The 132808-nt window shown below is 49.9% G+C and overlaps 6 protein-coding genes and 1 pseudogene across 18 annotated transcripts; 2 read left to right on the top strand and 5 right to left on the bottom strand.

The window, feature by feature from the left end:
• Positions 1–1242: 1242 nt before the first annotated feature.
• GDAP1L1 (ganglioside induced differentiation associated protein 1 like 1) lies at positions 1243–13068 on the bottom strand (the record flags this gene model as incomplete). 4 transcript variants are annotated; one of them, XM_080627741.1, is made up of 6 exons in its annotated part: positions 1243–1586; positions 4286–4400; positions 4533–4630; positions 6570–6743; positions 9860–10052; positions 12864–13068. In XM_080627741.1, the coding sequence occupies 6 exons, from the start codon at positions 13041–13043 to the stop codon at positions 1243–1245; spliced, it is 1104 nt and encodes a 367-aa protein (XP_080483867.1). The 4 variants fall into 4 exon arrangements, with proteins under 4 accessions (XP_080483867.1, XP_080483864.1, XP_080483865.1 ...); XM_080627738.1 differs by having other exon boundaries at positions 6570–6763; positions 9850–10052; positions 12864–13043; XM_080627739.1 differs by lacking the exon at positions 6570–6743 and having other exon boundaries at positions 12864–13043.
• A 4586-nt stretch (positions 13069–17654) lies between these two features.
• LOC308226332 (oxidative stress-responsive serine-rich protein 1-like) lies at positions 17655–22201 on the bottom strand. 3 transcript variants are annotated; one of them, XM_080627975.1, is made up of 4 exons: positions 22105–22201; positions 21577–21697; positions 19888–19995; positions 17655–19225 (listed from the first exon to the last, which is right to left on the bottom strand). In XM_080627975.1, exons 2-4 carry the CDS (start codon positions 21651–21653, stop codon positions 18541–18543), a joined length of 870 nt encoding a protein of 289 aa, XP_080484101.1. In that variant the 5' UTR covers positions 21654–21697; positions 22105–22201; the 3' UTR covers positions 17655–18540. The 3 variants fall into 3 exon arrangements, with proteins under 3 accessions (XP_080484101.1, XP_080484099.1, XP_080484100.1); XM_080627973.1 differs by lacking the exon at positions 22105–22201 and adding an exon at positions 21806–22098; XM_080627974.1 differs by lacking the exon at positions 22105–22201 and adding an exon at positions 21933–22098.
• Position 22202: 1 nt separating this feature from the next.
• On the top strand, positions 22203–32816 carry OSER1 (oxidative stress responsive serine rich 1). Of its 7 annotated transcripts, none has more exons than XM_080627964.1 (5): positions 22203–22282; positions 26883–26999; positions 28784–28897; positions 29654–30355; positions 32678–32816. In XM_080627964.1, the coding sequence occupies exons 2-4, from the start codon at positions 26923–26925 to the stop codon at positions 30339–30341; spliced, it is 879 nt and encodes a 292-aa protein (XP_080484090.1). In that variant the 5' UTR covers positions 22203–22282; positions 26883–26922; the 3' UTR covers positions 30342–30355; positions 32678–32816. The 7 variants fall into 7 exon arrangements, with proteins under 7 accessions (XP_080484090.1, XP_080484091.1, XP_080484089.1 ...); XM_080627965.1 differs by lacking the exon at positions 32678–32816 and adding an exon at positions 32494–32636; XM_080627963.1 differs by lacking the exon at positions 32678–32816 and having other exon boundaries at positions 29654–30457.
• Positions 32817–33535: 719 nt separating this feature from the next.
• On the top strand, positions 33536–64349 carry JPH2 (junctophilin 2). The gene is made up of 6 exons (XM_080627962.1): positions 33536–34265; positions 41483–42266; positions 55316–55434; positions 59123–59940; positions 60972–61069; positions 61849–64349. The coding sequence occupies exons 1-5, from the start codon at positions 33887–33889 to the stop codon at positions 61050–61052; spliced, it is 2181 nt and encodes a 726-aa protein (XP_080484088.1). The 5' UTR covers positions 33536–33886; the 3' UTR covers positions 61053–61069; positions 61849–64349.
• A 16657-nt stretch (positions 64350–81006) lies between these two features.
• On the bottom strand, positions 81007–86387 carry LOC308226427 (thyrotropin-releasing hormone receptor pseudogene; annotated as a pseudogene). The gene is made up of 2 exons: positions 85602–86387; positions 81007–81384 (listed from the first exon to the last, which is right to left on the bottom strand). The product of its transcript is annotated as a thyrotropin-releasing hormone receptor pseudogene (transcript).
• An 8049-nt stretch (positions 86388–94436) lies between these two features.
• Positions 94437–97736, bottom strand: OCSTAMP (osteoclast stimulatory transmembrane protein; the record flags this gene model as incomplete). Its single annotated transcript, XM_080628128.1, has 3 exons — positions 94437–94778; positions 95777–96821; positions 97693–97736. The coding sequence occupies 3 exons, from the start codon at positions 97734–97736 to the stop codon at positions 94437–94439; spliced, it is 1431 nt and encodes a 476-aa protein (XP_080484254.1).
• A 6391-nt stretch (positions 97737–104127) lies between these two features.
• Positions 104128–130867, bottom strand: SLC13A3 (solute carrier family 13 member 3; the record flags this gene model as incomplete). Its single annotated transcript, XM_080628150.1, has 13 exons — positions 104128–104313; positions 104982–105119; positions 105462–105623; positions 105955–106067; positions 107291–107388; positions 108386–108490; positions 110248–110343; positions 112700–112825; positions 113726–113911; positions 114612–114678; positions 119556–119719; positions 120067–120332; positions 130757–130867. The coding sequence occupies 13 exons, from the start codon at positions 130865–130867 to the stop codon at positions 104128–104130; spliced, it is 1818 nt and encodes a 605-aa protein (XP_080484276.1).
• Positions 130868–132808: the final 1941 nt, after the last annotated feature.

The following is a 132808-nucleotide window of genomic DNA, read 5'->3' as shown; positions in this document are numbered from 1 at the left end:
ACTCAGCAAACCAGCCAGAGGAGATCCCAGCAGGCTGAGTGCTTACAGGAATGAGTGCCTTGGAAGAGGAATACATACTGTTTCCATGCAAGTTTTATACCAACGCACAAACCACGTGAACATCCCTCTGCCCTTGGGCATACTTTGGGATAGGACTAGAAGGATGTTGAACACATTTAGGAATGTGAAGCCGTTACTCCTCCCATATGGTTTATTGAGGATCTCAGGTTTCAAAGCATGAGTAGCAGTGAGGCCCCTTATTCTTTCCAGCATGCAAAAGGCACAAGAAAGTCATCGATGTGATTCTGTGCAAAGTGTCCCTAAGAAAACACACAGCGAGGAAACGACAGGAAAAAGCCCCCGATGGAAGAGAAAGCCAAAGCACCTTCAGGAAAGCTCTGAGGAGTTCTGAAAGTGGTGGTACTTTTTCAGAGTCCAGATAGGCTCAGTCGGTGACAGATGCTTTGCAAATCCGTGAAGGAAAATGCAAGGGACGGAGGCAGAAGGCTTAAAACAACAATGTCCTTCATGTGCCGACATTCAGGATGGAGTCAAAATGAGTTATCTCGGGAAAAAAGTGCGGCAGTTAAAGACGGACATTAAATTCCTTAAAAAAAAGTGCACAAAACCCAGACGTACAAAGTGGGTACATTCTGAGAGCAGCTCAATAAGAAATATTCCTTTTGATGAGAAGAATTAAGAAAATGGATACTTGAAGAACACAAATCCGCCTGGACTGCAACCAGCTACTGCCGCCTGCTCCCAGGGGCGCCTCCGAGCACAACATGGCAGCTTCTACAATAGAGTCCCCGCTACCTGCGTGTATGCAATGTGGCCGGTGAACAATTTGGGAACACAAACGTACAGGGCCGAGTTTCCAAGTCCCATTGATTAAGTTGGCTGTCGGGAAACTTCCTAGGATTCCAGTCTCTCCCATTGGAGCTGGCCGGTGCTGGAGGTGGCATCACTTCCCAGTGGACATGGCTGAGCCCGTGAACCCCTGAGCCTCTGCTGGAGTTGAATACTTAAACCTAAAAAAGGCATTTACAAGTTGACGCATTGTTTTCTTGTTGTTGTTGTCTTATTTCCTTGCAGTATACGTTTCTACTTCTAGACTATGGAATGTTACATTAAACAACATAATTATTCATTACCTTGCTTCAAATTTCATTACAGTTACTGAGGCTTCATCATAATTTGACACAGCACAGAGACACCAAACTAAACACCAAGCAGCCAGCACTAGATGTATTTTTTCTTTAAGTACCAATAAGCAAAATATCCCATTCCCCCTAGAGATCCCATCAGGAAGGAGGCTCCGAAGAAGGAGGGAGGTTTCCGCTTGACCAGCCTGAAGGCATTGGGTACCACTGCAGAGAGGAGCGTGGTGTGTATATCTCCCAAAACTTTCCTGAAGGCGAAGCGTTTCTGTATCCTGTCGAAGAAGGACTGTAGGTTAGGTCTGCTGCCGTCCTCCCAGTATTTCTTAGAGAGTCCCAGGAACTTGAGGCGATGCAGAGTGGCTCCTAACAAGACATCGGCCAAAGTAAAGACGCATCCGCAGAGCCAAAGTTCACACTTCTGCCCTGGAGAGGGAAGCAAAGAGTAAGGTAGGTAGGGTAAGATGAAAGCCTTGGGTAGGCACCTAAAGGCTTGCTCAGAAGATCCACAAAGGCAGGAGCATTTGCATTAGACCTGGTGTGTTTTGTCTCAGCTCTCCCACATCTCAAGAGACAAGACCTCCATCTATGTGATGGAGGGTATGTGAGTCCGAAAAATGGGAATGCGACATGATAATTTGTAGCCCATGTGAAGATGTATGGCTCTGCTGCCTCTCTCCCAGGTCAAGAGTGGCAGGAAATGGAAAAGGGCTCTTGGCTCCTCCTTGAAGGAAGATGCTGTGTGGTGCCTCTTTCTGCTGTGTTAGTGCTCAGGAAGAGCAGCAGTGTTTGTCCTTGGCTGCGCTGGGAGCTGTTTCAGGAGTGTCATGTTAACTTGCCCTATTTTAGGGATGTGAGAAATCCTTGGGAATTAAAACCACTTGCTGGCGCAGCCTGGCTGCTCTCCTTGTGCACTGTCAGGGAGGTCCTGCCTCCTCTATCCCCTCTCCTGCTCCAGGACACCAAAACCGGCAGCACATCTGTGCCAGGAGCCAGGTTTTTGGGGAAGGCAGGGCTCAGGGCAAATGCTGGGTGTGAAGAAAGACATCCAAGTGTTGACAGCCCCTGATAACGGGCAGTCCTGGAAATAACCGCACCAGAGAGGCCTCCAGAAATAAACCAAGCCATTGTCAGGCTGGAAGAGGTGGGCTCAAGCCAGGATAGTGTTAAGCGCTTCCCTGATGCCCTTTCAATACCAAGGAGCAGGGCTGGGATGAAGATAAAGGAAGCTGCAGGTAAAGAACAGCAGAAGGGGCACAAAACCTGACCCCATCCAGCCTCAGCCCCTGGCTTTGCACCAAAGCCTTGATTGTGGGTCTCTCCCACTGTCCTGTGACTGCTCTATCAAGGGAAGGAGAGAGGCGCCTTTATTGCACTGGTGCTGCAGGGCTGCCTGCAGGGCCAGGCCAGGGGAATTAGCAGTAATTAGCAGCCCTCATTTGTGTCGCTTGGCAGCCTGCCTAATCCTGCTGGAGGCACTGCCCAAGTGCACAGATTGCCTCTGCCTAATTAGTCAATAAATGTTTTCAGTGACTCATGAATCGTAGGGGTGCTGCAGCCAGAGCCTCCTGGGTGCTGCCGGGACCCTGAGGATGCTTCAGCTCTCGGGTAAGTGTAGCAGGGCTGGAGTGGCTGCCTCCCTTCCAGGCACTGCTGTGGGTGAAGGAGTAAAGCACACTGTGAGGATGGTGATTTTGGGAGACAGCTGTGATCTGGTCCTATCCCTCATGACTCTGGGCTTGCAGCCGCTGCTGAGGTCTGGACCTGGCTGTGGGTACCACAGCCCCTCACACCCCTTCCCAGCACCAAGGTAGGGCAGAAGCATGAGCAAAGGCAACTCATCCCCTTTTGCATCCACAGCAGCCCCAGCACAGACCATGTCCCAGCCCAGTGGGGTGCCTGTGGGAGGGGGTTGCCTTGTGCTCCTGCAGCATCTCTCACCCTCCTGCCCTGCCTGCATCGCTGCGCACTGGGTGGGAGGAGAGCTGCTGCACTGCAGCTCCTGGGATGCTGCCAAAGGGCTGGTGCTTGTGCCTGCTGCTGAGATCCTGACCTGGCCACAGCCACAGTGAGGGGGGGGGTCTGAGGGCTCTGAGCAGAGGGCACCCAAAAGACCAAAGGCAGTTCTGTGCCTGGGTGCTGGTGGCAGCAGCAGCCACTCCTCTGCTCCAGGCACCCAGGATGTCCTCCAAGGGCACCTCATTAGGCTGAATTCTGCTGAGCTATCTGGGCTCTTAGTTAATGAGGGTGTTCGTTAAATGCAATTAGAGCAACGCAGGGTGCTGCTGTGAATGCATCAGGGCTCTCAGCAAACCCCCAACCCAGTGCTTTGCAGGGCCTGACCTTGGCACCTCCGTGGGCCCTTTGGTGCGTTCCCAAGCGTGACGCACGGCTCCCGCAGCCAGGGAACTCTGGGGCCGTTCCCTGATTAACTGCCTCTGGGCTCCGCTCCGGACCTGGCTCCATGGCACTGGCAGCCACCAGCCCTGCTGGGGCTGGGGTTTTGAGCTCTGCAAGCAGCAGGGACAGGAGGGTGATGGCATCATCCCGGGGTGACAGCGGGACAAGCAATGCCCAGCTGTGCCCATGCATCCCTGTCTGCCAGGGCAGCTCTCAGCAGGCACCCAGCAGCATGTATTTGATGTCGGGGATGGCTGATGCTGCTCTCTCCCACCCGCTGGTGTTTGACGCAGGTCCTGTAAGGCTCCCATGCCCCTCCAGGGCCCCTCAAATTCCTGTTGGGTTTCCCTTCCCACACTCCACTGGGAAGTGCTGCAGGCCCAGCCCTGTGCTCCAGCAGTGTGCTCTCCTCAGGGCAATAGGGCCAGCCTGTTCCTCCCCAAACCAGAGCATCAGTCACTGGCAGCCCCTTGCTGGGGCGGAGGGGACCTGCCACCACCCTGCGATGACTTCGGAGCTCCCACAGAGCAGTGTGAGGACAGGGTCCTGCTGTCCCCTGTGGCAATGGGTGTGAGGGCTCCCTGGAGCAGCAGTGGTTTGTTGGAGAACCCAGCAGAAGTCCCAGTGTCACTGGTGGTTGCTTCATGGAGGGCATTCATCAGTTGCTGGTGTTGCACCTCATCCTTGTGTGATAAAACACCCTGTAAATGCACTCCAGCACTTACCTTGATATTCCAGTTTCCTCTTCTCCAGCTCTGCCTCGATCTGATCTAGCACCATCCCCAGTTCACCAAGGATCTTCTTCAAGTAGTTCACATTGTCATGCTCCAGGATCTTGGCCTGGATGGAGAGCAGGGTTAGGATGGATGGATGGGCATGTGTCCCTGTGAACATGCAGGGACATGAGGCACCAGGTGCCTGTGGCAGGTCCCCACCCTGCAGCAGAGATGTGTATGGCTTTGACCCACTTACCATGAGCTTCTTCTGCTTGGAGAGGTAGGGCTCTGATAGCTGTGGCTCCTCTTCATGGTCCAGCTTCATCAGCTCTGTGCTGGCATTAGCTAAATGTCCTGGGGGGAGACAGACAGCAGGCCTGGGAGCTGTGCTTGGCAGGGGTGGGAAAGACCTTGTGTCTGGTAGCAAAGCACCTCATCCTGCACGCAAAATAGTGTTGTGGCACCAAGAAAAACATCCACGAGAGCTAAAATGGGCCAAATTCATGGCTTACTGCTGCCATATGGGTGGGTAATTGGGGCATTGCACACCTTCCCATCCACTCCCAGCAGGACAGTGCTGGCTGTGGGCTATGGCAGATTCCCCCTCCCTGGCCATGATGAGTCCCAGCTCTGCAGGTTTCAGGGTGCGGGGTCAGCTCTCCATTTCCTCTGCTGGATCACATTAGAGCTGCTAGCAGATCTCTGCCTGTTTCTTACTGTTTGAAGAACACCTCTGAGCTCCCCCCTAACCTGGTTCCTGCAGCTCCATCCCCAGCAGGTCGATCCCTTGGGATGTCTGAGCTGGCTGTCCATGTGTAGGTGTGCGTGCAGAGCAGCACGGCATGGAGCTGCATGGAGGGGATGCTGTCTCCCAAACGAAGCTGTCCCACCCCGACTCGGTGTCCAGGAATGCAACGTGGTAGCGTAAAGCTCATTGCAAGCACAGGAGTGATGCCCACTTTCCTCCCTTACAGGGTACAGGGAGGATGCAAAGGGCTTTGTGCAAGGGAGCTAACGGGCAGAAAGGAGCAGAGACAATGGAACAATAGAACACAAGATGTAGAGTAACACTTTAAGGATGCCATAAATTACTCAAAGCTGGGCTAATCTCTTTCCTGCTAGGGACCATCTGTCTCTTCTTCCTTTTTCCCTCCAACAAGTGCTTGGCTCTGCTGGTGCTCATGCTTACTAAGGATCCGAGCCAGCTTTGCTGGGGCTGTAACTTGGAGGGAAATGTGGATATCACCCTGGTTTCAATTCCCCTGTTCCCCTTGAGAGCCTGGCCCTCAGTTCTTCTTGGGAGCACAGATACATAGTTTTGCCTTGTCCACTGCAATGGGGAAGCCAAGCCATTGCCTGGGTATAGGGGATGTGCTGGAGACGGAGAGCACCACCAGCACTGTGGCATCCCATGAATCTGCCCACAGCCCCTCCATTGCAGTGACTTGGGAAAAATGCCTCCAGTGAGGAGGTTTGGACGGAGAGATGTTTTTAAGGATTCCAGCAGAGTGCTCTGAGGTGATGTGGGGCAGACGGGGTCTGAAGCCGTCACAGCAGCACATTTTGAGGAGGGGATTGTCTCTGCGTTCTGTGTCTGCCCAAGGTCTGGGGGAGGAGGTGATGCTTGGTGACATGGAGAAAGCTGCTGATGCAGGGTGCCAGCAGAGGCAGGGCAGACCGTGAGATACACCTCAGAAGCAGCCTGTTTGTGCATGAGTGCATCCCATTCCAGAGGGACCCAGGCAGCTGAACAAAAGGATAGTCGGGGAGCGGGTGTTTACTATGGGCACTGCTTGGAGGAAGAGATGTGGGGCACACTGGTGCCATCCTAACAAGGTCACTTCTGGTGAGGGACTCTCTCCAGGAGCAATCCTTGCCATTGAGTTATATTAAGCATCTTCAATGTTTTATGAGCACTTGAAGGTCAGGTACACAGTCTTATGTCGATTCATCCACTATCTGCAACTCAATCTGGCTGTACCCTCCCACCTTTGCCCTTAGAGCTATCGGAGGGAGAGGGGATGTGCGGGAGAAGGAACAAATTCATGTGCCCCAGAAAGAGCTGGGTGAGAAGTATGCATGGCCCATGGGAGCCCAGACACCGCCAGGGTTAAGAAGCCTTTACAGGGTGTCTGAAGCTCCCCAATTAGCTGTGCTTGGCCATTTCCCAGCTCTGTTCCTGCCGGCACTAGTGGGAAGGGGAGATGAGCATGAGCACAGGGTGGCTGGCAGGGCTGAAGGAGCCATCCCACTGGCACCAGCCCTGGGCAGCCCCGCTGGAGAGACGACTTACTGCGGATCTCAGTGGTGGCGTACTTTGGGATCATGGAGTCGGTGGTGAGCTCGGGGTGCAGGATGCAGCCGTGTGTATAGGCATCCATGGGGAGCGAGTCCAGCAGCTCCCGGTACTGCAGCACCCGCGAGTGCAGGAGGCTGCCCGGCTCCGGGATCAGCTGCGTGACGTTTTCTGCGGGGGCAAAGGGAAAGCTGTTAGCTCAGAGCCTCGTTAGTGGTTCATTAGCCTGTGCTGGACACCGGGGTGCAATCCTGCAGAGCTACATCCAAGCAGGGCTGGCAGCAGTGGTTCATTAACTCAAAACTGTGTCCCAAATTCTGCCCTCTTCTTGCTGCCCATCCTGGCCAGGAGCACATCCAGCCCATCTCCAGAGAGGGGAAACCTGCAGGACCGCAGGGAGGTGCATACATGTTGTTACTCAGCCCTTGTGTCCTCAGGAGCTCAGTGTAACAACCCCTTCATCTCTGCACCCCCTGAACTTGTACACTGTAGTTTCACATCTCTTAGACGGGGAACAAAATCTTCCTGATCTGAGGAAAAGAGCTAAACCACGGGGGTCTGAGTTTGGGATCTCCTGAGTTCGTTACACCAGTGGTGGTGAGGTTCTTAATTCTCCTGGGCTTCTTTGAAAATCCCATTCAAAACAGGTAATCGGGGAGTAGATGACCAAAGAAGGAGCCCAGGACCCCTTCCCTCTGTATTCAGCAGGAGCATCCCTCACCCCAGCCTGCTCTGCTCTTCCTCGCCTTGCTGGGTTTAATTCATTTTCCATGGATGGCAGTTTGCATCGTGATCTTTTTATTACACTTTCAGCTCAAAATACATGGAACATGACACCACAAGGAGTGAAATGTTGCTCGTGTCTCCCCCAAGAATATCAGGTCCTTTTTTTTATGGGATCATAAATGTTTATGGCGTTTGCAGATAGCAGTTAATAGGGAGTGAGTAAATTTACCACCTGGACTCAGTAAAGCTCTTTGCCCACATGCTGTCCACAGTGCAGGGCTCACTGTGTGCCAGTGTCTCAGACCAAGTTAAGGTGCATCAGCACCTTTGGCTGATGCGGTCAACACGGCCCCTTAAATTAAGGGCCTCAAATGACAGTTCTGTTCTCTGCCTGGACTCCAGCTCTCCAAGCAGGGATTTTCCATCTGAGAAAAGCAACCGGCTGAATGAACTAATAACAACCAACCTATAGCCCACGTGCTCCTTCCTCAGGGCTCCCGGCCAGTGCCTGACAGGCTGGAGCCGAGGCTGGAAACCAGCACATCCACAGTGAGTGACCAGTGCAGCAGCCAGATGGAGCAACCACAATGAAATAGCGGTGTGCTGGCTATGGGCCTGCATCCTTCAGCATGTCCCAGGGAGGTTTCTCAGTGGATGGTGCTCACCCTGCCTTTGCATCACAGTATCACAGTATGTTAGAGATTGGAAGGGACCTCAAAAGATCATCTAGTCCAATCCCCCTGCCAGAGCAGGAACACCTAGATAAGGTTACATAGGAATGTGTCCAGGCATGGCAGACCTGCACAAATGGGCTGCTGATGCATATAGTCAGCAAGCAGTGGGCTGTGCAAAGGTGGGATGGGGCTTGGGGTGCAGCCCTTGGAGGAGCCCCTCAGCTAGGATCTGGGATGTGTTGCCACCAGCCACCTCATCAGTTGTTTCTTGGCACTGCTGGGCAAAGCCCTAGTGAGAAGCACCCTCAAAGGTGCCTTATTGGCACTATTTGCTGCTTTGCTGGAGAAAGAAAAGCATTGCTCATCACACCACTCTTTACTGATAGCTGAACCTCAGCATGTGTGTAAGCAGCTGGAAAAGACCGTGCTCCCAGCCCAGGGGAAAATATAACTCAGTGAATACACTTCCTTATAAAGGCATTTTCAAGCTCTGCACGTTTCTGCAAGGTGGGTGATTCCTCCTCAGGCCAACACTGCTGCTCCTGATACTGCTTTTGCCAGGCAGCTGGCTCGGAGCAGAGCACACAGCAGGGAGTGTTCCAAGCCCTCTTCCCTGGAGCTTCCCCTTTCCGTTTCTCAGTGAAAAGGTCAGAATTTGCCCCTGGCTGGTAAGTCTCAATGGCAGGAGTCTCCCAGCACACGGCAGCACTCAGTGCCCCTCCTGCTGGGGACAGCCTGTTGTCACATATGCCGGAACCACCTGCCCTTCACACAGACCAAGTGAAGCCCATGGATTGATGCTCCACACTGCCCCTTATCCCAGGGGCTGCAGCCAGGCAGGAAAGTGGCTGCCATTCTCTGGGAGCCGTTGCCAGCATGGGCTGCTCCCAACCAATCCCATACCCACTGCCCTGCCAGCAAGTGATGCTCATCCCTCCATTGAGCATCAATACCGCGGCGGGGCCGGGAGAGGACAGCAGCTGAGCTGGCAAGACGCCCTTGCTTCGGGAGCTATTTTGAGATGGTTTTGATGTTTCTGTTGCAAGGGGGATGAATGCTGGGGTGAACGTCGCGATGGCACAGCCCAAGCTCCCTGCTCAGCTCTGTGGCCTCCTCAGCCTGACATCCTGCAGGTTTGGGGAAATGAAGGCGAAAGGATGTGAGATGCTGGGGAGAAGCAAGCACCTTCAAGCACTCTCAGCATCCTTGTGTGCCGGCCTGAGCCAGCCGCTGACTGCAGCCCTGCTCCAGGGGGAATATGAGCTCCACTCTACCAGCTGGCCCTTCCTCTGGGTTTGTGTCACATCATCCTCCCATGGTCCCCAGCACTGCTGACTTTGATTCTAAAGAGGCGGTTTGTCTGAGGCACAGCAGCACCAGGGCTGCCAGGGTCGCCTGCCCATGGCCGGTGGCACAGGGCTCTTCCAGGAAGGAGAGAGGGGCTGCAGCACCCAGCTCAAACCCATCTTCTCTCAGCAGAGCCATTTATGGTGGGGTTTATACCATTACCTGAGGCCAAAGTACAAAGGTGGCCAAGCCCAGAAGTATTCCTATTCTCTGTGCCCCAGCTGTGGTTCTGGTGAAATGCCACCACGCATCACAGGAACAAGGAAAAATGGTCCAGTTGGGGAATGTGGCCTCCAAAGCAAAAAAAGGGGGGATCCAACTACCTCTTCCCTGACCCTTTCAGCCCAAGCAAGGGATGTTTGGGGATTTCCACTGGAAATCCTTCATTTTCATGGGAAAACAGAAGTTTGGGGAAGGATGGTGGCTTGCTGCTCTTCTGGGGTTAAAGGTGAGACTTTAAAGGAAAAAGTGGATGTATCTGACAAACAGCATCTGGATTAGACCCAAGTTTCCCCTGAGATGCAGGCCACCCCTCCTTACCTCCTGTGAAGTTCTTCTCCATGTAGTCAATGATCTGGTTGTAATCGCTGATGATGTTGTCCCTGTGGATGATGACAGGCACCTCCTCCCCCAGGTTGAGCCGCATGAACCAGGGCTCCTTGTGCTCCATCAGGGGCATGCTGACATCCCGCTCCTCGCAGGGCAGCCCCTTCTCTGCAATGACCAACCGCACCTGGGGCAAGAGGTGAGGGAGGAAGGGCTCAGCCCCACACACCGAGCTGATTCCCAGAGCCCTCAAAGCAAACCAGCCCCACCATCACCCCATTGCATCTCCCTGCTCCTCCACTACTGCTTCAGCACAGTGATGTGCCAGGTCACAGGCTCATCCTGCCAGAAGCCAAGCAAAATCCAGGCAGTCGAGCAAGGATTTGCGTTCTCAGCAAACAGGGGAGACCCAAACCCCTTCTTGATTTGTGGGAGAATGGACCATCCTCCTTCTGGTGGCTGGAGGAGGGGATGCAGGAGGAGGGGATGGAGAGCCCAAACCTTGGCAGTGGGAGGAGGGAAGTGGCAGGTCCCCAGCTGGGGGGAATCAGTGATGTTGATGTAGGTCTCAATATAACCAGTACACACCAAAGGAAGAGGTTGTAGTAATGTTATGCCTTTTGCTTGTACTCAGTGAGTTGTACAGCCTGACTGACTGAAGGAGGCCTGGATGCTAACTCAGGTATGTTCTGCTCTTGGGGGTAGGCTCTAGCTTTACCAGGCATGTTTTGAGCAGGGAGCAGGATCTGTTTTGTGGAGGGTTTTAAGGAGCCCCTGTGATCTTATACAGCATCCTTCCTCCTCCACACTGCTGCTGGCCCAGGGGCATCACCCATCATCTTTGCACCTCTTGTACCAAACCTGCTGCCTTCCCCTGCTGTGGCCCAGCCCAGCCCCAGCCCAGCAAGCAGCACTGCTGGGGTGCCCCCATCCACCTCACAGTGGGAAAGCTGAGTCCAGCAGTGTGGAGGGGCAGGAGTGGAGCTGGATGTGAGGCATTGTCCCCATGCCTATCACCTATGTCCAGCCCTCAGGGCTGATCCTGATTTGCTCTGTGCTCGAGATGGTGTTGAGTAAGCAGTAAGGGATGGTATTTTAGGCTTCTGGGTTATAAAAAACTGACTGTTATGAACTAAGTATGTCAAGCACTCAAAAAAACCCGGCTTGGGGGATGTGAGACAGCCATGATTTATAGAACCACTGAATGAGGGGAAAAGCGCTTGTTTTCCTCCAACTAGCAGCAGCTAAAAATACAACTTAACAAATATAAGCATTTCTATGAGTACTTCAGAGCTCCTGGGGAATTAGTCATTAAGTATTTACAGGACTAGCAAATTAATCTTTAATTTTCAAGTCAAACAAGTAAAAGCCTGGGTGCCTCAACTGCAACTTGCTCTCAGCCTTTTCCCCTCACCTGAGGGATAAACCCCAGCCAGGACCAGCTGGGACATCCAGCCCCAAGCTCCCTGTGTGTTTCTCTGTTCTGCTATCAAGAGCTGAGGCTGAAGGCCTGGAGTAAGGCAGTGCTCCTGGGGTAGCCCTGGTGTCTGTGGGCAAAGGGAGCTCCTGCTAGTGCTCCCATGATGAGGGCTCCCAGACAGGGGTGATGGAACCTGCCTGTACCCCAACAGCGCTGGCATGGCTGCAATAAGGCGTCTTGTGTAAAAAGCCAGCGCTGGCCATAAAACTCAATAAATCCCTTTGCAGGCAAGGCCGGATCCTGAGGGGGAGCTCAGGATCCATCCCACAAACAGCCCAGTGCCCCTGAGGGTGGCTCTGAGCGGCTCATGGGGAAGAGCAGGAAAAGCTTCACCTGCAGCCAGCCCTGAGCAGAACTCTGGGGTCCTGTGCATCTCCCACCCTGCAACGTTCATCCCAGCAGCTTGTGCTCATCCACCTCCCAGCAAAGGCTCTTTCCTTGCAAGTGACCTCAAAAGCAAAGCCTGGAGCAGTGCCAGAGCTGCCATACCAGCAGGTGCTGTGGGTCCAGTTGTGCCGAGCCCCATGCCCGCAGAAGGGAGGCCGGTTGTAGGAAACCCCACACAAGAAGTGCTTTATCTGCTGCCTCCCTGCTGTCAGCAGCCAAGAGAGCAAGACACAGAATAGCAGCAAGCCCAGTGTGAGGCAGGGAGCTGGGCTGGAGCATCCCTTGCCGGTGCGGATCAGAAGCCCATTAGTCACCCAGTGCTGGCAGCTGTGAAGCCGACCATGTGCAGCCACCCTGCTGCATTGGGCATCCTCCCCTTTCTTTGTGCCTGCAAGTAGGAATCTGTGCCTTGCAAGTAGGGGCACCTCTGCTCCGGCCTGCCCACCGGGCTGTGGGGCTTGAGGGGGGCCTTACATTGGGGGAACTTTGTGTTCTCCCACCGCTCCGAATAGCCCATTCCCCATATAATCTGAATGGCATGGGAACGATGGGGGTTTGGAGCTGGGAGGAAAAGGCAGCGTTTGCTACACAGCTGCTGTGCTGCAAAATGAGCATTTACTATTGCCTGGAAAATGTGATTCTTCACTGGGGTGCGCCAGGAATTTCCAGGGCATTGCTGCAATGACAGGGGTAAATCACTGCTGCGTGCCAGGATCTGCTCCCTGGAAGGAGCCTGGCTCAGGGGCTGCCTCTCCCAGCGGCAGGAGGTGGGAGCAGGGTGGTCCCAGGCCCCGCTCAGCCTTTGTCTATGCTCCTGGCCAACGCCAGAGCGGGCTGTGAGCGAGCACAAAGCCGAGGCGGCTCCCGGTGCAAGCCGCGATCCCAAAGCAAAAGCAGGATTTGGCTGAGCCCCCCAATCCCATCCCATCACTCCCCAGGCAGATGCTGTTAAAACGCAGAACCACGGGTACAAAAGAGCTCTTGGCCACACGCTGCTGCCCAAGGCAGCCCTGGGGATTAGCCCCTTGCTCTCCCTGCTGCTGCATCCATTCTCCCGAGGCAAGGGGATGTCCTGGGGACCGGAGATGATTCTGCCCTGGGAACCCGGGGCCGAGTGATGGTTATTCTTACCTTTTGCGAGCTGAAGGACTGGGTCCAGTGGTACAAAACCAGCCTGTCCTGGGATTTGAGAGCGGGGTCCGTCGGGTCCTGGTTTTCCTCCCCTTCCGTGGATTTCCCCGCGTCGTTCTCCAGCGCCGAGATGGGCCACCAGCTGCAGTTGGTGGGAGTAACATTATTGGGAGTCGCCATGACAGCCTGCGAGCAGCGGGGAGAGGGACGGGGAGCGAGCGCCGCTAGCCCAGCATCACATGGGCTCCCGCCAGCAGCATCACTCCCGGGGCAGCTCCATCTCCCCGGCTGGGGTGGGCAGCGGTGGGTCCGGGCTCACAGAGGAGGATGATGGTGATGGCAGCCGTGCTGTGCGTGAAATCCCCGCCTGTCCCCTCTCCTGGCGGGGCTCCCACGGAAGCGTGCGGGCATCGCTTGGATAGGCGAGTCAGCAGCGGAGGCTCCTGCTGCCTGCTGCCTGCCTGCCTGCTCGGCAATCCGGGGCAGCTCCAGCCCCTGCAGATCTTCAGGAATATTTTGAAGCAGAGATTAAGATTTTGTTTGGACTGGTTTAGATACGGCAGACACTGACACCAGGGAATTAGATCTGTGGGAGGCTGTCATTTTGGCTAAAGCAGTCTCCGAACTGCACCAGTAATTCATCATCATCCAAGGGCATGTAGAGATAGGACAAGAGGTACGGATTTTAAACTGACAGAGGGGAGATTTAGATTAGATATTAGGAAACAGTTCTTTACTATGAGGATGGCACAGGGTGCCCAGAGAAGCTGTGGCTGCCCCATCCCTGGCATTGTTCAAGGCCAGGTTGCACACAGGGGCTTGGAGCAAGCTGCTCTAGTGGAAGGTGTCCCTGCCAGCGGCAGGGGGTTGGAACTGGATGAGCTTTAAGGTCTCTTCCAACACAAACCATCCTGTAATATGTAACAAATAGCTTCATTGATGGGTACTGGCTTTAAAACGTCTAGCATGTGTCTTGCCTGCCTTGCAACCCTCACGGAAAGAAGCAGCAAAGGCTCTTTAAAGGTATTCAGTGATTTTGGGGAGCACAGACGAATTACTGCCTGGTGGGTGTTATGTAGCTTGTACTGGGGTAGAGCTACACAACCCTTGCTGTGTATTGGAGCCCTGGGGTGCATGGCCAAGCTGGACAGCCATTCTCCACCAAGGTAGGCATGGCTGGGGGTCATTTCCAGAGTTACAAGTTTTGTCACAATTGTCGGCCAGCTGGGTTTACTCAGAGAGCACTGGGGCTTCTGGAGTTGCTGGTCTCCAGGCACTATGAGCATCACCCAGAGGTCTGCAGGCAAACCTGTGCAGGCAGCTGGACACAGCAATGTGGACATCTGGGCCTGTGCTTTGGGGCACTTGGCTTTGTCACGCTCCACTGCCAGAAATCTGGCAGCCTGGAGATAGTTTCCTACACATGGGATTAGCTGCCAGTGCTGGTGGGTAAAACCAGCCCTGTTATAGGGGTTGTATGGGCAGGTTCTGGAATGGATGGAGGAGAGGGTTCTGGATATGAATGTGGTTCCTCCATGTGTTGCCCCAATCTCTACCTGTGCTGGAGCTGATGAGGTTGGAAATGGGAGGGTTTGGGAAAGCTGGTTCAAGTGGAAAAACTGAGGCATGCTTCATCCACGAGCATTGGGAGAGATCAGGGCCAAGCTAGTGCCTGGCTGCAAGAACACAGTGAAAGGAGGCATTTTTGGGGGACTGGGAGGTAAAAATGAATCCTTTGGTGTTGTGATGTCCTGTTCCCAAGGGTGTACAGGAGGGTGATGGTGCTATGTCCTACCCTGCCTCTTCCCCTGTAGGCAGCAGCACCTCAAAGCCACCCTCCCTCCCCATCCCAGAGCATCACAAGTGCTGCTGGAAACCCTGCACTGGCCTTGGGGACACCCATAGGGAAAGGCTCCTGCTTGACCTCTGCTTTGGGGCTGCAAACTCAGAGACAACTGAGCTTTAAAAAGCTGGCCTCATTGTGCAGCACCAACCATCCTGCCCTCTGCTCTGCAGCCTCCCCTCCCGCCTGCTTCATGTGGGAGAGCCCTTGCAGCCCAAGAAGCACTTTTTGGGCTCCATTCACTGGAATGGGACACCTTTGGGTTTAGAAAAGGAGCAGCTTGACCAAGCAGAAGTGGTTCTCTCTGCGAATCGCTGTCCAGAAAACCCCATCTAGTGGTGTATTTTGTGATGAATTGATGCTGTGCTGCTGGGAATAAAAATGACAAAGTCGCTTCATCCCTCTGGGTCCCGCAGGTACACAGTGCCACTGGATGTGCTTATTGATTTAGCTGGGTTTGGGCTTGTTAACCTGAGCAAGGCTTGAGGGGCAGGATGGGTGCCAGCGGTGTTCTGACCTTGTGTGACCTTGAGATCCACCCCAGCTCTTGTCTACAGCCTTCCTGCCTGTGGAAGGCGCCGGTGCTGGGCTGCCCCATGGGATGCGGTGTGCTTGGACCCGGTGGCATTGACAGAGCCCTGGCAGAAGGCACCATTGGGGCAGGATTGTGGGTGCTGGTGGTGCAGAAACGCACAGTCCAGGGTGTCTGATCTTGGAGCTGATGTAAATGTTACATAGAAGAGAGAGCAGGTGGCTGGAGTCAGTCACGGGGCTTTGCAGGCACAGAAGCACCTTCCCTGGTTCAGGAGAAGGTGGAACTCAGGATGCAGAATCAGCTCCACTGATTTATAATTCCTTTTTTCCTGGTGGCCTGATTGAACATCTGCCAATGTAAAGCTTGGCTGGGACTCAGTTTGGCTTCTCTAAGGTGAGAAATAAACTTCATTGCTCTAGGGTGCACTTCTGCATCTTACTTTGGTTGAACTAGTCCTGAAACTAAAAGTAAAGTGCTGCGGGAAGCCAGTGCAAAGGAAAACTAAGCCTGAATCACCTGAGATAGGAAGTAGAGAGGGAAGTCCTGGGAGTGTGGTAAGCCCAGCAGTGCTTTCTCAGAATACTTTAGACATATTTTTGTGTGGATTGACTGGGGACATCCTAGAGCATCTGAGCACAGACAACACACCCCAGGCTGGAGGCAGTAGTGCTGGTGGAGCTGTGCTCAGCACTGCTTGTACCAGACCAGCTCCAAGGCCAAGCGCTGGTGCTCATCAATCAAGCTAATTGTGCTGTGCCAGCATTCCCAGAGAAGATGCCATCTGTTTGCTAGTAATGCTTGAGGTTTCAGGCAGGCAGCAGTCACTGAGTTCTCAGAGGATTTGAAGGCTTTGAAGGAAACAGTATGTTTGGGCTTGGGTCTTGCTTAGAGCTCATCATTTCACCCCAAAGCGGTGGTTTGTGCAATGCGAACATCAGCAATATTCCAGTATGTTTGCTGCAAGCCTGATGCTCGCAGTAAAGAACCCAAAGTATCTGCCCTTCCTGTGCTGCAGGCAGCACTAGAACGGCTTATACACTAGCACAAATGGTAATTCAAGCTAAATACAAAGCCACTGCATCATTGTCTCTTTTCCCCTCTTTCCTTCCCCCTTCGCTACTAGTTACTACTATCCTGCACAGGACCCTATGGATGAGCCCTTCCATCCAGTGTTCTGGAAACGTGAATTTACTTCTCAGCCCTAAATTTCAGGGTCTATCTTGGACTAGTCTAACCTCCATGGTTTCCCCCAGTTCCCTCACTCTCCCTGGACAAGCAGGTCTGCTGCATGTTGTCCAGCCTTGTGCCTTTCCAGCAGTGTTGATCGCTACTAGCTCTATGTAATAGCAGCTTGAAGGTTTAGATGCTTCCAGGGGGTTGGGCATAATTTGGTAGAGAGAAGCAAAACTGTGCTCCACAGCAGAAACAGCAGCACTGAGGCAGTGCTGAGCCACTGATTGGGAAGAGCCTGGCTGTGCCCCTTGGCAGGGCTCTGGCTGTGGGGGGAAGTGGGAACATCCAGCACTTGGTGTCAATACCTGCATTTGTGCATGTTAAAGCTCAGCTTCAAAGGCACAGATTCCACATAAAGGCTCACCAGGGTAATCCTTAGTCTAAAAGGGCGAAAGACTGCATCTAGCAACAACAGCTTCAAACGATTTTAAATGGGCACAAAAACCAAAACAGAAACACAAGCAGAAGGGCTCTGCTGAAGCAGAAACAGCCTCTGAAAAACAGCAGCAGCAAAGATCACAAGTACTAAATATTTACATTGAGAAGGAAAGTATGTATTATACCACAGTTTCTGTAGGCAGAAAGAAGGGAAAGCAAAGCAAACCAGAACTGTGCATGTGTGGGTGCGCAGAATAGTGCTGAAAGAGGCAGGTGAAGGAGACAGTGAAATACTCATGCAAGAGAATTTAGAAATCAATTTAATTTGAGACTGAGCAAATATTTCATGCTCAGTAACAGCATGACACTTGGGAACAAAACAACTGCTTTAGTTGTATTCTTATGTTAACTTACTTGGATCTATTTGAACTTTTAAAATCTGTGCTTCCTGGATTTGTAGTGTAAATTGAGGGATGATGGGTAATATCTACAGACAGCAATTACCAACTAGAATGTCCGAGACTTCTCTAGCACAGGACACGAGGCCAACTGTCCGTATCTGCTCAGATTTATTTTCGTACAACTGCTTGTGATCCTTGGCTTGCTGATTACTGTTTTAAGCATGTAAGTAAAAAACTGCAGTATTCAAACAGTTGTTTATCACGTGTGTACAGCTGGCACCGAAAGCACGCTTTAAGGTGGGTTTTTCTTTAAAGAAGAGGTCTTGAGGGGAGATGGGTGTAAGTCAAATTATTCAGTCTTTAATTTGCTGGGGTTTGACAAACATTTATTAATGCAAGTCTCAGCAACAAAATGTTTTATTTCAGTATTTTCAACCAGAAGGAATGTTATAGCTCTACACCACAAAGCCTGTATGATACACACTTCTTTATTACCTCTCCACAATGCTTTGTGTATCAAACATCCTCAGAAGCAACCTCTATAGATGGTTCCACCATCTCCACTTCTGAGACATGGCCCAAAAAAACTGTTAGCCTGCTTCACTCCCCCCTAAATTATTCCATCTGTAAAGCACAAATAACAAAATATACTCTTGCTTCTAAGAGCTTTGCTTATCTGCAGAAAAATAGAACTGCTTAAGAGAGAGCTAGTTAACTTATGGAAGGGTCCAAGTGCACACTTGCACATTATGGACCTCCCAATACGTCTGGGAGGAGGAATTCACAATGGGATCCAACTAAAAAAAAGCCAGGTAGTGTCTGAGGAAAGGAGATTCATCCTATCCAAAATGCTGAATGCCTGCTCACTCTTCTCCCTAGAGCAGGACGAGGATAGTGCTGTAGCTATGAATCATTACTCTTTAGTACTGGGACACATTAAAAAGAACCTTCCAAACACTGCAAAATTTCAGGAAAAAAAAAAGGCCTTTTCCCCCCCAAAAACGATAGTGAAAACAGCACTACAGAGCTTGAATATCCACAGCACAAACTCAAACCCGAGGGGAGTCATTTGATCTACAGTGCTTTTGTTAATGTATGCAGACTTTAGTGCATTCTTTTTAGAACTAAGCTCAGAAACTATATTCCATTTTTCATTTTATTAAAAAACTAAACTGTATGAGGCAAGGAAATATCTGATCAAACACACAGCAGTGAAAACATGGCACTGACAAGGCATTTAACCCAACCATTATCACAGACTGACTCAGGATTCTCTATTGCTTTCAGTCAAGTATACATCATTTCTGCCATATGAGACATCTTCTTGGGAATATATAAGTAGTATTCCATGTATCCCGAGAGATCTTCAATAGTCACGTCATCCACAAAGGCTCGAGCTTGCTCAGAACAAGACCTAGGAGAACTTGATGAGGCTGTCCCACACGGGGATCTATTCTGAAGAGACTGGGTGTGGACTCCTAAGACTGCCTTCTCGCACTCTGACAGGACACTCCGTAAGCCAGAGAAGGAGTATACTTCCATGGTTCGCCACTGTTGGCACTGACATTTCTTGTCCGTGCAAGGGCACTGCCTGCCATTGCTAAGCATGGATAACGACTGGAAATCTGAGGTCTGGCTAGAATGCAAGCTAGTCTCAAAGGATGAGGAGAGAGTAGGACAATTCTCTCCTGACTTCTCCAAAGGCTCTTCAGCAGTGAAAGCTTCCAAAGGCTCAGTTTTGTCATCACTGGTGTCAAAGTGAGAATCGTGCCTGTCCTTCGTACCGTGTTCTGCTGGGACAAAAACGTCTGAGCTTATGCCACTCTTTGACATATCTGCCTGGGTTTTGTGTTTCAGCTGGTTGTTGGCTTTCATATTGCAGTAAGTGAACTTGGGAGGATGTAGGACGGGAGACTTGGAGCGCCTGCGACGTGGGACTCTGGCTGATCCTCTGGAAGGCTTTCTCACACACCTGCAGGGTGATAACAGGTGAGCAAGTTGGTAACTCCAGACTCTACACCATAGCTCAATAAGCTCTAAACTGTGGCTAAAAATGTTTTAGAATACGTTGGGTTCTTTTTAACTTTTCTGCTTAGAAAACCCAGGTGACTGGTCACTCAATCTCTGAGAGGAACAGTGGAGAAGGCTGAAGAAATATGGGCTCCTCCAAAGAAGACACATACAAAGAGCCCTTATTTAAAGGTACTTCCCCCCAGATCTTCTCTGTTAACCAAATGATACTCTGTCATCCCAACTGAACTGTAGTGCAGAACCTGGATATCTGGTGGAGCTGCTGCCAGAATCCTGAATATCCAGGTACTTCAATACAGAAATAAAACAACCCAACAAAAAGGTGAGAGGGGGTTGCAAGGTGTAAGGCTTGAACAAAAGGACTTCTGAGGAAATCAGCAGACAAGAAAGTTTTAAGTACCCTAAGAGGTAATATTGGTTTTAAAGTCTTTGGTGAAATCATCTTAAAAAACACCGTATCAAACAGTTAAGGTAAAGTTTTGTAATAAAGGAGAGAAGAGATATGTTGAAGCAACTAATTAACAACATGCACTGGAAACAGTATTCAAGTGTTAAATGTTTCAAACCAGAACCACCAGCAGGGCCCAGTGAACGGTGTTTTACCCATGCCACGCTTCCTTTGAGCAGACAGTCTGTTGCTTGGCTCCATCCACAGCTGCTCGTGCTGTTCTTAGCATCGTCCCGTCACCAACAGACAGAGCCGCAATACATCTGAGTAGAAAGGGGAATGCCACTTTATAGTAATGCCTGAACATGATGCTTTGGAGGTCTAAATTCAGCCTATTCACTTTAAATGCTTCACTAAGAAGCTTGAAGTTTGGAGCCTTAGCTTCTCCTATAGTGAGTGGTTAGAAACAGGATATTACAGATTTATCTAACCACTCTTACTATACTGACCTCAGTGAAGTATCTAAAGATAGGTGAGATAAAATGACAGCAGGCCAAAATGCCCAGAGGCTGATGTCATGCCCTATTTGTACCAAAATGATACATTAAAGGAATGTAAAGTCATGTTCCAAATGTTCTTGTCAGACAATAGTTGTTAAAGACAGATTCCTACTCATCTAAAATGCAAAGTTGGGAACCCATAGCAGCAGCGTGAGGAGGAGTCAGTGGAGAAATGGATGAGGTACAACAGACAGAACAGGTTGCCAGTTTATTTCTCATTAAATTTCCCAGATAAACATGCACAGGAGGACCAGACAACATAAATGCCTCAGCACATGAATCTGCATTATGATGCTGTATGTGTGACTTGGAATATGGGATGGGAAAATCATAAGAAATGAGGCTGAAATTCTAGCAGAAGAGCCCAAGTACTCTGCCCAAAGTTGATCTTAAGGTATTAGTCACAAGACTTGAGCTGGTCGAAATACATGCCTGCAAAACAAGATCTTCTTTTGCTTAAGAAGATGTCATCAGGAATCAACCAGAATTCCACACAGTCTGTCACTGGTAGTATGTCAAAAGTAGTACGCTTAATAAGTAGTTCCTTGTTAGAGCACAGCTATTTTTTTCCGACATTTAACAGAAGGCCTCCTGAAGTAGAGGAAATGAGTAGCAAAGCAAAACGTATTTTAACATGCAGAGGAAGTAATGAGTTTGCAGTACTGATAGCCATGGAGATGAATTCACAAGGTAACATTAATTATTGATACAAAGCTTTCTCTTTGTGAATTCCCAAAAGACTTCTAGTGAACTCACAAAATGTTAGACTGCCTAATTTTATTAACTCCTACTTTTACAAAACATTCTTTTACTCCATACTACCAGTATACCTGGTGTGTCATAGAATAAGTTTTTAGTATAATAAAGACTGGAGACGTTTCACTCTACAAAATCCCCTGAAATCAGAAACTATCAGTGCTCATATCTAGCCTGATGATTTCCAGTGGGACTGAGCTGCCCAGCACACTGTGAAGTGCTGGTGTGTCCTGTGGACACTTTCCAAACAGATCTTCACCCACTATAGCAGCTGAAGACACCAGCAGCCAAACAACCTCTGTATCACTAAGGCTATCACAACAGTTAAGAGTGGATTTGCTGCTTTGGGCAAGTCATTTTATGCAGTCACTGTGTAATTTCAGTTGGCTATCATGTTAAAATTAGCCAGTAATAAAGTACTGCTTTGCCTATTAGTTGCAAAGACTGCATTTCATCAGAAGCGATGCAGTTGTCTCCTCTTGCACAGTAAGGAACCTTCTCTCAAATGACATTTGTTTTGAGATGCAAAACAACAGAAACCAAATACAAAAGACACTGACACATGACACGGTGCTTTCTGTCACTCACCCTGCTGCATCCACTCTCAGCTTTTTGAAAGCCGTTTGCAGACTCTCTTCCTCTTCATCTTTAGCTTCCAAGTCCATGGATGAGCTCTCAGCGTGCAGCCAGCCGTGCCATACAGAACACACTGAAACACAGGAACCGGCGATATGGCGAGGTCCGGACACACGCAGTCTGTACAGCACCGAAGCGACGCGGCTGGAGGCAACCTCCCGAGCAGCCCGCTACGTCTCACCGCGAGCTCCAGCTCCGCGCTCCTTAGAACCCAGCACGTCCCCCCGACAGCTGCATCGAACAAGTGGCCGGCGCCACACGCAACACAGGCCCACGCTGCCGCCGCACCCCCGCAGGCCCTTGCCTACCGGACGGTCCCGAAGTCCCCGCTGCCGCCGCAGCCTCCCGCCACCCGAGCCCCGTCAAGGCTCCGCTAGCTCCCCGGGGCCCCTCCAGCGCCGGCGGCCTCGCCGCCTCTCGCCCCTTCGTGCGGCCACTCTCATTAGACCGGGGGCACAAGGACCCCACGACCCCACTCACCGCCGCCTCACGCTCGGGGTGGTAGGTGGGGCGCGGAGCACAACAGGAAGTGAGGTCACCGGCCCGCGGATATACGCATGCGCTACCGCCCACCTCCCGCCGCAGTTCGGTTCCCTCGGCCGCTGTCGTTTCCGGCGCGGGCGGTGCGCGGCTTGGGCCGGGCTCTCGGGCGGGCGCGGTGAGTGCGGGTCCCTGCCGCGGGTCCCTGCCGCGGGTCCCTGCCGCGGGTCCCTGCCGCGGGTCCCTGCCGCGGGTCCCTGCCGCGGGTCCCTGCCGCGGGTCCCTGCCGCGGGTCCCTGCCGCGGGTCCCTGCCGCGGGTCCCTGCCGCGGGTCCCTGCCGCGGGTCCCTGCCGCGGGTCCCTGCCGCGGGTCCCTGCCGCGGGTCCCTGCCGCGGGTCCCTGCCGCGGGTCCCTGCCGCGGGTCCCTGCCGCGGGTCCCTGCCGCGGGTCCCTGCCGCGGGTCCCTGCCGCGGGTCCCTGCCGCGGGTCCCTGCCGCGGGTCCCTGCCGCGGGTCCCTGCCGCGGGTCCCTGCCGCGGGTCCCTGCCGCGGGTCCCTGCCGCGGGTCCCTGCCGCGGGTCCCTGCCGCGGGTCCCTGCCGCGGGTCCCTGCCGCGGGTCCCTGCCGCGGGTCCCTGCCGCGGGTCCCTGCCGCGGGTCCCTGCCGCGGGTCCCTGCCGCGGGTCCCTGCCGCGGGTCCCTGCCGCGGGTCCCTGCCGCGGGTCCCTGCCGCGGGTCCCTGCCGCGGGTCCCTGCGCGCTGCCCCGCGGACGGGGCCGGTGAGGCTGTTGTGTCCCCGCTGTGGGACCGTGCCCCCGAGTGTCTGGAGCTGCCGGCGCTGCCCTAGTGGTGGGTGGGGAGGAGAGTTCCGGGGCTTCCCCGGCGGGGCGCGGGGCTTGTGCTGAGTCACCCCCGCCTCGATGGGGCCTCGCTCTGCGCTGAGGCCGCCGTGTTCGTTGTGCTCCGCCTCGGGGTTGGGGGCAGGAACTGGGCCGGGGGTCCCCAGGTGCGGGCGGCAAATACCGGGGTGTGAGAGCCTGTGAGGAGCTCATGAGACGCCGGGCGGGAGGGGAACCGCGGCTGCTCTCGTCTCATTGCCCGGGTGGTACTCTGGGGCTGGCATCCCGGTTCGGGGCTGCCCGCCCCTGGTCTAGCCTGCCTTTAACCGAAGGGCTGCGCTTGTGCGTTGTAACTTCATGAGCGGTGCTGGGTGTCTTGTAGCGCCGGGGTAATGGTTGTGTATTGCAGGGAAGAGCTGGACATAGAGTGGGAAGGGGAAGATGTGTGTTTTCCTAGGATATGAAGAGCAGAAGGCTCGATGGTTTTTTGATGCAACATTAAACTTTGGTTACTGTGTCAGTGATGAAGGGCAGCATGAAATATATAGTCTAAAATTGGTAGTGTTTTGAATAATGTAGTGTGATTTGCAGGTCAAAGGAGGTGATCCTGCCACTCTACTCTGCTCTCGTGAGACCTCACTTGGAGCATTGTGTGCAGTTCTGGTGTCCTCAACATCAAAAGGACATGGAACTGTTGGAACAAGTCCAGAGGAGGCCACGAGGACGATCAGTGGCTGGAGCACCTCCCATATGAAGACAGGCTGAGAAAGTTGGGGCTGTTCAGCCTGGAGAAGAGAAGGCTGCGTGGAGACCTCATAGCAGCCTTCCAGTATCTGAAGGGAACCTATAAGGATGCTGGCGAGTGACTCTTCATTAGGGGCTGTAGTGGTAGGACAAGGGGTGATGGGTCCAAACTTAAAACAGAGGAAGTTTAGATTAGATATTAGAAATTCTTTACTGAGAGGGTGCTGAGGCACTGGAATGGGTTGCCCAAGGAAGTTGTGAATGTTCCATCCCTGGCAGTGTTCAAGGCCAGGTGGGACAGGGTCTTGGGTGACATGATCTAGTGTGAGGTGTCCCTGCCCATGGCAGGGGGGTTGGAACTTGGTGATCTTAAGGTCTCTTCCAACCCTAACTTTTCTGTGATGCTATGATTTGAAAGCTTTTTTGTCTTCTTGCTGAGGCTATCTAATAGAGGGGTTTGGTGTTAAAAAAAGCTGTAGGCTGATTTATTTTAAGTAATTTTTTTGGGGGGTGAAGGGGGAATCTTACTGAAGCAAGATTTCATGTGTTTCACTCAAGCAGTAGTATCTAATTAAGAGTACATGAAGTAATAACTTGCTCAGATGAGCATCATGTTGTCAATCTGTGTGTTGGCTTCCTCCTCTCATGTTTACTTGCTGTCTGACTCACTGGACAGCGTGTTCCTTGACGTTGTTGTGATACATTAGCCTTCGACGTGTCTCATAATAGCTGTCTGCAATGCGAGGTGTCCAGATGAAATCACAGCTGGAACAACAGCAGGGAGAGCTGCCACCTCCAGCTGGAATGAGGCTGTGAGGGAGCAGAGATGATCAGTCAGTAGCTGCAGAAATAACTGAGCTGCAGAGGTTCAAGTTCCTCTCTCTTCACAGACACCTCATGCTATAGAAAAGCTGGTGCTTTGTTGCTAAAAGTAGTACTAATGTAGGCGTTGTTGCTGTATTAGTGAGTAGAGTTAGTGCTCTATGTAAGTGTGTTGTTACAAGAGCTGTTATAGTTGCCTGGGTTTGGATAATTACTTTTGTAAAGGATTCTTAGTGCATCAAGAAGATACAGAATCACAGAAGAGATTTCTGGAGACTCAACCCCCTTGCTCAAGGGGGGCCACCTCAAGCCGGTTGCTCTGGACCATGTCCAGGTAGCTTTTGTGTATCTCCAAGGAGGGAGACTCCATATCCTCCCCAGGCTCAGTCACCCTCACAGCAAAGTCTTTCCTTATGCTCAGACAGCAGCATCTCCTCCGTTCTAGTGTGTGCTCAGGCACCCTGGTCCTGTCGCTGGGCACCACCGAGAAGAGCTGGGCTCTTGTCCTCTTTGTACCTACTCTTCTGGTATTTATATATATGTTGATGAGATCCCTCCTGAGCCTTTTTCTGGCTGAACAGTCCTGGTTTTCTCAGCCTTTCCTAGCAGGAGAGATGTTCCAGTTCCTTCATCATCTTTGTGGCTGTTCACTGGATTCTTTCTGGCATGTCAGTGTCTCCTGTAGCAGGGAGCCCAGTGCTGAGTGCAGCATTCCAGCTGAACAGAGGGAAGGATCAGCTCCCTTGACCTCAGGATACCGTTAGTCCCTTTGCCACAAAGACACACTGCTGGGTTGTGTCCATCCTGGTCCATCCAAGACCCCAAGGGCCTTTTCTGCAAAGCTGTACTGGCACATGGGTTTGTTCCTCTGCTGGAACAGGGCTTTGCACTTGCCCCTCATTGAAGTTCATGAGGTTCCTGTTGGCCCCTTTTTCCAGCCTGTTGTTGTCCCTTAGCCCCCCCATCCCAGTTTGGTGTCATCAGCAAACTTGTTGAAGGAACACTCTGCCACATCATCCAGATCTTTAATGAAGATGATGAACAGCACTGGGCCCTGTACCTTGAAGTGCCCTGCTAGTTACTGACCTCCAACTAGACTTTATGTCAATGATTGCCACCCTTTGGGCCCAATTGTTGCGCTTCTCTTTCAGTCCATGTCACTGACTAATCATCCAGTGATGGTTTATCATCACCTCCTCTGTGAGGGTCTTGTGGGAGACACGAAAGCGTTACTGAAGTCCAGGTAGAAAACATCCACTGCTCTCCCCTTGTCTACCAAACCGATCTCATTGTAGAATGTTGTCAAGTGTGACAACCTTGCAATTTAATAATAAAGAGTGAGGAGATGATCTTGTCACAACCCAGATGGTGTGGCCAGGAGGCTCCTGCACTAATGGCACTCACCCGAAATGGCCCTGTTTTTCCAGAAGTAGTCAAGTCAAAAGCAGGTTAATCAGCCAGGTAAACTTCAACAGGTACTGAGCTTGAGTTACTTTGGAGTAGAACTGAGACTTGCTGTTGTCAGTGGTTTTTGCTCAGCATAAACAAAGGAAGCAAACCTTTACCAGGTCTTTTTTCAGCTGAAGCGTGGCTGGTGTAGCATGTGCATGTGATTACAGAAGTGTAAGGCAATGAGGAGCATCAAATTAGAAAGATTTGAGATTCCTTTGTAGCTAGGTTAACTGATGGGCAGGGTAGATTAAAAAAAAAAATACATCAGGCAGTTTTTATCAGTTCCTTTTTTTATTTAAACCAGGCTCACACTTTGCTGTTTGTGCTCTAATTGGCATTTGTACTTGTTCAACAGCTGGTATCAGAAAGTTTTAATGGCTATTTGCAATCACAGTGCCATGTTCTGATAGGATTGTGTAACTTGCTGGGATCTAGACATAAGATCGAAAGATTTTGTTTAATTTTTATCTCATTTTAAGGAAAATCTGTTGGTTTGGTTTTTTTTTTATATACGTAACATCAAGTCCCAAAGCTGGAAATAGCAGTTGTAGGAAGTTGACTGTTTCTAACAGTGGTGTTCCTTCTGCCTTTCACCTCTTCTGGGATTATTTTGGTAACACTGTAAGATGAATAGAAGAGTCTGGACTGTAACAGATGGGCAAGACACCATCTCTGTGACACCAGTTTTTACTTGAAATTGCTAATTCACCTATGCACTTGTACAAGAGACTCTTCTCTTTTTGGGTATCTTCAGCTTGTTCTGAATCAACTTTCAAAAATGTTCAGCTAGAATGACCTCAGCCTTATGTGCTCAGCGTGCTATTTTGAGTTTGTTTTCATGTATTATGGTGCTGCTGGGCAACTAATGTTTTTAACAATGCATTGGTTCTTATTTCCATGTGCTTTTTTTTTATGCTTGTAGCAGTACATGGTAACTCTGACACCTTCTGGCCATCCCAATAATGAAAACGGAAGCTAAGGATGGAGAAGAGGAAAGCCTGCAGACAGCATTCAAAAAGCTGAGAGTTGACACAGCTGGGTAAGTAACACCACGGGGAGGTACAGAGAGTATTACAAATGGACTCAAAAGGAACACTTTTGCTGTTACATGTGAAGAAATCAGGTAATTGCAAAGGTTTAGGCCTTAAAACATTGTAGTTAAGCTGAAATAAATTCACTAGCTATAGCCTGCCCTTCTCAAGGGACTGTAGTTTGTTTGATCCCTGCTAGCTCCCAACAGGCTTGAAACAAACCTCATGATTGTCAGTAACTGACAGCATGCTTGAAATGAATTTTGGCGTGAGTCTGGCTGCCAGAGGTTGTGGCTGTAGCACTAGAACTCTATTACAGAACTTAGCATATTGTAATGGCTCTGGAAGCCTGTCATGAGAATAAACTCCCATCTTTTCCCAGGAGAGGAATGTTCTTTCCATGTCAGAAAAGGAGAGTGTAACTCATTCAGTGCATGATTCCCACACAAACTATTTTCATTGCTGCCACTTACAAATTTCCTATTTATAATCAAAATCACTAAATGGGAAAGAATACTTTTTGTGTTGTCATGCTTTGTGGGAGATCCAACCTACCCTTCCTGTCCCAGGTAGCAGAACACAAACAGCATGTGTCTTCTCTTGATGATGACCATTTTTATCTGAAATTAAAAACTGAAAGGCTGCTATGTGATGTGTTTTCTGCTGATGGATGTGCACCATTACACATTACCTATACAGTCCTGTGTTTCAGTAAGCTGTTGTCAGTAATACAGTTATGCCAGTAACTGAAAGTGTAGGTGCGGTAGTATGTAAATATCAAGGTAGTAGCTAGAATTACCATAGAACTTACACTGTGAGTAGATGGGCTTTTAAAGCTATCTTTCATTTAAGTAATTAAACTCATTAGAAATAATAACCACACAAATGCCTCTCATTTCTTCAGTATCTCTAGTCCCACTCCTCGGGTCAGGCATATTTAGTTTGGAGTTTTTGCTGTTGGCCTTCAGTTTTCTGCTCTGTGTTCACTGTCCTTTAAATAAAAAATAGCTGATGCTTGACTAATAGTTGGGACTCTTAAATATCAGTTAACCCTGTCCTAGATCAGAGAGTAGGGTCTAATTTTCACTGTTCAGGGAATCCGCCCTGCTTACAAACTAATTTAACACAGGATATGGAAAACAATTTCCTTGTGAATTCCAGTGCAATATGTGAAGTTGCAATGTGGAAAAAGTTATCCTTGGGATTATTACAGCTTCTGGAAAATGGGAGTTTGGGATGAATTTATAGCACCAGAAAAGTTAGTAAATCCTCTAAGGTCCCTGACTTGAATAGAAGTTGAAGATCTGACACAAAATCTGTTGCTTAAGTGATTGAAGAATGAAGTTTTAGCTTGTTTTTTTAGACAAAGACTTAAGTGTTCTTCAGTTAAACAAAGTCTTCTTATGTCCAAAGGACATTTATTTTTAGGAAAGAATGGCTTATTTGTCTCTGGAAAAAGAGACGTGTTTCTTCAGTGATGGTGTTTTTCCCCTCCCCTCTCCTGGGAAACTGAAACTGAGCCATTGTGTGTGCTTCGTCATCGACATGTGGAGTTGGGATTTGCAGACTAGTTGCTGAATGGCATCATGTTTGGTGAAAGAGTCTGTTATACAAACTTTTGAGATAGGAATGTGTAAACACTTCTGATTTCGGTTGTCTTTGTGGGCAGGTCTTTTAAGACCTATTGTAAATGATTTGGAGCAATCTTTTCTGGGAAAGAAGTTTCATATTTGTTTCACATTCATAATGCTGACCAGTCTGAGGTGTTAACTTTTCACTCTGTCTTTCACAGATCTACTGCTTCTCTCTCTGTGGGTGAAGGGACAAGTCCAAGAGCACTAGTTAGAACAGTGGCAGATGAAACCATACCTAAGAGTGTGTGTAATTCTAAGGAAACCTGGCATGGGTAAGAGAAGCTTGGGAATATCAGACTACTTCAAATGATACTGCATTGAAAGGGAATTTTAAATAGACAGGGTTCCTAGTAACTACACTTCTAAACAGGGGACTCAAGTTTTCTTTATTAAGGAACTATTTAAAATACTCTACACCACCTTTTTATGTTCATATGTGACGACTATTCTTACTTACAAGTATGTGAAGTGAAAGGAAATGCTGTTTACCTATAGGTTGCTAAACATAGATGTATCTTAATGTAAGTGTGAACTGCTGTTTTTGAATCAGACAATCATGAATGCGTCTCTTTCCGTCATTGTTTGTCACTGCAGAAGCTGTCACTGCCTTGGAAACTAGATTAAAATAAAGAATTGGTTTCTGGGGTGTCTATGCAGAACTTCTTGCTCATCTCCTGCTGAAACAAAATGACCCTTTGCCCTTGATTCATTAGTTTGGTGCTGTCTTCTCATGCTTTGTCCTTCCCTAATAAGTTCTTTTGTCATGTCTCACATGCTTTACTCATTTTCTAACCTTAAAACCATGCACTTGAGATTTCATTTCTTAGGTGTTCCTTTTATATTTTATACAGCTGCTTGGCTGGAATAAAGTCAAATTTCAAGATAGCAGAATACCCTAAGCAAATACTCTGAACTTAAAGCTCATGCAAGCAATATAAATGCAGTAGAGGTTTTGCCCAGTGTTGCTCATAATCCAGCATTATGTCTTTTAGCGAATCTTCACTCTCTTTTGTATCTTTCCCTGGCAGATCTATGAAGAAGCCTTCAAGAGGAGTTGTGAGAACCCCGCGTCGCAGGCGTTCCAAGTCTCCAATTCTTCATCCTCCCAAGTTTATCCATTGCAGCACAAAGTCACATTCCACGTGCAACCAGCTAGTGCATAAGAGCCAAAATGATGTCCAAGACGACAGCAGTGGCTATGGCATGCCAGCCCCAAAGGAAGCTTGTGCACACGAACGATGCAGTGTTGCTTCTGACGTTGGCCATAAAGGAGCTGATGTTGAGTCTTTGGAAGCTTCTGCTATGCAGTCAGTGTCAAAGAACAGACAGGAGAACTCTCCAGCTTCTCTAGAATCTAAAGCAAGCCTAAAGACTACAGAGCTTTCTGATTTTCAGTCGATGTCCAGGCTGAACACAAATAAGCCGTGTGCATGTGCAGATAAAGCCTGTCAGTGTAAACGATGGCAAGATATGGAAGTGTACAAATTCTCTGGCTTGCAGAACACCCTCCCGTTGGCACCTGATAGAAGAACAGTTTCTGAGGATCACTCCCAGTCTTTGCCATCAAGAACTCCCTCAAGCTCTCCACGCTCTTGTTCTGAGCAAGCCAGGGCCTTTGTGGATGATGTGACTATTGAAGATCTTTCGGGATACATGGAATATTACTTGTATATCCCAAAGAAAATGTCTCACATGGCAGAAATGATGTACACCTGACAGCAATGAGCACTGTAAGGGTGTGTGGTTTAAATCTGCCCTCACTCACACTCATGTGAGATGCAACCTACTTTCTGCTCACTGTGCTTGCAATAAAAACACTTCTCTGCATCTTAGCTAATGCTCATTATTTAAACTGGGCAAACAGTTTAGATTAAGTATTATAATTTAAGCTTGTAATAGATAATGAAGTAAGCAGTGAATGTGTTTAGAGTGTACCTGCCTATACTTAAGAGATCTAACACTTACTTTGTTTTCAAAGTCCTCTGGTTTCGGTTTGTTGGAAAAGAAGAGCCTCTGGATTACTTGGTGATGAGAGCTGTTACTGTGAGGGACCTGAATGCAATTGCTGTGACCTCAGGTCATAACATGCTTGTGGTTTTTGACACCTGTGCCTCTGATTTTATTTCATGAAGGAGGGTGACAATCCTATCATCTCCTCAGTACTATTACCACTCTAGGTAAATTGAAGAGAGACAGTCATCTTTTGGGGTGGAGACTTTGTTATTTCTTTGTGCCTGAAGAGGTTTTATTTCTTACCGACCGAACAGACACCCTCTGTCCCTATCTTTGATAACATTAATGCAGTCAGATTAGATTAACATAACATTTGCTTGTTAGAATGCCTGAAGAGCAAAGAAACTTGGACAATCTAAGCAAGGTTGTTTAAGAGGTTGTTCTGATCTCTGCGGTGTTGGTTAGTGGAAAAAGTTAAGCGAGTGTAACTTTTTATTCAACATCCAACAGGCCTCAGATGGGTCTGCAGCAGGAGAAATACCTTAATTCTTCAGGGAGATTGCTGCTTCCGTTAACCAAGGGAAAAATAAGATGATACACTGTTCAGTGTGGGGTTTATGAAGGTTGAAACAGCATTCGCTGGCTTCAGTGGTCTTAATTCATGTGCACTCTGGTGGGTTTGGGTTTGTTCTATAGCTTTGTTCAGTCTGCTCTGTAACCCTTCAATATTAAGACCTGTAGACTTGAGTGAGCAGTTGTCAGCTGCACAATGCATCTTGCTTGGTAAACAGCAGCTTTTGTCCATCAGCACAGTCTGTCTTTTATGAATACATGTATAGTGAAGGAGCATCCCATCAATCATGTGATTTGCTGAGGGAGAGATGAGTTGTGTTAAGTTTGTCTTTACTACTTCAGTACCTGAACCTTTCTGACCTGTAAGGTCTTGGAAAGAAATGGAGACAAACATTTCCCTGTGAGCTCTTCTGCTGTTACTCTTGGGGGTTTTTATCTTTTCTGTAACAGTGTCTTAGAGCAAGTGACCATGAGAATTTATGGGTTTTGCCAGCTCTCAAGTGTCATCTACCCCTTGCCGATTGTACTTGGGTCCCACCTCCCTTCCATTTCTCCCTTCTTAAACAGCTATATTTCTGCCACCCATGTTCTGAATTCAGGGCAGCTGTTTGGTAATTGTGGGCCGCAAAGTGACCATGCTTCTTCAATAATAATTCTTCACTGTTCCCAAATGCCTGCAGGCAGCCAGAGCGCTGCTATGGGGCCAAGAACTCCTTTCAAGACCACATTGCTTTTACTGTTGCTTTCATGAGTCACTGCAGCCTGGTACCTGCAGGGTTTAGGGTTGAGACATCAAGTGCTCAGTACCATGTTGCAGAAAGTGGACTGAAATCTCGGAGGTGATGTGAAAAAATAGAGTGGAAACATGCAAACTGGTGTGGACTTGAGGAGGGAGGACGGGAGTGCTGGGCCACTAGAGGTCCCCCCCGGCTGGGTGCTGTGCCCCGGCTGGGTGCTGCAGCTCTGCAGCTTCAGCCTTTGGGAGAGATTATGTGTTTCCCTGCCAAAACAAAGAAATCTGAAGCTCTGGCTGGTGCCTTAATGCATGCACACAATGTTGGTGCTTTCTGATGTTTGGGTGTGTTCGTGGTCAACAAAGGCTCTTTAAATGCCAAATGTAAATGCAGATGCATTAATATTTAACCTAAGTGTACTACCAGTTCACAACAGTGCTGTGAGATTAGGAAAAGTTGCTAAGTAAATAATTACGTGGTCCTGAACTTGGCATCCTCTTCAGGCAGTTACAACATCTTTGGTCTGGTAAGTGCTGAAACGCTGTGGAATAAAAGACCACAGATAGCTGCAGCTGCCACCTTAACACTTTCTCTGCTGTTACTACTAGGTGTTTTAAGATGCTTTGGTCTAACCAGAAACCAAACCCCTCCAGTTTTGCTTTGAGAGAATGTGAATTTCCAGCCCTTAACTGTGCAGCAAGAACCTGCAAAGCATGGCTGAGGAGTCCAAAAGCGTAGCTCAAAGAAGTCCAACTTCAGCCAATTTCAAAATCTGACTTTTTTTTAAACCAGAAAGCTTTAAAGGGCTGGTTCTGCCAAGCAGCACTTCAGAATGGTGTTGGAATCCCTTGGCCATTCCTTCCTGTGGCTGAATGAAAATGAAGCCTTTTGTACTCAGCTCCATAGTGCGCAGCTGGTCCTTCCCACCTGTGCCTGCAGGTAATCTGTAGTTTATGTGCTGTATATACATGCTTGGCTTTCTTACAGTTATATATTGCATGGGGTTTTTTTCTATACCTCTTCTTCCTAGAAACACCAATAAGGAGGTTGTCTGAGGTGTAAAACTGTCTTATGGGAGTCTGAAACATCCACCAGCTGTTAAACAGAAGGAGGTTTCGGGTAAGTTTGTTGTTTGGGAGCGAGGTGGGAAGGACTGCTAGCAAGTCGCTACCCTAAAGCAGCTCTGGAAATTCCTGGTAACAGGAGCAGACGGGGTGAGTAAGGCGTACGCCGCAACCCGGCGAGGGCTGTGCTTTTACTGCTTATTGAAACTGCCCACTTGAACACCGCTGGGAGCAAACCCGCCCCAAGGCGCTGCCTCCCCAGCCCCGGAGGCTGCACTGGCTCTGCGAGAGGGTCCCCTCCTGGGGGTCCAGCGGAGCGGGACGCGGCTCCCTGCCCGCTCCGGTGCGCCGGGAGGGCGGCTGGAGGGGACGGGACCGGCGCTCCCCTTCCCAGGCTCTATTTTAAGCAGACATTTACTTTCCCAGCCTCTTCTCCGCTTGGATCCCTGCCCGCGGCGGGGGAACGTGTCTCTGCCCTCCTTCATAAAAGGGCCCCGAGCGTTATTTTTGGGAGCAGCTCCTGGGATCCGATGGCCTTGTTAGGGCAGCGCTGACCTTTCTCCCGGCGGGGGAGGAGAGCGGAGCGGGGCGGGCGGCTGCGGCCGGGGCGGGGTGCGCGGCGGCCTCTGGACGCCCCCCCCTACCCCCCGGACCCCCCTCCTCATCTCCGCCGCCGGGTTCGGGACCCCCCCTTCTCTCCCTCCTCCGCCGCGGGGTTCGGCTCCGAGCTCGCCCCGTGCCGCGGTGCCGGGGCAGGTATCAGCGGGCTCGGCCACGGCCCGCCCCTCTCCTCTCCCCTCCCTCCAATTTCTCCTTCCTCCCGTTCCCCGGCCCCTCGGCGAGCGGCCGGTCCCGCTGCCCATCCCGGCTCGCCGGGGATGCGGCAGCCGCTCTCCCACCCCGGAGCGCTGCCCGGCGGCGCGGCCCCGAGGGCACCATGAGCGGCGGCAGGTTTGATTTCGATGATGGAGGCGCCTATTGCGGGGGCTGGGAAGGGGGCAAAGCCCACGGGCATGGCATCTGCACCGGCCCCAAGGGCCAGGGCGAGTACTCGGGCTCCTGGAACTACGGCTTCGAGGTGGTGGGCATATACACTTGGCCGAGTGGCAACACCTACGAAGGCTACTGGTCCCAAGGCAAGAGGCATGGCCTAGGAATCGAGACCAAAGGACGATGGGTTTACAGAGGAGAGTGGACCCATGGCTGTAAGGGACGGTATGGTGCGAGGCAGAGCATGAGCAGTGGAGCCAAGTACGAAGGTACCTGGAATAATGGCCTGCAGGATGGCTACGGCACCGAGACATACGCTGATGGAGGTAAGGATGGTTCTGGAGGGGCTGCAAGGGTGATGAACAGCCTCATATCCAGCCCGCGATGGCAGAGTGCACGTTGCCCTTGCTGAGGGGGTGACCTGATCCTATCCCCACTAGTGAGATCCATGCGGGCACAGTGGTCTGCAATGACCCATTTGGGTGCTTCAGGGCTTGGGGCACAACCACCTTGCAAATGTGTGTGTGTGTGTCCCAGTGTTCACAGTCGGGCACAGCTCACTGCATGCAAGTTACAAGGAGGGAGCAGCGGGAGCATTGCCCCCACCATCTCTCCCTCGGGAGCTGCTCTCAAGTGTCTGTATCAATCATTGACACCAACCGACTCGATCTCTGTACTCTGCGACTCCTGGTTCCCCAGGGACTGGTTCTTGCAGTTCATCACTGAACTAAACCAGACCCTCCTCACTGGTGCGTGACTGCTGCGAGCCGTTCGTCTTCTCACTGGGCAGCAAGTTGTGAATGCTTTCACGTTGGATATAAGCCACCCACGGCATCATAGCACGTTTTGCCTATGCATTAAACACTGCTTGCATGCCTCTGACGGGCTGCCTGGACATCTGCTTTCCCGAATCGTTTTGGTTGAGTTCATCTGAGCTGTTTAGAATACGTAGTCACACGCCTTTCCCTAAAATAAATCCCTTCAATTACTTGGAAGCTCTGAACTGCTGCTAGTACACAAAGGCACTGCGTAGTCAGATGTTTGTTGTGCTCTGTAAATGCTCAGTCTAATTGTGTTCTCCCATTAGTGGCAATTTGGGGGTTAGAAACATTGCAGGAATCTCTGCAAGTAATTCTGAAGCTCTTCAGTCCTGTAATGTTCCAGGTTGCCATATTTAGGATAGCTAAATAGAGAGGGCGATTTCAAATAAATACTCTTTAAAAAATGGATCAGAATTGCATCTATATTTATTTAGGAGAGGCAATGGAGTTAGTTTGTAAAGAAAAACAACAGTAATGGTATAAATCTTCAGAATGAAAAACATCAGATTTATACTCATTAGGAAAATGGGCTAATTCAAGACTGACTGTCAGGTTTATGCTTCTACATAAACATTTCTCAATGAGTTGCTTAGGTACATGGCTAACTTAAAGGCTGGAAGTGTAGTCTTGAAGTTGATTCCTTCTCTTAGTGTCCTTGGAGGTTTTAGGTACAGACACAAACCAATGCATCCCTCCAGCTCCTTAAAGTTTCTCCTATCTCTGAACCATGGCACAGTTTAACACTGAGCTGTGCAGCCTGCAGCGAGAGTTCAGGCTCACACAGCACTTGTGTGCTGTAGGGCCTTCACGTGTTGCCATCAGACGTGTAGGTTATGTGTAAATTGTGCTCTGATGAGTTATGAGCAGCGATCAGGTAACTGATCAGTCAGCAACGGCTGCCACTGGGACTCATTCTGGAGGTGTCAAGGTCTCCTATGAATTTGCACGGCCACTTCCTCACTGCTTCCTAAAGTGCTCATTCTTCTGAGGGCGCAGGGCTGCTGAAGTTCATGTTGTGGGGGAGATTTTTGAGGGGCAAAAATTGATGTCAGAGTTTGAATTTGTTTAGATCCTGGACTGAAAGCAAGGGTCAGAAGAGAGGGGAAGATGAGTCAAGATCTCCTCCTATAGCGATATAGAATATATTGCTTCTATCAGTACCGCACTCCTGGGGGTGTTGTCCTGCACCCAGGAACATGCCATCTGCATGATCCCTGGTGCCACCTGAGGTTGGCAGTTCAGCCCTGGGCAATGAAGATGTTCCCTGCCAAAGCCCCACTGAGCTGAGCCCCTGGGGCCCAGCCAGACCTGGCTGTGCTGTGGTGCTCAGCGCCTGCTCCTTGGCTGTGCTGTCATGTCCTGGCTGTCCATTCAACACGTGAGCTTCTCTGACACTATGGGAACGTGCAGAAGCTCCATCTGAAGCCAAGGTGAGGATCATCAGCCAGCACCACGTGTGTGGGACGGGGATGGAATGATCTTACTGACTTGTAGGACCCACTCCTCTCTTATCAACTCACCTGCGCGCAGAAACCATCTGCACGATCCACATGTGGCCAGGCTGCTAACTGGACCTGTTAATATTTGAATTTGGGTTGCCAAGATACACATCTGGAAAGGCTTTGGAAATGTGCCATCCCTTGAGTAGGGGACGTCATTCCCAAGCCCCCTGGACACCAGCCACATGAGGAAGAGGGCTCTGGGAACATGCAGCTCTTGCCAGATCTTTAGAAGCTTTAGGTCATGGTCAGGGTGCTTGCGAATTTCAGGGAGATGTAGTTTTAAATGTTCTAATGTTTTAAAGTAGACTTTGAATTAACTTTTTATATATACGTACAGATATAAACACCCATAAAAACTTTATACTTCAAGATGCACTTAAAGTACACTTCTAGGGTTGTCTGTGATTTGTGTCTTGTGGCTGGCTGAGGTTGGTGGTTACATAAAGCCCAAATCTGGAGTGAAGCTTTTTGAAATCCCATTAGGTTTTTGGTGTCTGATAAGAAGCAGGCTCATGGTATGGCTCAGCCCAGGCACTGCAAGGATCATTCGCTTTCTTTCCACTACCAAATGTCCATTTTTGTGAAAGCTGTGGGAGACTGATGGCTTAAAGAGCCCATCTTCTGTAATGTTGTCGAGATCAGCTGTGGGGTTCAGAGCTCCTGATGCGGCTGGGCAGAGACAGTAACAGTATATTTCCTTGGGTAACCAAGCAGCATACACGTGTCTGGTGCTGTCACCAGGAAAGAGCTCAGAGCCCGTTATAGGGGCAGGATGTGCCAGCTAAAGTGGACAGTGATTGGGGTTGTGGAAGGCATGCCATGAAGGAACTCCTCATTTTGCAACATAAGCTATAGTGAACACCTAGTTATTTGGCTTCCACCTCTTAAGTATTGTCTGTGCTGTAAGGAAGGCCTCATTTTTTGGTTACTTTTGTGCTTTTGACACCAAGTGCTTGATCCAGTCAAGTCTTACTGCAGAAGGAAATCTCACTGCTAATGCAGAATTATGCTGTGTACCCAGGGTCTGGCCCAAAGGTGGGCTTTGCTGTACAAATAACTACTTATATATATCTATATCGGGGGGGGGGGGGGGGCGGGGAATCTCACTGACAATCAAAGTGGCTTAAAACAACTTATTTTTGATGCTGCAAATTGGTCTCTAGGGCACTAAGAGAAAACAGCGTCAGTTAACTCTGAGGGGAAACAATTAGACCATTCAGTGATCATGAGACCACAGGAAAGGGGAAAAGAAATGCAGAAATGTGCTTTACCAGGAGAAATGAAATGGGGTGATATGGAGCAGCACCAACTCCTTGGGCAGGAAAAGCGCAGTGGGAAGAGGCCTGGGCTGTGGCAGAAGGAGCAGCCTCCATGGGACTGTGGCTGTGGTAGCAGGAATGGGCTCCAGGCAAGCTGTGATGGTGCTGGCTTGTGTCTGCTGCTCTGCAGCAGAGCTCTTGCATGGCTGAATTTAACCCATGAATTAATGCTTTGAATTTTCTTACCCCTCTCTATTTTTTCCTGCCTTTCTTTTCCAACATAACCCACCAGATAGTACTGTTGGCACCAAAAAACAGCACTGTGTTTTCACTGGCCTGTCTCGCACATGGTGCTGTGCATTGATTTAATGTCCCGAGCCTTTTACACTGAGTTCTTCTAACACGTCTATCATCGCAATTTCTGGGTAACAGCAGAGGATCACAGGGCAGTGATACTATTTGCTTGCATTATTTATCTGGATGTTTGTATTATTTACATTCATTACTAATTATACTGGCGCTTTGGGGTGGGCTAGGAAGGGGAGATGTGACACTGCCGACAGCGGGCTCTCACTGCTGGGTTAGGTGTGCACCCGGGGCTGAAGCTTTTGCCTTTGATTCAGCCTGGCACTGCCCCATCCTGCTGCCAGGGAGAAGTGGAAGGTGCTACCACCCCATCCATGTGTTTGCAGGTGAGGGCTGCAGGGATACCATTCTCATCAATCACCATTTAATCCTTCCCAATCCTATGAAGATACCCGGGCAGGCATCCTCATCCCCCACTTTGGTTGGGGATGGGCAGAGGTGATGAGCTGCATACCTGGGGGTTGCAGAGGAACCAGTGTGTTTTGCCACTATGACAAGCAAAAATGCAGGCAATAGAGGATTACTGGGTTTCCATGCCTCAGTAATTGCACCCTCATGGTGCAATCACCATGACAGTGATGTCTCACTGTCCTAGTAAATCAGGCAGGGAAGCAGGGCTCAGTCCCATTTGATCCTAGAGATTTTCTTTCTCCACATCCACTGCTTTTGGGGTTATTTTAAGTTTTTAAGTATTTTTCAGTTATTTATTAAGTGCAGAACCTCAGAGCATGGCTGTGGGGCTGGCAGCTCTGCACCCTGCCTGTCCGCCCTTGCCCAGGCTGCTTTGGTATTCAAGGGGTGGTGGTGGCTCAGGACATGCAGCTGCGCTCAGCGACTGCCCCACCGTGCAGAGGGGTTTGCACAGCCCCATTCTCTCCTGAATGGGCTGCTCTGGGACATGCCGGGGAGCCAGGGCTTGGCTCCGCTCGATCCTTGCGTGTCCCGACGCACGGCTGCCGGCGCCTCCAGCCGCACTCAGCAGCCTCTGGCTCCGCTCCAGGGGTGGTTTATGGCTCTGCGCTGGCAGGAAGCCTCAGCCGGGCACTGAATGGCAGCGTGAAGGGACACGGCAGTGCCCGCTCATCCCTGCGCTGGTCAGTGTGTTGATGCCCCCATTAAGCCTGGCAGGGTTGGCAGGTTTGGGCACACCAGGCACTGGAGGAGGGATGATGTTTGTGCTGTATGTACTGAAGTCAGGCAGCCGAGAGCTGAAGAGTTGTGTCAAACCTCGTGCTGAGGGTAGGTACACGTGCCCCTGAGAAGTGGCACCTCCATCGCTGCTCCCTGTGGTCCTGCTGTGCTCTGTGGCTTTTCCAATGCAGGTGACTCCAGTGCTGTTCAGGGGCACAAAAGGGAACCAAGGACTTGCTGGAGAGCAGTGGCTGATCTGACCTGGCCCCTCTAAACCTGAGAGGCCTTTCCAGAGCTCCTTTTCCAGGGGGTTATCATGGCAGTGCTATCAGCTGTGTGCAAGGCTGTCCATCCAGGAGGAGGTCTGCAGTGTCACCCTGATCGTGTGTCAGCCCTGTCATGGGCTGGATGGGTGGCATGGAGCACACGCTTCACCAGCACTCAGTGGGGAAGGACATGGGGCAGTACCAGGGTCTCCATAACCTCATTTCTTGGGAAGGTTTGTCACCATATTATGGAGAAGGCTTTGGGATCACAGTGAGGAGCACTCCATATACCTGGACATCTCCAGCAGTGGTCCTTCGCTCCCCCCTCATGCCCAGACCCCTAATCCACGCTGCTCACCTTATTTTTCCCTAACACAGCTTCAAGCTCTGCCAGGAAGCCGGGCCATGTCCTGTTGCTGTGGCAGAAGGCTCCCCATGGCTGCGCACAGCCTCCAGATGCTCTGCACTACCTGAACCCTTCCTTTTTTTAGTAGAGGACACCAACTGCTTGCAGGGAGCCCGAGCTCTGTGTGCCGGGGGGCGGGCAGGGGCTGGCGGGGGGCAGCAGCTGCTGCCTGCTCGGGCACTTCTTGTCTTTCCTGGCCCCCAGCGCTGTAAGTTAACACCCCACAGGCAGGCCCAGAGAGGATTTCAACGAAACCCGAAGCTTGGGAGGAGAGATTATGCTGCAGAAGTGGCCCGGGACAGCGTAAAAGACGCACTCCCTCCATCACCAAAGAAGGAGCTGGATTTGCTCCCTGGGGAGCAGGGTCATCCCTGGTCTCAGTAACAGTGCCTAAAGCGGGGGGAGATAAATGCCTTGAACATAGGTCACCCCTTTCTGTCTCAGCTGGGCCTCCCCGGGACCCTGGGGGTGCTTGCTTGGTGCCTCCTTGTAGGTCACTGCTTAATGAAAGCAGGTTTAGGACAGATGCCTGGGAAAATGCCCTCAGCGTGGCTGGCCCTTCACTGGCATGAAGGCTAAAGGAGTGGGTGGCTTTTCCAGAGGTGCTCATGCTCCCCCAGCACCCTCTGCCCTGGGATGGGGGCAACCGGTGGCCTCTGCGCTGCAGGGTGCTGGTCTGGGGCGGAGCGGCCCATTCCAGGTTCTGTAATGGCAAGAGCAGAGCTGAATGCTGCTTTCGTTTGGGGTGGTTTGCTGGTTTCTGAGGCAACCATGTCTACAGATCGAGGAGAGCTGGGCTGGGGAGATGGCTGATCCCATCCCACAGGTCTCAGCGGGGATGCCTGCAGTGCTGGCATGTGTGTGGTAGGTGCTATAGGTGAAGGCTGCCCCATCAGCCTCACCAGCCCTACCTGAGAGCTCTTCTTGCAGGAGGCTTTGAGTCTCTTGACCTCCTGGTGAGAAAAATCAGAGCAGTGGTCTCCAGCCCACTCCTATGGACCCTGCAATGTGCAGACATGGAAGGGGCAGTGTGCTTTCCCCAGTCCTTGAAGGTGTCACTTCCAAGGCCCTGACATCTCTTAACAAGGTCCCATACCTGAGGTGCAGCTCTGGCCATGGTGAGCACGATCTTCTCTGTGTCCTCCTGAGCTGGGTCTGGAGGAGTGTGGTACTTTGCAGTAGGAGCCCCACGCAGAACTGCTCCACTCTCTCTCCTCCCTTTTTCACCCGTCTCTTGTTTTGTGCAGTGTGGCACCAGCCTTGGTCTTGAGGCCGCAGGGAAGCTGTATGTCAGGGCCAAGCAGATGCAGCTGCAGGTACCAGGGCAGCCCGTGTTATGGCTGGGTGCCCAGCTCGGGGGTCTAGAGCAGGTCCTGGCAGCCTGTGAGTGACAAACTGCAGAACGGGCTGACAGGGACTGTCACCAAGCCAAGGAGAGCTGTGCCACCAGGGCTCGTGTGTCTGATGGGGCTGCTGACATCCTCCAACACCACCCCCATGGGGCTGCCTCCTGCTCCTTGCTCTGGATGCAAATGCAGACCCCATCCATTTAGTGGATTAGGGTTGGCACCAGTGTCCCCTGGTAACCCAGCCCCCTTCCAATGAGCTCTTGTGTCCTCTGCCCTCTGCTCCCTGTGGACTGCTGCTTTTGCTTGCGGGTGAGCACTAGTGGAGCTGGAGCTCCTTTCTTCAAGGGAAGCTGGGTACATCCACCCTAGTGCAACCCCCCTTCCTCTGCCTGCTCACCCAGGAGCAAGCTGCCTTTTCATCCCATCCCTCTTCTCTCCCGCAGGCACCTACCAGGGCCAGTTCACCAACGGCATGCGGCACGGCTACGGTGTGCGGCAGAGCGTGCCCTACGGCATGGCCTCGGTGGTGCGCTCCCCACTGCGCACATCCCTGTCCTCCCTGCGGAGCGAGCACAGCAATGGCACCCTGCCGCAGCAGGACTCGCCCGCCGCCAACGCCGAGAGCCTGCCCCTCTCACCCACCATCACCCGCGGTGGCTTCGCCCTCAGCCTCTATGCAGAGGTGGAGGCTGGCAAGCCCAAGAAAGGGGGGCTCTTCCGCAGGGGCTCCTTGCTGGGGAAGCTGAAGAAATCCGAGTCCAAGTCATCCCTGGCCAGCCAGAAGAGCCGCGTTAGCTTCCTCAAGAGCGAGAGTGGGATCAGCTCGGCCGCCAGCGATGCCACCTCCACTGTCAGCCTGGGCGAGGGCGCTGAAGGTGAGGAGTACTCCCCCTTCGAGTCTGACATCGATGCCACCACCACGGAGACCTACATGGGCGAGTGGAAGAACGACAAGCGCGCCGGCTTTGGTGTCAGCGAGCGCTCCAGCGGGCTCAAGTACGAGGGTGAGTGGCTCGATAACCTGCGGCACGGCTACGGCTGCACCACGCTGCCCAGCGGCAAGAAAGAGGAGGGCAAGTACCGCCACAACGTCCTCGTCAAGGGCATGAAGAAGCGCGTGATACCCCTCAAGAGCGCCAAGATCCGGCAGAAGGTGGACAGGAGCGTGGAGGGGGCTCAGAGGGCTGCGGCCATCGCCCGGCAGAAGTCAGAGATTGCAGCGTCCAGGTGGGTGCTTGGGGCTCCCTCCAGCACGCAGGTCCCTGCGGTGATGGTCCCCACCCCATGTGTCTCTGGAGCCGTGCTGTGTGCTTCCTTGGTACATGAGTCAAACGGGCTCCCTGTAATTTCTGTTTAATTCTTTGTGCTGAATGCTGTCAGAGCAGGGCTGAGGGACCGTATGGCAGTGCAGGGATATTCAGAACATGTCCCATGTCCTCTTTCTCACCCCTTCTCCTGTTCCCCTACATTCCTGGTCCATGGGGGAGCTGCTGGACAGCAGAAACTGGCTCCAGTGCTCAGCAGGATGGAGAGCATGAGCTGATGGGATGCGAGCACCCTGGTGCTGTGCCAGGCTGCTGGAACCACTGGGTCATTGATGGGGCAGGATGAGAAATAGTGGGGTTTGACTGTAGTAAATCCAGCAGCTCATGAGCAGCAAGGGAGACGTGTTCCAGTTTGTTAATCTTAAAAAAGGTCTGCAGCAGGACACGGTTCAGCCTGGGTGCTGAACCTGGTGTGACTTTGTGGGTAGTTTATGGGATGCATTAGGGTTGTTGCTTAATTTTAGTGGCTTTATATAATGGACTTGCTGGGATGAGCACTCCTGTGCTGGGGTGCTGTGGACTGGGAGGCAGTGCTTTAGGGAAGGAGGAAGCAGGGAGGGCTCCGCTGGTTATGTCTTCTCATGTTCTCCCAGTTTGTCCTGGCTAGACCTCAGGGGTGGGAAAGGGGCTGTGGATGCGTGCCTTGGATGTGTGCCACAGGGATGTGTGAGGGAGGAGCATGCAAGGGCTGCTGCAAGCACGTGGCAGTGTTCTGTTGCACCAGTGTCCCTCGCACTGACAGACATGTCGGCACTGACAGGCACCACATTGCCCTTACACTGCATGGAATGTTGAGACCAGACAGGTAGGTTCCGCTCAGAATTAGCTGTGTTAGAAATTAGTGGGAAGTGCTAATTGCTCTATCATTCCTCCCGGGATGGAGGAGGGAGAAGATAAGAGCGGCTCCATGGTCTGCCTCAGAAGGGCAGGGAAAACACTCCTTCTCCTGCTCCGCATCCATGCCTGTGTCCGAGCTGTGCCGGCAGCACTCTCCTCCTCCCACAGTGTTCCCACCAGTCTTGGAGCCAGCTAAGCAGGGTTAGAGCCTTCGTTCCTTTCCTCTTCCTCGGGGAAACATGGCTGTGACAGACCTTGAGGCTTCACCTTGCCTCTCCATCAAAACCTCACCCTGCACAGGCTTTGTTGGACAGAGGCAGCAACCCCATGGCTGTCCTGCCTTGCTCTGAGTGCTGTTTAATTATCAGTTATTTCATTATCAAGTGAATAACACCAGTGGGGTGGGAGCCTGTTCCCAAATCCCATCCCTTCCCTTCACTAAACCACGGCTTTACTCTCCCAGCAGCAGTTTCTGCTCCAAAGTTTTGCGGGGACTGTGATTGTTTTTCAGCAAAACCCAGTTGCTTCAGTGAGCAGTGCAGAAAACCACCAGGACTGCAAGTGCAAAGCTGTGCAGGGCCAGCTGGGATAAAAATAACAACCTGTGGTGACGTGGGGCCCACAGCATCCTCCTGGCAGGGCCAGCTCAGCCCGACACCAGCTTTGCTGAGCGCGGGAAAAGTGTGCGGCCGCGGCGCTGCACGCCTGTAAATAAAGAGGCTGGAGCTGCAAAAGCTGATCCCCAAGAGCTCCAGGTTTACACAAGCCTCTTTTTATTATACACTATTTACACTTCGGATCAAAAGCGGCTCTGCAGTGTTTTCCATCAGGGGCTGGAATGTGCACACTGTCCTGGCTGGGGACTGCATCCCTCCCCAGCATGAAGGGGAATAATTTCCTATTAAGGAAACCTTGCAGCTGGAGGAAATAAGACGTTAAAGCCGGTTTCCTCCAGGGAGTCCTCCCCTAGCAGACCCTGTGATAGTGTGGTTGCTGTGGCAGGGAAGAGAGCACTGCTTTCCCTGCAGTGCCATGTCCGTGGGCCAGCTCAGCTGCTGCAGGAGCAGAATTCAGGCTCCTCCATCCTGTAAACTATAACTCACCATTTCCATCAGCATTTATTCCTGGTGGATGTTGCTCTGGGCAGAACCACTCTCTCTGCCTGCCTCCTTTCAAGACTCATGCTCTCCTTCTTCCCCCTTTCAGCTCAGCTTTGGGGTCAAGAGTAAATAGAGGTAATTTTGCCTCTAGAAGGTCTTCAAGTTAAACCCCAGCTCTGCCGCTGACTTTCTCCTTGGCCTTGAACCTTGCCTCAGTTTCCACACCCAGGGCAGAGAGTAATTGCAGACAGATTGTGAAAATCGATTATTATGGTTTATAGAAGGGCTGTGCTATCATTAGCATTGCCCGAGCTCATAACTGTGAGGTGGGGTTTTCTAGATGGAGCATTTACATTTCTCCTCAGATGGCGGTGTGTACCTTACCCAAAGAAATGTCTCTGAGAACACATGAATCCTTCCGGGGGAGAAGATGTGACATATCTTTATGTAAGATTATTGCTAGGAACTAATTGGCGGGACACAGCAGCCAGGCTGTGCAGCCCAACTCCCTCCACATACCTGTGCTGTTGTAGATGGATGTTTGAGATTCATTTGCTCCTGGCACTCAGGGGAGCCCCTTGCAGAGTTAACGTACTAAAACGCTGTCTGGGGGTGAAATGTCAGGAGGAGGCCAGATTTCACTCATTTGCACCATAAAAGGCCCTTTAGGGATAGAAATCCTGAGGAAAACAAGCCCAAGTGCTGGAAGCTGCCTTGGCTGGTTGCACTGCAGGAATCCCAGGCACGTGCCTGAGCTCTGGGGGTGTGCAGGCAGGCAGCTACCAGCAGCACCGATCATCCCCCTGACCAGGGATGATGGTCATCGTGGTCAGCAAACCTCCCTCATCCCATGCTCTGCTCCAAGGGTGTCTGAGGCACCAGGCTGCTTGGCAGCTCCTGACCTGCTCTGTTTGGGCTTTCCAGCCAGCACCGTGGCAGTGCCAGCTCTGCTGCCTGTCTGCCCAGACAGCACTGCCCTGGCCTTCTCTGCTCCCTCCTGAATTCTGCTATTGGCAATCCATCTGCTTTCCCCGTTGTGCAAGCGGCTGAGCACGGAGCTGGCTCCTGAGGGAACAGTGATTTTTTTTTTTCATTCCTTTTTCATTATTTTAGTGAAAATCATTGGGCATGGGGTCACCCTGTCCTGAACTGCCCGGCCAGGTCAGCCAGATGCCCCCTCACCCCAGGAAGAACCTCCTGGTGCTGCTCAGACGTTAGGCAGAATCCCCAGCCGTGTCTGTTGCCAGCATTGGGATCAGCTGGTGGGATGCAGCTAATGGAAGTTAAAGTATGATGAATCCTCACCCAGACTGCTGCCACTAGGGAGAAAAGTCATCTTAGAATGCAGCATCTGTGGCCTAACCCTTTCCCACCCTGTGCCCTGTTTGGGCCTCCTATGGGGTGGGTGGGAAAGGTGGTGAGGTCCTGGGATCATCATCTCTCCATGCTGAAGCAGACCAGCTGCCTGGAGGACAGCGAGGAGGGGACAGCCACTGCTGAGCCATGAGAGAGGCACTTAAAAGCCACCCTGAGGTGTGTAAAGGCTGCCCTGGAGTTTTCCGGGCACGTGGGTTGGTGCCAAACAGGGTGCTCTGCACCCAGGGCTGCTGCTTGTGCGGTGTGTGCTTCCCTGTTGTATGGAGAGGATGGTCCCACTGGAAGCAGGGAGAAGCAGCATAGAAATGGTCAGCGTTCATCTCTTCAGAACAGATTAAAATGAAAAGCAAGAGAAGGGCAGGACCGGCTGCAAGGGGAATCTAATTCTTTGATTGCTGTATGCTCAGTAGCTGGGCAGCTCATACAGGGGATTTCCTTCTCACTGGTGCTTTTGAGGGACAAAAATGAGTACAAATACTGCAAATCTCACTGCAGTGGGATCTGCTGTAGTCTGCCTCTGCACACAATTGTGCCTCCCTGTGACTTGGACCAAAATCAATGGAGAGACTTGGCCATGCATCCTGCAAGGCACAGGTCTGGCCATGCTCTGAGGTCATTTGACAGGCATACATCCTGGTAATAATAACCTCAGATATATCTGCCAGATGTCCCAGGATCAATAGGAAAACACGATAAGAGAGGCAATAGAGGCTGCTGGGCTTCACCTGCTTGTCTTCAGATGCCGGCCCTGAAGCCCCTGTGCAGCTGGGTGATTTATGCCTGGAGAGCACAACTAAAAGTGAATACATTTTGGATTCAGTTTTTATTTTCATGTAGTATCTACAGAGGTCCTGCTATACTGCTGGTTGGATAGATATCTAAGGATTTCTAAACTGCATTCTGAAACGGTCAGCACTGATTGCTGTTTCAGTAGGGTTTACTCATCACAGTAAAGGGCTGTGCGAGTGGTGTGTGTCAGAAATCACATCCGTGCAGCTTCCCCGGCAGCAACACACGCGCATCATTCACAGAGGGAGCTGCTGCCTGGTTCTGGAGCCTAAGCTGGTTTTCTCTCCGTACCCACGTCTCTCCCTCCAAATAGCAAGAGTGCCCCATGGCTCCCGTATCGCTTTCCAAATCTCCCCTGCCCAGCCACATTCCCGGCAGCGCTGCCGCTGCCTCTCTGCGCGCAGCATTCCCAGCCTGCGTAGCCAGGCGGCAGCAAGCATCTCCTCGGGGAGCGGGGTGTGTGGTGCAAATGACGTCCTGAAATCGCTGGAGTCAGCAGAGCCTCCTGACTAAATAAGGGCAGGCAGAGCAGGGCTTTATCAGCGCAGCCCCGGCTCGACAGCTGAGCGCCGAGCCCGTGGCAGCCCACGCCGCTGGCGCTCGGCTGCGCCTTCCATCATAAGGGGCTTTATTTGGCACGGCTTTGCCCCAGCGAGCTCCTGCCCTTGTCCCCCGTGCTCTCGGGGGTTTATGGTGCTGGTGGGGAAGGTGGGCAGCCAAAGTGATGTCTTCCTGATGCTTTGGTGTGTGTGTGTCCAGTGCAGAGCTGGACTGCTGGTGGCCTCGGGTGCCCTGGAGCTGATGGCGCAGCTCGGCTGCAAAGTTCAGATGTGGGATTTTCAGGTTTGTCAAATCAGACTCAGGGTTTGCTCTGAAAGAGTTTTATGATTTGTTTTCTTTAATACCCTTCACGTTCTGCTTTCCTCAGGGTTTTAGCCAGATTCACAGGTGTTAAATCAGGACTCCAGTGCCTTCCCAGACCTTTGGGTCTAAGGCTGAAGGGCAGGATGCTCATGGTCACCCCATCTGGGCAGGCAGCAGCAGTGGTTCAAGGCAGTCCCTGAAGGTGAGCCTTGAGGCTCCTGCTTGGGATAGCAGCTGATCCTCTGCTGTCCCAGCTTCACCATCTCTTTGCCTCAGGACTGTAGACCCATGTGATGGATGGGCAGCAGCAGGCAGGAGATGGGCAGAGGTTGTCCTGGCTCCATCCAGCTGGAGTATTGGCTGCAATTTACCTTTGAGCAGGAGCTGTCAGGGAGAGATATTTCTGCAGCTGGACGATCAAACACTGAAGATGCCAAAGCCTGTCCTCTCAGGGGGCTTAAAAGATAGGTGGGTACTGGTGAAGGTGGGACAGGACCACCCCAGCTTCATTAAAATCCCTCCAGATTCCCCGTGGAGTGCAGGGAGAGGCTCACGCCAAGCAAGGTGCAGCCATACCTGGAGGTGGTCAAGCGGCAGGAGCCAAGGAGAGGTCCTTGATGGCTGAATATTCTGGCTGTCCCCCAGCCCCCATAGTGGCCCTGAGCATCTCAGTGCTTCCACAGGCAGGGCTTGGAGAGAGCCAGTGCACACATGGACAGGGAGAAATGATGGCCGCCACGAGGCTCCTGCTATAGGTGGGTGCTAGGACACAGCAGTGAGGTACCTTGGTACCGCTCTCCCAGCAAAGATGATTCTCACAGAGCTTGGTGTGTTTATAAAGAAGATAATCTTGTTTCATTCTCTCTTGGTCAATAGAAACCCAGTTGCTGGCATCTATTTCCACACCAGCCAAAGCCCAAGGCTGTGACTTTCCCACTTTCTGTGTGGTGCTAGTGCCAGCAGTGCTCACTCCTCTCCATGAAACCAGGTGGATAAAGACCTTTCCCCCTTGCAGCTCCTGAGCAGGCATGACCTCCTCTTGTGAGGCTTATCAGCACAAACTGAGGTCTGTGTCCAGGATAATCATCTGTGGGGATGGCAAGGGGAATGCCACCGAGGCCAGGACCACTTCAGCTTGGGTTTCCCCCAAAGCCCTTGAATGGACAGCATCCTTGGCTGCCTTGTGCCGTGGCATCGCATCGCGTTGTCACTGTGCATGGTTTGATTAGGAGGCTCCCCACTCTGGGACTTTGTGTCACTCACATCTTGGAGATGGGAACACCAAGCTCCTGTCCCAGAACCCAGGCTCGGTTTTTATAGCCTTGTGATCGTGACTGAGCAGGGCTGGTTTGGGCTTGGTTGGGCTGGGGTTTGGTGGTTTTGCTGCCCCAGAGCACCCGTCTCCAGCTCTGTAGAAGTACTGCCTGATCCAAACTGCTGCCTGACCCTCGTCCTACCCCAAAAGGCCCCTGGGCTCACCCTCACTGTCCTGGCTGCTGGAGCCAGGCAGGGAGCAGGCTGTGCGGTTCGAGTGAGCCCTTCTCCGTTCCTGGTCCTATGTAGCCACAGGGACAGCAAGCCCCAGGGTTAGTGTCCAGTGCCAGGATCACACACACATCTGCCCTGGCTGTGGGACCCCCACAATGTGTCCCCCCATGTGTGGGGCTGGAAGGGTTCAGTGCCACGGAGCGAGTGATGGTTGTGATGCCTTCACCCCTTTGTTTCAGCCTCATGCCCAGCCCAGGCTGGCTGCGGCTCCAGCACTGACACATTTTTAGCCCACCGTCTCATTATGCTGAGATGAGTTCTGACTCCAGAGGAGGGTGTGCACAGCTTTATCTGTTTTCCACCCCTTAGGAATTTCCTTAGGCACTTCTATGCCCTATTAGGGTAAGAGGGAGCTTTGAGGAGAACACATTGGTTGGGCAGCAAACTGCTTTCTCCAGGGCTTCCCAGGTCTTTGGGGTTGAAGCAAGAGCGGCTGTGGCTTGCAGGGATCCCCTCAAGACGAGCAGAATTTGGATGGCAGGACATCAAGTAGAATTAATGGGCTGTTCATTCTGACCTTATGGGAAATCCTTATCTCAACAGCTCACAAAACCAGAAGGGGAAAATTGAAATGTGATTTTAATCTGCAAAAATGACTGTGGAAAATGGTAGCTTCTCGTTCAATTGATCTGCTGCTGCATGCAGCAGGAAGGCTTTGACTCCTATCCAAATGCTTGAAATGAGCAGGCAGGGAGCCAGGCTCGGAAATCATGGGATTCAATCAGGCTTTGCAGAAAGGTTATCATTGCAGTGGAATGTGAAGCAGGCTTAGCTGGAAAAAGAGAAAAATATTTAAGTAAAACGTCCAATTTACATATAAATCCTGAGATACAGAAACCCTCCCTCTTCCTGCGGGAGGTGCATTCTTTTCAGCTGATCCTGGTGCTGAGGTGGAGCAGTTTGGCTTCCTGAGTCTGAGGTTTTGTTGTTTGAGACACCTGGAAGGCTGGGAGAAAAAAGCTTCTGCCTTAAGTTTTAATGAGTAGTTGGGCTTCGTGGTTCCTTACTCTATGGTTTAGATTGGTGAAATCTGAAAGACATTTGAGTTAGAAGTCGCTAAAACTGTTCACTGAAAATAATCGACAGTCTTAGAGACACAACACCCACTTTCTGACCCGTCCTAGTGCTGGCAGAGCTGGGTAAAACACACTCTGCTTATGGATGCCATGTGTTTGGCAGAGCCTGGGGCTGGGCACGAGCTCCTGGGTCACTCTGGGCTCCCTTGAAACAAATGGCTGCTACAGCTCTGATGTCTCCTTAGAAGTGGGAATTCATCCCCATGGGCAGGGAGCAGCTCCTGCCTGCTCAGTGCAGGTACAGTTAGAGAGGCAGGAGGACATGGGGGATGAAAAGCTGGAAGGTCCTGATTGCATATGTGCTGTAAAGACCTCTTGACACACTGATCAGTGAGATAACCTGGCTGCTTTGACTTTGAAGAGATAGCTAATTAAATAAGGGTCCCCAGAGCATTAGCTGAGCCCCTTTGGTAATGGTGTGGTGGAAGCTGGAATAAATCAGTGGCATTTGTGTGTTGTTCTGAGGCCGTGCTGCTTTGGGGGACTCACTCATCCAGGCTTTGCTTGATCAGCACTCAGGGCAGCATAGAGGAGAGTGGACCTGAAAACTAGGAGGGATCCCATTTGGCAGCTACAAATCCTCCTTTTTTCCCCCAGAATATCCCTGTGGATGGCCTCCTGAGCTGCTCCCAGCCTGGCTGTGCTGGCCACCATGGAGGTGGCCAGCAGTGCTTTGAGCCAGCAGGTTTTGGCTTGCACTGCTCCATTTAGAGCTGGCTCCGGCAGCTGCCGGCTGGCATCCAAGGGCTGCGGGGGAACAGAGAGCACATCTCCCGTCTGTGGGGCTGGGGTGTGTAGGTTGTTGTCTTATTGAAGACAGCTGCAGATCTGTCTGCTTGTAAGATTAATATCACTTTAACTGCTCCAAAGGGAAGTATCCCTGGGTGAAAGATGCAAGTGGCTCGGGGCTATTTAGAGCTGAGGATAACATTTCGGTATTTAAAAAATTCACCAAGTAATCATAAAGGCTGATGCTTGCTGAGCTTGTTAGGTGGCAGGGAGCTCTGCCAGGCCTGTGCTCCTGAAGCACTGCATGGAGGAGATGGCTTTCCTCTTGGCTGAATGGGCTGTTTGCACCCTGTCTTTGGAAGGAAGGACGAAAGGTCAGATTCATCCAGCTAAGTAGCCTGGACATGACCAGAGTGCCACTGCTTGTGTCTAAGTGCTGGTACCATGAGTGAAAAGTCTGGAGCTGTCTGCAAGGGAAGGGAGGCTGAAGGGCCGAGCTGCTCTGCAAGGCCAGGATGGCTCTTCTTTTTGCATTTCTTTTACAGTGATATGGAGGTGTTTCCTTTAGGAGGCAGTTTGTATTGATTTATGCTTAATTCACAATTTAGATCGCATCTTGCAGGTGCAGAGTCCATAATATAAAGCAGCAAAGACTCATGTACCCCAGCAATATTGGAGTGTAAATTGAGCGGTACATGCACATGAGAGATGGAGCAAAAAGAGCAGAAGGAGGGTGAAGGGTACAGCTGGCTCTCAGGGCAGGGTGCCCGTGGGGTGGGACACACAGGTGGGTTTGACTGTGGGCAGGGAAAGAGCCATGAGAGATGGACTGAAAAGGGGTATTCACTCCCACTGGTTGGACATATTGAATGTTACAGTATCACAGTATGTTAGAGATTGGAAGGGACCTCAAAAGATCATCTAGTCCAATCCCCCTGCCAGAGTTCATTGCTCATTTTCTGGCAGTGCCGTGAAAAGGGGCTTTTGAGTTGTGCTGCTGGGTGCTAAAAAATCCATGAGCCTCTATTGTAGTTTCACCCTGACCTCCTCATCTCCAGACTTTCTCCTCTGCTGGCTTTTGCATGGGCTGTTTTTTGCAGAGGCACTGGGATCTGGCAGCACATCCAGCAGTAAATAAAGTGTGGCCCTGATTCAAGCGCTGTCTGAAATGTATCAAATTTATAAGCATGTAATCAAAAGCCGGCATTTTCTGTTCTTGCCAAAGCTCATTGTTGGTTTTGAGCAGATTTTAACCTCAGAAGAAATTTTCCCTCCTGCACGCTTCATGTCTAAGGTTCAAAGATCACCTCCCTGCCTCCCTCAAACTCAGCCTTTCTATTTTAGCTGCTATGCTCGGCAGACCCCATGGGCTGGGAGAGGTTTCATGCCATGGGTTGCATGTACTGGGCTCTCCCAGCATGGCTGGTATTTGTCCTGCATGGCAGCCAGGGCCAAGATTTCCCTGTGTTGAGCTCCCAGGGACTGCCAGCCATGTGGATAACAAATAAATTGAGAGATACTCAAGGCAAGTTCAATGTTATTGTTATGACTGAGCCCTTTCCTCCAGGCTGGGCTTTGTCACAGTGTTACTAAACCCTCAGCATGGCTTGTTGGAGGGCCGCGAGCAGTAGTGCCTTCCTCTTGTGTCCCAGGGGTGTGTGGCACAACCAGGGAGAATGTACCTAACGCAACGTGTGGTGTCTCCGTAATCCAGGTGTTCATCAGCTGGATGATGCTGTAAGAAGTAATCTCAGTGATGGAGGGACCCAGCACAGGCATCAGCATTGCTGGCCAGGGGAGAGCAGCACCCTCCTGGGCACCAGCAGGGCCTACCCATGGTGTGCTGGCGGTGCCAGATTTGAAACTGCAGCTGTATGAATCGTATTTCCCCCAAATCAAACACTTCTGGATGACTTTGCAAGCAGGGACACAGAAGTTAGGCATGTCCTCCCGAGCGAGAGGGACAGGCAATGCTGCCATGTAGCTCGCATCCCCAGGGCAGTGGAGGATCCCAAAGTCATGCCACTCAGCTTGCTGTCACAGGGAGCTTGGGAGCTGCCTTGTGGCCTCCTTGGCCTCACACCCCTCTGTGCCCAAGTGGGTTTGTTGTAGAGCCCTGCTAGCCTTGGGCCTGAGGGCTCACAGTGATGTCTCAGCTCCACACACCCACAGCATTCTCATGGCAGCCTCTGAAACCCAGATTGGGTCTTCCTGGCCTCGCCACCTCTTTACCTGCAGGAATTGCCGTACTCAAACCCCACACAGCAGGCAGATAGTATCCAGCAGCTTCTCTGGAGGAAAGGCAATCTCCAGCAGGAGAACAGCATAACTGGGAGCTGCTTTGTCACCTCCAACACCCCCAGTCTGGTCCTTTGCGTTGACTCCGGATGCTGTGGGAAAGCTGAACATCTGCACCCATTTGGTAACATATCGGCATGGGTCCAGCTCTGTCCTTACTCATGAAGGGAGCAGACCCCAGATCCTGTCCACTTCCAGACTAGTTTTTTGGGAGCCACCTTTAGGAAAGCATCTGCTCTCTTGCAGGAGCTGCCTGCTGCTTCCCCAGCTGGGGCCAGCTGGCTGGTTATGTCTGGCTGGGAAGTGGCCAGGACAGCCTCTGCCTGGATCAGCGAGCAACTGAAAGGGGGAATTTTATCTGTATGGTGAATCCCATCCTGCAAGAGCAGCAGGACAAAGCTGGGGTCGGAGCATGTCCTGCTGGGGAGAAGAGCTGGATCCTTACTTTGCAAGCTTCTTCCCGGGGCTGGCGCCGGGCTGACTGTGTGCCCCAGAGTGTGCCCAGCCGGCTCTGATCCCCCAGGCATGGAAAGCATAGAAACATCCCCCTTGGCCCCTGCCAGATTACGGTGGAATTAATCATGCTGATTACATGCTACCAAAAAAGGAGGTGCTTTCTCTTTTCAGAGCTGCCCCAGACCTCCTCCTTGTGAACAGCAGCTTAAAATTGCTGTTTTCTGCTGCATCGTGTCTTGTCTCTGGGCTTTTCAGGAGTTGCAATAACTTGGATAAAAAGACCAGGAATGACAGCAATCCCAGGCAGCTCAGCCTGCAGAGAAAGTGGGGAGATAACGCGTGAGTGTGGGCAGGGAGGTGAATCATGGCTCCAGCAAAGTGGGATGTCATCCCAGGGAGAGACAGGCTGAGCCCCAACAGCTCCGCACCCTCTGGTTTATCACAGGGCCCTGAACAGTGTTTTCGGCTCCCTGTCGAGTCACACTGCTGCCTGTATCAGCTGGGATTCATGCCCTACATTTAGTTCTTTCCCTCTAGCTATTCAAAACGGTGTGTGTACGTATGTGTAGATATATATATTCTATCCTGTAAGGGTCTCAGAACAGCATTTCTATGGCCACCTCATTGCACCTGCTTTGTATTCAGGCTAAAGCTAGTCTGGTTTGCATGCTGCATCTCAGTTTAATGGTAAAGAACTAATCCTGATTCCATGACTGGCAGTCCAAAATTCCTCTGGAGCATTTTCACTGGAGGGATAAGTGCATCTTTCCTCATTTTTTGTCCTAAAACATGACCAGATACCAACCTGAGCTTGATAAGGGCTCACCAGACACCCTAAAGACCACATTAAAGGTTACAATTTGTAGTGACTTAGTGTTTGAGGGCTGTTAACTGCTATCTACCTATCCATACAAGAATACGTAGTTTTGCATGTGCAGCCAGCGTATGCTCCATTGTGTGCATCGAGATGCAAGGAGCCTCAGCAAACATGATAGTGAGTGTGGGGAAAGCAGCTCTCTGTAAGCCCTGGGTGGAACAAAGCAGCTGAATCTATGGTGCTTCACCCTTCCTTATTTTTAAGGTGCAATTTTGCTGTTTGAAGTCAGCTCCTTCCCAGACCATGAGCAGCTGGGCTGTAAAGCTAGCCCTGCTTTTAGTGCAAAGATCACAGGGCTTCGAGCTCAAGGCATGCGAGGAATATGACAGCCGGCCAGCGAAATAACTCTGATAGCCCTATAGCCCTGTGGAGCAAGAGATGGGCTGGGAAGGAGCGGAGAGGATTTGGGGAGCCAAGCTGAGAGGGAGGCAAAAGCTCTGCCTTTCTTAGGACTTATGCGAGCAGCTCCCCAGGCTGCAGTGAGTAAAGGAGCCCCTTGGGCAATGTGTGTTCTTTGCTGGAGAGATACAGGAGAGGTATTTGGGGTAAAATGTGTCTGGTGTGCTGGGCAATGACAGAGGTGCAGCAGCTCACGGCTGGTGACAGCACAGTGGTGTTCAGCCACCCCATTACTGTCGGTCTTTTGCTCCAGAGATGCCTGTGGTGATGCCTTGGGCGCTCCTCTGAGCTTGGTTTTCAGTGCTTCGCACTGCAGTGACAAGCCCCTTTTGCAGTATCTGCTGCCTCACTGCAACACGTGAACATGCTAATGTTTGCAAATATACCTGCATGGCTACATGCAACCTTCACGCCTTGGCTTTAAGCATCTGTGCCCCTCACTTGTTGAAAATCTGGGCTTTTCTCCTTGAGTGGGGAGGTTTTGGGTCAAGTGAACAAGCACTGAGTGGGCTGATTTGATTTTGTTGCTGGAGTCCGCTGCTCGTGCTGGGACAATCTTGCCTTGGATGGTGCTCAATGTTGTGCCCTCTTCTCTCCACAGGACAGCTCACGCCAAAGCCAAGGCTGAGGGGTCTGAGCAGGCAGCTCAGGCAGCTAACAACGAATCGGGCATAGCCAGAATGATGGCCAGGGAGCTCTCTCCAGACTTCTACCAGCCAGGTAGGACCAGGGGCATCTTGTAAGAGGGATTTTGCAATTTCCCTGGGGAATCTGTTCCACTGCTTCACCCGCTTTATAACTCCGTGAGTTTCCCTCCTGTCTATCCTAAATCCTCTTTCGCTCAAGTTCAGCCATCTCCCTGCCCTGGATTATTTGCTGTCTTCCTTACACCAGTGTGCTACCTGCTGGAATATGTTACCATAGGCTGGAGGAAAAGCCCACAATCCCTCAGCTTCCCCTCATGTTTCTCCATGCGCTGAAGCCCTCCCAGCACCATGCAGGCATGCAGGGAGCTCGGTACTAGCAGTGTTCCTGCAGATACATCCCTCGTGGCTTTTTCTTGGAACAGCTTTGCACATTGACTCATAAGCCCACACCCTGTGGGGCCCCACACCGCACCAGGGTATGATCAGACTTGGCTAATTAGGGGCTGTAATATCCTATAAGGAAGTTGCTAATGCAAACTACTACTTCCCTAATTCCCTATTTATTTATTAGCATCGCTACTGATTATTTGGCTGGGAAAACACTTGGGAGGTTCCTTCTGTGAGACCAAGTAAATAGGAAGTGTAATACTAGAAGCAGTATTGTGAATGCCATTACCTTTCCCTGGGCGAACTTAGCTAGAGAAAGCCTTCCCGTCCAGAGAGGGAAGGCAGTAACAGAGCAGAAAACAAGGATCCAAGAGCTGACATTTTTATCATGTCTTTCTTATTACCTACCTTTGTTTCCTGTGACAAATATCCCATGGCTGCTGAGGCAAGATCATGAGGGACCATCACAGAGGCAAAACTGGGGGTAGATGCCAAAGGCTGACTCTTGCTCAGCAAAACCTGCACAGTTCCTGTTCTGATTTTGGTGCCTCCAGGTCTCTGGTACTACACACCAGCACCGGGCATGCAGTGGGAAAGGAGAATCTCCTCGCTTGGGCAGGGAGAGTCATGCTGACAGATCTGCCTAAATTCCCTGTATTTCCACCTTGCTTTGCACCTACAGAGTGCCCAGCTGGGGAAATGCCATGCCAGAGGGCTGCCCACTCCTCCCCACCACCCAGCAAGGCTGGATTTGAGAGGGGAAACACCACAGTGCTTGGGCATGGGTGTGAGCCAGCATGTGGCACTTCATTTAACAATAGCTAAACGTGGCTTGATCCTGACATAAGCCCCCCAGCTGCCATTCACAGCTCCACATGCACCCTTTGCACACTGGGGTATTTATAGCACAGAGGCAAAGGAAACTGGAATTCCTAATGGGAATTTGATAGATTATTTTTTCCACCCATGGCAATTGAATGAGACAATTGAAAAGGTCTTTGCAAAATGCCTGAAGCAGCCTGGCCTCTGCTCCTTGGGTACTGAATCCTCTCACCACTTTAATGTAAGGCTTTTATGTAGGGCTTTGCTTAGTTCCTGGCCTATCTCAATGGCCTTGTTAGCTGCTGATGCATGGTTTTATTCTACGATTCTTTTAAATCCCTAAATTCCCTAAGTGCACAACAAGGGGAAATGTCTCTTCTTCACAGCTGCCTTGTCCAGGAACAGGCAAAAGTCCACCCTTGGATTTTGCAAGGACTCAGAGCTGCTGGTCACAGAGCCAGGAGAGCCCGGCAGTGCTTGGCAGCTGCATTTCACCCTGTTATCCTGGCAGACAGACCCTGATATGTCTGGAAAGGGCAATCCTTCTCAGCAAGCCTCATATCTCTAATAAGTATTGAGCCCTGGGTTTCATGTAGGATATCAACCCTAATAGCTTAGAGAAGAGGGATACAAGCCAAAGTCCTTGCTGAAATGTCATGCTGAGAGGTGAAGGTGGGGAGGTGATGAGGATGCGAACTATGCAGTGCCCTCCAGGCAGTTGGGGTTTTTTTGGTGTGAATTATTCAGGAGGAGAAGAAAGCAGCAGGCGGGAGGAAGGAGCCTGGAGCTGCAGGCAGCCTATTTTGAGGAGTCCGAACAACTGCTGAAATGGCTTCTGAATAATCCACCTGCAGCCAGAAATAAATGGCCCTGAATGGGTCGCCTGCTGATTGACAGGAGCGTGCAGGCGGGCCAGAGCAGCTAAAATCAGTGCCCTTTTCTCCCCAGTGCAGAGGCATTGCCTGCATGGGTAGGAAGTAGCAGCATGCAAATCACACCACTGATTTATTAGAGGGAAAGGAGCACCAATCCAAATTTCCCAACCAGGCTTAAATGTGCATCAGGCCCTGGGGTGGAGGATACAAGGGATGGAACTGCGAGGCAGCTGGGGACAGCGTGACTCCAGGGCCTATGCTGTTGAGGAACACAGTGCAAGCCCTGTACATCTCCTCTGCTGAATCACTTGGATTCAGCAGAATGAAGCCAAAGCCACTTTCAAAAGCAGGTGCTTTGCTTTCAGACAAGGTGAGTTGTGACCTCCCAGTGCCTGTAAGGAGCATGCTCCTCTTGTTCTCACTTGTTATGAGCATCACGGTGATGTGCAGGGACCTCTGTCCCAGCGTGGGTCGCAGCATGCACAGCACTGTGCAGGGTTGTTATTCCAAAAGGTATTCCCGGTTGTTCAGTGGTGGATTTTGCTCAGCCAGCCCCCCAGCACGATGGGTACCTTCGGTGTCAGGCTCTGGCTGACCTCCCCAGACCCTAGCTGGGCTAGGGTTTGCTTTGAAGACATGGCCTAGGGTTAACAAGAAGATTCAATGATAAGTGAGTGAAGGCAATGTTGCTAAAAGCTGACAAATCATCATGGGAGATGAGGCCAAGACAAAAGCCAAAGGCCTGAGTCACCTTGTGTGATGGTGCTGGGTAAATCTGCTGCTGTTTCAGGGCTCGGTGCAGAGAGGAGGGCTGTGAAATTGGCAGCCCTGTTCCATGCATGAGAAACATGGTTTTCCCATCATAAGGGATGAGAGATATTTGGGGATGCCTGCCTTTCCCGAGGAAACCGGGCATCCCCTGTATCACTTGTGAAGTTGTCACGGTGTTAGACACCAAAGAAGCCACACAGAAGAGTTTCCCAGCCATTCAAAAACCAAACCAAAACCTTGGATGGGAGCTGGATCCTCTTTAACCCCAGGATAACCCATCCATGTGGCCACAAGCTGGATTGCAGATGTTCACTGTTTCTTTAACCTCACCTGGAGCTCCCCGACTGCTCCTTCAGCTCTTCCCAGCTGGACAGCACATGGTGGGGCTCAGAGCTTCCAGCTGCTCCTGGAGGAGACTTTTGCTGGAAGCAGGCTCTGGTTTGGGAGCACCTCATCTTCCAGGCTCCCGCAGTCATCCCCAAACCCATTGGTGGTGGTGGCTTTCTACAGCTACCTGAAGGGAGGATGGAGAGAGGAGGGGGCTGGGCTCTTCTCCCAAGTAACAAGATACAGGACAAGAGGAAACAGCCTCAAGCTGCACCAGGGCAGGTTTAGATGGAGCTGAGGAACAATTCCTGCCCCAGAGGGTGCTCAGGCATTGGAACAGGCTGCCCAGGGCAGGGCTGCAGGCACCGTCCCTGCAAGGGTTCACACCCCGTGGAGACGAGGCCTCAGTGCCATGGGTTAGTGGTGGCCTTGGCACTGCTGAGGGACAGTTGGACTGGGTGAGCTTAAAGCTGTTTTCCAACCCTGCTGATCCTGTGATTCTCTGGTGGCACGGAGCTGGAGCATTCTGTGTCCCTGCACCCCGCGGGCCAGCTCCTCACACCTCTCCTCTCTCCGCAGGCCCCGAGTACCAGAAGCGGAAGCTGCTGCAGGAGATCATGGAGAACGCGGAGCACGCCATCAACATGGAGGAGGAGGCTCCACGGCCCGAGGGGGCCCCGCCGCCCCCCACACCCCCCGAGAGCCCCCAGCTCCACGAGCAGGACGAGGCCCGCGGCCGCCCCAGCCCCTCCGCCACCCCCCCGGAGGCCAAGCGGGCCAAGGCGGCTCCGCACCAGGACGGTGCCCTCCGCCCGGGCAGCTGGGCCGAGCCCGCCGGGCGCTCGGGTGGTGGAAGCCCCGCTCCCCCTGATGGCGAGGGCCGGCCGGGGTCCCGCGGCTGGGCGCGCCCGGCCGAGCAGATGGAGATCGAGCCGCTGCAGAGGAAGGCGCGGGAGCCCGACGTGGAGCACTTCCAGGGCTACCACAGCTACGCCGTCCGGACCTCCCCTGCCACGGACTATGAGGAGGAGCCGCTCATCGAGCCCGAGCCGCCCTCCGCGGAGCCCCGGCGGGACGCCCAGCGCCGAGGGGGCACCCCTGTCCCGCCGCAGGAGCGGGAGGAGAAGCCGGCGGCCAAAGCGGAGGTGAAGCCGGCGGCCAAAGCGGAGGTGAAGCCGGCGGCCAAAGGGGAGGTGAAGCCGGAGCCACCGCCGGCCAAGGGGCCGAAGCAGCGGCCCAGCCCCGAGCGCAGGGCTGCGGGTCAGGCTGAGCCCACCGCCGACAAGAAGACTGAGGCCAAGGGGCCGCGGCGGATAGAGCCCAAGGCGGGGGCCAAGGGGGTCCCTGGCCCGGTAGCGGCGGTGGCGGCAGCGCAGGAGGTGGAGGAGTGCGAAGAGGTGAGGCCGGGCAGCCCGGAGGCACGGCTGGGAGCCGGCTTTGGCGGGGGTTGGTGTTTGTTTTATCCCAGGAGGTCTGGAAGATGCAGAACCCATGGCCCTGGGGCTGCAGTGAGCCGTGCCCAGAGGCTCTTTTTGGGATCCCAAGGGCTGCTGGAGAGATTTGGTTTCCTCTCTCCTGTTGCCTTCCCAGCCAACCCTGCCCTGGATGCTGGGGATGGCATTCATAACCCTGTTACTTTAATTTCCTCTCTGCACCAGGGCACATGCACTTCAGGCACATCTCTGTCTCAAAATTTGAGGAAAACAAGCATCTTCTCATTAGTTTTTTATAATTTTCTCTTGTTCTTGCCCACCCTTTTAGCAGCCAACGTGGAGCTGGAAATTTGGGGGGAAAACTCTAGCCCAGGGAAGAAAAAGCTGAGTGGGTTTTCTCTTTTTACCCGCTGCCTTTATGTTTTTGCAGTAGGGGCATCTTACAAGTTGAACTGTGACACTGAATCACCAGCTGGTTCACATAGAGTCACTGAAATTCAGTTTTGCTGTTAGCAAATACAGCTGGAAAACCAGACATTCTATGAGCCTGCTGCCTCTCACCTTGCAGCCTTTTGGATGTGAATGGCTCCGATGACACTTCAGACAAGCACAGCTTGGAAATACTTCGGTCTGAAATCAGAGCAATCTCATATGGATGCATTTGTCTGTTCAAAATGGCAACTTTTACAAACATGGGCAACGCAGGTGGAGAAGGGAATTGGGAGGAGCTGCTTGATACGGGTTTAGCAGTTCATGTACTTAGTTGTGGTCTTTAATCTGATTTAGTCTCTCTAGAAGGAGTTTGCAGGGAAGGAATAGGAATAGGGGTTGATACATATTCAACTAGTTTGAAATTCAGGCTGGTTGTTAAGTGCCAAATTGCTGTGCATCGGGAGGGGATGGTTCTGGCATTTTTAAATAGCAGAATCAAGCTGCATCTGTCTCCTTGCCTTGAGCTGTGGGGTGTAATACTCTGGTTGGTGTTTTCCTTTCAGGGACCTAACACAATCGTGATCTGCATGGTCATCTTACTCAACATTGGTCTGGCCATCCTGTTTGTACATTTCTTGACGTGATGTGCTCCTCGGACAAGGTAAGAAAAGCAATAAGCTTTTAATCCTCGATTTATAGACATAACCATGGATGTTATAGTTTGACTAGCTTTACTGACTAATCATTCCCTAGTGGATGTCCTGGTGATGAAAATGCATGGACGTTTATTCCATAGATGCAATTACCTTGCATTGAGCATTAAGTTTCTCAGTTACCCTTTATCTGTTCCAAGAGTGATTTGTGGAGCAATTTCAGTGGATAGTTCTCAAGTCTTTTCATAAAGTGATTTCCTCACAGTTAAAAAATAGAACTGTGTTGATCTGATACCATCCCACAGGTTTTTTGCCTTCCCACTGTATAGTTTTGCCTTCCCAGCTGCATGGGTATGGTTCATGGAGTGAAACTTCTATGAATGTTAAATTTAAACCTTATTTCCTGCAAATATGCTTCAAGAAACACTTTGAATTTGCTGTTCTGTGGCGGCTGGTGCCTGGTAACTGGTGCATTGCAGTATTTATTGACAAGAATACAAAGAAAATACAAAACTGTGAAATTTGCAGCTCTCACTGCACCAGTGCTAGTTCTGCAGGTGTTGTTATGTAGTTGTTTTATTAAAGGTAAATATAAACTGTGAGGATATTGGGCTGCATCCCCTGAGCCTCCTGTGGGCTAAAACTGCTCTGCTGGGCACTGCTTTCTGTTGTGTTATTAGTCCCCAAACAGCCTGCAGAGGTGAAAGCCTTGCAGACAGATGTGATTACATGTCAATTGCGTGTTTTGCTCCCGCTTGACTCTCCCATTCATCTGTGTCTGGGACAGGCGTTGCTGCTGATGGAGACCATGGACCTTGGCGGGGATTAAATCTCAGCTGCCTGGAAACACCTAAGAGGAGGACTTTGAGATCCCAAGGTTGCACTGCAAACATCAACCTTAAATGAAAGCGCCTGAAGTTCAGTTCAGTCTCCCTGTTCCCAGGCTGTGGCTGGCCTCTGCAATCTACCAAGGAAAAGCCAAGGTTTCTGCAATTCAGCCTCCTTCTCTTCTTTGTATGAAATAGCAGTTGCCTTAAATTATTCTCACCAAAGCCATCAACTGTCCTGTCATGCCAGTGATGAAGGATTTATCTGTAGCTGTAGGAGAACGAGCGAGAAGGTCTTATGTGTGCACACTGATGTGTTTTGTAATTCCTTTGGTTGACTCAGTGTCAGAGATTTCCCAAAGGCTGTCATCCATGGCTTGGAGATGAAGCAATACACAGCAACCAAAATGACTCATCGGAGCTGTGCCATGGCTAAGGGTGGATGTCACCCTCCGTGCTTGGAAGTCATCCAAAGGGACGAACAAAAGTCTTTCCTTTTCCCATTGCCTGGAGTCGTTTTCCACGTATGGAGGACTGAGAGGGGGAGCAAGTTGAAATTGGGCTTGTTAATGTGTAACCAGAGTCCTGCCCATGCCTGTTGACGTGCCACAGAGGGGGGCTGCGGGATGGGGTGTGAAGGACTGGCTGATCCAAGGCTGTTTGTGCATGTGGAGGGTGCTGTGGGTGGACATTGTGCCCGTGTCAGGACCAGGCACTGTCTGAGTACTCTCCTGCTACCAGCAATACTCTGTACAGAAGTGTCTTGCAGTGGCAGAGTGCCCACTGTAACAGGAAAGGGAATTGGTGTGCTGAATCTGTCCCTTTGCCCCTTTTTAGTATGAAAATGGTGTGAGTTACAATGAAACGGAGGTACTTACTGAAAAATACCTCTGCATACCTGCAGGTTTCTCCCCTGGATGCACTGGGCTGCAGGGGGGCTCCTGAGCTCTCTCACTGTAACAGAGTGAACAGACTTCCCAGCCAGAGGATGCAGGGTGGCTGTTGTGGGAGCGGTTATGTTATTCCTGAAAGAAAAAAGGTGCAGAGAGACCCAAGCTACTTCAGTGTATTTGGGTTTTAGGCTCAAAGATGCGCAGCAGCCGGACTTTCAGCAGCGGGAGAGCACAGTGGGGCAGTTCTAGCTGTTGTGTTGTGTGCAAGGCTTAGAGGCCTGGGTGGTTTGCACCGATTCTTCCCAAAGCTGCTACAGAAAGTGACCTTTGGAAGGAGATGTTCCCACCGTGACCTGCTCTGATCCTTAGCAGTGCAAGCTTAGAAAGTCAGCACAGCTGATATTACAGTTTAGTGTGAGGCTGAGTGCTTGGACATGTTTCTTCCTTCTTTTAAGAGCATTATGTATTTTCTATCCCTTTTTAAGATAATTGGAAATGTTATTTATAGTTGGTTGTGCACCTCTGTGTATCCTGAAGTCCCACAGCACAGGACTGGGCAGGAAATCCTAAGGGACTGGAAAGAACGGGGAAATGATGGTTAAGGAAAAGAAAACCAGATGCCCAGTCTGCTCCAAAGGTCAATCTGAAAGGATTTCTGAGACAGAATGGCAGACACGCAGGGTTTTACACTGACTGGAGACACAGGGCAAAACCTGCCTAGTTTATCAACTCTAATTATGGCGTAAGAGAATAAGAATAATTGAGTACTTTAACTTGCGAACCAAGTTTATTTTTTAACCTTATTGAGCTCAGGAATGTTGTCACAGTAGCAAGTATGTGGTGTTAACTGTGGGAGAAGTGAATGTGATCCCTTTCCAAAAGCCATGTGGCTGTACCAGTCCTGAGAAAGCTGTGCAGCATCATCTACACTTCCACAGAGCACAGTTTAGTAACAATTTGCTTGTTTTCCCCCTTTTCTTAACTATAAATGTATTGCAAACCCCAGGCTCTGCTGCCTTTGATGTTTTATCTCCATTTTCTGGCGGTCACTTGCCAGCTCTTCAGTTTCAATATGCCAACTGATTTTGTTAGCCACAAAGACAATTTCCATTGAGAGACCTGAGGGGTTTTTATTCATCACTAAACACAAAAATGGATCTTTTTCAACAGTGCTAAGGTAATTCCCCTTCCTCCCATCCCATTTTTTTATGCATGTGATATGCACTCAGTAATGTGCTTTCCTCCTAGTAACCTTCTAAGAAAATTAGGTAGAGTTGCTTTTATGTGACGTATAAATATATCCGTATTGTGCTGAGATATGGATATATACACATACATACATATAGCCCCTTAGGGATCTTGTTTTCTTAGATGCAAAATAACAGATTTACCTCAAACTGCATGTTTTCAAAACTGACTAGGATATTGTGGTATACTTTCAGGTCTTACAAAGATGCAGATACATTTCACTCTTCACACAAAAATACCTTCAGCACAGGTTTTGCAAGCTGTTTACTACAATCTGTGTACTACTGTCCGGAGTTTTCTGTCGGTTGTTCTGCTGGATTACGTGCAATAATAAACAGTTATCTGCTCACTGTAGCCATGTGGATGTTTGCAGGTGGATCTCCAGGTTGACATATTCACTCCAGTCTTAAAGGATTCTTCATCAACATGCGGTGCGGGATTTCGCAGGTGGCATCTGGATGGTTTTTAGCTTTATCCCAGTATCTGTTTCAAAACCTTGGATTTTTTGTTGATGGAGGGTACTTTGCAAAGAGAATTGTTTTCCCTTACTGCTTTCTAGAAATTTGGTGCCATTCATTCGAGGACACCTCCTGCTCTCTCAGCAAGCTCCGTGTGCTACCATCGTGCTGGCCTCTACCTGAGGTTGCATGGGGCCAGGAGGGAAGGCGGCTCGCTGGCCCGAAGCCTGCCTGGCAACACAGATGGCCGCTGACAGGTCCCTTTGCTGCCTCCCAACCCCAGGGCTGCTGACAAGTTTCTTGCAAGCTGTGTGTCACTGCCTGCTCCTTCAGTGCTGGGGTCCTACTGGGTTCAGTGAGGAGCAATTCTCTCTTTTGCCTATGGCCCGTCTTCTTGCTCAGCCTCTTGAAACAGCCAAAGTGAGAGGAAGGCCAGGCATGAGGGACAGGGAAATGGTAGCCCTGGGAAGAATGATTTATGGAGCAGGATGGGAGAGCAGAGCCCAGCGCCAGCCAGGGGCAGCAGAGCCTGGGCGCCTGAGGAATCCGGAGTAGCCAAAACCTTCAATCCCTTTTCTATTTCTGGAGTGTCTCACATGAGCAAAGCTGGGCTGTGCAGAGAGGCTGGTGGGACACCGGCTCAGCCTCCATGGGCAGCAAGACCTCTGGGTTCACCCAAAGAAGCTGGGGGTTCATGTGATGGAAGATTTTGTGCTCTGGTAGAGCCTTAGGGAGCTGAGTTTAGTGAAATGATGGCCGTGCTCTCCTCTTGGCTGGTTTTGCTTCTGGTATGGTAGGAACCAGCAGCATCTCATTCATCCAGTTGCTGGGAGGAGGCTGGGGGCGGGGGGGTAATCGGAGCCTTATGCACCTCTTAAATCACAGGCTGATGAATGGAGCAGATCTTTGGCCCTTGTGTGACAGAGGCAGCAGGGAGGGTGGTGGGTCTGCTGCTAAGGCAATGACGTAGTGCTTAAAAAACACTGACAAAGACCCTTTCCCCAGGATAGGAAGCTCTGTATCTCTGCCTAGGGAGCCACTGGTCTCAGGGGTAATGTCCTCTACACTGCCCCTGGCCGAGCGTCACCGGGTGCAGGCAGAGAGGCGTCCGACATGTGAGAACCAGGATAAAGGCATTGGCCTGATCCTGTGTCTGAAGGGCAGCAGCCTTAGCCTCAGCAGCCTTAGCAGTGGGAGGGAAGGTGCAATCTGAGCCCTGGTGTCCTTTGAGAGTGACCTGCTCAGGAGTCCTAGGGATGGCCACGCTGTCCTCCACCGGCCTTGCGGGACATCGGGGCTCTCCAGAGCATCCACCTCTCTTGGCCTTCTTTTTTGTGTGAGAGAAAGGACCAGAGCTGGGGTGAAGGTGTCCCCAGCAGCAAGCTAGTGCTGGGAAGCGCTGAGGGGTTACTGTGCTCCAGCTACAAATGGGGCTGGCGCTGCATCACCACCTTTGCTGCAGGGCCTTTCCTGGAGAAAGCCAAAGTGACTCCAGAAGCATTAATGCATCCCGGAATAGCCACTGTTAGCAGCTCTAGGGAAACGTCTTCCCATGCCTGGCCCCACCTTAGCCTCCAGCCCCAGCTCTGAAAGCTTTTCCATCCCACCTGGCCAAGTAAAGGGCACGCCATGCCCTGCTCAAGGCTAGCAGCAAGGGTTCCCATGGTGGCCGTGCTCTCCTGTCCTCTTCTACCAGAAACACTGGCACTGCATGGCTGGAAATAGTTGCTTTTATTTCATTTCCTCTGGGCAGCCACCCACACCGTGGCTGTGAGGACAGGCAGGATCAGCCAGCAGGGAAGTATAGCAGGACCTTGCTAACAACCTCAGAATCACATCAGGACCTTCTCCTTGAGCTGGGAAACCTTTTACAGGCTTCCTGGCTTGTGGCTTCAGGCATTCCCTTTTGAAGGGGCAGCGCGTGGCTGCCGGTGCGCTCGCAGCATCCCCTCTGTCTCTATAGAAACAGCACAAGTCACAAGGTGGTTATTGAAAAAACCTGAGCAATTATAAAACACAGATTGTCCTTAATATTCCTGCCCATCACCCACAGCGCAGGGAATGTGGGATTGTAGTCATGTTCCCTCCCTCAGGCAATAGCTGGGAACGTGCCCCTGATTTGGGGCACAGGCAATGCCAGCGATGCCCTCTCATCAGGGTCTGCATTTAGACCCTGCAGGGCGTAAGTGTGAAGGGCTGGTTAACTGCAAAACTGAGGGTATTTTAGTAAATGAGACTTTGGTCCACCGTGCATTGTAGCACACTCCCTGCAATGGATGCTGTGGTTTGGAAAGTGCTGAGGAGCAACCTCTGTGAGCAGGGAGAGCAGGCACAGCCAGGGGCATCACTGGGGAAACACGGGTTGCAAAATGAACAAGTAACTGCTGAGTGAGTACATGGGTGCTGCTGGAGGACTCTGCCCTAGGCTCCATTAGCTGCTCCTTTATTGGGCCTGCTTGAACTACTTAGTTCAAAGAAGCAGCTGGGGCCCAGACCAAACTGAAAAGGGGCTGGATCTAATTCATTCCCTGATGTGTGGTTCACCCTCTCCTGTGGCTCTGAAAAATTTAAACAGTGGCTCAGCATCCTCTTCAGTGACCTGAGTGTTACTAATTTAAAGGTGCCACTATTTTAACGTTAGCAATGTGCTCTTTGCAGAATCATGCTGCAGAGCGGAAGCCAAGCTCTAATAGCCTGCTCTGGTTGCAGGGAGATGCTGGGTGCTCTCATGGTCTTTTTGTCCCTTTTATGGGGAACTGCTGTTGTTTTGTGGGTTACTCCTTAACGTGGCCCTGGGGCAGGCTGGGTCCTGGGTGCTGGCCAGGACTGAAGGCGAGAGGCTCTCTCAAAGAGCCATCAGCATGGCCATGCTCTCCTCTGGCACAGGCTGGTGTGGATGCCCAATTCCCCTCCTGAAAGTACCTTTTCCACTACCCAAATCTAGAGACAAGGTAAGAAGATAACTGACTGGGGTTTAAACTGAGGATTTTGGTAAGTTATTTAAACTTCTGTGTCTTGCAGGAGTAAATAACCCTTCCTTGGGATCCATCCATGCACCGTGTAGAGGTGATAACTGTGTGGCCTCTATCACCAATGCACTGGGACCAGCCAGATTCAGGTAAACATGCTGCATGCAGTGCCTCCTGAACTGCAAGTCTCAGCTGAATGCCGTGAGCTTCAGCCAACCCATGGTTCTTCAGGCCCATAAACCTCACTCAGCCCTTTCCCAGGCTGCTGCCTCTTCCCTCTGCCCTGCTCACAAATCCATCCCCTCTGCTCAGGGCTCCACCACAGTGTCAGGTCCCTCCTTTCCTGCAGGGGACTTGTTTGCTTGTAATTGAAGAAAGCAGATGGCATTTTACCAGGTTGAAAAGCACTGGAAGGGCAGGGGTTAGAAATAATGAGCTAACAGGTTAGATCAAATTGAGAGGCAGCATCAATGTGGGAAATTATTTAGGGGTAGTAAATTCTCTATTTGGTAGCATATTTATAAACCTGTAGCCTACGCTCATGAGACTAAATGAATGCTGAGGGTAAAATACAGCTTCAGACTTCATGAGCAGGGTGGAGTGTTGCAGGGTTCAAGATAATCCAGGCTGAAGCTTGAAGGGGGTTCTCTGGTTTCTTACAAGGAATGAAGGCTTTTATTCAGGCTCTGGGTATCCAAAGGAAGTTACAATGTGATGAGTTATTGCTTTTCATTCCTTTCTGCTAGTGTTTTATTTCCTGGCGGCACGCAGCTGCCTGCCCTCTAAACCAGCATCTCCTTAGCAAGCTGAGTGCTGACCTTCTGCCTCCACTTCCACCTAAAACTCTCTCAACTCCTCTTCATGTCAGAATAAGTGCAGGAGCTGGAACTCATTTCTCATCTGCAGAGTTTAATGCTCTGGTGCATTTGCTGGAGATCTCGTGGTGCTGAGGGAATTTATGTGCCAATTACTTCTCAAAAGATAACAAAGGGTCATGCAGTACTTGGCACATAAGGGCAGAAAGGGGAGAACTGGGGTTTAATTGAATACCAACCATGTTGCCCGAAAATTTCAGAACTATCAATTAGCTGTTGGTCTGGGGCTGAAGTTTAATTAAGAGAATACTGCTTTTAGTGGGAAGAAAGTGTAAAGGGAAGCAGTGAAGACTGGAAATGTGACGGGAAGGTGGAAAAAGACCCTCCTGGTGAGGCGTCAGGGCTGAGCTGTTACTTGGGTTTGCAGAGATCAAGGCCATCTATGAGACTGTATGTCCCATGTCTGAGAAATGCCTTAGGTCAGGATGCAGGTGAGTTTCCAAGCTCGGACATTAAATCCTATTCCCACATGGCCTCAGGACAAAGCAGTCTTTCCTGCTGCTCTCTGCACCTGCAGCCATGGGGCAAAGAGCTTGGGGAAACAAGACAGCCTGTTCCCAAGGAGATGCCGCCTGTGCTTGAGGGCCTGGGAGGCACCATCCTCCATAGCCCCCAGCACCAAGGGTTGAGCTTTGCTGCCATGAACTAGTTACTGTACTAAAGCAAACAGCATGGGGATGCACAAGCCTTGACTTTTCCTCCTCTCCAGCCTCACTAGGCTTGTAGGATGTCACCAAAGTACTGCACTATTAAGAATGGAGCAGGGAGGGAAAGGGGAAAGGAGAGGATGTGGTCCTGCCCCCTCTGTGTCCCTGACTGCCAGAGCTGGCTATGGCATGTGTGCACCCGTAGGTGCCTGTGTACTCAGGGCTCTGTGCCCCAGAGAGCTGCAAGTCACAGTTAGCTGTGAAGATGGAGGAAATTAATTCCTGTGCAGGCTAGATAGGGTATGGAGTGGCTTAAGGGGATTAAGCTGTTGTGTTTTGAGGAGATAACTCTGATGCACTGCAAGAAGGTCTCATTAGCACATGAAACCAGTTTAGTTCTGGGCTATAAAATAAGATGTTATTGTTAGCCTCAACCCAGCCCATGTGAGAGCTACCACATCCAAAGGTAAGAGCTGACACATCCAAATCTGGATTTTGACATGTTCAGAGGACCAACAGCCACCCCAGGACTCACCTTCCTCCTGCTCTGCTTTACCTGTGTGTTACTTCAAGGCACCCTGATCCTTACTGCTCTGGTTTATCTGCAGATGCTTCTGTCAATGGATGTTCTGAGCTGCTAAGGAAAAAATCTAAGGGGGAAAAAACTCGGTACTAGAGAACAGATCGTCACAAGCAAATTGTTTCAATTCCGAGTTTCTTTCACTAAGTGGAATAAATTCCTCACGTAGTAGCAAAATCACGTCCATGTTCTTCAAGAAGCAAATCCCAAATCCCTGTAGAGAACTCCTTTAACAACAATGAAGTTTTGTTCCTGAATTCCCAATATACAATACCCAAAAGAGCACAAAAATGGTATGAACCCTTACATTTCAAACAGACACTGTTTCAAATAACTGCAAAAAAACCAACGTTCTCTTCCCTTATGCTACAGTTACTTTGGGGCAAAGTAGATGATAGTTTAATAACTCACAATATAACCTCCATGCATGCAAAGCCACCCTACACAAAAATTAAATAGGTCCTGAGCAGTTCCCCACACATCAGTACGAGGCGAGGTCTTGCTCTGGCTCGCCCAGGGAAGTAATTTCCCATAGATGCAGGGTGGCTATTGAAGATCTTTAACATCAGCTGAAACCAGGACAAGTGAGGCTGAACTGGCTGTTCAAGGAACGTTTTACAGTCACTTGAGGGTTTCTAGTGGCTAACACTTGTTTTATTTTGCAAGCGTTTGGCTTATGTGTAATCTTTTTCTTTTTACTTCTAGTCCAGACAGCCTTGAAAACCTGGGGCAAGTGTCCTTGAGCTGGTTTCCTGGATGCTGCAGGTTATGAATATCCACTTTGCTCACAAGATTATATCAGCAACTAGAATCATGTCTTATAATCAGTGTGCCATTTATCACAAAGCACTTGAGGGACTTTCACAAATTATTCTCAGGAAATAAAAGAATTGCTTCTGCCACTGAAATGCAACTGTGTAGCTAGGATGGAAAGCAATGCTGCTCCACAGTCCACAGCCACACCACACTGGGACTCGCAGGACAATGCTGATGGCACCAAGCTGTGTGGTTCGGTTGATACGCCGGAGGGAAGGGATGCCATCCAGAGGGACCTCGACACACTTGTGAGGTGGGCTGATGCCAACCTAATGAAGTTTAACCATGCCAAGTGCAAGGTCCTACGCCTGGGTCAGAGCAATCCCAGGCACAGCTACAGGCTGGGCAGAGAAGAGGTTCAGAGCAGCCCTGCAGAGAAGGACTTGGGGGTGTTGGTCGATGAGAAAATGAACATGAGCCAGCTTCAGTTTGTGCTCGCAGCCCAGAAAGCAACCGTATCCTGGGCTGCATCAAGAGGAGCGTGACCAGCAGGTCGAAGGAGGTGATCCTGCCCCTCTGCTCTGCTCTCGTGAGACCTCACTTGGAGCATTGTGTGCAGTTCTGGTGTCCTCAACATCAAAAGGACATGGAACTGTTGGAACAAGTCCAGAGGAGGCCACGAGGATGATCAGGGACTGGAGCACCTCCCGTATGAAGACAGGCTGAGAAAGTTGGGGCTGTTCAGCCTGGAGAAGAGAAGGCTGCGTGGAGACCTCATAGCAGCCTTCCAGTATCTGAAGGGGGCCTACAAGGATGCTGGGGAGGGACTCTTCATTAGGGACTGTAGTGATAGGACAAGGGGTAACGGGTTCAAACTTAAACAGAGGAAGTTTAGATTGGATCTAAAGAAGAAATTCTTTACTGTGAGGGTGGTGAGGCACTGGAATGGGTTGCCCAGGGAGGTTGTGAATGCTCCATCCTTGGCGGTGTTCAAGGCCAGGTTGGATGAGGCCTTGGGTATCATGGTTTAGTGTGAGGTGTCCCTGCCCATGGCAGTGGGGTTGGCACTGGATGATCTTAAGGTCCTTTCCAACCCTAACTATTCTATGATTCTATAAAGTGTGTCTCTGCCATCTCAGGGGTCACTAACGATTGCCCAATGTCCCCCATGAAGCTGCAGCCCCTTAGGGCTCGTCCCCATCCCCTGCTCGCAGCAGTTCTGGAACTCCGGGGTGATGTCACAGACTGCGTTACAGCGTCAGCGGCCCGTGCCCAGACAACAGCACAGACCTTCACCCCTGAACCCACACTTTTCCTCTGCTCCCACCTGCGTGCTCCGGTCCCTTCTGCCCTGTTCCTGCCCTGCGCTTCTGCCCTACTCCTAGAACTTCCCACTTCTTCCCGTCCCTGCTGCCTTGTTCCCCGCTGCTTACACCCGATCTTGGCACCTGAAATGCAGCCCCAAAAGAAGTCCACCCTGGTCCTGCTGGTGGCCGAGCTCAGCCCTTGCGGAGGCGAGGACGCCAAGGGCTGCCTTCGCAGAGTAAGGAGCCGGTGGGTGCCGGGGCAGGCGCGGGGCCGGGTCTGTGCCCTGGCCCCGCAGGCAGGGAGCCCGGCCGCTCACCCCTGCCCTCTCTGCTCTGGCAGGTCCTGAAGCCGCTGCCGCCCCGCAAGGCGCTCAAGAGAAGCAGGCAGAGGATCCTCCAGCTGCACGCGCCAGCCTCTCAGAGCTGGTGGGTGCTGCTGCACAAGGAGCCCCCGGCCTCCCGCCAGCTCCTGCTGGGGACGTGCCCGGGGCCCCAGCGCCCCACGGCTCTGCCCGGGCAGCGAGAGGGGACCGGGGTGCCCAGAGCCCTGTCCCACAGCTGCGCTCCGCTGCTCTGGGCAGCACCAACGCACTCTTCTGCTGGCCTTTTGCCTTAGGCTGTTCCAACACATGCGAGAGCTGGAGGAAGAGGCCGCCAACAGGACCCAAGTGGGGCTGCGTGAGGAACCCATGGAGGTGGATGGGGAGGTGGAGGAACCCATGGAGGTGGACGGGGAGATGGAGGAACCCATGGAGGTGGACGGGGAGATGGAGGAACCGATGGAGGTGGATGGGGAGGTGGAGAAGGATGAGGCGATGGATACAGACTGATGAGTGGTAAGGCAGCAACGTGCCCCCATCCACTGCTGGCAGTCAGGGTGGGTCGGCTGCTGCCACACTGGGGCTGGGGCTGGGGCTGTGTGCGACGGCCCCGCTGCAGGGACACGGTGCCCGGTGGCCTCATCCTGGCGGCACAAGCGCCACCACCGCGCTGCCCTGCGCTGCCTTTGGGACACGCGCGCCGAGTCCGATCGCGTAGAGCCCGGCTCCAGCCCCAGCCAGGGCTGAGCCCCGCGGCAGAGTCCCGCTCTCCCCAGCACGTGGCAAACACAATCACCATCAGTAGCCTCACTGAAATGACCTTGTGCTGCTTGTTTCCAGGGCTGGTCGGCTGGGAAGTTTTCACGCTGTTTAAAGAAGTTTTGTTTAGAAGAGTTCCTGTTTTCATTGACGATTGTTGTTGGTTTAGAAGATTGTTGTTTTTACCATAGGACTTGTAGTTTTAGATAGAATAGGTGTAGTTTTAGGAATAAGAGTTGTACTTTTAGGTAGAATAGGTGTAGTTTTAAGAATAAGAGTTGTACTTTTAGGTAGAATAGGGGTAGTTTTAAGAGTAAGAGTTGTACTTTTAGGTAGAATAGGGGTAGTTTTAAGAATAAGAGTTGTACTTTTAGGTAGAATAGGTGTCGTTTTAAGAATAAGAGTTGTAATTTTAGGTAGAATAGGGGTAGTTTTAAGAGTAAGAGTTCTACTTTTAGGTAGAATAGGTGTCGTTTTAAGAATAAGAGTTGTACTTTTAGGTAGAATAGGGGTAGTTTTAAGAGTAAGAGTTGTACTTTTAGGTAGAATAGGGGTAGTTTTAAAAATAAGAGTTGTACTTTTAGGTAGAATAGGTGTAGTTTTAAGAGTAAGAGTTGTACTTTTAGGTAGAATAGGTGTCGTTTTAAGAATAAGAGTTGTACTTTTAGGTAGAATAGGGGTAGTTTTAAGAGTAAGAGTTGTACTTTTAGGTAGAATAGGTGTCGTTTTAAGAATAAGAGTTGTAATTTTAGGTAGAATAGGGGTAGTTTTAAGAGTAAGAGTTCTACTTTTAGGTAGAATAGGTGTAGTTTTAAGAATAAGAGTTGTACTTTTAGGTAGAATAGGGGTAGTTTTAAGAGTAAGAGTTGTACTTTTAGGTAGAATAGGGGTAGTTTTAAGAATAAGAGTTGTACTTTTAGGTAGAATAGGGGTAGTTTTAAGAGTAAGAGTTGTACTTTTAGGTAGAATAGGTGTCGTTTTAAGAATAAGAGTTGTAATTTTAGGTAGAATAGGGGTAGTTTTAAGAGTAAGAGTTCTACTTTTAGGTAGAATAGGTGTCGTTTTAAGAATAAGAGTTGTACTTTTAGGTAGAATAGGGGTAGTTTTAAGAGTAAGAGTTGTACTTTTAGGTAGAATAGGGGTAGTTTTAAAAATAAGAGTTGTACTTTTAGGTAGAATAGGGGTAGTTTTAGGTAGAAGAGTTGTATTTTTGAGAAGAACAGTTGTTCTTTGTTGTTTATTTTGTATATTTTTGTTGTTTTGTAAATACATTTCTTGACGTTTTTCTGACCCTGTCTCTCTTGGTATTCACTGCAATCACACGTGGCTTTGGCAGAGAAGTGGTTTCCACTCGCTCTGAGCCCCCAGGGCTGGAGGGGCCATGGGGGCTGGCGCTGGGTGCTGGGGCACCCCAACTGTCCTCACGTGGGCTCCCTGCCCTGGCTCTTTAGAGCGGCTCTTTCAGGCTCTCTGCAGCTGTGGTCAGGGATGGGCTCGGGCGAGGGACCAAAGCTCTGGGCGCTCACTCCGACCCCTCGGTGGCTGCAGGGCCCTGCTCTGGTGCTGCCATCGGGCACAGCCTGTGCCAGCGCTGACCAAAGCTGCTCGGGCTGCTCCCCAAGCTGGGGGAAACACGGCCACGTACAAGGAATCAGTCGTGGAATCACAGAATCACAGCGTGCCCGGCCTGGGGTCACTGCGGGGAGCAGCCTGCATCCGGCATCCTGTTGGATGCTGCTGCCCAAACCAAGCCTTTTACCCCCTTGCTCCCAGTGAGTCCCTTGGTCCCCATCCCGCAGGGTGGGAAGAGGGTCTGGGGCTGGAGCTGCTTTGGGATACCAGATGTTGGCGGCTGCAGCTGGAGCCAGGGGCACCCGCCGGTGCTGTCATGTGGGACCCTGCAAGCGGGCAGGGAGGGGGAGCTGCCAGCAGGAGAACGGCAGCGCGGTGCAGGGGGAGCTGCTGCATGCAGGAGGTGCGCGTGCAGATGCAGACGGGGACACGCGAGTTCCAGCTGCGGAGCTGTTGCAGGCCCCTCCGGAAGCAGGCAGCCCTCGACACACGCTGCTGCCACCACATCTTGTGCTGCCCTCGCAGCCTTCGCTGCGCGTGGGGCGCAGGTTCTCGCACGGGCTCAGCCGTGATGGGCCCGGCTGCAGGACGTGGCTGGGCAGGGCTGAATTCCAACCCCATGGACACATCCCAACTGCAGCACTTGAGCACCGCTCAGGTCGCTCACTGACTGCTTGTGGGACAGGGAAGGAGCACAGGAGATGCTCCTGGCCCGTGGAGTTGGCCAGCGCAGCCTTCACCCATTTCATTGATTATTTAAGCACCAAAGTGTGTCTCTGTCATCTCAGGGGTCACTAACGATTGCCCAATGTCCCCCATGAAGCTGCAGCCCCTTAGGGCTCGTCCCCATCCCCTGCTCGCAGCAGTTCTGGAACTCCGGGGTGATGTCACAGACTGCGTTACAGCGTCAGCGGCCCGTGCCCAGACAACAGCACAGACCTTCACCCCTGAACCCACACTTTTCCTCTGCTCCCACCTGCGTGCTCCGGTCCCTTCTGCCCTGTTCCTGCCCTGCGCTTCTGCCCTACTCCTAGAACTTCCCACTTCTTCCCGTCCCTGCTGCCTTGTTCCCCGCTGCTTACACCCGATCTTGGCACCTGAAATGCAGCCCCAAAAGAAGTCCACCCTGGTCCTGCTGGTGGCCGAGCTCAGCCCTTGCGGAGGCGAGGACGCCAAGGGCTGCCTTCGCAGAGTAAGGAGCCGGTGGGTGCCGGGGCAGGCGCGGGGCCGGGTCTGTGCCCTGGCCCCGCAGGCAGGGAGCCCGGCCGCTCACCCCTGCCCTCTCTGCTCTGGCAGGTCCTGAAGCCGCTGCCGCCCCGCAAGGCGCTCAAGAGAAGCAGGCAGAGGATCCTCCAGCTGCACGCGCCAGCCTCTCAGAGCTGGTGGGTGCTGCTGCACAAGGAGCCCCCGGCCTCCCGCCAGCTCCTGCTGGGGACGTGCCCGGGGCCCCAGCGCCCCACGGCTCTGCCCGGGCAGCGAGAGGGGACCGGGGTGCCCAGAGCCCTGTCCCACAGCTGCGCTCCGCTGCTCTGGGCAGCACCAACGCACTCTTCTGCTGGCCTTTTGCCTTAGGCTGTTCCAACACATGCGAGAGCTGGAGGAAGAGGCCGCCAGCAGGACCCAAGTGGGGCTGCGTGAGGAACCCATGGAGGTGGATGGGGAGGTGGAGGAACCCATGGAGGTGGACGGGGAGATGGAGGAACCCATGGAGGTGGACGGGGAGATGGAGGAACCGATGGAGGTGGATGGGGAGGTGGAGAAGGATGAGGCGATGGATACAGACTGATGAGTGGTAAGGCAGCACGTGCCCCCATCCACTGCTGGCAGTCAGGGTGGGTCGGCTGCTGCCACACTGGGGCTGGGGCTGGGGCTGTGTGCGACGGCCCCGCTGCAGGGACACGGTGCCCGGTGGCCTCATCCTGGCGGCACAAGCGCCACCACCGCGCTGCCCTGCGCTGCCTTTGGGACACGCGCGCCGAGTCCGATCGCGTAGAGCCCGGCTCCAGCCCCAGCCAGGGCTGAGCCCCGCGGCAGAGTCCCGCTCTCCCCAGCGCGTGGCAAACGCAATCACCATCAGTAGCCTCACTGAAATGACCTTGTGCTGCTTGTTTCCAGGGCTGGTCGGCTGGGAAGTTTTCACGCTGTTTAAAGAAGTTTTGTTTAGAAGAGTTCCTGTTTTCATTGAAGATTGTTGTTGGTTTAGAAGATTGTTGTTTTTACCATAGGACTTGTAGTTTTAGATAGAATAGGTGTAGTTTTAGGAATAAGAGTTGTACTTTTAGGTAGAATAGGTGTAGTTTTAAGAATAAGAGTTGTACTTTTAGGTAGAATAGGTGTAGTTTTAAGAGTAAGAGTTGTACTTTTAGGTAGAATAGGTGTAGTTTTAAGAGTAAGAGTTGTTCTTTTAGGTAGAATAGGGGTAGTTTTAAGAGTAAGAGTTGTTCTTTTAGGTAGAATAGGGGTAGTTTTAAGAATAAGAGTTGTACTTTTAGGTAGAATAGGTGTCGTTTTAAGAATAAGAGTTGTAATTTTAGGTAGAATAGGGGTAGTTTTAAGAGTAAGAGTTGTACCTTTAGGTAGAATAGGGGTAGTTTTAAAAATAAGAGTTGTACTTTTAGGTAGAATAGGTGTAGTTTTAGGCAGAAGAGTTGTATTTTTGAGAAGAACAGTTGTTCTTTGTTGTTTATTTTGTATATTTTTGTTGTTTTGTAAATACATTTCTTGACGTTTTTCTGACCCTGTCTCTCTTGGTATTCACTGCGATCACACGTGGCTTTGGCAGAGAAGTGGTTTCCACTCGCTCTGAGCCCCCAGGGCTGGAGGGGCCATGGGGGCTGGCGCTGGGTGCTGGGGCACCCCAACTGTCCTCACGTGGGCTCCCTGCCCTGGCTCTTTAGAGCGGCTCTTTCAGGCTCTCTGCAGCTGTGGGCAGGGATGGGCTCGGGCGAGGGACCAAAGCTCTGGGCGCTCACTCCGACCCCTCGGTGGCTGCAGGGCCCTGCTCTGGTGCTGCCATCGGGCACAGCCTGTGCCAGCGCTGACCAAAGCTGCTCGGGCTGCTCCCCAAGCTGGGGGAAACACGGCCACGTACAAGGAATCAGTCGTGGAATCACAGAACCACAGCGTGCCCGGCCTGGGGTCACTGCGGGGAGCAGCCTGCACCCGGCATCCTGTTGGATGCTGCTGCCCAAACCAAGCCTTTTACCCCCTTGCTCCCAGTGAGTCCCTTGGTCCCCATCCCGCAGGGTGGGAAGAGGGTCTGGGGCTGGAGCTGCTTTGGGATACCAGATGTTGGCGGCTGCAGCTGGAGCCAGGGGCACCCGCCGGTGCTGTCATGTGGGACCCTGCAAGCGGGCAGGGAGGGGGAGCTGCCAGCAGGAGAACGGCAGCGCGGTGCAGGGGGAGCTGCTGCATGCAGGAGGTGCGCGTGCAGATGCAGACGGGGACACGCGAGTTCCAGCTGCGGAGCTGTTGCAGACCCCTCCGGAAGCAGGCAGCCCTCGACACACGCTGCTGCCACCACATCTTGTGCTGCCCTCGCAGCCTTCGCTGCACGTGGGGCGCAGGTTCTCGCACGGGCTCAGCCGTGATGGGCCCGGCTGCAGGACGTGGCTGGGCAGGGCTGAATTCCAACCCCATGGACACATCCCAACTGCAGCACTTGAGCACCGCTCAGGTCGCTCACTGACTGCTTGTGGGACAGGGAAGGAGCACAGGAGATGCTCCTGGCCCGTGGAGTTGGCCAGCGCAGCCTTCACCCATTTCATTGATTATTTAAGCACCAAAGTGTGTCTCTGTCATCTCAGGGGTCACTAACGATTGCCCAATGTCCCCCATGAAGCTGCAGCCCCTTAGGGCTCGTCCCCATCCCCTGCTCGCAGCAGTTCTGGAACTCCGGGGTGATGTCACAGACTGCGTTACAGCGTCAGCGGCCCGTGCCCAGACAACAGCACAGACCTTCACCCCTGAACCCACACTTTTCCTCTGCTCCCACCTGCGTGCTCCGGTCCCTTCTGCCCTGTTCCTGCCCTGCGCTTCTGCCCTACTCCTAGAACTTCCCACTTCTTCCCGTCCCTGCTGCCTTGTTCCCCGCTGCTTACACCCGATCTTGGCACCTGAAATGCAGCCCCAAAAGAAGTCCACCCTGGTCCTGCTGGTGGCCGAGCTCAGCCCTTGCGGAGGCGAGGACACCAAGGGCTGCCTTCGCAGAGTAAGGAGCCGGTGGGTGCCGGGGCAGGCGCGGGGCCGGGTCTGTGCCCTGGCCCCGCAGGCAGGGAGCCCGGCCGCTCACCCCTGCCCTCTCTGCTCTGGCAGGTCCTGAAGCCGCTGCCGCCCCGCAAGGCGCTCAAGAGAAGCAGGCAGAGGATCCTCCAGCTGCACGCGCCAGCCTGTCAGAGCTGGTGGGTGCTGCTGCACAAGGAGCCCCCGGCCTCCCGCCAGCTCCTGCTGGGGATGTGCCCGGGGCCCCAGTGCCCCACGGCTCTGCCCGGGCAGCGAGAGGGGACCGGGGTGCCCAGAGCCCTGTCCCACAGCTGCGCTCCGCTGCTCTGGGCAGCACCAACGCACTCTTCTGCTGGCCTTTTGCCTTAGGCTGTTCCAACACATGCGAGAGCTGGAGGAAGAGGCCGCCAACAGGACCCAAGTGGGGCTGCGTGAGGAACCCATGGAGGTGGATGGGGAGGTGGAGGAACCCATGGAGGTGGACGGGGAGATGGAGGAACCCATGGAGGTGGACGGGGAGATGGAGGAACCGATGGAGGTGGATGGGGAGGTGGAGAAGGATGAGGCGATGGATACAGACTGATGAGTGGTAAGGCAGCAACGTGCCCCCATCCACTGCTGGCAGTCAGGGTGGGTCGGCTGCTGCCACACTGGGGCTGGGGCTGGGGCTGGGGCTGTGTGCGACGGCCCCGCTGCAGGGACACGGTGCCTGGTGGCCTCATCCTGGCGGCACAAGCGCCACCACCGCGCTGCCCTGCGCTGCCTTTGGGACACGCGCGCCGAGTCCGATCGCGTAGAGCCTGGCTCCAGCCCCAGCCAGGGCTGAGCCCCGCGGCAGAGTCCCGCTCTCCCCAGCGCGTGGCAAACACAGTCACCATCAGTAGCCTCACTGAAATGACCTTGTGCTGCTTGTTTCCAGGGCTGGTCGGCTGGGAAGTTTTCACGCTGTTTAAAGAAGTTTTGTTTAGAAGAGTTCCTGTTTTCATTGAAGATTGTTGTTGGTTTAGAAGATTGTTGTTTTTACCATAGGACTTGTAGTTTTAGATAGAATAGGTGTAGTTTTAGGAATAAGAGTTGTACTTTTAGGTAGAATAGGTGTAGTTTTAAGAATAAGAGTTGTACTTTTAGATAGAATAGGTGTAGTTTTAAGAGTAAGAGTTGTACTTTTAGATAGAATAGGTGTAGTTTTAAGAGTAAGAGTTGTACTTTTAGGTAGAATAGGGGTAGTTTTAAGAGTAAGAGTTGTTCTTTTAGGTAGAATAGGGGTAGTTTTAAGAATAAGAGTTGTAATTTTAGGTAGAATAGGTGTCGTTTTAAGAATAAGAGTTGTAATTTTAGGTAGAATAGGTGTCGTTTTAAGAATAAGAGTTGTACTTTTAGGTAGAATAGGGGTAGTTTTAAGAATAAGAGTTGTACTTTTAGGTAGAATAGGGGCAGTTTTAGGTAGAAGAGTTGTATTTTTGAGAAGAACAGTTGTTCTTTGTTGTTTATTTTGTATATTTTTGTGGTTTTGTAAATACATTTCCTGACGTTTTTCTGACCCTGTCTCTCTTGGTATTCACTGCGATCACACGTGGCTTTGGCAGAGAAGTGGTTTCCACTCGCTCTGAGCCCCCAGGGCTGGAGGGGCCATGGGGGCTGGCGCTGGGTGCTGGGGCACCCCAACTGTCCTCACGTGGGCTCCCTGCCCTGGCTCTTTAGAGCGGCTCTTTCAGGCTCTCTGCAGCTGTGGGCAGGGATGGGCTCGGGCGAGGGACCAAAGCTCTGGGCGCTCACTCCGACCCCTCGGTGGCTGCAGGGCCCTGCTCTGGTGCTGCCATCGGGCACAGCCTGTGCCAGCGCTGACCAAAGCTGCTCGGGCTGCTCCCCAAGCTGGGGGAAACACGGCCACGTACAAGGAATCAGTCGTGGAATCACAGAATCACAGCGTGCCCGGCCTGGGGTCACTGCGGGGAGCAGCCTGCACCCGGCATCCTGTTGGATGCTGCTGCCCAAACCAAGCCTTTTACCCCCTTGCTCCCAGTGAGTCCCTTGGTCCCCATCCCGCAGGGTGGGAAGAGGGTCTGGGGCTGGAGCTGCTTTGAGATACCAGATGCTGGCGGCTGCAGCTGGAGCCAGGGGCACCCGCCGGTGCTGTCATGTGGGACCCTGCAAGCGAGGTTCTTTCCTTCCCTAACTATTCTATGATTCTATTTCCTTTCAGTACTCTAGCCCAACTCAAACAATTGCACTTGCATTTAACACAGAATGCTGTTGCACTGCTATATTTAACTACAAATACAAAAAGAGGCTAAACGTTAACCTGTGCCTAACACTTCACAAAGCAAGAATAGATTAGTGTTAAGAAAAAACAAATGAATTTGCCTCTAACAATCTGTTTTGTCAAATGCCCCAGACAGACGTATTAAATGAAGCTTGCTGCAATGCGAAAGCAATTTCTCTCTGCACTTCCCCAACACAGTTCATACAGCTGCATGGCTTCCACTGCCTTAACTGTTTGAGGGTCCCAGGATTTATTTGTCAGGCTTGTTCTTCTTTGCAGGTGCAGGGAGAATGCTCAGATCTTCTTGTTCAGTGTTGCGGTCAGAGCTATCATGGGAATGGTCCTTCGTAACACTGTAGTACACAGGGGTGGGGTATAGCACAGGGTTCTCAGCACTCTTTGCTTCACACTTGCACAGCTTCCTAAAGGCAGCCCTGAACTTCTGTGACATGAGGTTGTAGATGATGGGGTTGATGGCACTGTTCAGGTAGATGCACATGCGGCAGAAGAGAAGTAACCAGATGTTCAGGTACGGAGGGTCCGTGAAGGAGTTCACCACCACTAGTGTGCGATAAGGCATCCACAGAAGGGCAAAGAGGATCACCACGACAGCCAGCATCTTGGTCACCTTGATGATGGGGATGTACAAAAAGAGAAATAGATGGTGCTAAATCTTCAGCAGAGCTTTGCCACCTGGAGAAATGGTGCAGACAGCTAATTCAGCCTACATATTACTTGCATCTCTCTTTAAGCACTTAAAATAGGCATCCGAACCATGAAGCTATTCCTCTTTGAATCCATTCTGTTCATGAAACAATCTTGCACAAATAAACTTCTTTAACTATCGATTTTCATCTGCCATTGAAGAAACTTTACAGCTCTTTAGGACAAGCATTCACCAGCCTGAAATGGGTTGCAATGGGCTGTAATGTATTACCCCCCATTAGGCTTAATAATGGGAATTTCTGTACCAGAAAGAAAATCTGAAAATTGTACATAACAACAAATCAATGGGGAAATGTCCTGGGTTTGGATGGAAACTTGTCCAAAAAGTGGGGATCTAAGTTTTGGGGTGCCGTTGGATAGATCTCAACTCCCTGCCCAGGATCCCCTGGTTTCCTATTGTTCCAGGTAATAAACTTCTGGTGCAGAGTAGCACTGGGAGCAGAGGAGACTGGAATCTTAGACAGATTCCTACTTGTGCTGGTATGGAAGTTACTTAGCTAATTGGTGTGGGTTATTTTAATTTGCAGCACACTAGAGAAGTACTACATTAACATATAAGAATACACTGAGAATTCAGAAGTGAGCAGTAATTGCCCTCAGATCAAGTCAAGCTTGTTTAAGAATACAGGATTTTGTACAGAAACTCCAGCAATCCTGATAATTTCAACAACTATTTCTGGCAGGTGACACTCATCCTCCAACAAATACTTACAGAATACACACGTCTCCAAGAAGGAAAGGATGAGTAAACACTGATGCTGCAAGCATATTAAGGCAGTGGCGTTTCAAGCGTCAGAGGGGGAGTTGTGCAATAACTACAGTTCTTGATATGGAAATAAGCACTTAGATCACATTCACAGTCTCTCAGCTTTTCTTGGACTGCCTTTTTTTACTTCATCACGAGCAACTATGCCTTCCTTTAATACTTTGAGCAGAAATCGGGGGTAGCTGGTAATGGCAACAAAACTTCCGCTACAAGAAAGAGACTGTTATCAAGCTGAGGCCAAAATAGAAGTGTTTTGCTGCATGTGGTTTAATGGGAATGTGAGGGCACTTCCCAGAATAAGATCTTGCAGTGATACAGTGAGTGCTGAGGCTTTTGCTAAGACTGCAGCATGTCTGCTGTGGTCTGCACCGCAAGACCTGGGAACAGAGAGCTCCTGATACCAGCTCAGCCCTGGAAGGAGCAGATTTTGCTTCACCAGCATATGCCACATGAGCAGCGCTTATGGATGGGACCCGTGATCCCTGAGCTTTTATACCCTTAGCTCTGCTCTCTGGCAGGTTTCTGTATGGCTGAGATATCTCCTTTAAAGCTAACACATTAATAATGTTCATGTGCTGCCTCCTAGACTGAAACATCTTTGGCTTTCGAGCTGTTGTAGCTCTGCCTTGTTTTACTGTTCAGGAACCCATGATGTTTGTGAAGAGTGATGTGAACTCTGCATTCAAATGACAATACTGGGGGAGTGTGTCCTAATAAGGCTGAAAAGAAAGTTCATTCCAGTCCCTTCTGATACCAAGAGAAATGCCTGGAAAAGAACCAGTGATTCATCTGCTTTTTAGCCATAACTGCCCCTGCTTTTTGGCTGGTGGTTATGGAAATGCCGGCTCACACAGCTCCCACTCAAGCAAGCTCCCAACACCTCCCTGCACACCATAGGAGACCACAAAGTGCTGTGATCTAAAGAGTGTTTCCTGCTACACAGCCTGCAGCCCAATGAAAAAGCTGCCTTTACCTTGGGAGGGAAAACCATCTGGAAACAGCACCATGAGGATTTATTACCTCCATCTCACTAAATGCCTTCAGTGCTCCCTGAGGATGCTGCATGCAGCCCACAGGCTGGAACAGCCCTACCCTGAGCTGAAGGATTGAAATTTGTCTTTTCAAGCCAACCATTCATATGGACCATGCTCTCCTGGATGCAACTTCACAAAGCTGTGCTGACACAGGATGTCTCCTCTGGATAAAACCTAGCAGTTTATTCCAGACTCTCATACCTTCACTGTGGGGAAGGAAATCTCCAGCGTTGTCTGCATACGTGGCCAAAACCTGCCTCTGTGCCTTTCCTCACCCTACGTTGCTGAGGCAAGTAACTATAGTGCATTTGAGGTGCTCTGAACTTACTTCTGGTGCTCACATGTAAAATGAACCTAATCATCACTCAAAAGAGTTTGGGACATTCATCCTTAACCGGAGTAGTCCTGAATTATGCCCCCCTAAAATCAGCTGCACCCCAAAAAAGCCAGAGCTTTGCTGTAGCCTCAAAGCATCCCTCAGGGAAGCACCAGCTCAGGGACAGCAGTCTTTCTGACAAGTATTTTACAACAATTCTGTTGCACGTAGTGTGTGCACAACAGCTGTAAAGGAGCTGTGGATAAAAGCAAGACAAGGGTTTGTAGTAAGAGGATTTGTTTTACTAGAATAGTTGATATTTAGCTGAAAACCACTTTTGAACACATTAGCCAGTGTTGTTGCTGGATGGCCAAGGGTATCTGGTGTACCGACCCGTGGCCATATCCTGGGTCCCTTTGCCAGAGCTACAGGACAGCTCACCTTCCACCTCCACAGGCCAAGCCCAGTGTAACTGCTAGAGCAAACCCACTGTGAGCATCCTTCTCACTCCATACAAGAGGATCAGCATCTTGGATCCCCGCACAGCCTTTCCAACCCATCCCCTCTCCCAGTGCAGTATCCAGTCTTTCCCCTGTCCAGGAGGCCACAGACACTCCTCCCCAGCCGGTGTCACCTTTCCCAGTCCAAGCACCATCATCCTGAGCCGCAGCATCCTTTCTTGGAATCCCGCTCCCTCTAGTGGTCCCTTTCTAGCAGGTGAAATACGTGCTCGGAGGTGGCTGGGTTAGAGCCTGGGACCCTTTCTCCTATAAGTGATAAATACAGCAAACCTCACACTTTGTACTGCCCTGCCCAGGAGTTCCGAGTTTTAGAGGCACTAGTGATGGAGCCATAGCAGTGGCTGCTCTGGAAGGAGAGGTCCATCCACTTGTGACTTTAGGTACTGCCTTGTAGCATCCAGAGACCTCACTGCCAAATACCCTGCCTGAGGCTCCCACAGCAGGCAGCACCCCTATAGTATTCTGCAAATACTTTTGCAGAAGTCAGGACTTGCTTTAAGCCTTTCCATGCTGGAGCAAAAGGGAGAAAAAGCTGAACCGGAAAGAGTTAGAAGTTTATGAAGAAATACAAGTTCTCTGTGCTGCTTGCTTCCCCTCCATGATTCTGAATCTTTTCTCCTAGAGAAGGGAGGTTCCTGTACAAGTCAGGCAATGAGATACTGAATTGGAAACATGAGGACTTTAGGACAGGCTGAAGCCTATTTCAGGCAGTCTGGAAATCACAACAGAACTGGTGATTTCAAGAATTCAAGCCAGATTCCCAGATTTAGCCCTTTCCCTTAAAATGGACTATGTCTCTGCCTACTCAGAGTCTGAAACCAGAATGGGATGGTCTCCTCCATGTAGCCAGCTAGCAGGTAAGAGTGTCCCATGTTTAGACACAGACCTGTCCAAAAGAGATGGGGCAAGTCTCTGTCCATGTGGGCAGAGAAAGAGGAGAAAAAAGAGCAGAGAAGGAATAAGGGCAGAAGGAGGTGAAAGGAGAAGGACGTGGGGGGTGAGCTGACAGCTGAATGACAGAGAAGTCACTGAGAGGCAAACACACCACTGTGACACCGAGGTGCCTTCCCCAACCAGGCCTGGGCTTGTGCCGAGTCTTCCTTCCCTTCGCCCTCTAAATCTGAGGTTGCCTGCCCAGGACTCTAAGGGGTAAGTCCCACTGGCGTAATGTGACCCATCACTCCCCTCCTCGGGGAGGCAATCAGCAATTGATTATCCAGCAAACATTCCTGCACTCCTGCCTCTCCTCAGTGATGCTGGAGCCCAGTTCTACCTCCAAGCCCAGCCAAAGCAAAGGGAGCCCATGTGTGCTGCCAGACCCCAGCTCGGTTTTGGGATGCTTCTGTGCAACAAACCAATCCTCCTCACTTTCCTCACAAAGGGAAACAAAACATCGGGACACCCCATTGCCTGCCAGAGCGCTGCTCAAAGCACTGAGCCCCATGCAGCCCAGTGTGCCCCAGCCCAGCAGGGAGCACCTACCTGCTTGCGGGAGCTCAGAGCCCCCCTGTTGCCCCGGCAGGAGAGCTTGAGGGAGCTGCCCTGGTGCATGGAGCCCGGGCAGGAGTGCTGCAGGCTGGTGGGCAGGGGGCTCATGAAGAGGATGCGGGCAATAAGGCCATAGAGGACAGTTGCCAGCCCCAGTGGGATGATGTAGAAGACAGCAAAATCCAAGAAGTAAATGGGCATGTAAAGGCTCCTGGAGACCCGATAGCCACAGCTGACCTGTGCCCCATCTGAGAAGATGACCTGGGTTGTGTCCACCAGGAAGAACCACATGAGGCAATAGATGGAGGTAAAGAGCCACAGCGAGGAGATGATGCGCTTGGCACGGGACACGGTGCACAGGAGCTGCGCTTTGATGGCGTGGCAGATTGCGATGTAACGCTCTACCGTGAAGGCGGTGATGGACCAGGCAGAGATGTTGATGCCCAAGTACTGCAAATAGGTGATGCAGAGGCAGCCAGCGTAGCCGTACACCCAAGAAGCCACCACTTCTGAAATGTTGGGCAGCCCAGCAGCCAGCAGCACGATGAGGTCGGCCACCGCCAAGCTCACCAGGTAGCAGTTGGTGGGGGTCACCATGTCCTTGGTGCGCAGCACCACCAGCACCACCATCACGTTGCCCGCGATGCCCACCCCGCAGATGATCAGCACCAGCAGGATGGTGACCACCTGCAGCTCCAGGGGCTGCCGGGGCATCCTGCCTAGCGTCTCATTGCCGCTGCCGCCCAGTGCGGCTCCTGGGCTGGCTGAGCCGTTCTCCATCAGCTCCCGAAGTCTTCCCCGGCGGAGCTCAGCACACCCTGCGGCAGGGAGCCGGGATGGGAGCCGCTGCCCCTCGCGCCCCTCCCGGTCTTCTTGCCCGCCCCGGCTCCTCCCTCCCTTTTATCCTACCATTCACCCCAAGTCTCGCAGACGCTCGGCTCCTTGCACCCCCTCTCCTGCAGACCCCCCTCCGGGAGGGGCGGGGAGCGGACAGGACCCCCCCAGTCCCAGGGACCCCCGGGGTTTCCAGGACTTTCCAGCCCCAGGCACCACCAGGAACCGCCCAGGACCCCCCAGATCCCGGGATCCCCCATCAGCCTCCCTCCTGCCACACCCGGCTGCTCCCGCCGGGTCCTAGCGCATCCCTGAGCTGAAGAGGAGGAGGAAGGAGCCCAGGCAGGGGACGGGAATAGCAAGTTGGAGACCTCAGCGGTGAAGAGCCGCAGGGGCTGAGGGCACCAAGGACTGCGGGGGACTTGTGTCCCCAGCTGAGCCACAGGCTGCACAGTTCCTTCCTGGCAAGGAGAGATAAGGATGAGGGATCCATCCTTCCTCATCCTCAGGAGGATGGGACCAGGTGATGCCACGGAGACCCATGGTCGTTCCTGTTTCCCTTGGGCTGGGGCAGAGGACAATTACCCAGGACAATTACCTTCCCTGGGGGACAATAAACATGAGGCAGTGAGCTCCTCATGCCGTCTTCCCTGCAGCCACCCCTGTCACAGACACGCATCAGTGTCACTTCTTTGGGGAAAGGCTTACCCGGTCTGGGCTGGGAGATCCCGTATCTTACCAACAATGAGGCTGGGATAGCATGGTCAGACTAGGAGATCCAGTATAAACCTGATGGTCAGGCTGGGAGATCCAGTACTTTTCCTAATGTCCAGCAGAAGCCAGAACTTGCTGCCAGCTCCATGCTTGCCCCTGACATCTCCACAGTCTGTGAGAAAAAGCATTTTCAAATCAAAAGAGCAATTGTGTTTGCAGACATAAAATGCTAAGGACCCCCTAACCTGTGGAGTGAAGGAAAGGACAAGGGGAAAACTTGCCTTTTCATTAGATTAGATTTCAGCTACAGGCAGAGGCGTCCCATTAATCCCAGACACTGAGGCGCATACCCAAAATGTGAGGGATCATCCTGATGCTGAGTGGTTCAATCCAGCCTTTCACCAGTGAATTTCTCAGTGTGGGCTGTACAAACCTGGGTGGATAAAAAGGCTTTTGCCTCAGCCCAGGGAGCAGCAGCTTGTCCCCAGGCTGTGGCAGATACACTCCCCTTTTCTCTGGGAAATCTTATGCCTCTATTTAGCTCCACAAAGGACAACGCCTGTAGTTTTTGACTCCCTACCATGACATTTCACTCACCTTTGGGTCAGTTATAGAGGACAATATTCTTTTTTCCATAGGGCTGCACTGGCAGCCTGCACCAGGGCCAGCCTCACAGCTCTGCCCTACAGCCCTGGGCTGGGGACACACAACAGGTTCCATCCCTGCCCTTGGAGACCCCTCCAGGCTGCACTTTGCTTTAACTTGCCCCTGTTTTTCACTTTAAAATCCTTCGAGAAATAACATCTGTTTAACGATACTATTTAGGCTGCATTCACCTACTTGAGCTGGCAGCCACCGCTTCAGGAGCCAGGCAGCGACCCCTTTCGTCATCCCGACAGCCCAAATTCCCCTGCTTCTCCCTCTCTGTCATCCTGCATCCTCTCACCAGGAGCTGGTCACCAGAGCACTCACAGGCACAGATGTTCCAGCCTGTTACAGGCACATCCATTACCTGCCTCCACGTAAGGACTGGTCTGATGACATCCATCACACACTTTTTGTGAAGGGGTGGCTGTGCAGCCCTGTGCTGGGTTAACAGCACTGTGCCCAGGCTGGGTGACCAGTGAGTTCAACTCCATCTTCAGTATCTCCCTGTGCTCCTCATGCAGCTCATCCCTCTCACTCTGCGTCACTGGGCAGCTCATTTAGTCCTATGTAAAGAAGATACTTCTGAGGCTTCACATATTTAATAATCAAAGTACTGCATAGATGGACCGATGCAGCAGTTGTTCATTGATGCAGGAGAGTGTGAGGGCATCAGCCCTGAGTCACAGGGCTACATTTCTAATAAAAGGGAGGAATTAGGCTGCTCTTCTTTGGAGCTGTAAGTAAGTGTGGTGGATGTTGCCTCCCTGTGCTGCTAGCTCAGTCCCCCACATCTAGCCTTGTACAGTCAGGAGCATCCCAAATTAAGCTGTCATTTGAGTATACCTTATTTGTGGACTGCCCCTATTAACATTTTAATAAGTACACCCTTCAGACTCTGTTCCAGTAGCTCCTGGAAGGGTTGAGCTCTCAGATACGCAGCCAGAATAGTAACAGAAAATCATTCCGCAGTAACATGCATTGGACTCATTTAATGCAATGAACCAAACTGCTGGGGATTTATGCAGCTCTGCAGAGAATAATGGCATAGGGAAGAATGCTACGTGCAGCTCTTGAGGCACCACTTTCCCCTCACTTTTAAGCCTCCATTGCTGCAGGTGTTTGTCTTGAGCAAAGCCAGGCGAGCACCAAACCCTGTGAAAACAAACATTGTCATCCTGTGTGCCAAAGAACTCCCTTCTCTGGCTCTGGGCTGGCTGTGGGTGCCTGGAAGAAATTCAGCCATGGGAGAAGAAGCCCAAAGTGCTTCGTCTCCTCCAGCCAAGCCCAGCACCCATGGCATCACCTGAACACCCCATGGCCCCTCCAGGGCTCAAGACATTGCCCACGGTATTGAGTCAGGGTTCACAACTCTCAGTGCTGACAGTAAACTCTGGTGCCTGCTCCAGTGTGCCCAATCCACGAGGAATTCTGCCTATGCAAGCCAAAAGTCAGAGGAGCAGGTGGAGGTGTTGGCTTTCAGGGCAGTACAATGAAGGGGAAGCCCTGAGAGCCCTGGTCTTTCCTGTGTCTCCCACTCAGAGCAGAAGCCAATGGCTGTAAGAGGAAACTGGTTTGAGTAACCAAAGCTGAGCCTTTGCCATCCCAGCAAAGCTTGATGCTGTGCTGGATGTGAAAAATGATGCATCTTCTGGCTTGGGCACCATTGGCATCACATCTGACCTGAACCACCCATCCCAGTGCTCATACCGAGGACAACACACAGGGTAGCATAAGCCTGGGTTAAGGGCAGAAACAGACAGTTCCCAAAACCAGTGATCAAGGTGGATTATGTGCTGAGGGGAGGGGGTATCCTGGGGAGATAATAGCAGTGATAATACTGCGGGGAGACAAAAGCACTGCATGCAATAATGTGAAAGAACAAAACCCTGGCAGAATAATTAGGCTGTAATTACAGGTTATTTCATATTCTGTGACGTCTAAATGTCAAGCTCGTAATACTGTAACAACAAGCACTTGGTACAGCACCCCGCTGCTGATGAGCACAGCCCTGGGAGAGGTGCAACAGTCTTTAGCTCTGCTCCTGCTCCCCTTCCACCAGTGCATAGAAGCACAACGTGCATCAGGAGACATGAAGCTGCCCTCACTTGGTGTCCAGGTCTAGGGTGTCATGCCATGACTGGGGTCACACCAAACAGTGTGCCCTTCACCTTTCCCAACAGAAATGCCCAGGCAATGACAGTATGTCCACCACAGGGGTGGTAAAATGCTCCGAGTCCTTACTCAGCACCAATGTGAATATCCAGGAGCTCACCTGAACTTGTGCCCTGGTATTGCACAGCATGCAGCATCAGGCACATGGAGCTGTGTTTTCTTTCCTCTGGTAAAAGGAAAAGGTGACTCAGCCCAGCCCAGCCAAGCCCTGGGCTGTGACCTGCTCCTTCCTGTAACTCGCAGAGTTCCCATTATATTAACACCCACAGCATATTTCCAGCTAACACAAGAGGAAGTTTTCAGCCTTTCAACTTGGCTATTTCAGTTTCTCAACCCACTTCGAAGGAAAACCTCCCATCTAAGCCATGGATCCCCCCAGCTGGGATTTCCCGGAGGAGGTGGACAGGCAGGACCTGCCCCGTGGGCTCCAGACCCAGCATCAAGGCTTGCGACATAGGGCAAAGCCTCGCTCCTCACTTCCTCCTGCCTGCGAGACAGAGCATGGTGCTGAGCCAAAGTGAAGGCAATGAGAGCTGTGATGAGCAGGGGTGAGGGTGGGCATACGGAGGGGCTCTGAGGGATGAAAATCCCTTAGCAAATAATGAGGTTTTTAAATTAGTCCTACTTAATAAAAATATGCAAACAAATTAACTTTGTCTGCTGGTTAAATCTCTTCAGCATTTCTCTTTTGCACCATTAAGCAAACTCTGGCAAGGCAGCTTACTTCTCAAGAGCATAAAATGACTCTGTAGTGGGTAACATTTTCTATTTGTCATACCTTTATCTTGCTGAGGAACAACACCTCTCAGGAGAGCAAAGCAATTTCCAGCAGTGCTGCCTCTTACCAGCTCCCCTGGCCAGGGAAAACATCACAGCCCAATTCGGCACCAGGGACAACGTAGCTGATGTGCTGCACAAGCTGTTCCTGCACAAGCAGGGACCATCACTGCATCCTCCGCTCCTCAGGGCCTCCCTTCCCACTTCTGTTCCTGCTGACACCCACCAGGGAGGTGAAAAAGCAAGTTAGTGCAGGGATCAGGCTCCTTCGAGCCGTGCTGCAGGTCCCCTCTGCTCACCCCATGCAGACTGCCCTGGGTCTCATCTCTGCTGCACACTTCTTCAGGTTTAGCTCCATACCTGTGGTTTTCCCATGGCTCTCCTCACTGGTACCGCAGGCTGGAAACCACTCAGAGCTCTTCTCCCCTGAGTCTCCCACTGAAGTGTCACATTTGTGACAGTTCCCTGCGTTTAGTTTCTCACATGAAAATCTGGGCTCTGGGTTAAGTGGCGTAATGGTAAATAGACAGCTTCCAACATCTCCTTTCTCCCCAAAGCAGATTAATCACTTAACTGTATGATACATACATGTATTTGATGATATCAACTCAAGCAACAGTACTCTTGTGGTAACACCTTTTCATGGGCATTGATTTGCCAGTGTTATTCAAGTCTATCAGCCTTCAGCATGCACACGTTCTAACATCAGTGCAACTTCACCTCTGAAATAACCATAATAGATATCAAAGTGGCTTTTTCCTTCTGGCAATAGCGAGATGACACTTCACAGCACAGTGCAACACTTCACAACATTTATTACCCTCCTTTCTAAGTAACAAACCTCAGCATGACCATGACGAAAGGTAATTTTTTCAGCTACTCACCTCCTCACCAGCACTTCACAACATGTTCATCTTCCAAACCCAAATTCTTCCTTTGCTGATTTCTATATAGCTTTCAAAGCTAAAAACCCTACATTAGGGTCACAAAGCTGAGGAGACAGATGGCACCTGGGGCACAATCCATTGCCTCCTATGGCAGGAGAACTGACCTGTAGACGCAGGCCAGCAACAAGGGCTCTCTGCCCATGGCTCCCTGTCAATGAAACTGGTGTGATACCCACCCAAGGACTTTATAAATCTCATTCTTAGTCTCTTCTGCAAAATGGAAATGGGAACACATCTCTGCCGCACAAAGGGTTATGAAGGCTGCAACTTTGGGGCCAGAGGCAGAGTGGCAGCACCTCGCACTGATCATTATCCTTATAAGCAGATGTAATTACACTAACCAAGGCTTGCCTGATGCTGAATTTTACTCTAGAAGTGCAAACTTCCCGGGGTTAGTCTTTAGCAGTTAAAATTTAGTGGGAGCTGAAGGAAACTCTAGAGAAGAGAGGGAGAAGTGCTCTGGATGAGGGTCAGTTTTTCCTGATAAATATGATTTTTGAGGCTGAAAATGGGTGTTTCAGGAGCTGCCTCACACACTGCTCAGCTGCCCTGGCTGGGAGCTGGGCAGTGCCTGTCCAATGGATGCAATGGGACACTCAGGCTGGTACTCTGTCATCTTCGTCCATTTCAGCCACTCCAAGCCCCCATCCGAACCTGGAGGGCCCATCTCTAAAACAAACCCCATCCCCATGCTTGTCCCCAGCACTTCACTCTTTCAGTCTGCTGTCCCCGTGCCCCAGTCTCCTCTGAAGACCTCTCTCAGAAGGCAGGGAGAGGATCTACACATGGCTTGGGTGGGGAGGGGGTTTCCAAAATGCGGACAGCCATGAAAAAATCTCTCTCTTAAAGCTTAATGTGAATGGCTTGCCCAAAAGATAATGCTTTAAAAGGAAAAGCTTCTTTTAAAGATGTGGTTGTTGGCAGGCAACGTGCTGTTGGGATGGTTTGCTGGCTGAAGGGGCTCCTCTGCTCTCCTCCCAGTATTTTAACCCCTGGCTCCAAACAATTTTGGCTACTCAGTGGGCAGATGGAAATCTTTCTGCTTTCCCCAAACAGAAGAGCACAGGGCATTTTCTAGAGAAACCCCATGACAAAGCCCCCTAGCTGCTGTAGAGACAGAAAGGTGCTTGGATTAATCATCAGAACAGCAAGGAATTAAGAAACCTGGAGAGATGAATGCACCTGGGTTTTGTTAGAGGGATGCTTTAAATACGTGTATAGATACATATATATATAATATATATATATTATATATATTATATATTATATATTATATATTTTATATATATATAATCCAGACCTACTTTGTTTCACGTACCTCAGAAGCTGAGAGAATTTGATGCATCTGGCTGCAGCTGCCACGTCACTTTTGTAATTTAATCTCATTGAGATGCATTATATCAAATAATTACCTTAATGAAGACTCTAATGGGAGAAGAGAGGAAAATAATAGAGATGCTTTGAAGAAATGAAGCTGCAAAGTTGCTTTGTTTTTAACCTGGCACTGATTTATCTCCCCTTACTCTGGCTCTTGCCCTTACAGAGGTGTCCGTTCTGCCTCTCATTTAAAAGGAACATGTTTCAGTGATGGATTTTTGCATCTACAATACCACAGCTTCTGAGTTCAAAACAACCCAACACATAAAATCAGATCTTGGTTCAGGCAAGTCCAGCCCTCCATATCCTGCTACTTCCCTGTTCCCTGCAAAGCACAGACTTAAATGTCAAGTTTCTATCTACCACTTTTGAAGTTCTCCATAATGTTGGCCTAAATTCTTCTAGGTTGGAAAAGTCCAAACATTAACCCAGCACTGCCAAGTCCAACACTAAACCATGCCCCTCGGTGCCGCACCTACACATCTTCTAAGTACCTCCAGGGATGGTGATTCCACCATTTCCATTTCCTTGGGCACAGTTGTTCCAATGTTTGACAACCCCTTCGGTGAAAAAATTCTTTCTAATACCCAATCTAAACATCCCCTGGCACAACCTGAGGACGTTTCCTCTCATCCTGTCACTTTATACTTAGGAAAACAGATCGACACCCAAACTGGCCTTTTTGGCTGCTCTCATCCTCTTCTGACTTTCTCCAGCTATTTTATTTCTGTTTTATTTAAAGAGCCACTGTGAAGTGGTTTCATAAAGTCCTCATGTGCTGATTTCCACCACCACCCATGCCCAGGATGTGCATCTCATGGTCATATTGGTCTTGAATTTATTTCAGTGGGTGGAAATGACACTACATTAGGTGAATAAACTATTTTCTAAAGAGTTATATTTATCCAGTGTACCTGGATATCTGTGCATGAAAGCTGAAAGGAATAGTTCCCTAAAAACGAGATTAATCAAATCAAATGAGTTTCCTTTCTCCTTGTGCAATTCTTCCAGTATGGATGTGGTTGGGGAGGTCAATGAGCTCTCCGCCACCCCAGCTCCCACATATTTCCCAGCTAGCCTTCCCTAATTCTGCAGGTATCCTCAAAGTCTATGAGTTATCTCCCACCATTCTCCGAACAGCTGACTCCAGACCTTCTAGATTAAAATTAAAAAGTGAATTTCTGAGCCCATTTTCCTGAAATTAATGCAAAATGTGACATTTCACCTTCTTTTTGGCAAATATTTTTCCCCAGACTCCAAACACTGACTCTGGGAATTTAAATGCACAATCCCATGGCAGAAGCCTGTGCCCCGCCACTGCCACAGTTCTCAGGCATCCCCTGTATTCCCAAAAGTACCCTTAATTTCTCTCCTTGTTTTGCTCCTCCTGGTGCTTCCTGGACAGCTTCTTGTAGAGGTGAAGCACTCGCTTCTCCTCCCAGCTCTCAAAGAAGGAGGCTGCAATTGCTCTGCACAGGCGATGCGCGTAGGTTTCCAGGAATACGGTGGCATAGAGGATGCAGAAGAGCAGCCCCATGACGAGCAGCACGGAGGGGTTGGGGGGTGTCGGGGGGCTGATCCTGCAGTGGGCAGAGCTGAAGATCAGGTGATGGTGGTAGCTTCTTTCAAAGTCCTGAAGTGGTGTTTCTTGGTAAGGAATCCCTGGAATTTTTGATAGAAAGGGCACAAACCCTATTTTAGCCTGAAATAGAGAGTTAAAAGTTAAGTGGGGTGTGAACAAACCCCAATCAACTGGTTACTACAAGAACATCAGCCTGGGGGTATGTAATTACTGTTACAGGTTGTTTGGGTGCATTGAGAGAAGGACATTGAAGTGCATATACACTTCAGGCTGAGGGAGAGTAACAGCATGGTGTGTATATGCTAAGTACTTGGTATGGTGAGACCCAGTCCTACCTGTCACCTTTATCTGCTGTTACAGGTATTCATTGTGTGAGATTTACAATGAAAGACACAATTCAGACAGCAGGATTAGTGGCTGCATATTTGAATATTAGAGGTTTTTTTCTAAGCGCTGATTATTTTACTGTAAATTCATCATAAGCAGCTATCTGCACTGTGAAACCCTGGGGCTGGGGTGGGAGCCAGGCTGCATGGAAGAAGAGAAAAGCTAACAAACTAAAGCAGAACTAGCCCAGCTAAAGGACATTAAAATAGATAGAAACTGCGTAGGTTTGTGAAAAGGATTGCACGGGGTGACAACAAAGCCAGTGAACAGGGCTATCTCTTTGAAGATCAGTTGGTGCAGTTTGATAAGGAGACATCCTCATAACCCAGATGTGTATTCATCTGCTTCCCCATTCCTTACACCCACTCTGCCATGGAGACAATGGTGCTGTACGGTCATCCATTCCTCCACCCTGACTAGGGCGGATAAGAGATAAAGAACATATCTGACTGTCACATGCTAGCAGTGCCTTTGCAGCATGAGGCACAATTTGCTCCTCTTCTTTCTCTCAAGGGGCTGTAATTTGGAGCTACTATTAGTCGTGCTGGAAGGAGCAACTGAGGTTATGCCTCTACTTCCTCTCCCCCAAGCTTGTTTCATTGCTAGTCTAGCTGCTTGCTGGGAAGGGAAGGGAAGCAAGGATTGTGCAAATAAGGCTACAAAGACTGCAATCCCCATTGCTGCCTCTAATGATGCAAGACACAGCAAGGACAAGGGACCCCAGCACTTACACTGTATTTGATGCTGAGAGCAACAGGCACCACGGAGAACTGAGCTGCCTTTCTCACTGCAGTGTCTGCCACGCTGAATGCAAAGTGGTCCATGGCCATGACCACCAGCATCATCATCAGGGCTATGGTGAGGAGCATGGCTTGCACAAGGCACAGCATCACTTCTTCCCGGGACAGCTTCAGGCCTGTTGGTCGAATGAGGGTTTTGGATGAGCCCACCAGCAGATGAGCTGCTTTTCTGTTCACAGCTAAACGCTCCAGCTTCTTGGTGATGTAAAAATTGTCAAAGCGCAGGTTGGTGAGATAATTTTTCAAGTAGCAGGTGGACTCAAAACAGAGATAGAGCATGGAGAAACCAGCAACCACCTTGTTGCCTACTCGTACAGCTTCTTTGACCAATAACTCAACAGCCAAAAAGTCCCTCCCGATTTTCTCACCAGCAAGATGCATTTGTTGGTAAATCGAGGAGCTGTTCTTAAGCAATGAAAACTGAAAATGTCCATTCATAGGCTTATAAATATTAATGGAATGAACGGTTTCTTGGATTGCATCCCCAAACTCCCAGGTTGCTGTCTCTAGCAGAGCAGTTGAGTTCAAAAGACTCTCAGAGGAATTCTTGCAGATGCACTTAATAACTTGCAGTATGGTTTTAATATTGCTCATGATGTTGGGTGTTATGTTAACCACTACTATCATGACACAGGTTGACAAGAGAAGCTTTCGGCCTTGTTTGGTACCTAATGTAGGCATAATGATACTGAAGACACAACGTGCAGGGTGCACCAAGAAAAGGGCCAGGAGAAGGAGCAGACTGAAGGAGATGGCCATTGCAATGGAGAGATGCCAGGAGTACTCCAGGGAAGCAAACATCCAGTTGTAAAAGAGGCCTCCTATCACTGCTGTGACACAGGAACACTGCAGAAACAAGGTCCACACCTCTCTGCTGTTTGCTGGAACAGGCTTGGAGTAAACTGACCATAGGTCTGCCACAGTCCTGCGCACCTTTGGGAACAGAAAGTCTTCACAGTAGACACGGGCTCTCATGCTGCAAAACAAAGAGGGAAGTATGGAAACACATTAATTAGGGGGCTTTCTCGAGATGATCACACATGGATCTTCAAAATGTCCTTTTCCAGGCACCTCTGGTCTCACTCCGTTGCTAACCTGAGTAGCTGGGACAGAGATCTTCCCTGAAAGCATGCAGGACAGGGGAGTTCAAGGTATTTCTTGAAAGATCCAATACCAACTGCAATGTGACTGCTTCTCCCCTAATGCAAGCACAGGAAAGCATTGTATTAATCTATAAAAATCATAATAAAGTCATTCAGAGAGGTCAGCTCAGTGCCAGTGGCTCAGAATGGCCTTAGTTGTTACTTAGAGGATGCAGGAGAGAGAAACAGGAGACTTCTGGCTGCTGTGGAAATCGTTCAACCAGCTCTATAATTACAATGTGTTCAATGGATAGGAGGCAGTTGAGTGGCAGTTTCTGATCTCCATGCCTCTTAAATGGAGACCAGCCCAAAACCTGCAGGTTTAAGTGTGATGAATACAGAACTGATCAGAGAAAAGAGTTTCACACTGAAGCTCCAGTGCCAGAGGAAATCTCCAAGGATACAAATTTGGCCACTGCCGATGGGATGAAATGTCCCATAAAGCTATTTAAATGTCTAATGAAAACAAACATGTGGGAAGAAATATGATTTCTCAGGCCTCACATCTGGACTGATCCTCCAGAGACCAGAGAACCTGGTGGGGAAAAGGAGCCTCTCCCCAGGATTAAACCCAGCCAGGCAATCCCTGGGGACTGTCCTATGGGGGATGATTTTGACTAGGAATGGAGGCTTTTCAGGGAAAAAGGCCGTTCAACAGCTATCAAGGCATAGGGAAGAAGAGGGATTAAAGCAGTCACTACATACCCAGTGGCAGAGAGGTGCCCCAGTCTTGCTTGAAAACTCTCCATTGCTCTGAGAGAAGATCCTGGATACAGCTCCTGGGAGACACAGGATGGGAAATCAAAGCAACTGGCACCAGAGCCAGGGGTCCAAAAAGCCAAATAATGTTTTGAGGCAGCTCAGGTCTGCAATGTTGGCAGTTCCTGAACTGAGTGGGCAAACCTGGTGTGGGTAACCCAGGTAATGACGCCACTGCTGAGATGCACAACACTGCTTGGGCTTTACGCCTCTCCTGGTCCTACTGTTGTTGCAGAGAATGCTTGTTTTCATGACACGTAGCTGAGTAAAATGAGTCAGTGACATATGGGCTGGTGAAGATGGAACAAGCATCACATGGACGGTGGGGAAATCAGCTGTCTCATCCCAGATGACTTCTCCTCACGCTGCCCACCATCGAGCAGCAAGGTTAGGACTTCTCTCAGGGAGAAGGGGAGCTTTTCCTCTTTCAGACATCAGCCATGGCACAAAGGGCATGGTGGGATCCAGCAAACCATGTGCTGATAATGTTCATCTGTTCTGGCAGGCTGCTGCTCTCTGCTGAATCCATGAGCTCACATGCCAGGCTCATAAGCTGCTTAAAGGCTCATCTTAGGCCTAGTAGAGGAAGACGAAGCTTCAAACTTGAACTTTTCCCAATTCCCTGCAGCCAGCAGCAGAGAAAACCCTGCCACAGGCAGGATTCCCAGGCTGCTGAGAAGTTCCCAGGCCAGGACATGCACTCCCTATGGGACCAACTCACCTGACCCCTGGGATGTGCAGGGCACAGAGCTCCAGCCACCAAACCTGCCTGCCATGAAGTGAGGACCAGCCTGTGGTGCTGCTCCTCAGTTGTTTCCAGAGGAAAGGAATCCGTCTTCTCTTATTAGCTGGCAAACAAGAAACGTGTACAGTCACTGCCTTCCCCTCACAGGGAGCGCGGGGCTTACAGGAGCCTTCCATGGCTCCCACCACAGCTGCCCCTTTGCCAGATGCTCTCACACTAAGCCACCACTTGTGGACAAAAGTGACCGAGCTCACCCATCTGCTGCTGAGGCCATTCCTTACGGGACGCGCTGCTCCAAGCCAAGCCCTCCCGCAGGGTGGGAACCAACAGGCCCCTGGGATGTTCTCATGCTCCCCTGGGCAGGAAAAGGCACAGGGATGAAGGTCAGCCCTGTCCTGGCTGCCCCTGGGGACAGAGCACGTGGGGCTGTGCTGTCCAGTGAGCAGTGGGGGAGCAGCACCTTCCCCAGGGAACGTGGCCAAACCTATGTCTGCAGCAGTTGTTGGATGAGCAATGATGAGCACAAGCAGGCAGAGCAAACCTCCTCCCACCTCCTCAGCCCCTCCTGCAGGTACCAGACAAGGTCCTTCCTGCACTTGCTGCTCCACTCAACAGCTCTGCTTTGTGGTTATTCTCCTTTTTCCTGTGTGGTTGGTAGAGCAAAGCTTTTCTCCTTGTGCCCAATGAGAAACCCTGACTGGCTCCAGCTGGGAAGAGGCACCAGCCAGGCGGGCACGAAAGAAAGTGCTATTTGTTTGGAGCATCCATAGCAATTGCTTGCACAGTCCATGAATTAGGTCTTAATTCAATGTGCAGACTGTAAAGGATCACCCCAAAATGCCCACAGCTGCATCCTGCAAAGCTCATCAGATTCTTCTTCTAAGATTAAACTTCCTTCTCATGGTACTTCAGAGCTAACTGAAATTAGCATCAGCCCCTGGGACCCCATCCAGGCTAAGCAGGCAGCTTTCTGGGGCAGAAAAAGAGAGAAAAAGGAAACGAAATGTTGGCAATAGGCTATAAAGAAGCCCACAACATTGTGATGAGTGTTTGCTGCACGTGCTCCTAACAGGAGCTGAAGTCCTTAGGGAAACTGTTTGACCAGTAGTGACAGCACCCAGAAGTGTTTGTATGCAAAGTCAAACCTAGGTTTTTACCCTGGCTCAACTCAAAATTGATCTCTGTGGGCTGGACTAGAGGGGAGGGGTGGGTAATTCTAGGATATCTCCTGGTTTATACCCCAAACTGATAACCTGTAATTGAGCTAGAACCATCAATGCCCAAGTTTCCCCAGGACACAACGAACAAGTTTGCTTTGCCATAAAAAGCATCAGCAGGGTGTGATTACAGAGATACAAGAAGAGATACAAGACCGGTGGGGGAAGGGGGGCAGGACCGAGCCTCTCAGCAAAGCAACTGTGACATCTTGCGGTCACATCCTGCTAAAGTACCTCAAAGGTCTGTGTTCACTTCAGCTCAGAAACTGAGGACGTGAAGGAGAAACGGGAGGCTGTCGAGGCGGTGTTGGGGATGTGAACGCTGTATCCCCTGGGATGCTCCGAGGTGCCTTTTCCCACACTGTGTCACTGGGGATCTTGTGGCTCAGCTCCCCGGTGGTATAAAGGGACTTTGACTTTTTGACAAGTTCCAGCCTCTACAGAGCTCAAGCTCTAACAATTTCTAACATCCCTGATTTAGACTTTTTAACACCACAGTAGGAGACAAGGAAGAGAACCACGTCTGCAACTAGCTTGCTGTAACCATAAGAAGACAACAGAGGGTTTCATTTGTGTCGTAGCCAGGAAGCACAGCCTGCCTTTGCTCTGATTAGGGATGGTGGCTGAGCTTACACCCATCAGGACAGATTTCAAACCCATTTCTGCTTTGCAGACTGCAGGGCTCAGCGTGGGTCTCAAGGCAGCAAGAACAAGAGCCTCTTGCCAAGACACCATCAAGTTCAACCTGTAGTGACAGTGTAACCCCGCGAGGGTGACGATGATGGGAGGGGGTGCAACATAAAGGAGCAGCTGAATCACAGGCAGAGAATGGGGTACATGAACTATACAGGTTAAGAAAATAAAGATGATGAATGGAGGGCTAGAAACAGGATGACTGAAGGCTGAAAATATTTCTTCATGGCAATATCATCAGCACCTGTTGATCACATTATTCTGCCAACCCAGGAAATTGAGGATGTAGGAAGGATTAGCCCATCGATGGTGACTCTCTCCTTGCTAAGATCACATGCAAACAAACAACTTACGGTGATACAGAGCCAGGTCATGTCTTATTAGGTTTCTACTATAGAAACACAGAAGAATCACAGCAATATCTTTTTGGTGGCTGATGAGGGATACATGTGATAAGGGAACCAAGGCTATCTAGGCTGCAACAGCTGAATTTCCTCCATCATGCCAGGCTTTCCTTTGTTTCAGGAATCTTTCCCTTTCTCTCCTGAACTCCCAGCATCGCTGCTGGGAGCTAGTTGGCTGAGCACAGCCCCAGAAACACTCACTGCTGCAAAGACCCACATAGCAGCTCTTCTGTGTGGACAGCTTGTAAAGCAACCCGAATGCTTCTGGGATAAAAGATGCTACAAAATGCTTTCCTACTGTAAATAAACTAGAATGATTTTTCACCAAGTCTCAGGAGAACATGTGGATGTTGATCTAGGGTTGGATGGGGAACATCAAAGGAGCAAAGCAGAGATATTCTGGATGTTGAATTTCAATGTGTGAGTGGCATTTCCTGTTAATTAAAATTCACAAGCAGGCTGCTAATGTGAATGGCTTTTGTGCTGGTTGCTGGATTTTTACATTCCTACAGAAACAGTGCATAGGCAGGCAAAGTTCCTTGAAAAATAACACAGCTGAAGTTATAGCAGGTTAGTACAGAACTTGAAATGCCCTTTCCTGGGAATTTTCATATCTCTACTCACAATCACAGACCCATCAAAAATAATGGGGTTGACTTACCATTAAAGCAGCTTTGGGCAAATTTCAGTCCTAGCAGAAGCAAATGGAATCAAAAGTTATTCCCGCAACGAAGGTGATCCTTGAACCCCAGAAATGCTAAATCTTTAAATCTGTTTAAAATAAAAACTCACAAATCAAGCAGGCCAGCCCAGTCCTGCTATCACAGATGCCTGCATATGGAAAAGCAGAACTGGGTAATGCTGTTGTCCACACACCTTACACCAGCTCCCCTGGGGAACCCTTGGAAACACAGAGGCTGCTGACAGAGCAGGCAGAAGCCAGGTCTTTGACAGAGGTAGAGGTTTAAGGTCCAGGTGCTCTCACACCTTTCCCAGATCTGCCAAGGCCCCATTGTGTGACATTGGGTAAGTCACTGGTCCCCTCTCTGCCTCAGTCTGTCATGTCAGCACAGAGATAATACATCTTCCCTGGTTGCTTTTGTGAAATACCTTCTGATCTCTAGCCAGACAGTGCCACAGACATGCCAGGATGCTAGCAGTGATTTCTGGAGGCTTCTACACAAACTTTATGGTCTCAGTTCTGCTTTCTTACCTGAGTAAAACTGTCCTGGATTCACCTAGGATGCACCAAGCCACAGCTGATACCTGTAACCAAACCTGTGACCCTGACATCTGCAACAGAGCTGGACTGGATGTTACCCCTTGAGCCTTGAAATCAGTCAACCCAAGTCCCTCACTGCCTGTCCTCCAGGCTGCAGGGACAGAGGCAGCTCTGTTTCAGTGACAGACTCCGGTCCCTGCAGCAGCAGCTCCAGCCGCAGCAGGACATCGGGACAGCAGGGCTCCTTCCTGCGGCGCCTGGCCATGCGGCACAGCCTGTTCCCTGGCCCCAGGACAGCTGGGAAAGTGAACCGTGGTGAACAATTTCCCCTCCCCATTCAGCCCATCTTCACCAAAGCATGACAGGGAGCATCGATGCAGATCAACAGTGCCCGAGCCCAGCACGCAGCCAGCATGGAGCTGCCTCAGGGAAGCGGGACAGTGAGACAGAGCATCCCCAGCAAAGACGGCTGCCAGGGCTGCACCTCTTTGCAGAGCAGCCCTGAGAAGTAGTAGTGCGAGAAGCTTTCCCATTGCTCTACTGCTTAACAGGGCTCTGTTTTGCTCAGATGAAGCAGGAGACCTCATTGCCCTCCTGCTCCTCCCGGGAACCACTGCTCCAGTCAGGGGGTGAAGCTAAGGGAGGAGGAAGCTCGGACTTTGTATTTCTTCCCTCAACCTACAGAGCAAACAGGACGATGTGACATGCTAACAAATGTGCTTTATTGTAAGTTTTCCACAATCAGTAAGGATTCTGTTGAACATTAAGGATTTTTTTGAACGTGACTGATCAAAGTTCCACATTCAATTGGTTCAACCCCCTGAGTCCCGGCTCCCATACGACCCTGGGGTAATCCCCCATGGCAGCATCACCCTGTCAGCTCTCCCACCTGGCTCTCAGGTTTATCAGCAGCCCAGGAGCAGAGGGATGCACTGGATCCCTACACTCAGCCTGTCCACCTTGCCAGCTCCACCAGTTCACACCATCAGAGAAATCAGTCCCAGCACAGGGATCCAGTCACTCACCGTCCCTAAACCAAGAATTGGATCCTTTACTGTTCAATCCATCTATTTCAATAACTGATTGTTTTTGGAACTGATTTTAAAGTACGTATTTTAGATTCTTACAGAAAATAAAAAATAAATCAGATAAAATGGTGATGAAAATCACAGTTGATTTGCAATGCTTTCATTGAAAGTACCCGAGCAGTCTGATTTAAAAAGAAGCTAAGAATCAAAATGTGTTTTTCAGAATGTCAATTATACTCCAATACAACTTGTCCACTGACCTGTGACTCAGTGGGTTGCTCATGAGTGAGTCAGTCTCACAAACCTGACTGGCCACACTGACCGACGGTGAAACACCACCGATGTCCAGAGTTACATCAGAAGTTGATTTGGTACCAAGCCCCCATCTGTGCACTCAGTGCAAAGAACCAGCAATTTACTGCCCCAGGTTTTCAAAACATTGAACATGTTTGGAAACAAACTATTTCCTTCCTGTTTCCAAAGCATGCAGTAATGCATCAAGTCCTACCAACACATCTCCTGAATCATGCCTTCACGCACAAATAGTCTTCATCCTCCATGACAGAATTACTCATGAGATGGTAATGAGACCCCATCCTTCACATGGTGCTAGAAGCACCCAGCCGTGCCGCCGTCCCCCCGGCCAGGTTCTAATACAATCACTCACATTGGGTTGCACATAAATAATCCAGTTGCTTCCACCCTGTTCCCAGGGCTACTCTCCAAAACGAGGTAGGATATCAGAAGCTAAAGTGGCAAAGCTTGCTAGCTTTTATGGGGGAAGAGACATCTACCCAAAGATGCTCAACACTTACAGGGTTGTCCAGTTAACAACCACCTATGAGAGATGGACTCCGGAAGAGTCTGATTGGTACCTGTGGAAGGTGGGGAAAGATCTTCAGAGAAAATAACGAGTGGATGTTGTGACACTGACCAGTATTTCTAAGCATAAAATTAAACCAGAGGGTCCCACACAGTGTCAGCAGCCACGCGGCTTTCCTCCTGCGCATACTCTGATGATTGCAGTGCCCAAGTCCTAAGTGAGTGAGTCCTTCCCCGGGGATGGCTTTGTTCATATTTTATTTAGTGCACTTAAAGTGACATTTTCTACAGCTGTCAGGGGTGTGGTGGCATTTTCTGCATGGATGTTGGCCCATGCAGGGAAGGTCCCCAGCTGGAAGATGCTCTTGGCCCATGTGTTCATAGCCAAGCTAAGAAGCAGAACTCCCATAACATTCATGAGCAACCCAGTCCTTGCCTACAAAAGAAATACAAAGAGAACTGTTGAGCTTAGACTGCAAGGTCCTTTCCCCAACTATTCTATGATTCTGTGTAAGTTATGTAAGTTCCAATCCCAACTATTCTATGATTCTATGATTCCACAACATCTACAGCACGTGAAGCAAGAAGCTATTTGAACATAAACATTATAAAAATGGAAGGCTTAATTGCTGTTAATATTAGCTACATCTTAAGGGGGCTTTCTTAAGCCACAAAGGCCATTCCGCAGATGCTCACCAAGCTTTGATCCATCAAAAACATGAACATCTGTTTAAGCCTCAGGAATGTGAGCAGGGATTGGGACTGAACCTCATTTTACTCCTAAGCTTTATTTCACTGAGCTGCAGAACTTTTTTTAGGTGTCCAGAAAGCTATGAAAGTTGGGCTGTGTACACTAACAGGGACAGGGAGCAGGGTCTGTGAGATGATGAGAACATTCAAGACTATCCTTGTCAACATTTGGAGCCACAGTGGCTCCAAATTTCACAGAGTCAAACTTCATAAGACTCCTTCCCTACCCCTGTGCCTTCAAACACTGCTGAGAACACTTCACTATATATTGAACTAGTAACAATCTGGAAAATTCCTTTTTTAAAGACTCCACTCAGGCTCTTTTCAGCACTTGCTGTATCTAAAAGAACTTACCATATCCTTGACCATCAAGTGTCCAGAAGAAAATGCAATTGAGTTAGGAGGCGTTGAGACTGGCAGCATGAATGCGTAGGAGCATCCGATAGTTCCTGGTATCATTAAATAGAGGGGGTTTACTTTCAGACGAATGGCCTTGAAAAACAGAAAGGAGCAGAAATTGCACCTTGGGGATTCAGTCTCACCAGCATATATATTAAGGAATGCAATCAGCTAGTGCACTGTGCAGAGCCCTATCCCACACTGTGATAAATAACCACATATCTTGCCAATGTCTGAAGGATTATCATCCTTCAGTGCCCATGTTATGCTACAAGCACTTGCTGCTTCCAAGGACTTCCAAGTGCCTGAAGCCCAGAAGCACGAGAACCACACAGTGCCTGTCCCAGCAGAGACGCAACACAAACCTGCCCTTCCATGGGGCAGGGCAAGGAGGAGAGCAGAGGAAAAGCTGATCTTGCCATGGGACTACCTTACCAGCTCTGCCAAGACAGGCAGAAAGATGATAATAGTGGCTGTGTTGCTGGCAAACTCCGTGAATAAGGCGATGACAATCGTGATGAGGATGACAGCCACAGGCGGCGGTACGCCCTCCAAAGGGTGCAGACGGCCTCCTATCCAGACAGACAAACCAGACTCCTGCAGAAGGAGAGAGCAAACAAGCTGGAGAGCAGAGCTCCTGCGTCCCTGCAGGTGAATTGGTCCTATCCTAGAACTATAAATTACATACAACCTTCACCTATGTGCAGTGTCCTCAGGGCATTTGCCAGCAAGCAGTTTGAAAGGAGCTGCAAGATCTCAACCTCCTTAATGATCTGTTGCACATCGTTGTTCACTTGGAGTTGAGAAATGTGTCCTTCAAGCGTTGTGACTCCACAGAGGCAAAATTCCCAGAGCCAGATGAGAACCCCAAGTGACACCCTGCCAAAATACAGGATGACTACAACATGGCATCTGCAGCAGGCCTCACCTCACAGCCCTTTGCCATGGCAAAGCCTCCTCCAAGCAGCAAGATGATGTTCCAGGGCACTGTCTCTTGGGCCTTCCTCCAAGTCAGCAAAGGCTGCATCTCAGTGTTTGGTGCTAGACAGAGAGAAAACCCCCACGTCAAACATCAACCCAAAGGGGAGCACGTCAGTCATCATCTGACACAATGATATCATAAGCCTGACATCAGCGCTGAAGCTCACTAACCATAAGTTGCTGATAAAATATCCACATGGAGTCTCTTAAGCTACACAATTAAATGATTGTCTAACTTAATATCAGATCTTAAAAAGAAAAAATAAAAGAAAATAAATTCTAGCACTTAAGAATTTTCTTTGAGGCTTTCCTGAGGGAACGTTTAATATCAGGTTAAATTGCTCTCTCTGTCAAACCTAAACACGGTCATCAACAGATGGGAGTCCATGGAAGGAGGAAATTTTCTACCATTTGAATTAAGAGGATGTTATTAATTTTCCACTTGCTCTTCCACAGCCAGTGAGTTTTACAGCAAAAAGCTCATCTCCCCTAAAAGCCTCATCTCTTAATTCATGATGGAGTGAGCTCTGCCATATGGAAGGATGCACTAGTGGGACTGTAATTTTCTGTTGGACAAGGGCACACATTTTATCCAGAGGAGGCCTGATTAAACATATTCCTGCGTATGGACAACGCAAGATATGTGCATAACTGAGCAGATAGTTCCCATAGAGCCCAGGCTATGCTGCACCATCCACAAAGGACCTTCATCAACTGCATCTCAACATAAAGACCATCTCTTATTCCAAGTGGCTTTTGAATTAAAGTTTGAATGTCAGTGCTGATCAAGGGGAAAAACCCAAGACCTCAAAAGACTCCTGTGACCAAAACCTGCTGGAGTGGTCGGGCTTGAGGAGTTTCAATTCTAAATCATTTAGGAACTAAAGAAAGGCCCCCAAGTGTGGACAGCTTGCCCAGCTCTGCCCTCTCAGAGGTTCATGCCCTACATTGAGAGACAGGAGCTGTTCGGGTGTCAGCAACCAAATCTCTCTTTCACAATCAGGTCTGCTATGGTAAATCGACACTGATTTCAGTTCGCTTCAACCCACCACAGCATCATCTCTGACAGCAACATGAGCAACTGAGTCACTGCTGCAACCAGCAGCAGGGCAGCGACTGCCAAACCTCTTCAGGCACTTCAGATGAAAAGCCTCTGTAGGATCGCATTGCTTCTTCAAGCCAGTGCAGCTGCTGTGGGCTGGTGCAGGTCCAAGGGGGAATAGCCTTGGCTCTTTCTCCATGCCTGCCCTGCCAGAGCCCACAGAGATCTCATTCCTACTCACCTTTCAAGTCAAACCACCACTTGAAGGAAGGCTTTTCCGAAGGGAAGAAGAACAGTATAATCACAATGGTGATTCCTGTAACTGCATCTGAGATAAACCTGTCCAAAAGCAGCAGAAACACTTGTAAGAAACAGTGTAGAATTACAAAGTTTATGAGAACAGGGATTTGCCAAAGAAGATTACAAGTTTCCATCAGGTTTGAACAACACTCGTTGTTCACAGTTCTTTTCTTTTTAATTCCCTATCGAGCTACATTTCTACAATGGGCTGTGAGCCCCTTAGAAAAGCTGCCCTAAAAGTGTAAAAACCAAGACCTAAGCCCCACCATGCTGCTGCTCTGGCTGTTCTGATTGCAGAATCATGGTCAGTCCATGAGGGGTTATGAGGACAATTTTCCTCAGCTCATTGCTGACAGGAAAAGAGGCAGAGCTCAGACCACCCTGAGCTCTTTGCAAAATGCTCAGACACTAAGGTGAAAGGCAGGGTCCATCCAGTAAGGAGCTTAAGCATGTGTTTGAATGTAAGGAGCTGATGAGGAAAAAGTCCATAACTACTTTGTTGTATTAAGGAATCATTTATTAAGATAGGGCTTTACTTATTAAAAAAAAAAAACCCAAACTATGGAGGTCTCTTCTGTTAAGAAATAACAACACCCTCTCTGAACTTCAGCATTACCCAACTGCTCTATCCATTCATCTTCCCAAGGTGTGGATGTGACAAAGGAGACAAACTTGTCAGACAGACAGAATACTCATGCTCAGCTCCTGCCATCTCTCTTCAGCCTCCATTGAAACCATTGGATTGTATAAAGCACTCAGTATTTCGCTGTAAATGTACCTATAAACAGTGTTCCCAGCATTAAAACCCATGGGATGGCCTCAAATAGACACCTGCCAACTTCCCACCGGGCTTCATGTACCTTCTCCAGGAGACAGAAACAATAAAGCTGGTTCTGCTACTTGAAGCTCAGTTTAATTTATTTCAGGAAACCTGAGTAATAGTGTTAAGCAACACAGTCAGAAACCCAGGGACCTCAGCAACTTCGAAATGCTATTGTAAAGTGGGACAGTGGAATGAATGAGAATAAAATCTTACCCTGGTGCAAATAAGCTTGCCCAACCTGGAATGAATTTGGGATCCCTGGAGAAAAGCATGATCGCAAACATGCAGAATAAGAAGAAAATTGCCTGTTCTGCAAACCTAAAATGTAAAGAAATGCAGTTAGAACACTGATGTGCTAAAGGGGTGGATCTAGGCTAGGACACGTATCAAGCTCAGGCTGCAGCAGCTTGGGTGAGAAGTTAGGCTGGCTTTCTAGAAATAACTACAGTGAAACATTGGAATAGATGGTAAATCTATTTGCAAATATTGATAGTTGCCAGCAATTATCTCTCATTGGAAAACATTAAGGAGAGGCAAGACAGGCATCAGGAATGCCCAGATGTCACAAGAAGCATACGTGAGGCTGGGTGAGGCAGAGAGGAAGGGCCAAGCAGCTTGTCATGGTCATTCCTCTTACCACTGCCCTCTGGCATGTCCCTAAGGTACAGTCAGCTAAGGGATGGTTTCATTCCAGTTCAAGCAATGTAAAAGGATGTCTGAGATTCAAATAATGTATGAGACAGCAGGAACAAACTTCTTCAAGTTCAAAACCTAAACAGTATTCCTTAGGCACACAACAAACAGCAGGGTAAACGGCAACACTATTCACAAAGTATCTAGTGGAGTCAAGATTTAACCAAGACAATGCCTCAAAACACTGTTTAAAATCTCTCCAAGCACAAGAAAGGGCATTAAACATTGGGAAGAGGCCACTTGCACTGATTTTAAGTTATGGGGCTGCTAATCAAATTGGTAGAGCACGGCTTAATGGACTTCCTCACTCCTAGACCTCAAAGTGGGACTTTGATTCTTTCAGAGACATTTTGCAGGCTGCTCGATAATGCACTGAATGGAACAAATAAACCAATTTCTTTCATTTGCAGCACAGACAATTGCCTTTGAAGAACCACTCCATCTCCCACACAACAGCAATAATTACAATGTCAATAATGATGTTCGATGACACTAACATCACTGAATCTTCACAGCATTGCCGTGAGTATGAAGATACTATTTTACAGATGGAGAAACACAGATCAGTTAAGGATAAGACCTACAATTCCAAAAACCTTCACTAGCCCTTCACAGCCCAGAATACTGGCGGCTGGTTGGACATATCTAGGGTTTGATTCCTAGAGATACTCAACTTTTCCTGTTTCCCCCTTTTTTAGCATTTCTCCTAGGTCTAAAACTCAAGTTTCTTCCTGCTGGTTCCTTTCCCTAAAATAGGATTCTCATCATTGCAATTTGCATCAAGATTTTTCCAGAAGACCTTTGAGACAAAAATCTCTTGTTCTTTCTTCGCCTAATACAGTTGAAGGAGTTATTGAGAAAAAATGATACATTCTATGACATGGATCTGACTTCTTTCGTGTGCTTTCTTTGAGCAGCTATTAAGATTTCTTAAGGTATATCTACAATCCATATGATTCATATCTATCATATAATCCACCAGCCTTCTCAGCAAATGCTGCCAACTTTGCAGAACAGGTACGCACAAGCCTTCAATATTCAGCCTGTGTTGGTTAGTATATAATGCACACAGGACTGGTTTTGTCCCTGGAATAGAAAAATTATAAGCAGTAATTAAACAACCCAGCATGAATTCAGTCCATAATATGAACTTTGCTCTTGAGAGGATTTGGGAACAAGCTGCTGTTTGTAATTATTCATGTTAGTGAAGGAGAAGAAGCTGGAGCATGCAAAAAAGCAAACATCAGGTTAAGAACAACCTGAGCTGAAACATGTATTTAATTTTCTTCTAAAAACCTCCATTTCCCCCAGTCCTCCACTCTTAGGATATTTCCAGACCCACTTGATAACTTCTTCATTTCAATCCCAACTTTATGACTCACTTTGTTGGACCCAGTTTCTGATAGTCCTCCTTTATCACTTCTCTGGCTCGGGCTTCTGCATCCACTCTTAGATTTGATTTTTTTGTTTTCCAGCCCCTGCCAAGAAACATGGTTACATTTTTACATGCTTCTAATACAACTGACACAGTAAATGCTGTGTTTTCTATTGCTATGTACTTCTCCAGTTTCAGAGCTGTACATCTCTGGCAGCACAGTTTGCATTATCTTCAGATTATAAAGACTAATGATGAAGGTCTCTGATGCAGATAAAGGCAAGAAAGCCCTATGTTCTATATCCTTTCTCTATGCATTCATACAAAGGAAACCCTGCAAAAGTTAGGAATTTTCCTCTGATTTATATTCTGAACTATTTCCTCCAGCATGGGCTGTGATTGCCAAAAGAAAGTCCCAACGCTGCCGGATTTCCTCATCTCTAGCAGTTGCCTACTTGGGCAGAACAACTAGGAAGAGAGTGACATGGAAAATTAATCTGTCCCTTCATTTCTCCAGTCACTTGCAATTTCCTGAGTGATCCCAGGATGCTGCTGAGGACAAACAAAAATGTGAGGAATTTCTAACTGGCCAGGAATGTTAATGTGCTCCTGGCTAAGCCTCTTAGCCCGGCCGCACTGACTGCACACACTGTTTGCTCCTTTGTAGGATGTGCATACAAATGGTATATTCATACCTCACACTGCATCTCCCACCACATCCCATGACGCTGAACCCAGTTTCTAACCCTGCCTGTGACCTTGATTAAACCTACAAACCCAACTTTCTGCATCAAATGCATCCATCTGGCTCTGTGGTGCCTGTGCTTCCTTAATCTATTCACTGTTTCAAAGGGATATAGTAGTTGGATCTTCTACGTGAACAAATGGTATAGAATGAATGGTTGACTTCAAAAAGCTACACCTGGTCCTTAAATTTCTTATTTTTGGGGGCAGTTATTAACAGCAGCTTCAGCTTAGCTCAGCCAGCCCATACCTAAACCTTTTAATGTGTTTTGGATTCAAGCAAAGCCAACCTGCTATTATTGGAGCCGTGTCCACCTGTCTGCATTGTGCTGCAGACACCAATGAATTGCCCACATGAGAAGTCCAGCCACTATCACTGCGTTGTTACAGTTGAAGCAGCCTAACAGATTCCTTCAGAACCTCATCTGTACTTGTGCAGCTTTGCAATGTCTCTTCCGAGGCACCTCGCCACTGGGGAATACTGGTATCTGTGCTGGCCCAGCTATCCCAATAAAGCCAGGCTTTGTGCAGACAGAGGCAAGCCAAACAAAACATAAAGCATCACGTTCTCCAAGCACAAAAGCAATTCTGTATTTTGCCAGGGGCTTTGGCCGGCACAGTTACCTTTTCCCTCACCTGACCATCCAGAGCTGTGCTGGCTGGACACCAGGGCCGTGCCCCAGCCCTCACCGTAGGACATGGGAATTCAGGCTCTGCATTGCACAAGCCCTGGGCATGCAATGCAGAGCTTACAAGCCAGCAGAGCATCCCAGAGCAGCACATAAAGAACATCCCAGAGCAGCACGTAGAGAGCATCCCAGAGCAGCACGCAGACAGCATCCCACAGAGCATCCCATGAAGCCCCACAAGCAATTTAAGGACCAGTACTTGGCATTTTCTGGATTGAAACTTTCCCATTGATTTTTTCCTGTCTCTGAGATAATGTAAATATTTGGACACCTGCTCTCTCTTGCCCTTTCCCCCTCTATTTGCATTTTAAACTCAAAATAACAATTACTTCTCAAAATATTACAAATTCTGTATGGTCCCCGGAGGAAGCAAGACTGAGTTTGTTACTATCACGTATGAGAATGTGTAGAGGGAAAAAGGGCTCCAAATAAACCAGCATGGCAATGATGCAATTATTTTAAGTAGTGTACACTAGGGGTTGCATGTATACAGCAAAGATTTGACGGAAAAACTTGTTATTATCAGTTACAGATTAACATGTTGTTGTAAAATTAAGCCCTGTTGTGAAGTAATCTGTTCCAAACTCAAGTTTCTGCCTCAGGAACAAATCCTGGCTCTTGTATGTGCTAGGAGATTTTTGCTACTAATTCCAGGGGAACCAAGATTTCAAGCTGGCCTTCGAAGTTCGATCCTGCTTTGCCTTCTGTCAATGAAAATCTGCCACAAGCCCAGGTCAGGCAATAAAACAACCTTTAAAAACGGTCACGCTTAACTGAATGAATGTATAATGCATACCCTTTAGACATCACTTAAAGTATATCTGAGATGTTTTGAAACCTTCCTGTTGCATACCAGCTTCTTAAAAGTAGACCTGTTATTCCCTGAGTATCCTGAAGTTAGTTATGAAACTAGGAGATGATCCTGGGTGATATCAGTAGATTTAGTATGAGAATCATAATGAACACATATTTCACAATGCTGGTGTAACCAGACTATGCACATATACGTGGGGAATATAAACGTACCTCAGGTTAATTCCTCCATACAGGATGGAGATCCATAGCCATCCCATGAGAAGAAAAATCAGCATTAAAGGAAATGCAAACATAAACCAAGAACCAAAGTTCACCACATCACATTCTGGAAAATAACTAAGCAAACGGGAAAAATCAAGTTAATGCAAGATGGGAAAGCAACCCTTCAATTTACCGGTAAGCAAACATCTGAAATCAGCAGCAAAATATCCCACAAACTTGCCAGTGAGCATTTCAAAACTATTCCTCTGTGTACATTAGCAGGGATCTGGGCTAATCTGGGCACTAGGAGATTTGGGGAGTGTTGTGTTGGAGCAACACCCTCCCACCCAGCCCAGCCATGCATCCTGCAAGGGAAGCTCTGAAAACCTCTCTCCAGATGGCTGATGCTTTCATACAATGATACTCCTGAACACCCAGGATTAAACCCTACCACAATAACTGCTGGAAAGTCAGAATATGAACCTTATAGGGATGCTGTACATGCCCAGGAGAGACCAAACGTACTACTTGTAGAGGCCAGCAAAGTTAAGAAATATCTGTGGGCACTCAGGTTGGCATAAATCTGTCTCTATGCTCATCAAGGGCATCTTTTATGACTAAGAAAACAGCCCAGAAGTAGTAGGTTCCTTATTTCGCTTTCCACCATACTACAATAGATATAATTGCTCACAAAACACTACACGTCCTGTTCCATCAAAACAGTTACCAGATTAATTGCAAGCATGGAGTCAAGTCCCATTAAATTCAATGGGATTAAGAGCATCAGTGAGGTGAAGCACATATGCACCGGTTAGGCTGGCAGCTTGGCTGAGTATTCTGGGAACCTGCTTATTACAGCTAAGGCTGATGTAACCACTCCCTGCTTTTATCTGCTCACAAAGTTTCCTAAAACGTTCTGAAAGGGCATGAATTTTCCAAAACAGCTCTCAGGACAGATGGGAATTTCCTACAGGGAGGGAGAACATGTCCCTGTTTTCCAGGATTCATAGGGCTCTCCAGGACAGCTTCCCATACCTCTTCAGCTGCCCCAGAAGGATGAGGTTTGGTGCAGTTCCTGTCAGTGTTGCTGTACCTCCGATGCTGGCCGCGTAGGGGATTGAGATGAGGAAACCTTTCCATATATTTGTTTTGTATTCTTCCTCCTTCTTTAAGTCTGAGAGAGCATCACTGGTAACCTCCTTCTCCTCCGTCAGGTCTTTGCTTTAAAATAGTCCAAAAGAGAATCCGGTGAAAGCCCTGGTTTAAATACAGCGCAACCACTTCAGAGCCTTGACAGAAGGAAAATTCCCACTTTTTAACAATCCAAACTAACACTGTCCTCAAGGACACCTTAGCAACTCAGTGCTGCAGAGGGGTCTGCTTGATGAGCTGCCACGTAGGACTGGCAGCCTTGCATAGGGCAGAGCACCCTCAGTACCCATCCATAGGAGCTGAGGGTGCACATGCCTTGCCCAGCCCCTCTGCAACTTGTGACACTTAACTTTAAGTCCACAGGTCTGCTAAAAGCTAAAAGTAATAAATTGATAGCACTGAGAGGAAAGAAACATCTGTTCCTGAAAGGATGCTTCCTTCCCATCGTTATCAAAGCAGGACCATCACCAGTATGTAAATCCTGGTGGGTTTCACATCACACTTACGATGTTCCTGAGAAAAACAAGGCACAATTCCCCACCTCTGGCTACCATTTCGGAGTGGCTGGAAAATCTCTGCAATGATTTGAACATGCAGAGGAATGCTGGACACAGAGAAGAGGGTTTCTATCATCAGGCCGCTAGTGATTGGGACATTTGGAAAAATCAAAACATTTCAATGATTGAATTTCAAATTCCTAAAAGGTGGTCTAACTCAGGGGATAATTCTCTCTCTCAACTCTCTAATACAAACTTTATAGTTAACTTACTCCTCAGTACTTGCCAGAAACTGCATCTCAGTTGGTACAGTGTAAAGTTTATTCTGCTGTAAAGATGCTGAAAAAGAAAGATGAGGACTTTAAAACAGTTCAAAGCATCTAGAAAATTCTCCTTGAAGCAAACAGAGGAATGGAGGAAACAACTGCCATTTACAGAGGAGGGGCTGTGCAAACCAAGGGTGGGCTCATGCCACAGGAACGGGGCCAGGAGCTCCTAGTGGGGATGAATGAGCCCATCCCCTCCTGCCACACACAGTGGTCCCACCACAGTGCACACACTCTGGTCCCACCACAGCACCCAAGCTTCTCCTCCAACAACCAGAAGCGCTTGCTCCTTTTACTACTTTCTGCCACAGGTTGGGCTCTGGGATCTTCTAACACAAGCAGGAGTTCTGGGGTGTCCCTTATCAAGTCATGGGGTTGGGCTGGGGTTTGCTGGGGGGGGGGAGTTAACAATAGCTCATTCTTGTCAAAAAAACCTACTGGGTCCGATGTATCTGTGAGGCACATTCCCCAAAGCACAGCAGGAGCATCCCCTGTCATAGAGCTCCATTCCCAATGGATGAGAATTTTACCCGCTGCAGACACCTAGTACAAAGTCACTATAAAGCTGTAATTCCCTTTATACAGGCAAGAGTGAGACACACTTAGGATTAGGCTTCTTACCAGGTCCTCTGAAAGCCACCCCAACAGCAAGGGCCATTCCCAAGCTCATCATCCCCTCTATAAATGATGGACCCTGCAGGCTGAGAAACCAGTCCCCAGCACAAGTTTAGGGCCACCCCAGGAGGAACCTGTTGCATACCCATTTCCCAGGGACCCTCCCACCTATTTCACACAGGCTCTGCCTCACCATCCTCCATATCACCAACCACAGGGAACACAAGCAGGATGCAGGAGCACTTGAGGAAAAGATGTATTTTGACCAGAAAGACCAATGTTGTCTTTGGCAGTAAACTGGGAAGTGCACACCACTCTACCACACACACACATAGAATCATAGAATAGCTAGGGTTGGAATGAACTTGACAGTTCAGAAATCAAGACAGAAATGCAACACAATTGCTGTTTTACCAGATCTCATACTAAGGCTTGTGGCATTTGTATTCCTGGCTCATGGCTTAACCTCCATAGGTTGGGAGTAGAAGTGTGCTATTAAACCCCATTTTCCATATTCCTTCTCAGAAATGGAGCCCTTTGTGAGTTTTATCCACCTTCAGCCCTGCTGCCTTTCCTTAAGGTCTTTGGTTTGGGTCCAGAGGCCTGTGTCCCTGCATCATCCCAGGCTCTACAGACCACTGCATGCAGAGCCCAGTTCCTGGTATTGCCACCCCAGCAGTCCCCAGGTTTCCTTGCGCCCCTCCTCAGGCTAAAACACCATCCTCTTCTACCAGAATATACACTAGAGACCAAAAGCAGTGCATGAAGAGAAGCCAGTGGTCAAAGTCTCCAGACTGGCTTATGTGTGCGTCAAAGGCACGGAGCTCATTCTAGCTCAGTGAACCAAGGGGTTTTGCAAAGTCATGTTTTACACATTGCTAATTTACTGAATTGCAGTTAATTGGCTCGGATGCACATGCTGAGCTTTCATCCCAACAATGCCACATGGAGGGATGTAATTAGGATGAACATTAACCCATGGTTGACTGTTGATCCTCCAACGCATCTTGCCAAAGACCTCTTACCACTGCTATCCCATTCAAGCCTAGTGTTGGGTCTGCAAAGACACATAATGCATTCTACCACTCCATATTATTCAATTTTTTTTTCCCTGCTAGGCCCAGATTTCCACCCCATCTGGCCAGGACCATCTATGAGTTACCTCTCCAGGAAGGTTTGCAAAAGGCAACCATACAAAGGAAAGCCAGAGTTATTGCAAACTTCTCCTATGAAACTTGTAAAAAGGAGTTGAAAATTGTTACAGGTCTATAAATCAGAAGAGGACAAAGACCACTGAAGTCCGACCTGGCTGAAGACCTCTCACAGAGCAGTATGTAAAGGATTAATTGGCCATTTCAACCAAACACCTTGTATACCTTAGAGGCAGAAAGGCTTGTCTTAGGTAAGTTTGGCTTTAATGACATTTTTATTGTTTCTAAAAAGTTGAAAAGGCTGAGAATGAACATTTCCACCCACTGACAGGTGCAGGCAGCAGCACTGGGGCCATATCTTGCCAGCTCAAGCTTGGGTTAGGCAGCCAAACCACACAGTGGTGTCCAAAAACATGTATTTCCCACCTGCCCGTTCAGAGACAACGTTTCCAGGTCTACAACCAAACAAAACACCTCACCACCGACTGCAGTTTATCTTGAATTTGCAGAAGATGTGCTCTATGCACGGGAAAAAGGATGGAAACATTTTCTTGTAATTTTTACCTGGAGATATTTAAGCTTCTCAGAGAAATGAAATATTGCCAATGATGGGTTAAGCAAGCAGAGAGCAGGACAGACGGATAGGCTCACTAGAACAGCAGTTTCCAGCCTGACTCACACCTATTGCTGGAGATGTCAGACAGAATTGTGGAGACTTTATAACCCATCTCCAAAAGGAAAATTCTGGAAGCTGAAGAAAGCCTGTGGGTGTTCAGTTTATAACCCTGCTTCGATCAACCACAACCAACCAAGACTTCAGCCTCCAAAGCTCATCTAACTGCATTCTTGCATTGGTAGCCAACGGCATCAAAATGAACAAAACACTACACCGAGTTTTAGCTGTCAACACAAGCATTCAAATATTCACTGATCTACAACACGCTGTCCACATGGTTGAGCATGGACCTAAGTGATTGCAACCTTGAGGTTCTCTCATAAGAAAGAAAGCATGCGCAACTGATCAGAGACATCACTTTAATTCTGGCACTGTATAAGCAAAGACCTTCACAAAAGTGGTTCCATATACTTGAGATTTCTTCAGAAAATCTAATTCTTTTATATGCTGCATATTCTTTAATATATAATTTTTTTAGCCACCCATCCTGGACGCTCCTACAGTGTCACTAAAGCATATCCAAGCAGTTTGGCAAAATGACTTTACCATATGCCATTGTAAAAGTTTGCTTCCACATAGAGCCCCCTTAACAAATCTGCCTGCCTTTTTTGGAAGACACATTACAATTTAGTTAGATTATAAAACACTATGAAAGGAGTATACGTTTTTCTCAAATGCACATTCCTCACATTCAGTCAGGTTTCATCAAGTCTGTTGGAAAAAACAACTATAACAGTCCCGTTGGAGATGTGCAACCAGCCCTGACTGCAGAGGACACCCAACTGAGAAGAACCCCCCTGCAGAAAGCTCACCTTCATGTCTCTGCTCCTAAGTGTAACATCAGATTCATTGCTTTTGACTGACTCGTGTTTAGGGCTTCCTTCAAGGAACTCAGCTCTTCTCACCCATTCAGAAAAGGATGAGTTTACCTTGGGACACTAAAGTTCAAATCAAAAGTCTGCAAGAAAACCTACATTCCTGCATTTTGATGTTGTACATTCTATAAATGACTCCTCCTTCACTTGTATTTATTACTTTTATAAGTCTCTACCTCAAAAGAAAAATACATCTCACACCATGACATGGTATTTGCAAAAGCATTGCTTTATTCATTCTTCTCCTTGCATGCCTCTCCCCTTGCCTTTTCTGCCTTCTCTCACCACTTTGGCATTGTGAGCCAAGGACTTTAATTTTGTGCTTGCCAACGTCTGGGACAATGGGGGTCTTGATTTTGTGTGTTCCCAAACTCTAATGTATTTACAGTCACAACCACACAGTCAAATCATTGCAGAGGAGGGGGTCAAGAAGGTCAAAAGCAGACTGACAAAGCACAATGCTTCTACAGAAGAAAAAATTGTAGCAAGAAGGTCATTGGAGTTGATTTTAATAAATGTGAATGGCCAAAAATTCATAAAGCAAATGTGATAAAGCAACCTGGAGTGAAAATATCTCATGATTGCTGGGACATTAATGATGAATGATTATTTACATCTTTATTAGAGTATGCACATGTTTGAGTCTTCTTCTGGGGACTCATTTTTCTGCCTTAGGACTCAGTGGGAACCAAAAAGCCATTGCTTTTAATCACAGCAGGAGTGCATTACTAATTAGTGCAAGAAACAGAAGCCATGACTGCTGCTCCAACTATCAGCAATAGCTGCAAAGAGGACTTCATGACTTCATTTCTGTTTCACTGTTTCTCATCACTGCCTGACAGAAGCCCGAACTCCTGGTAAATGACTTGTGAAGAGAGGGTTAGAGGAAGACCTTACCTGACTGCATATCCCTGCCCCAGCCGGTCCACAACCTGCTGAGAACACCACCAAGCAGTAACATCAAGCTGGGAAATCACACAGCACTTTAGAAATGGGTACTTAACTTGCCAGCCTTCCCTTCTGCCCTTCTCTAGCTCAGGCTCCCGTTTCATGGGGGAACAAACAAGAAAATGAGAGGAGAACCCACCTATCCACAAGCACATGGCAGCCATGGAGGGGCTGTTGTCCTCACCCATGCCCTGCTCTCACTGCCTGGTCAGTCCCTTGCCTGCCCCTGCAGCAACACACCATTAGATTGCACTCACCTCCCCACGTGTTACTATCTACAGCCCTCCCTAGCTCTGCCTACACCACCCTGCCCACAAAGCTGATCTTTAACTTGTGCCAGCAGCAGGTTTATGGAGCAGGTTAGTTTGGCATCACCACTTCTTGGCTTTTCCAGACAACTCATAAGCATTGCCTCCTGCATGACATGAGGAAGGGCAGGATAAAATACCCTTTTGTGCCAATACTATTCCACCATGGTAATACAGTGTGTATCAAAATAGGACCAGCACTGAGATGAAGCTGTAGCTATGAAACCTGGTACTTGTGCCAGTGAAGTCAATAAAATGGGGCAGATGGCAGCAGGGCAGACCTCTGCTGGCTTATGCTACTGCCCTGTCTCAATTACCTTGGTTTTCTTCATTTTCCCTGTTCATATCCTTAGATGTGTTTTTCTCCCCAAAGAGGCTTTTTAAAATGGCATTTGCAATTGGAAGCATCATAGCAGTGGAGGCAGTATTACTTAACCACATGGACAGGAAAGACGTTGTCAACATCATCCCTAAAATTAGTCTGGAAGAGAGAAAAAAGGAAAAGCTGAATTTCTTCAGTTTGGTGAGTTCTCTGATACATTATAGCTACAGGACAAAAAGCTCCTTTAGAGGGATAACAAAACTGACAACAAAAAGGACTTCTGTGACTACCCTGTAACTGGATGGAGCACATATATGGGGCTGAATCAATTGATCCTCCTTGTGCTCCACTGGCCTCTGAGCAAAGGCAAACAGTGAATAAACTCAATAAGCTGGTGAGTGGTGTGGACAATCTCCTGGTGTGGGAGACATTCGCATGACAGCCCACCAGAGCAGAGCCTCGGGTAGCTCATGTTCCCCATGGAGAACCCCTGCTCCCATAGTCACCTGGCTGGCTGGACTCCCACCAACATAAGGACCCGGAGCGCGATCCTGCGGTGTAAATTCCACTCCTCAATGGCCGAGGCCATGATTAAACCACTGAGGAAGAGGAAATTGGTGTCTAAAAAATACTGTGGGCAAACTTTGCTAGAGGGGAGGATCCCCAGGAAGGGAAAGAGGATGATGGGCAGCAGAGCTGTCACGGCCAAGGGCAGCGCCTCCGTGCACCAATACAGGGCCATCAGCAGGATCACATAGAGACATCTTCCTTCCTGCAAAAGGAGGAGACAGAAACAGTAAGACGTGGCATTAGAGACATCTTTTCACTTGGAGACGCAAGCAAAATGCACCAATTACTCCTTCAAGGATACAGCATTATACCCCAATAACTTCCATCAAGTGCAACACCTTCTCCCTACATTGCACAGAGGTTCAGGACTTACACTGATCCTCTGAGACCACAGCAAATCCCAAATCCTCCTTGATTGCCTGAGCTTCCTATGTGCTGCAGGGTGGCAGTGCACTGCAGGATCAACCAAGGAAGCTCTGGAGAGTAGAAACTGTCCCAACATGTTGAATTAGGGTGCCAATCCGCAGCAGGCACTGCAGCTACCATCCTCAAGTGTCACAGTATCTGACCCTGCTACACTCAACATTTGTACTTCCTCTCCAAATTCCACAGATCATGCTTTGCATGACTATGGAAAAACAGGTTTCAGAGATGGATGTATCAAGTCCCCACATTTCAAGTAGGAAGCACACAAAGATTTTGCCTTTTCCTGCATTACAGTCTAAGAGATTTGTGAGAAACCTTTCCATGGCAACCCATCCCAGTCCCTACAGAAAACAGTAAATCAGGTGCCCCGGTGTCACACCACTTCCTGAGGGCAGGGAACTCACCCATGCCCAGCATTGCTCCAGCTTCAGCCAAGGCTGGCAGAAACCCAGTGCCCCCACACCACAGCGTGAATTCATTCATCCATCCAGGAGGTACAAACTCGACCAGAGCCATTTGTCACGACGGCTGTGGCCAAAATAATGAGTGATGGAAAGACATCAGGAGAACGGCTCCAATCCCAGGAGAGGAAGAGCTGGAAGGGGAGGGACGACATGACAGGGAGGCCCCAGTGTGGAGCTGGGCTTGGTCACGTCAGGGCTGAACAGGGATATTGTCAGCAGCCATGGGGCAGAGTGCCCACAGCACTATAAATAACACCCGAGAGTCATTTGGAAGCCACAGAGCTATTTATTTGACAACTCTTTTCCAGCTTGTTGAACAGGTTGAATTGTTACTCAAAGGCACTTCTGTCCCTCTGCTTGGAGCTTCCTTCCCTGCACCCAGGGCTGGGCTTGCTGGGGAGATGATGGCTCTGCTCCCTGCTGGGTTTGGAACAGCATGGGCTGGGAACAGTGCGGAGTCTGGGGACAGTGTGGTCTCAGCTGCACTGTTTGAGCATGCAGGAAGGCATCAGAACAGGTACAGCAGAACCACAACTTGCCTGGGCATCTGCAAAGACTCATTCCAGGCTTTAGCTAAATGTGGCTGTCCCCAAGCTCCTACAGCAGGCACCAGCCCAGTAACACATCCACAAACCAAGGATGAAGAAATAACCGCAGTTACTGAGAAAGCCAAAGAGCAGAATCTACCCTGACACCCAGCGAGGTGCATAAAGCAGGGTAAATTTCACAGTATCACACAGTATCACAGTATGCTAGAGATTGGAAGGGACCTCAAAAGATCATCTAGTTCAATCCCCCTGCCGGAGCAGGAATACCTGGATAAGGTTACATAGGAATGTGTCCAGGCGGGTTTTGAATGTCTCCAGAGAAGGAGACTCCACAACCTCCCTGGGCAGCCTGTTCCAGTGTTCCGTCACCCTCACTGAGAAGAAGTTTCTTCTCAAGTTTAAGTGGAACCTCTTGTGTTCCAGTTTATACCCATTACCCCTTGTCTTATCATTGTTAGCCATTGAGAAGAGCCTGGCTCCATCCTCGTGACACTCCCCCTTTATATATTTATATACACTAATAAGGTCCCCCCGCAGTCTCCTCTTCTCCAAACTATAGAGACCCAGCTCCCTCAGCCTTTCCTCATAAGGGAGATGCTCCACTCCCTTAATCATCTTTGTTGCCCTGCGCTGGACTCTCTCCAGCAGGTCCCTGTCCTTCTTGAACTGAGGGGCCCAGAACTGGACACAATATTCCAGATGCAGTCTCACCAGGGCAATTTATCATTCAATACACCTGAGGTGAGTGTTTGAAAAGTCTGAAATAGAATGACAAGATTTCTGATTTGCTTTTAGCACTCAGGCTTGGACTTCACAAGCAGCTCTGCTAATAAAGCTCAACTGAAGCTACAGTGCTTCAGTGTGTGGAAAAGCAAATACCACAGAACTGGGAGTAATTTGCTTTGACTTCTTTAAGACATCAATTGCAGCAGAGCCAACACTTCATGTGACGTTCCCAAGATCTGGATTTAAAGACCATTTTCAGTCCTAATTTAGATCCCAGAAAAATGACATACGAGATAGTGTGAAGTAAAACCTTAATGTTCCCAGCTCGGCTCTGGCACCTGGCAGTTCCCATGAGCTCCCCATGGCTTCGCTTCCTCCAAAGCAGCAGGACCAGAGCAACAAACCTGGCAGTGCCAAATTATGCAAAAATAAAGAATCACGGTTCAAAATGTTTGCACACTGGGTTAGCGATTTCATTCCTGTGGCAACCGATGGTTTCTCTTTACTCTGGTTCGTTTATACCAAAGAAATAGCTTTGCTGTCATGAAGCCCTTTTCCACGTGATCTCTAAGTGCTGCATAAATCATTTTTGTTCCTCCCACTGGAAAAATATTCTTCAGTTTCCTGCAAAAAAGTCAACTTCAAAATAAAGACACTGCCTCTTACAGGGGTAGAGCAACTGAAACCATTTAACAAAGCCTTGATGGAAAAGCGTATCAGTGAAGGCTTTAATTGACTTGATGAACAATTTAGAAGACTGATTAGAAGTAAGGGATATTTCTTCTCTGGTGTATGGAAAATGTTCTGGAAAACACTGCAGTGAAACACAGCATCAATCTAATAACTAATCTTGATCCAAGATCAAAAGCCAAGGGGTAAAACTAAAACAGGGTTTTCTATATGGATCTGACCACAAACCTATAAGGATCAACAGCAAACCACTTGGAAAAGAAAGCTGTAGCATTGCTTATCAATTTTTTATATAGAGAGAGGACAATTGCACCTACATTAAACAAGTATTTAACTTAAGACAGGACCATCACTGAACAAAAACCAAATACAGCCACTTCAGAATAACCTTGGTTTGGAGCAAGCACTCCCCTGAATAAAATGAACATTCAAGACATGAATAAAGTTGAAACAAACTCCATAAAATTGGAAGGTTTTTGGCTTCAAGGTAACTTGCAAATATTAATTAATTACTGTTCCCAAGCTTGGTCAGTATGCAAACAATAAATGCTAACTAATGTCACAATGGTCTTTGGGGGAGATGACCAGGGCTGCCCAGGGATGTTCTGGGCTGCATCTGCTGCTGTGTGCAGCACCACAAACCCCACATGATCTTTGATCCCTTGATCCCTCTGCTGTGTCACTGTCAGGTTCCTACTTCTCTCACTTCCCTACATCTTTCTTCTTATTTTTTCAACATAAGTCTACCAAAGTCCAGGAGGAAGATGGTAGCACATACAGACTTTAAAATGGGTCTTGTGATTGGGTTAATTTTATAACCATTTAATGATTTCCAGGGAAGTGCTCGGTGGTTCTGGGCTGCAGCAGCTCTCCTTTCTGTTGCTCAAGAGCCTTGGGAGCAACCTCTGCCCCTCTAGATCCTGCCTTTGCTGCACTGAAAGTACCGGGGAATTTCCACACTGGGGTCCTGCTGAGCTATGGCAGCGGAAGCCAAGCCACGAGGTAGTCTCCTATGGGCAGGAGAGCTGGAGGGAGCAGGAGGTCTCCTGGAAGGGCAGATGATGTGCCCCAGGGGAAGGAGGTGCTGGCAGGGATTATGGGTCAGATAAGGAGAACTGGCTTACCCAGGCATAGCACGGAGACACAGGCATGAACAAGCCACCAGTCCCCATCTCCAGTCTGAAATGGGACATCAGGAGCTTCAGCTGGACCTTGTTCTCCACCAGCCCCAGGCAGCTCCAGGGCAGCCCAGTGCTGCCTGCCTGGTACCCACAGCCTCCCCACCAGACCCAGCACTGGAAGAAGCTCTACCTTGGCACTAACAAGCTTCAGGGTTCCTCCATCAGCCTCTGTATGTTACATAGCCATCACAGCCTCATCACCCCCAGCTGCTTCTTCACCACCCTTCTGCACTACAACCAGGCAAAGCAGCAACAGAGAGGTGACAGGGCTCCTCCAGGACCTCAAGACCAATACCAAGAGATATTCTGGCTGAACCAGAGCCTTCCAAGCCGTTTCATCCCACTACTATCACAGAGAAACATTCCATCTACAATACTCAGGACTACTCAGTACAAAAATGTGGCTTTTAGCATCTCACTCACAAACTGTCCTCACATAGCAGCTGTGACTGTTCTGCTGGCCACCTCACTCGCACTGCTTGTTCTCCAATGGGATGCATACATGAATCTGGTGTCTACTAACCCAGCTCCTGCAAACATTATGTAATCTGGAGGTAAACCAAGCCCTGTTTACCAGCCTTCCTGCCAGCAGAGTTGTTTTGCTCCTGCTGGGTATTTGCAGAGTGGCTAGAAAGGGGCCAGTAACACAGGGGCACAAGCTGCAAGAGCTTCAGGGAAGGCACTTTGCTCTGGAGGTACGCTAAAAACACAAAGCTTATCAAGCACTTTTATTACTTTTAGTATTTTCAGTATTTTTTTAGTATTTTTAATATTTCTTGAAGTATTTTGCAGTTGGCAGAAGGTCAGAATCATCTTCTTTATTACAAACAGGACAGGTGGAGCTTAGAGCAAATTGATCAAATTCACACAGGAAACCAACAACAAAAATGAAATGGGCATGTTAGATAAAACCTTCACTGGCTCAAAGGTGTGAGACTCACACCTTCTCTTGGGAGCAGCAATAGATCCGATACAGTCCATGGCTGTTTGAAGATGAAGCTAAAACACCAATGTGACGATTTAACACCCTGTGTGAGGTTAACAGAGCTCCCCTTTTGAATCTGCATTTCAGCATTAAGGTTTGGTTTCGGTTTTAAGACAGATTCACCACATTTAATCAGAAAAAAGGAAACATTTTCAGTGATGGTGAACCCACCACAAGCTTAGTAATTTGTTCCTACAATGAATTAACCTCACTGTTAAAATTATATTGTGATAATCTGAATCTGCCACCTTCAACCCTCTAGATCCTCTTAGATGCTCCTCCTTTACGCCTTAGCCTGGGCCACCCTTAGCCAAACTCTGCTCATGATGGATGTGCCTTCAAGGAAGCAATCAAGTTACTCCTTGCCTTTTTATTCTTTGAAAGAAACAGGTTGAGCTCCTACAGCCTTTCATCACAAGGTCTGTTTTCCAGTCCTTTACTCAGAATGAGACTTCTCAGTTTGTCAAAGCCATTTCCGAGCTGTGGAAGCCAGACTGGAAGGATGTTCTGGTGAAAGCCACCCCCTCAGCAAATAGCAGCCTGGAAGATCCCCACTGCTCTTGCTCAACTTGCACATCTCCATACACACAAACATCACATTAACCCTCTTGGCTGTGGTAGCCAGTCTAGTAGCTGTGTTCAGCTAATTACATGTTGCCATCTCAAGCCTTTTTTTGGCATCTGCTTCTCAAGAGGGACTGCAGAGCAGCCTGACCTGTGGCAGCATTCCTGGTCACCTCTATCTACCCTAGGGCTTCTAGAAATGCACTTGGTTTATTGGTTCTCAAAACCCCTCAGGCAGCTCTTCAAAAATTATCGCATGGAAGTTGCCTAAACCCATAGATTTCAAAGTAACCAGGGCTGGAGGCAAATATTCCAGTTTCCCTTTACTTCCTATCACAATAAAAATATTGAGACATCTCATGACATACGACTGTCCTATGAGCACTTCCCTGAGTACAGAACAAAAATGCTTCATCAAATATGGATTTTTCTGCATTGTCCATCTGGCAACAGAATATTATGGGTCAGATTCCCTGTGCCACACATTTTCACTCATCAAGCTCGACACCCCGCCCAGGGATTTCTTCCTCAAGCCTTTCACGTTTTGTTTCATGTTTTGTATGGTTCTTAGCTTCCAATTAACACTGGCTCCTGTCAACTTCCCTTTCTCATCAAGTATCGCTGCTTTCACATCCTCTCTGTACCAGCTTGCTCTTCATCAGCCTTGCCCTCTCTCTAGACTGAAGCTCACAGTGCACGTGGTAAAATGTAGTCACTCTACTTCGAGTTATCACCCCTCTTTCCCCATTCAAGCTCTTCCTCTTGTCTCTTTTAACTGACCATTGCTTCCATTCTGTGGAATTGGCCTTTCTAAACCACCAAGTGCATACACAGCAGAGATGGACTTTGTGCATGAAATGTATACTTGGGCTGCAGACACACTTATTGCACCTGCCAGGCTGCTCTCCTCATTGCTACCTCTTTGCCTATGCTCCGGCTGTGCCCTCCAGCCCAGGACACCACGCTCCCAGCCCACCACCCCACTTGCATTACCCCCCTTCCTCACAATGCCTTCATTGTCTTTGCTTTCAAGTGCAAGCAACGTAATTTCTCCTCTGGAAGTTCTTAAAGTCTCCTTGTTCTGACCAGAAGGACTCATTACGTCCAAGTTAATTTTAAATTGCTCTATGGCCACCGAGGAAGTCAAGTCTGTTTTCCGAAGGCATTGGGCCCTATTTGCCTGCCCAGAGCTCCTTTTAGCAGATTTGGCTGCCTCAGCTGTTACCAAGCCAAGAGGCTGTAGACACTGAGTTCATTAGAAGCTGTTGGAACAAGCTCTTTGCACAGCTCATTAAAAGTGCCCCCCATGCCCCTTCCAGCAGAGCAGTTCCTCCAGCCTCTCCTGCCCTGCCCCAGCTCTTTGCAATCATTCACAGCCCTCCAAGCAAGGGGAGGTCACAGGCATTTCCACTCAAGGGACAAATATTCAGCCATTTCAGCAGCAACCAGCGTGGGAGATGACACACAGACCCCTGCGCAGGGAACTGGTTCCTGGGAAGCAGCTCCACACGGAGCATTTCCTCCTGCTGTTTTATGCAACAGACGCAAGTCCCTGTTTCCAGCCACAGTTTGTGGAGCACACCCTAAGGTCCCAGCAAACCCATCCACAAAGCAGGAATCTCATTTCTCTATTCAAGAGAAAGGAGATTGCAGACAAAACCACTTAGGGAAGCCTCCTTCTATGCAACTGCAACCTACAAAGGTCACCAAATAAAACCAAGAGCTATCCATGTAATGTCAGCACCAGTGCCAGCCCTGATGTCCCACTGTGAAGGGACTCATATGAAGATATGGAGAACAACCTTGCAGGGTGATAGCAGATCAGAGCTTTAATAGCAGATTTGGATGCTGGAGTTCGTAAGCAGTAAGCAAGGCCAGACTCGATGGATGATTTTCCTCACAGGATTTTGTCCTTAGGGAGATGTCACCTACGTGCAGGTACCACTGGAAAATCCATTGCACCCAGACAACAGGGTGTCACACAGAAGTACGCGCTAATCCAAGAAGCCACATCCTATTTGCGGTTCCTTGTTACATGCAATTTAGGTCATGAGCTCTTGGTCTCCATATCCAAGTGAAATACTGCTCTTGAAGCTGAAGCTCAGGTGGCTTCTTATGACTTCAATCCCCCTTGAGATTAAAATTGATAAGTATCCCAGTGAGGAGAAGGTAAACGTTAACATGAGGTGGGAACAGACTTCAGCATCCTCAGAACAGGAAAGTACTGCAGAGGCACCTGTAAGTACCTTCCCACAAGGGAAACCTCATCCTGAGACTAGCAAGGGCTGAGCATCACTGCTTCTCATCTGCTACCAGTTTCTATAACACCCTTCAAGGCAGCACAACCATTCCAGCAGGAGCGTCAGGCTCTGCAGCCCATCCAACTCTCCCATGCTCCAGATGTCCAAGTACTTAGGAACATCCAGGTTCCTAACATCATTCCAGGAACATCGAGCAACTGCACCACATCCAGGACCTCCTCCTGCCCCAGCCTGCTTTCCTGGAACAGCCTCCCAGTGACACCAGCAGCAGCCCAGTCTGTTGCATTGCTCCCGAGACGTAGCTTGCTTAACACCTGCAGCAGCTCTTGCGACCTGGCTGCCCAGGATAGCACGAGGCTGGACTCGAGTCCTGTGTTAGGATGAACCAACTGACCCGGGGGGTGCAGCTGAGGGCACACACTTTTCATCACACCTCAGGATAACTCCCAAACTCTACCACCCCAGATCCCCGCCTGCTGAGCCCTCACTTGTTCCTCCTCCTTGGTGTTTTTACACCACAGTTAAAAACATGACCTGCTCCACTGCCCTCCTGCAGCCCCCTGTGGCTCAGGCTGCACAGGGCAGTTCAAGCAGGCTTCAGACGTCAGAACTTAATCCCCTGCTGATGCAACAGCAAGTTTCCTTTCTTGCTGAACGAGAGAATTTCATGCTGAAACTGTAGGTGAATCTCTGACCCCTGAACACCAACGGACACAGCTCAGCTACAGGACCACCCCTACGCCAAACTCAGGGGGAACTTGGTGAAGCTGTAGTTGAGCTTGCTTGAGACATTGCACTGTTTAACACGAGCATCAGAGTTTTGACAGGGACCAGTGCAGGTACCAGCCAGTCTCATGCTACCAACTGTAACACATTGAGAGCCCATGGAAAATGAAGAGCAGATCGCTGAGCAGTCAGCTCTGCCAGGACCTCCCCACAGAGAATGCAGGTGGAGAGCTGTCCCTCAGCACAGCATCGGGTCCACCCAGGGTTTATTCTCACAATCAGCCACCATATGGGACAAGCACAACCCTGTAGTGAGTGCACAGGGCATCCCCTCACCCTCTAACCACATCTCACCATTTTACAAGTGCCAAAGTCACACAAGATACTATTAAATAGAATCGAAGGCACTTGTGCAGCCACTGTAAATTAACATATAATTACATATTTATGAACCTGCAAAGGAATTGAGTATCTGTTGTGCAATGCGCTTTCTGCTCTTTGAAGCAGATCTGTACAATATTCCTAGTAAGAACTCAGCCAGTAATGGAAAATAGAAAAAAGGGAAATTAAATCCAAGGAGTTTGCACTTTTAACAGATGATTTAATTAAATAAAACAATGCTCATTCTATATTTGTATTTGGAGATTTATTTCACTATCTTGAACATAAGGGTTTCACCTGACAAGCACTACACAGGCAGAAGTAAATGCCACCTTTGTGTCCTTATGGCATCTGGTTTATTCTATAATCATCAAGTACTGAACAGCACTTGCTTTCTGGTGCAAAGAAAGCTATTCTCAAATGGACCCGAGTCAGAACGCGAGAGTGAAATCCTGCCCATACTGAAGTCAATGGGGCAATATTTCCCAGTGACTCCATCGCCCTGTGGATTTCCACCCAAGGCTCAGAGAGGCTCTTGGTGCGTGAGAGCTCTGTATACGGGACCACTGTAAAAATCCTCCAGCCTCCGAGATTTTGCCATAGATTGCTTCACGTGCAGCCCAACGCACACCCCCCAGTGCCCAAAACTTACCCAGAGGCCAGCTTTTCCAGATTTAAAGCACAACACAAACATCTTTCTCACAATGCCTCTGGATACAGCACCAAAGGTACCCTGAGAATAGCCCACAACAGTGCAGGTGCCACTCATGGCTCCCCTGCATTTTCCAGCCCCACAGCATGAGCCCCACTGCAGGCACTCCTCAGCTCTGCAGCATCCGTCTCTCCCCATCCACAGCTAAGGGGATGGGACAGCAACATCAGGCAGCCTCATAGCCCCATGTACTCACTTCCCATCCCAGGGTCTACAAACACCTCAATGGGTGATGCTGGCCAAGGACCTGCTTTGCCTGGTTTCTCCAGGAAAAAGGACCTGGTTTCCCCAGCTCTCCTTTGAGCGCTAGCAATAAAAACTACAATAAGGCAGCTAGGTACCAGCAAGAAGTACTGGTTAGTGCTGCTTAGTTCAAGCTGATTCTGAACTGCAGGCTCCTTGCACCTCCCAATGTCTATATAAGCAACATAAATGCAGTTCACACCATCCCTTCTTCCCCCTAATAAGCTAGAGTAACCCCATGACACCCTTCCATTCACACACTAAGGTGGCCACAGAAAGGTGAGGAGCTGCAGCAGACTGTGGCCTTTGATGATCCTCTGGCCTCTATGGGGAAACCCTGGTAGGGTGACGCTCACCAGGATCAGATACTGCTGGGGCTGAGGCAAGCAGTGAACAGCAAAGTGGGACAGGACACCAACGCTATGGCTGTGGTCGATGTCCCCAGGGCTGTGCCCCACGGTTCACACCCCCACTCCATAGCACTGATCTATAGCTTGGTCTATGCTTCAAGTCAGCGTTCCCGGTGTGTGCCCCTGGCCCATGGCCCCACACAGTGCCCACCAGTCTGGATCCCCGGTTGCAAGCCTCCCTGGCCACTGCACCGCGGCCAGTGTCCCTTGCTCCGTGTGCCCCAACGGGTGTCCCCAGGCTGCGGCCCCGGTGCCCTCACTCCACGGCCGGTGCTCTCCATCCGCATCCACCCCTCCGTGCCCGGGTACCTTGGGGGGCAGGCTGAGCAGCACGGGCACCAGCGCCAGCGGCGCGCACAGCAGCACCAGGACGCGCCGGACGCTCCACACCTTCTTCACCAGCGCACCCAGCGCCGCCATCCCGCGCCCGCCCCGCGCCCGCTGCCGCCGCACGGCTTTATCCAGCGGGACCGGAGCGCGCCCGCCCCGCCCACCGGGAGGGGCCCCGCCGCCTCGCCCCGCCCCGCTGTCCCGCCCCATCACAGCGCGCTTCGCCCCGGTGCTCTCTCCTTACAGCCTGCTGTACCGTCCCCATCCCCTGTACCGGCTCCCTGCATCCCTCGACCCCATCTCACCGTTCCCCAGTCGTGTCAGCGTTTGCGTCCCGAGGGGTTCAGGGGTTCCGTGGTGGAGACGTTCTGATACTGGTTAAAAAACTTTTTCACCACAAGAGCTCGTTCCGGTTGACCACCTGTACACTGGAGGCCATCGAATGGTAGTGCAAATAACTCAATGCATCTAAATGTAAAGAAATAGTGATTGCTGGGAAAAAAAGCACCCAGATACAGCAGTTGATAATACTTCTGTTAGTCCTCAAAGATTTCCTCTCCTTGCACAGAAACAACAAATGAACGTACATCATTAAAATCTCAAAAACATGAGAAAAACAGGGAGCTGCAATTGCTTTTGACAGTTCAGTCACCCGGTGACTCAGAGGTTTGACAAGTTGTTCTCAATGACATGTGAAACACCCTCATTTAATTTCTTTTCCTTTAAAAACAAGTTAACACAACCAAACAAAAGGCCAGTGGTGCGGAGCAGGAGAGAGCCACAGGAAATACCCAAAAAGCAGGAGGCAAAAAAGCTCACACAAGTGTGAGCCCCAGCAAGCAAGCAAGTAGCATATGACTATTCCCTGGCTGCCCTTAACATAATGAGGCCAGACCCACACGGTTAAGGATGCTTCAGTCCTGAGTCAAAAAGAAAACACAAAAGCTGCTCAGTCTGAACTCTGAGGGCAGATTTTCCTGCCAGCTCTGCCCTGCATCAGGGTCATCGGAAGGAAAATGGAAGAGTATGTGGGACAGGATGGGATCCCGTCCCCTGGAGCAAGGTAAATCTCAGCAAGCACTGGAGAGGTCTGCAGCTGGACAGAGCCCAAGTGAGAGGCACAAATCAGACTGAGCTGATGCACCAGCAAGATGAGCAAGAGATCAAAGTCAAGGGAGCTGGATTTTCTCTCTGCTTTTTCGTCACCTGGATTCTTGCAATTGGAGGCTAAATGAAGTTGAGTAGCATGGAGAAAAAAGGGAAAGCAAAATAACGGCCTCTCTACTTCACCAACATCCTTTGAGTGCTTTAAAACATATTCAAAACCTGGCTAAGTTGGCCCCATACACATGAAAGATGTAAAAAATCATGTTCAGTGGAGAAACCTCTCCTTTTTCACAAGAATTGCTACCTCCAGGCAGGTCACCCCTAGAGCATCAAAGAAATCAGGGTTAAAAGCACTGGATAAAAAACAAGAACCCACTGAGAAAGCTCTCTCCACCTTATAAAACCCATGAGGGAACAAGAAATCAGGAAGAGTGCAGTGATACAATCAGCATTAGAAACAGGACTGTACCCCATCCAAATGGCTCCAGGTCTGGATCCACCTCCTCTCTTTCCCTCCATCTCCTTAATGGCATATCCATCATTTCGCACAAACAGTAACAAACCAGTTAATCCCCGCAGCCATCCCGGGCAGGGGCTAAGCGGTGACAGCATCGCCACCGCGGCTCTTTTCAAATAGAATGGACACAAAAGCTTCTGCCAGGCACTCCGGAGCCCGCTGGCAAGGCAAGGATCCGGCATCCTTCTGGCACCGCGGCTGCCCAGCCCCACTGGCAAACGCACCTTCTCTTGGGGCCCAAAAGGAAGCACAGAGCTGACTGAGAGAAAGCTGCAGGGATTTTTATCTTCCCTTTCTTGAACTGCTCCACAACAGGAATAAAATATTACCATGATTAAAAAAATGAGTGAGAGATTCCTCTGCTGCCTTAATGCCACTACAGAGGGCTATGGCATAAGCTGCTTTAT

This window comes from Psittacula echo (assembly GCF_963264785.1).
Source record: "Psittacula echo genome assembly, chromosome: 12".
Classification (NCBI taxonomy): Eukaryota; Metazoa; Chordata; class Aves; order Psittaciformes; family Psittacidae; genus Psittacula; species Psittacula echo.
The sequence above is the reverse complement of the archived record's forward strand: the minus strand, read 5'-3'. Positions and strand labels throughout refer to the sequence as shown.

Bases quoted from the DNA above. Each gene is read 5' to 3' on its own strand.
- LOC308226332 (XM_080627975.1), bottom strand. From the start codon at position 21,653: ATGGACTTGGAAGCTAAAGATGAAGAGGAAGAGAGTCTGCAAACGGCT. The intron at 19,996-21,576 runs GTGAGTGACAGA...CTTTCTACTCAG, and splicing joins CTGAGAGTGGATGCAGCAGG to ATGTATTGCGGCTCTGTCTG. The intron at 19,226-19,887 runs GTAAAACACCGT...ATCACCCTGCAG, and splicing joins TCAAAGGAAGCGTGGCATGG to GTGTGTGAGAAAGCCTTCCA.
- OSER1 (XM_080627964.1), top strand. From the start codon at position 26,923: ATGAAAACGGAAGCTAAGGATGGAGAAGAGGAAAGCCTGCAGACAGCA. The intron at 27,000-28,783 runs GTAAGTAACACC...TGTCTTTCACAG, and splicing joins CTGAGAGTTGACACAGCTGG to ATCTACTGCTTCTCTCTCTG. The intron at 28,898-29,653 runs GTAAGAGAAGCT...TTTCCCTGGCAG, and splicing joins TCTAAGGAAACCTGGCATGG to ATCTATGAAGAAGCCTTCAA.
- JPH2 (XM_080627962.1), top strand. From the start codon at position 33,887: ATGAGCGGCGGCAGGTTTGATTTCGATGATGGAGGCGCCTATTGCGGG. The intron at 55,435-59,122 runs GTAGGACCAGGG...CTCTCTCCGCAG, and splicing joins TCCAGACTTCTACCAGCCAG to GCCCCGAGTACCAGAAGCGG. The intron at 59,941-60,971 runs GTGAGGCCGGGC...TTTTCCTTTCAG, and splicing joins AGGTGGAGGAGTGCGAAGAG to GGACCTAACACAATCGTGAT.